This window comes from Plectropomus leopardus, chromosome 15 (genome assembly GCF_008729295.1).
Source record: "Plectropomus leopardus isolate mb chromosome 15, YSFRI_Pleo_2.0, whole genome shotgun sequence".
Lineage (NCBI taxonomy): Eukaryota > Metazoa > Chordata > Actinopteri > Perciformes > Serranidae > Plectropomus > Plectropomus leopardus.
Genome location: NC_056477.1, coordinates 29,907,670 through 30,051,848, shown reverse-complemented (window position 1 = coordinate 30,051,848; position 144,179 = coordinate 29,907,670). Strand labels below are relative to the sequence as shown.

The following is a 144,179-nucleotide window of genomic DNA, read 5'->3' as shown; positions in this document are numbered from 1 at the left end:
TGATTGTTTTTTCCCCAACATTTCAATCACTGTACGTGCCTTGTTTCAACAGAGAAATAAATGGTTTTTTTCTGATTTTTTTTTTTCATGTAAAAAAGATGCTGCAGATGAATAGAGTGGGGAGATATTAGCTGGAAAATACAATGGGGCCATAACTAGCCAGCCTGTGCTCATCTTGTAGTTGTCAAATTCTCCTGATTTTTCAGAACTTTCAGTGTAAGACCCTGATGCCAAAAGCCACTTTTGGCATCCAAATGATACACCGCTGTATGGTGTCAGCTGAGAACTCGGGTGGACAGAACCGTATGTGTTATTATTAAACGCTGGCAGATAGCCAGCCAGCACCTTTCATGTGTGCATGATATGCAGCAGCACGGTGTCAGATTGAAACACTGCTGGTAGAAAAGTAATATAAGGAGGTGGGCAGGAGGGACAAATCGGACTTTCATGCAGGAGTCCAGTGTGTTCTTCCACTTCCCATCTGAACCATCATTCCCATCTGGGGTGGCTGTGGCTCTTGTCATCCTCTTATTGAAAGGTCAGCATGTCCAGTCAACATGTCGAATATCCTTACGAATATCATTCCGTAAAAAAACCTTTGTATTTCTTAGTGTTGAAACAAGGCATGTACAGTGATTCTGACTGTTGGGGAAAAAACAATCAGCGTCACCTTTCAAAGGAGACCAAGCATGTCAAAATGGAACAAGAGCAAATTTCAGTTTACTTTGGGTAGCAGCATTCAAGAACGTCAACAGCAGGAGAAGGATACCTCAGGTGTAATATGCAGACACGGGATGAGACGACACACATAGTCCAAAGTCCAAATTCAACCCTTAGAAAAACAATTTGTGGAATTATTTTTCTGGACTTCCAGTGGCGCCATGTGGCGGGAGTCATTGTAAAAATTTGCTCTTGCATTAACCAACTTAAACAATATGGCGAACAAAGAAAGTTACGAGTCCTCGACAGATATACAACCAGAAATGATGCCTGTTAGTGGCGAGCTGGACGTGGCGATACTAGAGGAGATCTGCAACCTGGGACAAGAACATGCAGAAGCGGCAAATAACAACAAAGAGGCTCTGGCGAGACTAGAGACTAACATGAAAGAACTCATGGTAAGAACAGCTTCATTGGAGCAACAAATGGTCGATATGGAAGAAATGCTGAGAGACAAGGAAGACAGGACCACGTGCCTGGAGAGGTCGTTGTCCTTCTTACTTCACTGTGAGGCCAAGTTAACTACTAAATGTGAAGACTTGGAGTCAAGGTCAAGGCATATCAATATACGGATACACAGTATTCCAGAGGGATCCAAAAATAAGGACATGGTGAGCTTTATGACTGATTTCATCCATTCATCACTGAAACTTTGGGGATATGGGGATACACATCGAGGAACAGGGGACTGAGAGATGTCAGAGGGAGATGGTGGAGGGCAGTTGGACCACAGTGACAGGAAGTGATACAGGAAGAAGAAGGGACAACTTATCAAAAACCTTTGTTAGTTGCAGATGCACTTAGTGTTTGAACCCCAGGGAGATCTCTTTGGATATGGGGACTTTGGGAGTCATTTTTTCTTGTTATTGTACTTGTCCTTTTCACCCTGTATCTTTTGGCAAAGTTGTTTTGATTTATATGAGGTATAGAGCTAAGAGATTCCAACTTAAATGAACAGGTTAAATGTGGTGTCTTATAGAGTGGTGAAGTCCCGGTTCCCTTGTCCAAAAGTCTATGGGTTTTTTGAATGGGTTTTCAGTAAAATGCACTAAATAATGTCTGTGGTTAATACAGGCTAAAGATATTTAGACATTTTGTTCTGCAACATAAAATATGTCAGCTTAAACCCGATTTTTGAACTTTTAAGGTTTTACTCATCTTAAAAAAGGTGGATGCTAACAAGGGATAAATGGGACTACAGTGTTTGTCATTAAACCTACTTGTCCGCCGTTACAGCTTTACAGACTCGCATTCGAACTTGTACATTTATCTGTTTATAATATGTTTTGATCATGTTTTAACGTGTTTTTACAGTGTTTGCAGTTGTGGCGTTTAATACGTGTGACCGTGATATAGTTTGTGTATAGTCTAACAGTAGCTTTTTGCTTCTAGCGATATAATTTACGCTTCAAAACACACAAAAGTGGTGTTCATCTGTGAAGATTATCACACTGAACAAAACTTGTAAGTCTAATAAACTTGAACATGTTCATCATAGAGTTTATTTTTGGCAATAACCGATTTTCTGGTACCGACCGGTGCAAAACTTACTTCCTGGTTGACCTGCAAAAATACATCATCCCTTCGCCACTCTATAATATCCTTGGTTTAAATCATCCTATTAAGAGGAAGAAGATACTGAGCCAACTGAAAAAACTCCAGTGTTCAAATGCTTCAATACAAGAGACACACTTAGCTGAGGGTGAGTGCAAAAAAACACTCAGGCAGACCAGTGCATGGATCTATTATAAATCTGGATACAGCCTTGGGGGCGGGGCCGCAATAATTCCTATGAGAGCTGCTCAGTGGCACATTAAGCAGAGAAAACTCTTTTTCCGGGTTTAGAAAAGTGTAAAATACCCAGATCTACTGGCCCATAGAGCATGTGTGGAAGTGATTAACGACAGCCGAGTGTACCCGAGCACTGACTCCGACTCACTGGCTCACTCACACAAGTTACCCAAATCAAGTGCTTGAAGCAAACAGCGCTCGTTCATGAGCATTCCTTTCGTAGTAGCTTAGCTTATTAGCAACATTAGCTAATCAGCAATATAACGACAATGGTGCTGTTGGTTTTAATATTTACATGATAATCAGATAATGGTATATTTATCTCTCTCTCTCTCTCTACACACACACACACACAAATATACATAAAACTTATCAGGGAATCGTATCGTAATCATGACCGGAGTGTTGTGCCCAGAAAATATAATAAAAGGTGCCTTGTAATATTGTCCCGTGTATTAATACACAGCTCAACTTTAAGTAAATACTACATTCAGTACCTTTTAGTAATTGTCACTAGAGCTCCGCACTGCTCACTGGTAACCAGTTGTTTGAATACAGACCGTAGACCGTATATACGGTCTCTGATACAGACATGGTAAGACGTCCATATTACAGGCTTTACAGCCAACAGTGTGTGGATGTGTTGTAAAATGGTAGACATGATGAATTATTATTCAAAAATATCCATTACTACAGCCGGCACAAAGCCTGTGCTGTGTCAGGGACTCCAAGAGTTACAGTCCCGCGGGTACTATGCGCTTTCATTTTTATGTCTGGAGAAATACCGAATTGCATATCTTGATTCGGAAAATGGTACATTTTACGTCTTTAGGACTTAATGTTTTTAATAATGGCTATTAAAAAATGCGTTTTGAAAAGTCAACATGTCTCAAAAAAAATTATCCAGTGATTTAAGGAGATCTCTTTCCCAATGTTAAGCAAATGGGGAAAAGTCTTTCTGGGCCAGTGTGCATCACGTGACGCTGTAGTTCCACTTTCGGCCACTATGTAAATTTTGCTTCAGAGGGTGGCACTTCCTGGGGACCTGGACCTGTGGGGAAGGGAGGGGGAGGAGCACTTGTGCAGAGGGAGGAGAGGAGGAGGGGAGGAGAGGGAGCGGCCTGAGCATGGAGCAATGTGCCCATGTTAGAGACATCCTTCTCAGTATGACGAGAGACTGAGTTGTGTTTAGAAAAAGCGGAACAAAAGGCTCGCGTTCACAGGCATCCAAAACTGCCCACAGGGATTTCTCCCACATATGCTTATCATAGTATCTGAAACTTTGGCATTCTTTAACATGACCATCCAACACTGTAACAGGATTAATAGGTTGAAAAAGCAGGAAAAGCATAATATGTCTTCTTTAAGCTAGCCAACACACAGAAAGCCTGGTTCTGTTTAATTTGCTTGTCACTCTGTGTCCAGACTGTAAATGGTGCAGTCTTTTCCCTTAGATTCATGTATATTGAGTTCCAGTGGGTGACCCTCTGTTGGCCTGTTCAACTGTGGTTGCTGCTCATAACAACGACCCAGGTCTTGTTTTGGTTCACCCCAGACCAGACTTTTAAGGCGCATCACCAGCTTTTCACCATGACAGACCGGACACCAAGAGACACAAACAGTTAATGATAAAGCATTTGTAAATTGTATGCAGTGAGAATGGGTGTTTTAGAGCGTATTGCTTGCTCTGTTAAGGATTGTTTCACACTTTGAAGGCCAGGAAATCAACTGCAAAGGCCTCAACAGCATCTACTCCCAAAGCATCTCAAAGTGTTTGAGACAAAACAAGGAGGATTCAGCTCCTCACATTTCTCACTGATGTGACACATAAGAAAGGTGGCGTGTAATGGCCTGCAGCAGACAACCAAAACAGCCTGTTTCCCTGACAACCTGTACTCTTGCGTATATAGGTCCACAACGTGACCATTTGTGTGTGAATGTGTGTGTGTGTGTGTGTGTGTGTGTGTGTGTGTGTGTGTGTGTGTGTGTTTCCTCCTGGAGTCCACACAGAGCAGGTTCCCCTTCGATGCCATTTTCCTGTGTTCCTAAACAAACAGGATGATCAGTCACTTATCTCTGTGTCTCAGCACCTCAAACTGTTATTTCAGACCTGACACACACATTCTTTATTAACTTGTGTCAGTCTCAACCGGACTTTGAGCTCCAGGTTCCCTCTCTGTTCTGCGGGGATCCAACACCCTGGAAAGGTACACATCAGCCAGGATCACACTGCGTTTATGAAGATGGGACAAACCAGCTCTCATACAGTTGACTTCAGCTTTACAAACTCATGGGAAAAAAATGATCTGATAATAATGATTACACCTGTCCATTTTAGCAATATGAACACATTTTAAAGTCAATTTACAAATAACAGGTACAGATCTCCATGATAACCCTCACAACATCTACTTATACTAAGACTTGCTTACTGTTACAGTCTGCACACAATTGACAGAAAAAAATACTAAAAGGCACAAAAGCAACAAGTGTTAATGTTGTTAAAATATGTTAGTGTTCATGCAACAAGTAGCTGCTTCACAAAAAACAGAAACTTCACTAGCCTTTTATCTAATTATGCTTCCCTTACTCACTCCTAGTCTTCCAGCCCTGTGAGTGCACCTCTAGAGTGGGTTGTTGGCAAAGTGGATGGGTCTCGCAAACAACTGACCTTCATGCAGGAGTCTGGAGTTTGCATTCCATTTGGATGTGAGTGTTTTTTCTACACCTTATCATGTGCCTCTTTTACCTAAACCTAACCATCCTTGACTTTGCTGCCTAATTCTAACCATCGTGATTCTAACCTTCGCATCGGGTCTCATGTGCCACTGTGTAAGAATAAGGACAGCGCTGCGTCATCTCACCATGACGTCATCCCACCATGTGTTGACATCACTGTAACAGCTTTACATTGAAAGCACTGACAGAGTGTCGCTATTTGATGAGTTCAGAGTGATAACATGCTGATACATCAATACATCAACATATTTTTGATAAAGTTTCACACATACATACTGTGGAACTCACAGTATTTAAAAACTATTTGAGCCACAAATTATTAAAATATCCTTCATTAAAGCCTTTTGCACAATTTCACATTTTGTTTTTATTTCTCACAGTCTGGACCTTATTTTCATTCTTTTATCTCTCACTCCATTCAGTTACCATAACAGTTAATGCATTAACTTCAGCACTGAGATCTGCTGACATCACATGCACAAATACAATTACCTAAATCAAGTGATGCTGCACTGACCAAAAGCCTTCCTCAATTGTAGCTGTGTGTTTAAGACTGCTGGACAGTAACAGTAGGCCATCATTAGAAATCTTTACACTTAAGAACCTAGCTGTAGTAGGCAGTCGTGATTCAAACATTTATTTGTGTTGTGGTTACATTACACCTCCACCAAGTCCCCAGACCCTAATTTGGCCAGAGGTTAGAGAGCGCTCATCTTGCATCCAGAGGAAAAGCTAATGGAGCCGGCGCCAGAGAGGTCGAGGTCAAGGGTCAAGGACTCAGGTAGACAACACACTGCCCCACCCACACAAACACACATGCATGCACTCACACACACAGTCTCATTCCTTCAAAAAAAGAGGGGGAAACAAAGACGAAGCAGGAGCTTCAGGCTGCAAGTCCACAGAGAGAGAGTACACAATTCATACAAATATGCACGTCACCATTCAGTGGTTTAACCCTTAGGGACTGTTTGGTGCATTTTACGCACTTTTCATTCTTTATTTTTGATCATTTTGACTCTGTTCCTGCATATGGTATACATTTTTTGGCATGTATTTTTATTTAATCTGTGAATTTCCAGCTCAGCTCCTACAATAAGTCTAAAATACACTGGAAACTAAATTGTTACATTCATACTGTTAAGTGCAAAAAATGTGCCATGGGAAATTTTGTGACTTTAAGGTGATTTTGTCTTTTTTGATCATTTTGTGTTTCGTTGTAGTTTTTTGTTACTTTTTGTTTATTTTGCCCCTTTTTTCTTTAGTCGTTTTGTGACTTTTGTGGTCTGTTTGTGTCTCTCCAAGTTAATTTCTACTGGGGATGGGTGGGAAATTTTGTGAATTTTTAGGTGATTTTGTGTCTTAGGGTCATTTTGTGTCTCTTTTTGGTTGTTTTGTCCCTTTTGTAGTTATTTTGTGTCATTTTGTTTCTCTTTAAGGGGGGGGGGGGGGGGGTTGTGTCTGTTTTGGTTGTTTTGTGTCACTTTGTAGTTATTTAGTGTCTCTTCGTAGTCATTTTGTGTTTCTTATTGGGGAGGTTCACCTTTTTGTAGTTATTTTGTGTTTCTTTGAGGTCATTTTGTATCTTTTAGGAGCGTTTACCGTGTCTTTGTAGTAGTGTTGTGTCTGTGTGTGTGTGTGTGTTTTGCCCCATCTGTAGTTTAGTGTGTCTCTTTGCATTTTCTTCCTCTCAGTTGTCTTCTTTGTCTCTCCTGGTTGCTAGTGTTTATTTGATTGACACTTTGCAGGTGAAGGCTAGGGGGCCTCTGACACTTGGGCCCCTGGGTCTGTGTCCAGTAGGCCTGTTCAGTAAAGGCAGATAACATTGATAGTCATTATGTAAGGCAGTGACATCCTTGGTCTTTTATTTTGGAGGAGTCACCCACCACCTCTCCTTAATGGGTGCAAGACAAATAAACTTTGTTGGGGTTTTGCATCTCTATGTAGTCTTTATGCATCTTTTTGTCATTTTGTGTGTCTTTGTAGTGAGGTTTGTGGTTGTTTTTTTTTTTGGTAGTCCTTTGGGCCTCTTTTTTGGGTCTCATTTAGTTAATGTAACTGTAATTACTTTGTAAAATGTTGAAACTGTGATGTTTACTCAGACATGAAACTGATGTGTGTTGAACTGCCATCAGATTAATAAATATAATAATAAGTACAGGACTCCAGAGTTTAGTCTGAGTCTGTGACTGTGCAGCTGGCAGCCTCAGCCTATGGGATCCTCCAGCCTGAGGAGTGTTTGCTGCTGCCTGAAGGGGCCACAGATCAATACATGTCTCCTTCTGAAGTGAGGAGAGGTTTTTTTCTTCCTGCAAACCCCACAAGGACATTTGAGCCACTGAGATGAAAATGGTCGCTCGATAATTGAGTTTGAAAAGATGCCACAGCCACAGTTACTGTCAGGCATATTAGGCCTGTCACAGTCGGGGACTGGGGACTGGACACTCAGCTGGTTCTGCATGGGCCACTCTGCAAAATGACAGAGGCCCGGGGGCCAGTCACAGCAGCCCCATATGTTTGTAGGATTTGAGGATGTTTATGAGATTTTAGGACATGTCTTGGGGCGTTTCTAGATTTTAGCACATTTCTAGGCTTTTAAGACCTTTCCATGATTTTGGGACAATTCTAGGTTTGAAGGGCGCTTCTAGGATTTGAGGAAGGAATTTTAGCACATTTCTAGAATTTTAGGACATTTCTAGGATTTAGGACCTGTCTAAGATTGTAGGACCTTTTCTGGGACTTTTGGGACATTTCCAGGATTTTGTACATAGGATTTTAGGACCTTTCTAGGATTTTAAGACTTTTTTAGGTTTTTAGGACATTTCAGGAATTTTAGTACATTTCTAGATTTTTGGGACTTTTCGTATCTTTTAGGATACTTCCAGGACTTTAGGACATTAGGGGCTTTGCTAGGACGTCTGTTGGGAGGGGGGGGAGTATCCTCCATTGGCCTTTTTTTGATGTACAAGCACTATTTCGTTGCTGTTTTATGTTCTCTGGCACTTCATGTATACTAAAAGTGCAAAACCTATTCCCAGTTTTATTGTGAATTAGAAAATGGTTGGGGGGCCACCCAGCATCATAGAGGGGGCTAGATTTGGCCCGCGGGCAGTGTTGAGTATCACTGGCCTATATCCAAAAACAGTCTCCTGTCGCGCAAACCTTCATGTGGAAGTCTAAATACACGCACTGCTAAAAATAAATGTTAATTCTAACTTATAATTTAGAAATAAAAATTGTAATTTTGGTACTAAAGTTAGTTATATGTCTTTTGTTTCAGTGGAGCCTATTTAATCAGGACTTTTGAATTTCACACTCCACTAATAAAGTCTGTTTTGTTTTTTTTTTAAATTTGTTTCGGAAGAACTTTTTCTGAATTTCTAAACCGGCATGTGTTCCATATAACATTTGAATAAACAGTAACTGCCTGTCTGTACGCGCTGCTCTTTGCGCTGCATTAGTCCACTATTACATTACATCTCAGTAATTTCCAGTCCGTATGTTCATTATTGGCCCACACTTAAACGAATACTTGCTTCTCAATGCGCGGATAGGCTACCGCGCGCATTAAAATTTGATGTCGGTCAAATGGCCAATGAGAGCAGCTCCAACCATATCAAATATTAATACCTTAATGCCCTGTGTTAAGTAATTAAGTCCCAGTGGCTTTTAGAAGGAGAGGAAATCGATGAGCCACATGGTTACATTTTTCATTTAATTGTTGTGGAGTCGGTGTGTTTGTACGCAGCAGCACCGACAGAGTCCCGTTAATAGGAAAATGCGCTGCTCGTTATTTATGATCTACGATTAAACAAATTTGCATCCATTTATTATAGCGCAATGAATATCCCTCTAATTTAAACCCACTGCACAGTCACTGATCATTTCGGATTCATTAATATTTTTAATGAATGGAGTCTTATGCCAAATAATGACCTATCATTTCTTTGTGTTATTAAAATTTCACTTTGGGCTGCTTTTAGTGCTGCAGAGATGGCATGATAAAAAAGACTGCAGCAGCACGTGCAGCTCCGCTCCATTCCCACAGAAACAAATGAAAAAAACGCATCCGTGTTTGCAGCTCTGTCATCACTCTGAGCATGAATTAATAATGGCGCCAGATCCATAACAATAAATGAGTGGCCCATATATACATCAATCATATTTCAGTGATTTATACTGTGTATTTTGAACCCATTAGATCTCTTTATAGAGGGTCCCAAAATTCTTCAGAATGGATCAAAACAAAGAAATTGGTGTAAATTTCCCTTTTTGAATCGTAAAGGATAATCTGTGGAAATGTTATGAAATAATGTCAGTAATGCGATCTCTGCGTGACGTGAGAAGCTTCTCGATGAGCTAAATTCATGTCTGACTCTGTTGCCATAAATCCAAAACTTACTGCCTAATCCGAGCAACATAACAATACAATGTATAATATAACACAGCTACAATAACAGTGCAAAACATTACATTAAACACATCGAAACATGGAGGAAATGACTAACAAAAATAACAAAATAAATGTTCATCGCTGACAACTATAATTTATTTAAAATGAACTAGAGAAACAATTGCCTTAAAAATGTAAGCAAATGTGACTAGTCCTGGTTTACTTTACATTTTGTGATATTTACACGGCGGGATTAGATAAATAAAAATTTCTATGTTTTTGCAACTTCAGTAAACCAAGTCTATTGTGCTATATATCTGTATTCTGCTAGTTGCAAATTAGCCAATCATATCTGTATCTTCTTAAACATGTTATTAAAACAAAACTGGCAGATCTCCTGACTTCACCATTGCGAAAATCCTCTTTGTGATGATCAAGTTCAACCAGACTAATTTAAAGAAAGAACAAGATAATTTCAGCTTCACAAAATTAAGTTAATAAGACTAAGTTGTATAAATAAAGTTAACAATTAGATGTAAAGTCAACATATCAAATAAAGATTAATGTATTTCCTTTTTCAAGGCAATCAGTTTCCAAGATTATTTTAAGTAAGATCAACTTTCCAGATTTTACAGTGTTCAATAATGGACACAGATTGGTTGCACACAGATCATTTGCTTTAGCAGCAACCTACAGAACTGTGTTAAATTAACACAAAATATTCGTGTTTAATTAACAGAAATACTGTGTGTTGACACAAAGTTATTAAAATTTGATTTAATAGAGTAAATACAATACAAATACAATTTGGTCTCTTCGATCCAACTTAGTTAATTGCCCTTTTTTTCCAGCTTTATTTGATCACTTGACGCTAACAATATATAGTATTTTAATATTCCCATATCATTATATAAACCTCTGACTGAGCCCCATGACTTCGATTGCATCCGTAATCCGTTAGCCTGATATAAATACTCGCAATAGAATAGATAAACTCATATCATTTTATTTGTCCCTAGCAAAAATGAAGACCTGCATTGAGGGGGGAAAGGAGAGTTAAAAAATAATTCGCAAAATAAAAAGTACAATATATAGGCCTATTTTAAATGCACGGGGCAACCAGCACTGTCAGGGAGAGTAAAACCCAATCAAAAAAATAAAGCGTTAACGGAAAGGACGGAAACGCTCAGTTCTGTGGACATTAGCGCGCGCGCAGGTGTGTGCACAGATAAATGTTGTATAGTTGTGTTATTGATTTTGTCCAGCTGTTAATCAGTGTGTTATGAAGTGTGCCATAAAGTCTCCGCAGAGCTCACACACTCTTTAGCCAATCCAGCTCCCTGGCCCAAAATTGGGTCTTAATCTCGCGCTGTCTATTTGGCAGTTTGATTGATGTCCTTGCGCGGCAGAGAGGGGTAGGCGGGGGGGACAAACAGTCTACCCTCGCGCTCTTGCATGCGCACACAAAGACAGACGCACTAGATAACGGCTGGAGCTTAAGCGCAAGAAGCCCAGACGCAAAGAGTCCAGGGAGCGGCGCGTGGAGCAAACTCTGTTCCTCGCGCCGGAGCTGGGGCCCGCGCGGAGGCCATGGATCACATAGGAATACTGGGCGCGCATCTGCAGCAGCACACGCATGTGGAGCCCATCAGCTTCGGTATCGACCAGATCCTTAGTAACGTGGAGCAGAGCTGCATGCTGGGCGCGAGGATGCACGAACCGGACTACGGGCACGGGGCCTACAACGGTGGCGCGAGCGGCGGCATGAACGGCGGGGGTTATACGTACGGTAATAGCGGATATAATGGCACCGGCGGCTCGTGCGGGATGGCCTCACTCGGCGGGGCTTATCACATGAACATGGGCGTGAACGCGAACGGGACTAACGTGAGCTCCGCCGGGGTCATCCGTGTCCCCGCGCACCGGCCGCTGAGCTGCGGGAACTCCTCTGTGCCGCCGGGGAGCGGGAACATTAACAACCTGACCGCGCTCACCTTCCCCTGGATGGAGAGCAACCGGCGCTACACCAAAGACAGGTTCACAGGTAAGCCCTGTTTATGAAATAATATAATCTAATATTGACCTAATATCAAAGAAAGGTTCACAGGTAAGCCCTGTTTATGAAATAATATAATCTAATATTGACCTAATATCAAAGAAAGGTTCACAGGTAAGCCCTGTTTATGAAATAATATATTGACCTAATATCAAAGACAGGTTCACAAGGTAATTATATTATATTATATTATATTATATATTATATTATATTATATTAATGAGATATACCATATCATATAACATAAAATTATAGAATACAATATAGTCTCTAACAGAAATGATTTGTTTTGCATTGAATAATATGCTACAACATAACATAACATATAACATGCCTATAGAAAAGAGTTTCACTAGTGTATTGTTAAAAGACAGAAAAAGTATTTAGAAAATACAATTGAGGCTGCATATCATTTCACCTATAGACAAAATAAAAATACTACTAACAATAATGATAATAATAGATAAATTGTATAAATATATACATTTTTAAAAGCTCTCCGTATATATCCTCGTTATTGGCATACTGATACCAGCTTCATATCACAAGTTAATTGGCGATTAATGACTAAAGATATGGCTATTTTTCAGTCACTAATTATTAGTGGCCAAGAAAGACGCCTCATCATTAAAAGTTTGCGTTTTTTAATGAAAACCCAAAGCTTTACACGTTGAAGAAATAAAGAAGGCTATTGCCCAGGCTTATTATTGCTTACAATTCGATAGATAATCGATAACAAAAAATCGGCCTTTTACAGTAAGACATTCAACAGGAAATGAATTGCTAGCCTATGTCTACAGTCACAAAATTGATAGATAATAATGGAAGATCAATATGATTAAATGAGAAGCAATCACTGAATATAATCTGTCTATTTATCTATCGATCTGAGTAGGACAACTTCAGTGCACAGTACACTCTCTTATTATTACCACCAATATTTTAATAAGATATTCTTTGCATACTTGCATTGTCTTTCAATAAGTGCTGGAGCTGTGTATTCTATCTATCTCTGCTGCAGTCTTTCTTTCTTTACTCTGCTTCTTTTGAAAGTCATTCAAATTAAACTTGTAACTTTACTGATACAACGAAACCTGTTTTTTACAACTAAAGACCTGACTGACTTATTTAATCAGAACACCCCCCTGCACAAAACAGCTTCTCCAAAGGGCTTTGAATATGCAGTGGCTTAAGTGTAAAAACAAATGTTCTACAAATCTTTTTGGTTATGGTTTAAACCTGTGATTCCTGACAAAATTCTTGTCAGGGAAAAGATTTCTTCACAAAAGACAAGACAAGAACCTTAACAAGATGTGACCGAAAAAATGGAAAGAAATTACTAAAAGTTAAGAATTTTTTTTTATTATTTGAAAATAAGCAGAATAAACGGAAGTAAAACAAAAACAAACATAAAAATAAAATGACCTCAAGAAAGAGCCAGAAATTTCTATCTTTTTCCCTTTAACAGTTCGCGGGACATTACTTGCCAAGATGCTCATCATGTTTTTGTCCATGTTTTTGAACGAAATCAAACCAATTGTCTCCGGTTTCAAAGGTTGACATGCTGGTAAAAGGTGCCTGAATGCAGCACAAAAAACTGATGTCGATCCAGGTGTTTAAAAAAATGTTATGAACATAATTACACAATTGCATGAAATGAAAAATCGTGTTCTTCAAAAGGTCTCCCCAAAGGGTATTTGGTTATATGGTATAAGAAAAAAATGGACAAATAAATAGAAAACACACACAGACACAGGGTTCTTATGGTATAAAAATGAATAATAGAATAAGCTACATGACTAGAAAACAGTGGATGTAGTGTGACTTTTGCATTTCAGAAATTACAGGACTATAGGAGTAGAGACACTCTGCTGTCTAACTCTGTATGTTTAACCCTTTCACGTCAAACACAGACTCTTCTATTTTTAAGCTACTGTTTCTGTCCTGTCCTAATCTGCACTGCCGTGTCCTGTACGCTCCTGTCTTCCTGTCTTCCTGTTCTGACTGTCCTTTCCATTCTTGTGCTGTCCTCCTGTCCTGATATCTATTGTCCTTTCCTGTGCTGTCCTCCTGTCCTGTCCAGTGTCCCTCTCACCCCTCACTGTGACACGTCGTGTAGGTCACCCCTACCAGAAGGACGCCTCCCAAGAAGAAGAAGCCCCGGACGTCCTTCACCCGGCTGCAGATCTGTGAGCTGGAGAAGCGTTTCCACGGCAGCAGAAGTACCTGGCGTCTGCAGAGCGTGCCGCGCTCGCCAAAGCCCTCAAGATGACTGACGCTCAGGTCAAAACCTGGTTCCAAAACAGACGCACCAAATGTGGAGGTGAAATCATCTTTCATTTGCCAGCAGCTTTTACCAATGCAATGTCAGAGCAGATAGTGATTTAACTGAATATTTTTGGAGCCATTACCCCCCATCTCTACAGGTCCAGAGGCCCGTTTGGCTCCTAAGGGCCACCAGAGTCCTCCAGGGGTTATTAAAGAGCTCCAGGAGGTCCCTTTGGTCCCTCTTATGTCATTATACAAAGATTCCATACTTAACCCTTTGCAAAGACAAACTTGACAAAAAATGTCCATTTTATACAAATCAACATTTTATAAAAATCAGGAAAAGATGGCAAAAAAATAACCTTAAAACATGTTTACAAAGGGGGGAAATTAATTACAATATTGAAATAGGCGTAATAACAACAATAATAATAACAAAAAAATAAAATAACATACAATAATAATAATAATAATAATAATAATAATAATAATAATAATAGAATATAATATAATCATTATATATATTTGGCTCATTTTATTTTTGGCTAATTTTCTTGTAGCCACTCATTGCCTTCTTCCCATGTTTTTGAAAGAAATCAAAGCAGTTTGTTCAGGTTTCAAAAGGTTAAATGTGTGGAAGCCTCACTCCCACCACTGTGCTCAAGTCATAATCAAAAATAAACTAACATATACTCAGTTTATGCCAGTTTATGTACAGCTTAAATGAATACAGTCTATTACAGCAGTCTTGCATTAATCCCCCTTCATGGATTGTTGTGTGAATGTTAAGTGTGTGTTCAAACTGCTCTGAGCTGTTGATTCAACTTTCTGCTCACTTTTATGGCTGCAGTTTGTGGTGTCATGGGTTACTGTGAGGTGTCTCAGTGATTTAGCATATTCTAATTTATTTAAATGGGATGGATAAAATAATAATACCTGGCATGAAGGTAGGATTTATTTCAGAAGTTCTGAATTAGACTGCATTAGTTTGAGGTGACACTGACAGTATACAGTCCTTAAAATGTTGTTATAGATTCTATGTGAACACATTATTGATTGTTGATATGAAGAGACTCCTGCCTCCCATGGGTCATACAATGTCAGTCAGTTGGTGTAATTTAGCCTCAATAAGAGAAGCAGAAATGCTTAAGTGGACAAAAAAAAAACTAAAGCAGATCAAAACAGTCTGAAATATTACATATTATCTCCGAATTAGATACGAATAATCATCATTTACATAACAGAAAAAGCGACAGAAAAATGTTTTAAACAAACAGAGAATTATAATATTATAATAAAGAATAAGAATAATTACAATAATATATTAATAATAATAATAATAATTTTTATAATTACAATTATTTCTCCAATTCTTCTTGGGGTGATAGGCCTGTCCAGTTAGGCTGGAATAATGGAATTATTATAATTCTACAATTTTCACGATGATTTTAAAATTCTGGTTGTTTTATGATGCTTCAATTTTTTTCTTGTATTTCTTTAGTAATTGGATCTTGTAGGTTTATAATCCGCATATTTCAAAAACCTGGTGGGCCCAAACAGGTGGAAATTTCAAATCAACTGTTGCGATAAATACAATTTTACAATTACACAGAGGTAACATTGAAATTAATATCCTATATATCGGGATATAACATTGGGATTATCATACAGCGTGTAATGTGACTGACACACTGCGGCTTCGTGCTTTTTGGTTGGATGTGAGAATCACTCCGCGGGGTCTCTTTGTTGCTGCAGGCGGCAGACGGCGGAGGAGCGCGAGGCGGAGCGCCAGCAGGCCAACCGGATCCTGATGCAGCTTCAGCAGGAGGCCTTCCAGAAGACCATCAACCAGCCTGTGACCCCGGACCCGCTCTGCCTGCAGAACAGCTCTCTGTTCGCGCTGCAGAACCTGCAGCCGTGGACCGAGAACACCGCTAAGATCAGCAGCGTGTCGGCCTGCGAGTAGAGCCAACACACGGCCTCCAGCCGGGGACCTGCGCCGCTGATCCGCCGGTACCGACTGACTGGACGGTAAAGACACGGACTGCAGCCTGCTGAGGAGCTCCGAGTAGAGGAGGCCCGAGGTCACTTCTCTGCTCCTCTTATCACCTCCTGTCAGATAGACCGCTGCAGCTCTGCTCCCATCTGATGGGGGTCCACAGTCTGGTCTGGATCCGTGAGGTCTGGACTGACTCCTGCTTCAGCCCTGCACAGGCCTGAAAAATATTTTGGAAATATTCCCGAGTCATCGTGATGAACATTTTGCTTTTAAAAAGAGCAAGATGTCCACGAGGACAGACTGTCAGTGAGTTGTACCTGTGAGGGACTTGATGTTTCATAAACAGCATATTTTCATATTTGTGTCCATCTCTGCCATCAGTGTCTGTTTATCTGACATGTTAAAGGACTTTTTACTCAAATGCTAAATAACACAGCACTTGATTTTGCACCTTTGTATGAATTCAAATTTGACAAGTTGATTTTATTTATAAAAAAAAGAAACCGATTATTTTTTTAAAATGTCAGTATATGTAAATCTTAATTTATGTATGCATTTATGTCTACATTGCAAAAATTGACACGTTGATTTTACATTAATTCAGATCACCCTGAAAAAGTTGAGTAATTATAGCTATTAGTTGTAAATTATGTGAACTTTCTAACTGTTAAGTTACCTTAGAATTTAGTTGCATTTACCTAACTTTGTGAAGTTTTTACAGCTTAAAGAAGACAAGTTTACTGTGTCTTATATCTTTATTCTACTGTTTCCAAACTAGTAGCCAAGCCATATTTATATATTTTTGAATATATTTACAAAACATAACTTGCAGGTATCCTAACTTCATCACTGGCAAAATCCTCATTCAGTCAGACTAACTTAGTTCGCTCAAGTTGCAAACACTAAGAAAGCACAAAGAAATTTTACTTGTCATTTTTAAGTTGCAACAACTTAACAAAATTAAGTAAAGAAAATACATGTTAACAAAATTTAACAATTAGGTTTGAACTAAACATAACGTAAGATTCATAGTTTTATTTACTTACCTTTTTTCAAGGCAGTCAGTTTCAAAGATATTTTAAAGTAAGACTAATTTGTCAGATTTTATGGTGTTTTTGAGCTTACTTAAAATTTTGTCAGATTTTCTTAATATTGTTAAGTTGTTGCAACTTAAATGCAACACATTTAATTTAATCATTCTCATCAACTTTTAGTAACTTAAGTAAACCACGTTTACTGAGCTATATATCTGTATTCTGCTGATTGCAAACTAGTCAATCTAATTTATATTTGCTTAAACATGTTAACAAAGCAGAACTCACAGATCTCCCAAAGTTAAGTCAGACTAACTCGGTTTACTGAAGTTGCTAACACTTTGACAGAACAAGGTCATTTCACTTGTCATTTTTAAGTTGGAACAACTTCACAAAATTAAGTAAATATAGCTCAGTTATAAGTAAACTTAACAAGTAGATATAAGTAACCATAAATTAAGATTAGTAGCTATATTTACTTTACCTTATCAAAACAATTGGTTTCTAAGATTATTTTACGTAAGGTCAACTTGTCAGATTTTACAGTATGACAGGGTGAAAAGGATCCATGTGGTAACTTTGGAAACATGTTACCATTTTATAATTCAGGAGGAGTTGGGCCTGAAGATCAGAAAGCTTCAGATTAAAAAAAAAAAAAGTCATATTTAATGATAGATTTAACAAAGATCACACTTTGACCACATTTCACATTTTCTTGAACTCTTATTTTTGTATAAATGCTTTACTGTATTTTCTTATTTCTCTCTCATCACTGTGCTGTGAGAAGAGTGGAAGCAGGTCTCAGACCAGTTGTGTGTGTGTGTGTGTGTGTGTGTGTGTGTGTGTGTGTGTGTGTGAGGGTAAAAGCTCTAAAACAGCCTAAATATTTTATTCATGCTGATGACTATAATATATTTTGGACACTGAAATTCATTTTTCTTTTTGCAGAGATGATAAATTGATATGGTAAAATTTAAAGCTATTCAATATGAAAATCTTCTGTCACTTTTACTTTGTTCAGTGGAAATACATTCTGAACTCATGTTCATTCTCATGTCACATATATGGCCGATACAGATTTTGTCACTTTGAGTAAATTTAAAGGCAAAAACTAGTTTCTTGTTCACGCCATTATTTTGGATTCAATGATGCTGTGCAATGTTTCCATCAGTCATAGGTCATCATCTGGTACGGTACATAACTATAATTATACTAACTATTTTATATTCTAACTATGAGACAATATACATATCTTAAAATAATGACAATAAGCAACATGTGTCCAATCTGGAACACCCTCAGTTACAGCACATGGCAGCTATGCATTCATATTCACATAACACCAGAGCACCAATATTCCCATATTTAACAGCTTTATGTGTAATATGGGAATGTGTAGCATAAAAGGGGCAGTATGTAAGATTTATGGGGCTTTAGTGGTATCTAGTGGTGAAGATTTCAGTTTGCAGCCAGCTGAAACTTCTCCTGGTTAGAATTCCTTCAGGGTGATTTGTTTAGGAGCCAAATTATCTGCAGAGGTCTCTTCCTCTCCAAAACAACAGAGTAGGTGATTGAAACACTAAATAAATAAAGATTTCCATTATTCCATCAGTGTTTCTCCAATGCTATTTGGCATGTTGCAGAAAGGCCGGTAGCTTAGCTGCTAATCTGTGCTCACATTTTTTCAATGTTAATTTAAGATCCTGATATTCAGGGCGTTTTTATAGGGAGCTGAATTATCCGTGGAGGTCTCTTCCTCTTCAAAACAACACAGCATGTGATTTAAGCAGGTAAAAATGCTGAATGAAGCAGTTTCATGTTACAAATCAGTGTTTCTCCAATGCTACTTGGCTTGTCTGATACAGGCTGCTAGCCTAGCCCCTGCTAATCTGTGCTCGCCTTCTTATGCCTGTGTATCGCCAATACTGAGGCTGCAGAAATTAAGTTTTACTGTTATTCGTGTTTCTGTGCCCTTCTTTTGGACGCGATATCTCAAGAATGCTTAAAGGTTTTGGATTTTTTTTTTTCATATTTTGCACAAATGTTCAAATTGATAAGAAGTTTGGTAGTTTAAGGTCAAAGGTAAAGGTCGCTGTGACCTCACAGAGCCTGTCTTTGTCCATTGCTCAAAACTCATGCTAATTATAACAAAATTTTACACAAATGTCAGAGGGGGAGGCATTTGGTTAGATACTTAATGAATGAGAAAAAATTGGGTTTTTTTCCAGTGCTGCTTGTTGCAGAGAGGCTGCTAACTATGGTTGCTGATGCCAAAATATGAATGACCCTATGTGGAGCGAATGTGAAGTGGTTTGTCTGGGTTACTGTAGAAACATAGCAGGGCAACACTGTGATCTCCTTGGAAGAGGCCTTGCTCCCTATGTAGATCTAAATGTCTCACACTAAGGCAAATAAAACACAAGGATTCTTATTTTCAGGTGATAATGCACTAAAGAAAACATACGTATTAATATATGTTTATTATAATATAATATTAATGTATTAATTTTTTAAAAATATTTATGCTAATAGATTGCCCTTGATTGAAGGTTATACACTGACCTTTCAAGCATAATATTGACTGAGGCCTGCAATAATTTTTTGTTTCCACTTGGGGGCAGCAGGAACAAGAAGTGAACTCAGAATTGACATATTATCACTATTTAAAGGGATATGATTTTAGCTGATTTTGTGAATACCTATAGTTCTTATTGATGACCAAGCAGCTACACTGGAGCTAGGTAATACGGGGTTAAACATCCAGTGCATAGAATTTAGGGGCATATAATGGAAAATATGGAATACAATACAATAAGTTTTCTTTAGTGTATATTCAATTGAAAATGAGAATTGTGTTCTCCTTACCATTACTGCCATTTGCGTTTTTACATTTTCACATTTAGAAGTAAGAAGCCCAACTCCAATGAGCAGCACTGGAGTTGCACTGTTTATAATGTGAAAGCTCTTTAGTCAGTGTTTCTAGTTGTTTAAATCACCAGATTCATTTGTTTTGGAGAGGAAGTGATCTTTGTGGACAGTTTGGCTTCTGGTGAAAACCCTCTGAACATCTGGATCTTAAGTTGTCAGAGATAAAAGGTGACTTCAAATACGCTTGTGTTGGTCTAGCCACCTGCAGCGACATGCAAGTGTATCAGAAATACATGGATTTTTTTTAGCTAAAACTGCTTTATTCAGTTTTTGATCAGTTTGAATCGGCGGGTCTGTTTGCTCTTGAGAGGAAGAAACCTCTATGGATAATTCAGCTAATGGTGCAAACTTTCTGAACATCTGGATCAGAAAAAGGTGAGCACAAATTAACTTATAAAAGAAAAAGTGGTGAGCATGTTGTGGGCGAGCAGCCCATCCCTGAGATGCCAAACTGCATTAGAGATTCACTGATTTTAAGGTAAAACTGCTTTATTCAGTGTTTATAGCTGATTTAATCACCTGGTTTGTTTGATTTTGGAGAGGAAGAGACCTGTGGATAATTCGGCTCTTTGATCCCAGGTCACACTCACACCTACAGGCAATTTGGAGTCACCAGTGAACCTAATTACCCGAACCTGCATATCACAACATGCTGTACTGAATTTTTAATATTTGGTCATGTCAAAGTAAATAAACTGACACTGGAGTTTTGGGCTCATTAGTACAAATACTGCTCCTTCTCTCCCCATCACAGACTGCACATTCAACTGATCATCCCATTCCATTTATCATACACTTCTGCAGAGTGCAGATAGCTAAAACAGTGGCATTTTGAAGTGGGAAAAAAACATTAAGGGAGTGATGACACAAAGCAGGTCATTGTGCAGGAGAGTCAGCTCTCACATATAGTACCAGTAATAAAGAGGAGGTTTGTGCACAAAGTGTGGGTGCTCCAGGAAAATCTTCTAAATATCTTTTCAGTTCAGAATGTGACCAAGTTTTGTTTTCTCATTCTTATTCATTTTCAGGATGAAGAATACTGTAAACATCATTCTGTCATGTTTTCTTTGTTTCTTTTTTACACATCTCACTTCACAAAAATGTGTATATTTTGATGCATATCTATAAACACTCTCTAATGATAAATATGCATGAATGTCATTTTTGTCAAAGAAGTTTGGGGTATTATTTTGGAGTCCACAGTGCATGCTGATTCAGCTGTTCGGCAGTGTGCGTGGGTGCGTAAATGGGTGCGTAAGTGGGTGCATGGGTGTGCGGGTGCACGTGTGTGTGTGTGTGTGTGTGTGTGTGTGTGTGCAGTGTGTGATGTGACATTCTCCAGAACGGCTTTCTAAAAGGTTGAAGAGGAATGTAAAGGAGAATTTCATCATCCACTCAGAAATATCTGCACTGGCCTGCTGGAGCTGAGCTCCACTCAAACCTGCTGGCATTCCTCACACACACACGCAGACACACAAACGCACACACGACTTTGCCCTTGGGAGGAAAGAGCTGATAAAGATGAAGGAAGCAGAGAAAATGTTACCGCTCTGCACAGCACATTGTATTTGTCATGTCATTTTCTTATTGTTTTTTAAATATTCCTCTTTTCTTTTAGGCCCTTCAATTTCTATAACGAGAAATCTTAACACTCCAGCGCACAGTGATATTGTACACTTACAATCGATTCCATTAAAATATTCCAATAATAGTCACTTGTATGTGTAAAAAAGAATGTTCTTGATGCAAATCCAGGGAGTGAATGTTCAAACAATGATGTATCTTTGTGTGACGTTCCCATTTATTGTAAAATTAAGATTACAGACAGGGGCGTATTCTGGGCCCTGTGCATAAGCAGTCTCTGTAGGCCCCCCCCCCTTCTATCTTGATCCATGCCACGCATGTTTATTTATTTATTTATTTATTAATTTAATTTTTTTTTTTTTTTTACAAAGTCAGTTTGCTTTCTTTCTGTCTTCTTTCAGGTTTTCCATTCTGGGGGAAAGAAATCACACTTGATGCCACTTGATGTCACTCACGGCTACGTTTATAGACTTATCTCAGAGCAGGGGCAGACTGAGGCCTTGGAAGTCCACCATTGTTGTTGTTATTGTTGTCCTACTCGTGCATGGCTTTTTGTCTGAAACTTAATGCGCAATGTGCATCTGTGACGTCAGTGGTCTCACATGATTCTTGCATTGACAGTTTACACAGCAACAGGAGTGACATTTTCAAAAACGTACACTCTGAAACCCGATTTCAAAAGTTTGTGTTTTCAGGCCCCGAAATGCCGTTGTCGTGTGAACGAAAAGCCAAAATACAACGAAAGTTTAACATGTCACACAACAACCCTTGCTGTGTAAATGGTCCCTAAATCATATTACACCATGAAGGGAGGAGAGGAGCCTCAGAGAGCTTCCAACAGTAAATCCAATTAAGAAGGTCAGTCTTTATAGCAATTTATTTGATCAATTTGACTAGTTACTTAGAAATAAAACACAAAACCAAACTTTTTCTTCCAGGCATTTTGAGTGAATTAATGAATTAATTACTTACTACAACATGAGAACAGATTATTTTACACTTTTTTTTCAATCAATAACCAAAAAAGGAGTAAGCTGAAGCTCAAGCCTACAAAAAATAGAGCTTAAAATAGAGCTCAAGCTCTATTTTTGCCTCCTTAAATCAACCTGAATATAACCCACAGTAACCGGAACACCAAAGAAACAAAAAAAAAAAATTTAAATTATAAAAATAAAACATTGCACTCTAAACCATCATCCTCTGTTATTTCACACTATAATAGATCATGAAATATTTTGCACTATAATCATTTACATTTTGCTTTTTAAAGACAAAATTTTTTAACTCAGCACTTAGTCCATTCCATGACTAGACTCCCAAAACTTAAATACATGTACATTTTCTGTTCGTTCACTTCACATGTTGTAAAAATGAACAACCCTCTTAAATGATCATTTTCCTCTCTCATATGAAATAAATAATTCCATTGTGTTTACCGGTTTACAATTCCTTTTATCGCGTGTTCCCTCCACCTATGCCCTTCAAAGCTTGACTATCATCACCTGACAAGTGTCACCTGGTACAGACTACCATCTTGTGGTCAAAATGTTGTAGTTTATAAATACACACACACCACTATTTACATTGGCCTTAATAGCAGAATGAGCCGTATTAAGATATTACTTTAAAATAATATTTCCAAGCTTTGACTGCATATCACATTTCACGACGTACAGTGTGTACTGTGTTATGGAAAAGCTAAAGTCAGCTGCAGCTCATGTAAACTCGTTGTGCTTGTCTCATTTCTTATTAATTTCATATAAGCAAAACAAACCACATAAGAAAACTGCTCAGTCTCTAATTTTCAATAAATCAGCATGACTCGCATGCTCCATAAAATAATTCCCTTTTAATTTAGAATTGCAGAGCTAATTTGATTTGCTCCCTGAGGCTCCAGGCAGACACTTTGCAGGAGCAGCATGAACTAAAGGATACATTTGCTGCCAAATTGTTACATCTGAAAAATCACAGATGCTCTTTTTACAGAATCATATACATTCAGCAAAAAAATCACGACTTCAGCCTCCTCAGCCACTGATCTACAGCTTTATCAACCTGTTAGCTTTGAATTCAGGTGGGATTCATCTGAACAGTATGTCAGGATAACGACATTTTTATTTATCTGTTCTGTGTGCAGAATAATTAAAAAGACGACATGTTTATCAGAGCTTCAGAGCTGTTGGTAGGCCTGGGTGTGATGCTAAATGTTTGACAGAGCCAAGCTAGCTGTTTCCACCTGTTTCCAGTATTTATGCTAAGCTAGGCTAACCATATCCCGACTCAGCTCTCTATTTACACAAATATTAGTTTCATATCCATCTGAACAAAGAATCATATCCCCCAAATGCTTTCATTCTTTCAAAAAAGACACATTTCCAGTTATGCAGTCCTTAACTTAAGTAAAAGTACCCATACCACACTGTGAAAATACTTTGTTACAAGTAAAAGTTCTGCATTGAAAATGGTACTTTAGTAAAATAAGTATAATCACAAAGGTGTACTTAAAGTATTAAAGGTAAAGATACCCAATGGAAAATAATAATAATAATAACAACGATAATAACAACGATAATAATAATAATAATAATAATAATAATAATAATAATAATAATAATGATAATAATAATAATAATAATAATAATAATAATAATAATAATAATAATAATAATAATAAAATAGATAAATAAATACACCCCAAACACCCCAAAACTTAAAATTCTAAAAATAAAAGCAAGAAAGCGAGACATCCTGGGGGGGGATACATATATAAATGGGATCAGGACCTTACTGTTTACTGTTTAAGAAAATAATAGGCCCAGTGAAATGAATAACTCACTGGTCATTTTTTATCACTAAAAACGAGTTTCTGTTTGTGAAGTTATATTTAATGAAGTGATGATGGTCAACGTGAAACTTTAGACACATTATTGCGCAGAACTCTGTCTCCCCCTGCTGGTGCTGAATAAACACTACATTGTCTTAGAGCCATTCTCCGTCGCTCCATGATGACGAAAATTGCGTAAATGAAGCGCGACAGACGAATGACAACAACAGAATTGTGTAAGTGTCCGAGCAGCAGTCTGTGTGGGTCTGTCTTCTGACGAGCTGAGGACATGTCTCTGTGTCTGCGGTTAACTTTCTGTCCTTCAGCGAGAAGACTGCTGCAGTCCCACAGTTTAACTACAGGTCAGTGTGTGTGTGTGTGTGTTAGCTGTTAGCTGTTAGCTAACGTAGCCTCTGTAATTCTACTCATGGTTTTCATGGAGAGATTAATTGGCAAAAAAAAAGTGTTTTATTATTTTATTTGTGAATATGCAAAAATTGGACATTTCATTGCTTTTTTTGACATGTAGACCATATTGGACTAGGTCCAGTTCCATAACGACTACACTTGTAGTACAGCAGAATTTAATTAAATTATTTTTTCTAAACTATATTTAGAAAGAAATGACTAATAAATCTACCTTGTACCTTGTACATAGACTTGCCAAATCTGGACAAGATAGCAGTGCAAATTATGTTTCCCTTAACTCTTGGAAGCTGCAAATGGGTGTCTGCATCTGAATCCCTCCAGATTTTATTCAAAAATCCTTATCTCTGTGGTTTCTGTTTGTCTCTTTCAGGATGTTCCCGGGCAGCCAGCGGGGCGGTGAAAGACAAGGAGCCGTTAAAGAAAGCTAAAACCCCTCAGGGTCGGTTTGACAGCCCCGAGGAGAAGAGCAAAGATGTTCTGCAAAGTGAGAATTCAGCAGCAGACTGTCTGTCATCAGCTCACACTGCACTCTCAAACTGAACTGAACAAACTCAGGGGAGCAACATTACCTGTGTAGTCTGCTGCTCATTTACAACCATCTACTAAACCTCTGCTGAATTATGACATTAAGTGCAATCAAACATGCAACAGAAGAGACACAGTCTCTGGCTTTTGTTTGAGATTTAGTGTCTGCAACCTGTCGTTGGTGCAGTTAGCGTTTATAACTATATTAAATGAATGCCGCTGTCACACTGAACGTCCCACTGAGCCTTGTCAAGACGTCCTCATCCCAATTCGTCACACAATGCCGCTCTGTCAGAGACCCTCCACAGCTACTCAGGACGTTTCAGGTCTTCTGCGTCAGCTGTTTACGCTTCAAGATGCATTACTGTAATGTCAACAAATGCACACGGTGGGATGACTCAGCATGTCCTTGTGTTTACACAACAGTGTGATGGTTAGATTTAGGAAAAAGAGGCACAGACTCCAGACTTCCGCACAAAAGTCAGTTGTTTGTAGAAAAAAGTCAGTTGTTTATGGCACCCATCCATCCACCATAGAAGCGTACTCACACTCCTTATGTTACGTTGTTACTGGCAGCATTATTACCTGACGCTGTCCCTCAGCGTTTCATGAGACACAACCGGTTCCATTCAGCCGCGTTCTCAAGTGACGGCGCCCATATGCATTACATGCAGACGCATGGCGGACAGACGCATGCAGCATATACAACCAATGCCACCGTTTCTCATCTTACAGTCTCCTTCTGGTTGGACATGGAAGGTGGCTTTTGGCGTTGCGCTCGTACACCAAAAGCTCTGACAGAGCGGCACACTGAGTTTGGACTGGCCTTGTTCAAACTTTAAAACTTCACATTTAAAAAAGTTAATTATTAAAAGTTCGTATTGAAGTGGCAAATCTGATTCAACTGGCCTAATTCTAAATCGGGTATGTTCCCTCCTAAAGTGGACCATGAGTTAAGAAATCTCTCTCAAAGCTCCAACAAAAGGTGAACAGAAGAGGGGAAGCTGATTGTGTTAGTTGGACTTAACAAATTGGACACTGTGGACACTGTATGTTTTAAAGTGCAGCAGTTGTGTGAGGAAATCATCACACCTAGAGCAGTGTCTTTCTAACTGAACCCTTCCCTTGTTGTCCTCCAGGGTTCCCCGATGATGTGAACCCTGTCACCAAGGAGAAGGGGGGTCCTCGGGGTCCAGAGCCCACCCGCTACGGAGACTGGGAGAGAAAGGGCCGCTGTGTCGACTTCTAGTCCAGCAGTCATGAATGTGATATATCACACCTGTATATAACCAGTGGCACTATATAAACCAGTGATACACATACAAAGACACAAAGTGTGACTCTGACTGTGACTCTATTTATACTGACAGGGAACAAAGAGATCTGTCAGCATATATTATGGACAACATTTGAAACCTGAGCATAGTGGTTTGATTTATTTCAAAAAAGGAACGAGACGGCAATGAGAAACTTAATAAGACAAGTTACAAAAATATTACCTAAAAAATCATACAGTATAGAAAAAGACAAAAAAAGTCCTATAAATTGCTGACAATTAAAATATATGTGTGTGTTTATATTTTGTTCTGTACATAATTTTAAATATAAAATAATTCTAATCATACATATAGTTTTCTGGATATTTCCCCCTTTTTTGGATGTTTTTTAAATATTTAACCCCCCCCCCCTTTTTTTGTTGTAATTTTTAGGTACGTTTGTTGTCACATTTTACTAATTTTCTTCAATTTGTAGGACATTTCTTGCCAGGTTGGTTATTGCCTTTTTCCCTCCTGTTTTTGAAATAAATCAAACCAGTTTTTTCAGGTTTTAACGGGTCAAATAGCTTGTAGAAGGCATCTGAACACAGCACGGGAAAACTTGTCGATTTAGGTTTCAACGTGTTAATATTGTGCATTTTGTTAAAGGGGGAATGCTATAAAGTCATGAAAAATGACTAAATGTTTGAAGCTGCACTGTTTTGCACAGTGCAGGTGTTTGTTGCAGGTGAGGCTGGTCCTGTAACTCTTCTGTCCACAAGTCTGAATGTAGACATCAATTAAAGAGACTCTATGTACAACTTCCTGTTTGTCTCACAGTTTGTTTTGAGTGTGCATTAAATCTATCTTTAACTTTACATGAACAAATGGGACCATGTACAGGGGTCCCACAGTCATGGAAAACCTGGAAAAGTCAGGGAATAAACTCATTTTCATGGAATTAGTAAAATGCTTGAAAGTTTGGGAAAATTCATGAAATTATGATGCATGCAATGAAATAGTAAATAATTTTCTGAGGATAATTTTCCATGTAAAGTATCATAACTGCAATTTTATTTTCTGTAGCTGTGATGTATGCGATGTGATGACTAATATTTGCATATGTATGACAGCGTTTTGTTTACCATCACATTTGTTTGTTTGTTTTCCCCATGCTTTGTCTCTCCCTCCATGTCTGAAAAATCAAACTTTTAAAAATATACACTAATATTATTTTATACTGTCACTGAGTTAATTATTTTAACAAACATCAGTCCTATTCATAAATGTCAAATAATCATGAATTTTCAGTATTTTAACACCTTTAATGCCAGGTTTTTGTCATGATGACCCAATACTACTTTGAATTTGTGCTACAATTTGAGATGGAGCAATGTAATGCATGGTGACTGTTCATGGAATTTTTTATAATGGTTCATTTAAAAATTCATGGAAAAGTTTTTGAAATTTTGTCCATAAAATGTGTGGGGGAAATATATAGGGTGTAAAATATATAAGGATAATTAAATAAACATAGAAATTCAAAAAAATAAGAATTGTTTCCACAATAATCTAAATCTGTTTTCCAACTAATAATTTCATTTAACTTTTATCGTCATATGTACAAGACAATGTTATTTCTTTTTATTTGAATTATAAAACAAAACAAATATTTATATAATTTAAAAAAACGGGTGTGGTTTTAAAGGTCTGTAAGTCTACATTTGTGGATTTGGAGAGCATTGTAATGTTAATAGCTGTGGCAATATTTGTAGTTCTGACTATGAGATTATGATGTCTGCACCTGTTATTGTGCCCGCTAGAGGGCAGCATGAGCCACATCTGCACGCTTTTCCTGCTCAGAGTTTAACCATACTATGTTACCTTCAGGTGCCGTGAAAAATAATGTAATTATGAAGGTTCCATCCGACTAAGCGATAAAAGTAAAAGTAAAAATAATTATAAAGCGTTTATCTGAACTATTAATTTGCCGTCTTCAGAATTTATATCGAATAGACGCTACATACAAGCCGTGTAAAGCCTAATTGAGCCTTATAAGGAAGGAGACTGTTGATTAGAAACGAGCGGAAAGTAACAGTCTGAGCAGCGCGTGAAGGCGGCACGCAGGAGCAGGAAGGAGGCGGCGGTAACAAAGCGCCAACAACTGGACGCTCCCTGCCGAACAACGGGCCGATTCTCGGTAAGAATCATCTGTCGTTTGTCTTGTTCTGACGCTGAGACAGGACTGTAGCTGCTGCAGGGACACCTATACAAAATATTTGTTAAATGTCTGTTGGTCTGACTTCCGCCGGATGGAAAAAACGTCAAATACTTAAAATTGGAGATTTTATCAAAAGGAAGCAGCAGCAGCTTGGTGGTTAAAATGCTGAACTGTGAAAAAGCCGAAGTTAACAGTTATGTGTTCATGAGCAGAAATACACCTACGTGTTGTACTTTTCACCTTATTGGAGTCTCATAGAAAACGGTATTGCTGCAGCTTTAATGCTGTACTTCTTGTAGCTTTCTGTGGCTTCTGTTTTGACTCGGTGACTTCAGTGCTGCCATCGTATGGAGTTCTTCCTTGTCAGGAGCTGATTAGAAGCAGCTGATCTTTTGGCGACCTTACATGGTCAGCTCTGTGGACATTACACTGGCTCCCCTCTGTGGGTAGATCATTTGTGTTTGGTGTCACTGCTTGTTGCCATGGTTTCATCTACTGTCCCCCGTGTTGTACATAGTGTAGGGCGAAGTCAGGTTAAGTGGGACAAATAAAATTTTACAAGTTGGGCTCTTTAACCCTTTGAAACCTGAGTAAATTGGTTTTAATTTCTTTCAAAAACAAGGGAAGAAGGTGACAAAAAACATATTAAACTATAATAATTAAAAAAGAAAAAAAAACAAGAATATGAACATGGAAAAAGTGAGGGGGATGGTTTCATCCACTGTCCCCTGTGTTGGACATAGTGTAGGGGAAAGTCAGTTAATGTGGGAGATTACATAAATGGGACAAAAAAGGATTTACATCTGAAGCTCTTTAACCCTTTGACACCTGAGTAAATTTGCTTAATTTCTTTCATATACATGGAAATAAAGTGACAAGCGACTTAACATGAAATGGTCCAAATATTAGCAAGAAATTGGTAAAAAAGTTGTCAGAAAATGATCTTCTAAAAAAAAAGAAAGAGAATGGAAAAAAGGAAATGGTTTCATCCACTACCCCGTGTTGGACATGTAGGATGAAGTAAGGTAAAGTAGGATGTCCGGTAAAATAGGACAAATAAGGTGTTACGACATGGGCTCTAACTCTTTGAAACCTTCTTCTGCTGTCAGCTGCTTTTTAAATCTCTCACAGTGGAACACACACATAACACTTCATCAAAACGTCACTCCCATGCTGCATGATCCTGTCCTGCAGGCTGTCCTGTTTATACCATTTTTCTACTGTACCTTCCTAGCAGTTTTAAACGTGAGACAACTCTATCCTCCTATTCCATGATTATGCCTATAACAGAATGGCAAGGCAGCATAAAAGCATGATATTCCCACACTGAACAGGCAGTGTAAAAGGGGCTAAAAGTAATGATGCTAGTTTCAGAACAATTGTCTTAGAGTCTGTCAACAAATCTAGAGTTAAAATAATCAGCTAATTGATCAATGGATTTGCAGAAAACACAACAATTTTGGCAACTGATAAATCATTCAAGTTATTAAAAAAGCAGAAACACCTACCATCCTCTAGTTCCAGTTTTTCATGTGTGAGAAATGTACTGTTTTTCTTTGTTTTGTGTCACAGTAAACGGAATACCTTAGGGTTTAAGATTATTGCTTTGTGTGGTGCAAAGTATGTGTTACAGCCTCCCACTGCCTCCCTGATCTCTCCAACAGCTCTGTGTCTTTTCTGCATTTCCGCTGCATGGTGTGGCTCAACTCAACAAAACTCAGGATTTGACATTAACCATGGCCCGTGGCCACAAAAAGCTTCTTTGTGGTCACTAGGCTTGGGCAATATCAAAGTATTACAGTATACCAGTAATACAATACAATACTAGTACCAAGTATTGTCTTTCAATACTGTCATAAATACAGGCACTCCTCTTGCTGTTAAATTCACTGTATAGTGCACAGCATGCACCACCAGAGCTCTGTCTCCGGTGGTGGAACACGCAGCTGAGCTAAAAGACACCGTGGCACCTAGTGGTGGAGGGAGAAGTTACAAGACAATAAACAGCTGGTGGCCAGCAGGCAGAGAGAGAGTTTTTGACAGCTAACTTAGTGAACTAAATATTTATTTTAACAAAACCGGAGCTTGTGATTGTTGAAACAGTAGACTTACTAACTAGATTACTAGCAAGAGTAGCCAAGACGAGCAAGAGTAGTTTGGGTGAGTTTTATTTTGCTTCTGTCGAACTTGAATAAAGTATGTTTTATGATGCGTTAACAAGGCAATTAAGCCTCATCAGTCCTCAGTGACTGAGAGAAAGTTGAATTCAAAAGGTGTACAGTTGTATTTCTCTTTTTAGTAGGGAAAAAAGGTATGAGAATATGACTTTTCATAGCATGTGTGGGCTTCTATTGTGTATCTATCAGTCTGAAAAGCTTGCCAACAGCGGGCGGATTTAAACCTTCATATACACTATACCCTAGTGACATTTCAGGGAGGTATGAAGGTATGAAATATTACATACTTCCCAAGCCTTGTGGCCACCAAATATAGGTGGCTGTCTGTGTTTGATCAGGTCTGACATTGAGACTTTATGTCTGCATAAGATTACCTGTCCAAGTAAAGGTTATATTGACATGTGCCACCCACCCAAACGCCATTACAGACCATAAGTGGCCCCACCAGCAGGATAATATGCCATGCCACCAGGACATTGGCAACAGAGACTTTGAGTCCTGTGGATCACAAGGTGGCAAACTGGCAACATAAATAGTGAACTCATCATGTCTAAGTTCTTGTCATGATGTGTCCACGGCTCCAGCTACACTGCTACTGTGGACACACAGTTCTCTCCCTGGTTGGTCCGGTGAGCACAGGCAGGCCTGAGCATGCAGTCTTAATGAGATCAGTCAGGTGAGAAGCGAGCGTATCGTTACACGGCCTGGACCCAAATGGAAGCTTGTGAGGTCTGCTCTTCAGTGATGCTACGACAACAGGTAGAGGCCTCCCACTCACTAAGCAACTGGAAGTGTGTGTGCACCACTCACATATGTGGAACTAATGTCTACAAGGATGGTGTTATTGATTTAATGCTGTAATCTCCTCTCATCCTGGGTGTCTCTAGAGTTCCAATAGTATTTAAGCTTATTGTTTGTTTAAAGCTTCATATTATTTGTGTTTCAAAGAGAACTCTGCGGTTCTTCTGGGTTTTTACAGTCATGAAAAACATGGAAAAGTCATGGAATTTGTTGCAAATAGCAATGTCTAAAGTTTCAGAAAGCTAAATATACCCTAAACATATTGGAAAAGTTATGGAAATCTGTTTCACAAACCTGAATAAAGTTTCTGACTGTGATAAATGGTGTTATTTTGTTGATATTTCAAGAAAAGGAAGGTGTGTTTTCTTCATAAATCACCAAAAGAAATTAAAGAAAAAAAGTTTTCATTAAAAATTGCAAAATAATAGTAATAATAATAAATAAATACAAATAAATAAACATCAAAACCTCAAAAAAAGAAAAAAAATACCAAAAGTTTTTCTTTAAAAATCACCAAAACATTTTTTTTTAAAAATGGCCAGATTTTTTTAAAGAAAACATGCTTCCAGCTTTGTAAGGAAAAATATAGATATTTAAGGTTGTATGCCCATCCCTTAAGCCAAATTAAAAAAAAAAAAAAACTAAAGCCCTTCCCCAGTGCTTAAAAAATATTTGACATGCCTCTCCCTTTTTGCACCACCCCCTCCCCTGGCATACATAACTCACAGTCCCTTAGTGATATTAGAATAGTCAGTTCTTATTCTGTTCTGAAGTTTTGAACATATATTCTGAACAAACATATAACAATGAAAAAGAAGTGATAAGGAGTATCAGTGGTTGTTTCAGAGAATGTATGGTTTTGAAAATTTGCCTCAAAGTCGTGGAAATGTCTTGATAAAAATGTATGAACCCTGGTTCTGCTAGAGCTTTACTTGAGTTCTGCTTAGGGTGATAATATATCAGATTTTATGTTTTCTGCCCCCAAGTGGCCATAAATGAATGAACAGGTGAATCTGTTGTCTTCATGTGTTGTACTTTTGTGTCATTGCAGTGCTCCTGTGTGCTACGACTCAGCAACATGTTTGTTGAGAAGACACTGGACAAAAACCTCTGCCTCAAGCTTGCACTTCCTTCAAGGTGCATGAGTGAAACAAAATAATCAAATACATTTTTTCCTCAATTACTAAATTGTTGTCTTCCTTTAGTTGACAGGAACTTCATACATCCCCTTTGTCCAATGGAAGCCAGGGGCTACAGCCAGAGGTGGAAGATGCATTTCCCAGAGTTTAAACACAGCAGGAGATCCCTGAGCCCGACTACAAGAGACAGCGAACGAGGCAAAACAGAGAGAGACACAGACAGAGGAGGGACACACAAAAGCGTTTCCATGGCCCCTACCTCCAGGTACCTGACAGACAGACAGTATGTGAGCAGAAAGCCTCTGTTCTCTGGAGAACAATACACATCCATCTTAAAGAAGACACATCCGCAGGTTCACACAGAGAAGGTGAGGACCACTGACAGGAAAGAGTATTTATTTATTGCTGCTTATTCTGTTCATCTCAAACTACAGACGTGTTTTTATGTAAAGAGATGCTGTCTCCTGTGTGAATCCTAGTGTCAGAGTAACTTTACTTTAAAGGTCAGATCTAATTATCATTCATTGCAGTGATAATCAGCTTAAGGCCTGCAGACCAAATCTGGCCCACAATAGGGTGCTGGATAGTGATACCTGACTTTCTAACTTCAAAACAACACCTTGAAAAATATCCATTCAGTAACATTCTTAATACGATTGGAAATGTTGACATTGAGGGCATAAAATATATATTGTTTAAATCAGAAGATGTAAATAAAAAGGCTATAACTTTTTTTGACTTGATGCAGAAAAGAACAGAATGGTTGTAATAAACATAAACAGTAAGACAACTCAGCTGTTACTGGTGTATTGATACTGTAAAAAATGAGTATGGAAACCGTTTCAATTATTCAACATCAGTATGTATTTATAGATTGATATTTTTGACAACATGACCCACTGATGAGTTTCTAAATTACAGTTAAAATAATTCATTCATTCTTGGTAATTGTTTTGTACATTTAATATAAATAAGGTGCAATTTTCATAAAAAAGTTACTGTATTACCTTACCGCAGCACAATAAAAATCAGGGAATTCCTGCATTGTATACTGATAAAATATTGTTGTTTATTAAGTAAGAAAAAATAAGTTATACAATCAGTCTTAATCATAAGTATCAAATAATTTTCAGAATTTTAACCCTTACATGTTTTTGTCATTATGCCACTATGTTTTTAGATTTAAAAATATATATATTTTCAATATGCTATATGCAAAGTAGCAGATGTTCTTATGCTTTGATGACCATGGCATGAATGGGTTTCAGTGGTACATTTTTTTGTACTTAACAGTATGAATGTAACAATTTAGTTTCCACTGTGTATTTTAGACTTATTGTAGGAGCTGAGCTGGAAATTACAAGATTAAACAAAAATACACAAGCTTGCCAAAATGTATGCTATATGCATGAACGCAGACAAAATGATCACAAAATGAAGAACGAAAAATGCGTAAAATGCTCCAGACGGTCCCTAAGGGTTAATTGAAGGTACTGGTTCGCTAACCTCAGTTTACTGTCCTGCAGGAGAAAAATGTTAGTGTCAGCAGAAGAGAAGAAAATCAGCAACACACTGACATGAATTTCTTGACAAGACCAAGAGAGGAGCTGACCCCAGAGAGCTTCAGCCTCTCTCACAGTGACCTCTCACCTTCATCATCCTCGAGAAAAGACCTCGACTCACCCATGGGTGTCTCCGAGCTCAGGTCTAGGCTGAACCATGAAGAACCCACGTTTGGATCACCTCCTCCTGGCAGCAGACCAGCTCGGCGGAACCTCTTGAGCTCCATCCTGGAGGTACAGAGACCAAACCCTCCTCTGAGGCCGCAGCTGACTTCCACCGTCCTCCATCCCACCTACAGCCCTCGCTCAGAGCACTCCAGGCTCAGACTCGGGGGGAGGGACAGGGTAGGTGGGCCAGAGACCAAAATATACTCTTCTGGAGGACACTCAAAAGGACATCCAATGTCTCCCTGTCAGGCAAACTACTGGGCCTGTGCCATCCCTAAAGCTCTGCCTCCATCTCCAGACAGGCACTCCGCAGACTGGGACCCAAACAAGGAGTACCAGGACCTGCTGGACTATACCTACCCCCTGAGACCAGGACAGACGGTCTGTGAGGGGGACAGCTCCAGGTTCCGGGGAGAGTCTCTCCTCCAAATAGACCCCACCCTGCAGGACTCAGGGATTGAGTTGGACCACCTTTGTAGCTCCACAAGCCTATCAGGGTTTGATTTGTCTTTCAGTGTGGGTCAGAGGTCAACTGACCTGCAGGGGGTCACCAGGTCCTCAGACGGCAAGCCCTCTGGTACCCTGCTCTCCCAGACAGACCCTGTAGGTTCGTCCTCGGACAGCTTGGACTGCAGTAACAACAGAGACGGAATGAGTCGTTACATGTTTGACGGTTGCTATCAGCAGCAGAATACACCGTCCTCCTCCACCTTCACCGCTTTTACCCGCTCTACCAGTGTCCTCCCACGGTCCAGGTGTGTAGGAGGGGACGTGGACGAGGAGTTCTGGCCTCTTCCAGAGCAGCTGGTGGAGCTGCAGCTGCTCTCCAGACAGGTCTATACCATGGACTCTCTTTACACTGCACGTTGTAACTACGTAATTCACTCCAAATCACTCACACTTTGTATTAGTGCTAATTATTTTCCAAGTAGGGCTGGCTTTGAAATAGTATTGCAATATTTTAAGGCCATATCATGATACAAAATATATATATCAATATATTGAAATGTCCTGTAAACTAATGTTAACGTCTAAAATGCAAAATTATTGGATGAACTGCAATTACAATAAAGCTAAATAACATATGTAAATAAATAACACTTCAGTGAGGCTTGTGGAGCTCAGGGTTAGGGTTAGGGTTCCTCAAGCTCCTCAGTTCCAACTGCATCACTGTCTTGCTCAAATAACGTTAAAGCACATCCTCTCAAGTGATATTCCTTAATTCATATACTGCTCAGAATATAGGAACATGGATGGCTACAAACATGCGTCTTTGATTCTAATGACTATACAGATGATTACAACTCTAAAACAAATCTGCAGTTGAAATGGCTGCAAATCTGGATCATGTAGACACATTTATTTATTTATTTATTCAGCACAGTAAAAACAAAACAGCAGAATAGAAAAAGATTCTGCAGTACAGGTGAGATACAGAAATCCCCTATAGGTTTGTATGACAATGTCACCTTAAAATGGGTAACAAAAACAAATACAGAGTCCTACAATACTAACAAATAAGCACTAAGCAGTACACATAATAGGCAATTGGCAGAGTCCAGTACGGAATACTGGAAGGTGTAAACATTTAGAATGTCTAGTATTGTAATTGTGTACATTTGCGTTCAAATGGAATAAAAATGCTCTACAAGGTGAGGGAAGAGAAGCTGGCTGGTGCAAAATTTTTAAAATAAAAACACGTCTGATATTTATTTTAAAGATTGACAGGGTCTTGAGCTGCTTAATAAGAGAGGCTGAATGATCAGTAATTCATGCTGCTAAATGTGGCAACTCTGCAAAACATTTTTTTAAAAGTATAAAGCTTATGAAGGTGGGTAGGATAGCTCTTTAAACAAAAATACACATAAATTGCACATCGTGGGAAGTAAAACCCTACAGTGAGGGAACAGCCAGACTCAGTGGGTCAGTGGTGCTCAGTAATGTTTGCGTTTCCACAGCTAAAGACAAAGTTTTGCTCTCTGTGTGCAGGTGAGAGAGGTGACGGCCAAGCTGAGCCGGCCTGTCACAGCCAGCTGGGAGTCTCTGGAGCTGGGCACCACCTCCATCCTCTCCTCCGTGACCCTGCCTGAAAAACAGGAGGCTGAATACGAGGAGGACGAGGCGAAGGACAGAGAGCTGGAGGGTCATCAAGACTCAGATGAAGGCAAAGATGAGCAGGACAGAGAGGAGAGGAGTGCTGCTCAGACTGGTATGTTAGAGAGCTTTTCTGGTTTTACTGACCACTCAAAACCTTTAAGAACCATTCATACACACATTAACACACTGCTGGCAGGAACTACCATGCTGGGTGCCACCTGCTCATCAGGAACATTAAACATTCACACAGATATGGGGTTCAGTATCTTTCTCAGTGACACTTGACATGCAGACTGCATGAGCCGGGGATCGACCTTATTATTGGTGGATAGCAGAAATGAGTGTGTCAGCACTGTGTTGTCTGATCCCTTAATTTTCTTCTTGAAGCTGTGCTGATTGTGTAGAACATCTGTCCATCAGGTTGAAGATGTGTGAGGAGCATCCACGTTTTAGAATGTATTGCTCCTTTTTAACCACATCCAATGTGGTTGAGTATTGTCCACTGTTATGACTACATATGAGTCTGACAGACATGGTTGTAAACTGTAACTTGGCTGGTTGGTGGAGACTCACAACATCGAGGCGGTAATTGTGGTTTGTCCAAGTTTGGAGAAATTTGTCTCTGTGATTTCTGCCTCCTCCCCAACACAGTGGAAGTGAATGAAACTGAGTTTGCGATGGCTTTGTCACTGAAAAATGTCCATCTCCTGTCCATCAGCATCAGATCACAGAGCCTGTGAGGCTGCAAGGCAGAGCTCTGGAGCCTGGGAGGAGTCTGTGATAGTGGGACTAAATCCATCTGGTCTCAGGGAGGTGGAGGTTTTGGTGGAGCAGCTGTGTGACATCACCCTGCCCAGCAGCCAGAGGAGCAGCCAGGAGGAGCAGGAGCAAAGTGACTCCCTGATGAGACACATCCAGGTAGAGACACCATCTCACCTTCTGCACAGGATGGCAGTATTCCTAAAAATGACAGTATGAAACAACACTGCCTGATCTGGCATGTAAATCCTGCAGGGTATTAGTGTGACGTGAGCATCATGTAGTGACAGCAGCTGTGACTGGTGTGTGTGTTTGTGTTTCAGGTGTTCTGTTCCCACCTGCAGCAGCTCATCCAGCAGCTGTACACAGTGTCAGAGAAGATGGAGCTGCTGGCTACGCCCATTGTGGACATGGACAGCGTGAGGTCGTCTCTGGCTGAGTTTCAGGTGAGGACTGAGCTGTTTCTACCACACATGGTGTCTGCAGAGGTGGACACACGTTAGTGAACATGACTCTGGCTCTGCTAAAAGCAACCTTGGTCGCTCACCTGTTGATAACAGAGGCTGCAGGCTGACTGTCGTCTGAGCTGAAGCTGACACTGACATATCGGTCAATTTTACTCGTTCTCTGTGGGTCTGTGTGCTTCCACATAGATCATGCTCTTTGCAGCCAGGCGAACTGACGCTAAAGTAACAGCGGTGGTTTATTAGATAGGGGGGGGGGGGATAAGAAAACATGCAGATATTTTCCGTTTGGATGTCTACAAAAAACTAAATATTGATTTTATTTATTTTTTGATTGTTTGTGTTTGTGACAGTTGGCTAATCACAACCGACCCCGAAACAAAATGAAGTGCAGTTTTTAAATTCAAATAAAATTAAATTACTTTGAGTGACACATGTATAAATGCATGCTAAGATGTCCAACATTGATGTCACTGGTTCCCAGTCTTTTCCCTTAAGGGGCATCTTTTCTGACTACCCTTGACAAAAGAACATGAACAAAAGTGAACGCAGTAACTACAAGAAGTTTGTGTAAAACCAGATTTGGATGAATTTTGAGCACATTATTTCCTGCGAATATTCAGTATGATGATTTTTTTTTTTTTTTTTTCAATTTACTTTGAACAAGCATCTTAATTACCTTTCATACAAGAAATAAAGCCCGACGTGCTTTACAAGAAAAAAATATTACATGCACCAAGTGCTTCACATTGAAAGACATAGAAGATATAAAGACATAATAAAACCTGTGTGTGAAAACAAAATAAGATCAGAATAGAATACACAAAATTCATCTTCACATGGGTAAAATCCGCTTGAAAATAGTAGTAACAGTAAGATAAAATCAGGATTAAAATTGAATGCAGAGTTCATAACGTAAGATTGAAAATAAAATAAAACCCACTGACACTGTTAATAAAAGTAAGGCCAAAATAGAGTGTATAAAATGAAGGAAAATACAACATTTTGTTCTCAGTGGTGCGGTGGTTAACACTGTCGCCTCACAGCAAGAGGGTCCTCGGTTCGTCCAGGTTCGGGCAAGGTTCGGACCTTAAGCAGGGGGGCCCTTCTGTGCCAAGTTTGCATGTTCCTACTTAGCCTGCATGGGTTCTCTCTGGGCTCTCTGGCTTCCTCACACATTTCAGAAGACATGCAGGTCAGGTTAATTGGTGACTCTAAATCACCTGTAGATGTGACTGTTAGTGTGAAAGGTTGTGTGTCGATATATGTCAGCCCTGCAATAGTCTGGTGACCTGTCCAGGGTGTACCCCGCCTCTCGCCCAATGACAGCGGGGATTGGCTCCAGCCCCCCCGCGACCCTTACAAGGACAAGTGGTTATGGACAATGAATGAATGAACAACATTTGTTATACTTTTACTATACTTTTCTAATACGCCTTTAAATGAAGAAGGCCTTACTGGGAACCAGTGTGATAAAGCACTAACAAGGATATAGGAAGCAGGGAAGCCTCGAGAGGCTTAATGATTCATTGTTGATCTGCACAAGACTGTACAGCTTTTTATATTCTGAAACAGCTATATTGTACATATTTTTATGCTACAGTACTTCTTTAACCCTTTGTGCCTGAGCAAATCAGCCTGAAAAACATCGGAAGAAGCACCACAGAAAGAACTGACCCAAAAATTTGCATTAAATTAGTGAAAAGCACAGGAAAATTTCCTGAAATTTTGTAAATAAATAAATAATACAATTAAGATAAGTGAAAAAATAAAATAAAGAAAATGAACTGGAAAAAGTCCTTAAAAAACGATAACAATTCTGTAACATGATTTTAAATATGTAGTTATGATAATTAGCTATAAATATAAATACAATAAAATAATTCTCTTAATCTACTTGTAATTTGTGGAACACTTCTTACCAAATTGCTTATTGCACCCAAAGGGTTAAACTATCTTTGGCATGTTTTCATTGTAACTTTCTAGTACTTTGCTTTTTTCTGTAGTATTTTTGGCTTTTTTTTAATTATTATTAATTGCAGTTTTTTCCTTTATTCCAATTCCTTGTACATGTAAACCTACTTGGCAATACATCTGACAGTGATTCTGAGGTTGGCCTTAGACTGAGCTGAGCAGAAAAAACTATGCACTGCGTCCGTCTCTTACTGGGTGTAAGGTCAAGTGTCATGTTCATCGCAGTGGAAAAGTGATTCCTCAGCAAACTCAAGTCCACTCAATAAGTTGAAAACTCAGTTGTGACTCACTTCCCGTCCGTGGTCTTCTGCTGACACTGTAATGTGACGTTCTCATTGTCAGAGTTTTCAGAGAGAAGTGAGCATCCATCAGCCCCTGACCTCCAGTGTTCTGCACACCGGACGGCTCCTCCTCAGCTGCATCAGGACCATGTCTCCACGTCAGTCTCTAACATGCAACATCATGCAACACAAACCTCTTCTCATCATTTCCTCACTCAGTCTTTTTTTATTCTCTCTCTGCGTCTGCAGTCTTAAGAGACACCCTGCTGCTGATCGAGAGGCAGTCTGGAGCTCTGGAAAGCCACACTGAACACTTTTTCTCCTCCATCCTGTCAGCTAAGGACAGCTTCACCCAGCCCGGCCCAGTCCAGCAGGGCAGAGAGGAGTAGCTGTGCCCTGTGGGGGTCCAGGGGACAACCTGAGCAGGCTGCAGGACACATCTGTGATATGTATTACTAATGTGCTTTCTCCCAACATTCAATGATTCCAGGCTGTCAGTTATGTTTCTTTGTTAAAGGGCGGCTCCATCTGTGTTCTTTTTTCATGTTTTGATGTGGGGACACTAAAGCCCTCACACACACTGTTTGCTGACAGTGTTGGAGAGTGAGCAAAGTGTTAGCTTGGAAGGGTTTAGCTTTGAGGTGGAAGATTGAGCTATTTTACAATTACTATTATTGTTGAACCATTATTTAACCAGGTGACGACACATTGAGATTCAATATAAAACTACATTTGTATCATAAAAACCAGGGCACAGAGGCAAAGCAATAGATATTAGTAGTGTAGATACCTCACTGGCTGTTACTCTAAACTCGCCGCGATGCGTCTGCACAGGAAACATATTGGAGAGGTCAAGATCCACTAGAAAAAAACAACAAACAACGTGTATAGAGAGATGCAGATTCATGAAATTTGTTTTGTTCTAAACATCAGAAAGTGAAAATGATAGTGGTTACTTACTTGAATTAATTTCACTTACTGAAGGCGATTTAATCATCTCTATGACAAATCAGTCATCCTCTGAATAGCCACAACACTGAGACATGCAGACTCAGACTTATGAATAAGCAACATCCAGTGATGGAGTGGAACAAAGTACATTTATTCAAGTACTGTACTTATCTACAGTTTTGAGGCACTGGTCCTTTACCTGAAAATTTGAATTTTCTAATGGTGTCAGTTCCATGCAACTTCATTTAATTTAACCTCATACACACATTTTTTTAGACAGGCTTTGGAAAATAGCGTTTAGACCAAGCAGAAACCTCAGTGGCTGAAAAATGAAGCCAATACGCGAGTGCCAAAAAACTGCAGTTCTTTGAATGGCCTTTTGAGGGGTGGCTCCAAAAAAACAGAGTCAATCCCCATAGACTCCGATTTTAGAATGCTCAACTTTACAGCAGAAATAAACATGTTTACAACCTGGTACAAAAACAGTTTCAGTCTCTATAGCTGATTTCAGCATCAGGACAACTGCACAGGGGTGAATGTTTATGTAACTCACGCATTATAAAGCAAGGGAAGCATAAAGTAACATTCTCACTGACGATGGCGTTGGCGATGCACAAACCAGTGGTTGACGTCATTGTAGCTACATCCATTACTTCTACAGTCTGTGGCTTTTATGATAAAACATGCATACTCCAACCTTTTAGCGTAAAGATTTGAATACATAGGGAACACAACAGGAACACTACAGACTGATACAAACATGTCAAAAATAATGGAGCCGCCCTTTAAAGATGCTGGCATCTTGTGTGTCAGTTGGATGTGTATGGCACAGCGATAAATCGTGAAGGAAACAATTTATTGTCTAAACTGAACTGATCAAATTGAATATTAAGTCCTCAAAGTTCCTTAAACTCTTGTTTGTATGAAGGATTACATGAATGTTCTAACATACCTTTTTCTACTTACTGTCGCTACTCTGTTACTTGTAATGACTGTCCTTAAATGATGAGTTATATTTTCAAATGGAATCACAAACTGACAGGCCTTTAAACAGACCTGACTGATATTCACTTCACAGTGCATCTCCTGCGTTTACAGTCACACTTCCTTCCTTTCCAGATGTGTAAGCAGAAATGAGGATAGAGTCCACGCAGCAGCAGCTGGGATGTGTTAGCTGGCGCTGTGTGGAGGCATGAGGTACCATTTAGAGGCATTTCACATTCAGTTTGTGACTGAATCCAACTATTTAAAGACCAAATAAGAACAGAGTTCATTGTTATCTAATTGTGTTGTACTTCAAGTTTATTAAAGGTTCAGTGTGTAAGATTTCGGGGGATTTAGTGGCATATAGTGGTGATGATTGCAGATTGCAACCAGCTGAAACTTTTCCTGGTTACAACTCCTTAAGTGTTCATTGTTCAGAAGTTGTTTTTTTTTTTGTTGTTGTTGTTTTTTTGATGAGGAAGGTTTCCACAGAAATCTTTAATTGGACTCAGTGGACAAAATGGCCCTGTGATTTACAACAGTAAAAACACTGGAAAACAGTTTCACGTTACAAATCAGTGTCTCTCCGATGCTGTTCAGCGTGTCGGAGATTAGCCCAGCACCTCACGTGTGCTCAGCTTTTCTTTCTGATAACTAAAGACCCAGATGTTCAGGAGGTTTGCACCGTTAGCCAAATTATCCACAGAGGTCTGCTCCTCTCCAAAAAAACCAAACCCAGTGTTTTTAACTGGTAAAAACGCAGAATAAGCAAGGGAAGAAGGCAAGGAGCAACGTAAGAAGATAAGTGTGAAATTTAGCAAGAAATTAGTAAAAAGTACAAGAAATTAACCTGAAAGTTAGGAAAAGAAAAGGAAAAAACAAATAAGGAAATAACCTTCAAAAACTGCTTTAAAATTTTAATAATTCTGTAACATAATTTTGAATATGTAATTATGATTATTATGTAGTTTGTATAACAGTTTCTTTATCCCAAGACATTTTTATATTGCCCTTTTTTATCATTTTTTGAAATCTACACATTTTTGGGAATTTGTGGAACATTTTTTAACAAGTTGATCATTACCCTTTTCCCAATGTTTATGAAAGAAGAACTTTTTTGTTCTGGTTTAAATACTTAGAATTATGTTTTTCAGATGCTACTTGCCACAGAGGGACGTCTGGCTCTGGTGGCCCATGAGAAAACTGGAATTTCCCTATTTAGAGCCTGTGTTTGGCTTGTTCATTCTGAGCTACTATAGAAACATGGCAGCGCAACATGGTTTCTGTAGACAAGAACCCGATCCCTGTGTGGATATAAACTGCTTATTCTAGAGCAACAAAAACACGACTCTCATTTTCAGGTGTTTATGCATTTAAGAAAACAATTGTATTATAATAAATTCCATTTCTGCCAATATATCCCCCTAAATCCTACACACCTTTAAAGCTCCACTCATATTAAATTAAACTCTAATAGCTAATATTATAATAGCTTTTTCAGAAATGTAGAATTCTTGTGGAGGCTCTCTCCTGTGACATCAGAGTATACTCAGTGTTTGAGGACACAGCGCTCTGTCAGTCTGACCTCTGATCAGTTGGCAGCTTACACTCATGTACTGTACTGTAGGATATGACTACATGCACTATGATCTGAATGAGGAGAACCTGATTTCCTCACAGGGATCAATGACTTTTAATGTCTCCTTATCAGCCGCTTTAACAGGACAGGTTGTGTCTGTCCACATGTTCAACTCAACACACACAGCTGTTGGATCTGATTTCACTAATATCAGTGTTGTGTGTTCTTGTGTTAAACAGATGAGGTGTATTATGCTCTATTTCTTATGGTTCTTATTTCGGTCAGGCGAGGATACCTCCAGGTCAAGTGAGGTTCAATTCACCCAAATTCTCTCCTCTCACCAGTTAGAGACAAAATTGGACAAATAGAGCATGGACATGGCCTTACATTTTTAAAAAGCCTTTACAACCAAAAAAGCTGAAAGCTTTCACTCTACTGAATTTCAGCAGTCACTGAATAAAGCAGATTGTTTGAAGTGGTAGTGTGTGTGTGTGTGTGTGTGTGTGTGTGTGTGTGTGTACGTGTACGTGTGCGCTGCATTACTTTCTGTGTTCTGTGTCTGGTTTGGGCATTTAGAGGAAACTGGAAAGGCTGCTGCACCAACAGGTCAGTCAGGTCTGAGTAGTTCATGATTTCAAACACTTTGGCATTGACTCCATTGTGCTTTAACCCTTTAAAACCTGAATCCAAATCACTTTTCTTGTACTACGTTCAGATGACTTTTACAAGCTATTTCAACCTTTTAATCTGAACAAAGTGGTTTTATTTCTTTCAAAAGCATGAGGAAAAAAGGTAACCAACTTGGCAAGAAAGGTCCCACAAATTGCTAGAAAGTAGTAAAAGGCGACAAGAATATGACCTGAAAATTAGTTTTGAAAAAGGGGGAGAATTATTCGAAAATTATATTTTTAAAAAAGTAAAAATGTCAAGAACACTTTATTTATTTTATATCGCTGTAATTACGTTTCTAAAACTATGTCACAGAATAAAAAATGTACGTTTTTATAATTTTCTGTACTTTTTGGGGCTAATTTTCTTGTCTATTTATTTATTGAACTTTTCTTTTTTTGCTTCTTTTCTGGTAGATTCCTTGTAACTTTTTAATAATTTAGTGCTAATTTTGAGGCCATGTGTTTTTAAGTTGCCCATTGCCTTCTCACCATTTTTGGAAAAAAAGATCAAACCAGTTAGCTCAGGTTTAAAAGGGTTATGGGGAGACAGTGCAGGTGAAAATATTTTTTTTATGTTCATTTTTGAGATTTTAACATGACTTTACATGACTAGTGGAAAGAAAACATCCAAAATACAACTTTAAGTTTTATTTTATTTCAGATTTCTGTTCTGGTACTTAAAAAATGGAGTTTTTGTGGTGATAGTTGAAATATTACGCTGTTAGCCTATAGTGCTGTTTTGAGGCCCTGTGCTGGTAATAGCTAATAACTAGTAATTTGGCACAAATGTCCATTTGGACTTCAGAATTAACTAATTAAAATTTAGTGGTTGGAAGTCAGGGTCACTGTGACCTCACAAAAAATGATTTTGGCCATAACTCAAGAATTCATAAGCCAGGGGGATTTACAGATATGGAAGTAAACAGCAACCTGACTTGTGCGCTGAGGCAAACAACCATGTGGCGGTAGTTCTAGTTTTTCATCTAAAAATGTCAGTGGACTTGCATATGTATATCTCATTTTTTAAGTCTTCTGACTGCTCAAAGTGTTTTTACACTATGTGTCACAATAGCACTACCATACAAGGTGCCACCTGCTACTTAAATCATTCACACATGCTCACATTTGTGGTTCAGTATCTTGCCCAAAGACATTGTGACATGTGGACTGGAGAAGCCAGAGGCTGAACTTGTATGACCTGCATTACTTGCACTACCTCCAAAAAAACAGCTGCCCCTAGTATGTATGCAATGTGTGGAATTTTCAAATACATGACTTTTCTCTCATGCTCTAAACAAGAAATCTTACACACAGTAAACTTAACATTTTCATTCCTGTATAGATTCTGAAGGCTTTTACTGAGGGATTTGTTTATATATTATTCAAAGCTTAATTTTCAGAAGATTTTATTCCTATAAATTTGGTGGAAAATGAATTTTTGTATTGCTGTTGACAGTATTCTGATTTGTTGAGTGGTGAAAATAGCCAAATTTCCCACTGTAAAAACACTGAATCTTAATATGTCATCAAAACGAAACAAGAATTTGAAGCTGGCTTATTTAACTTTCGATTTCTGTTCTTGAAATTCATGCAAATTAGTACATATATACTTAGATGATGCCTCATTTGCATATTTAAACATAACAATTCAGACAACCTAATTAAAAAAACATATATATATATATATATATATATATATATATATAATCCAAACATTAACTGGGGAAGTTCCATGGTGATATCTAGTAGTCTTTTTTGACCCTTTCCCCTGCATTATCTCCCCTTAATGCCAACTATAAGGAAAACAGCTGCCCATGTTTCCAGATGAGTCTTGATGCTGGTGGTGTTGGGGATGCACACCCTCGACAGATGTCCTAGCTAACACCCTAATGTCCTAAAATCCTAGAAATGTCCTAAAATCCTAGAAATGTTGGAAAATCCTAGAAAGGTACCAAAATCCTCAACCTCCTAAAATCCTAGAAATGTCTGAAAATCCTTGAAACGTCCCAAACTTAAAATGTCCTGAAATCCCAGAAACGTCTTAAAATCACAGAAATGTCCTCAAATCCTTGAAACACCCTAAAGTCCTAGAAGCATGAATTTACTGGCAGCCGCTTGGCCAGTAAAGTAGTTTTTTTACAGTTTCCTTACTGTATCTTTAAAAGTATATTATAGGCCTACTGTACATATTTTACAGTTAATTGCTGTAAATTCACAGTAATTTATTGTCAGCAGCTTTGCCACTAAAGTACAATATGTAAGATTCTACAGTATAAATGTCCTAAAATCATAGAAATGTTCTAAAATCACAGAAACATCCTAAAATTCTAGGATTGTCATTAAATCCTCGAAATGTTCCCCTAGAAAAGTCCTTAAATCCTATGAATGTCCTAAAATCCTAAAAGCATACTAAAATCCTAAAAAATGTCCTACAACCATAAAAGCATGATAAAATCCTTTAAAAATATGTCCTAAAATCCTTGAAATGTCCTAAAGTTCAAGAAGTGTCTTAAAATCCTAGAAACATCCTAAAATCCTAGAAATTTCCCCAAATCCTAGAAACATGCTGCAACTGGCCCCTGGCTTCCTGTCACTTTGCAAAAGTGGCCCTCAAGCAAAGCAAGTTGAGTATTCCTGATTTCTCCTCCTTGTTAATTGCTACTATGTCCTCTGAACATGAGCATCTCACTGATTCCTCACATGTGACGTGTACAGGTCATGGATGTGTTACAGCTACAGTACAGGTACTGACAAGACTACCAGCCTTTTATTCACACCCATGGCCTCACCGGTGATGACACAACCATGACTCATGGCACACAGGAATTTAGGACACAGGTTTCTGGATTAATGGGAGCTCATTTGTGATAGTATCAGATTATATTGGTGACTTTTAATGTGGTATATTATTTTCATAAATATATAGTGTTGAGGACTAAGGGTCAATAAAATGTCAGTGTTGGATGGAGACTCGTGAATAGTGGAGCTGAATGATGAATTAACCCGCTGAGGGCTGCTCTTTGTCAAGCTGAGGATGTGACCGGAAATAATACTTGTCTGTTGAGCAGAAACATATTGTAGTCCTATAAAATCCATGTCGTTGAGGTTTATGTTGAAGTATTTGTCCGGAAGTCGTGTGTAATGTGTAGTTTGACACGGGGCACGAGCTGACTCCTTTTTGCCACGTTTCACTTAATGACGTAATCCCTCTCCGGGCTTGACAGGTCGCTGTTGCGGTACCGACGCTCACTCAGTGACAGGGTTATCCACGCATCCACACACATCCCCGTTTATCCGCTTTACGTGTCTCTACAGTCTCATTTCAAAGACAGGGAACCCGTCAAACCAAGTCGTGTATTTAGTGTTGTTCCTGCCTCTGCTAACCAGCTGGCTAATGTTAGCTGTTTCCTGGTTGGAGTTGCAGCCATTTTGGATTTTTACAGAGAAACGGCTAGCCGGTCGGGGTTGTGGGAGTAGTGTAAGCTAGCCATTGCTCCCGTTTTCACCACTAAACACTGCTGTGTATCTACAAACGAGGCACGGGAGACTTTTCACGAGGGGGACACACTATAGAACGAGCCAACAATGAATCCCGAATAGTAAGTATCACTCTGAAGAACGCTGTTACATTTTTTTGCTAGCTAGCTAGCTTTGTGCTAACAAGTAAGTTGGCGTTTGCAAATAACTTAAAATCAAGTAAGTTAGCGGCTAACATCAGCTGATACTAGCCTTAATATCCACCTGTGTCTGCCTGGCATACAGTGAACCTTTTACAGGGTTGAATGTTGGTATTAAACATTCACCATAACATCAGTAAAATTGACATTTTTAACACACAACAAAGTGTTCCTTGTGTGGTTGTTAACATGATTTAGCCAGCTGTTGGGCCAGCGGCTGAAGCTTTAGGTTTCGGTTCGCTGCTTTTCACGCTGAGCTGTAACGTTTAAACAGGACAAAGGCTCATTAATTTCGCTAACTGTAACGTTAACCATTCTGTCTGTTTGCGTAACTGTTATTTTCATTTTCATATTTGAACGTTACCGTAATGTCGGTGACATCAGATAGCTACAATTAGCTAATTTGAGTCAGACATTTTCCATCTAAATGAGTCGACAACAAGGGTTCCATTAATTCTTTTTCTTTTTTTGTAAAAAACGACATAAGTTTTTGAGGGTTATACATGTGTCATTGGAATAGCCTACTCATCCCCCTGCTTCTGCAAACAAACAAATACCATGGCAGCAGTGATCTGTTGTTTACGTGTAGCTAATTGAGTTTCCGTTGTACCTGTCTGGTGTTGGCCATGACTCAGTTGTCAGTCATATGTTCTAGCAGTGCTGAACCAAGCTCTCAGTCATGTGTAGGTCACATGCTATAGGACAAGCCCTCTATTTCACCACAGCAGTGTTGGGCAATCACTCACTACTAGCTGTCTTTGCATTCATAAATGTCGCCATGGGTGCCCAGCTAGCAGAAACCGTTCCTACAACATTGGCTAACCTTACCTACAATTCACAATAATGTTTTTTTTTTTTTAAAACCCTTTTAATCTAATGCATAAGGGACGTTTTGGGAACGTTTATCGTTTCAAATAATGTTCCCCAAAGGTTAAATGCTGACTAAGACGTTGCGTTTTAACTGCAACATTCTGAGGATGTTTTGGTGACGTTAAGAGGTGACAGATCATAGCGTTCTTTTATAAAACATTCCCACAAGAACACGAGAACAAGGGAAGAACATTTTAAGAGCAACATTCTTTTTTTTTTATCTGTTTTTATTTATTTATTCACTTGTTTTCTTTCATGTTGGGAAGTGAGGGTGGGATGGGGGTATTTGATCTGTTGTTTAGTAAGTTTAAATGGCACATTCACTGTTGCATCAGTTGTGCTTATTGGACTACTGTATGCCTTTTTTTGTCTTAAAAAAACCTTCAGAAATAGATAGATAGAAATAAAGTTTCAAAAAAATAACATTCAAAACATGTTATTGGGGACTGAGATTACAGACCAGTTTTAATGAAACTTAAATGTAATGTGATATGTTAACAATAAAAAAAAAAAAAAAAATTAATTAAAATTAAAATTAACATTTTTTTATCTTTACAGAGAATGTTACCCTAACTTTAAGAAGAACATTCTGGGAACTAAAAGAAAACTCGACACTGAAAACATTACTAAAATATTACATTAGTTGTAACATTCTGAAAATGTTTTTAGCACCAAAAATTGCTAGCTGAGCGGACTGTTGAATCTTTAGAGTGCAGTTTTCCTGGTTTGGCAACCAGTTACACATAACTATTCTTAAATCTAAAAACGGCATAGTCCTGTGTTAGCGATATTCAATCCCCATTCCCCTATGCAGACTGCTTAACCTTGTATAAATGATTCACCTTCTTAGGTATTGTCTAAGGAGAGTCACCAAACATGTTTACATGAACATGAATAACCTGTTTATGTTCGGGTTTTTGGAGGATTCCATTTATGTTTTTGATATTCTTTTCCACATTCTGTTAATAAGAAACCAGAATTTGCTTATTGGAGTACTCTTAAAGAAATTGGTAACAACCCAATTCCTCTGTGCTTATAAACAGCATATCCGAAATCATTAAACCTTCATTTAGACTCAATTTAGGGAGAACCTCATTTTCAATTATCCAGAGTATGACAAAAGACATTTAAAAACAATTAGAAAAGCAATCAAATAACTGTGAAAAGGGAAGTAAACTCATACAAAACAACAAACAATGATAGCTATGTAAATAGCTAAAACAATACAGGATAATAAACCGTGGTGTAGAAGTCTAATTTAAAATGTAACAAATTAAGATTATAACTAAGGTTGTTTATGTACATTTAATTGCACTTATTTTCAAAAATTAAGCCCACATTTGAGTTTAGAGTGAAATTCATAATGTTGAATACAAAACCTCTAGTTTAAATGACAATTAGTTGCCTGCAGAAATATCTCATCAAAGGCATATTTTGGATTTTTTCTCTTGAAGTGGATGGTGAATAGACCAGAGTTAGGAGAGTGATAGCAATGAGTTCAGAGAAACATGTTGTGTTGAGCAAGGTAGCAAAGTTGACTCTTGGCCTAGTTTGGAGGCCAGGTTTTTTTAACCTCTTGTTTTGGTGTCCTGGTGATGAATCTGCTGAGTAGTGAGAGGTCAGCCTTTCATTGTCCACAGACATAGTCTTAATGAGGAGGGATTGACTGGACTTTATAACAGTGAGATGGAGGAGCAGAGACACTCCTGGGAGGCTGGATAATTCTAATATGCTCAGCTAATGTGTGAGAAAGAAGTTGTATAGTACTGCTTTTCCTCTCTTGATGCTGTTGGTGTAATATCAGTAAGTTTACTGCTAAGATGATACTGTCATGACAATACTTAGACTCTTACTTAGACTGAAAGTTTTGGGTTGTTAGCATAGAGTGCCCGATATTTTTCTGTAGGCTGATGCAGAAGTTAGCGTCGCCCTGGTTCCGTTGTCAAAAAGCCTATAGGATTTTTCCATTGGATTACATAAAAAATAAAGTTCTGTGGCAAACAAATGTTTATGATACTTTCATTTTTTGCTCAGCAGGATACTTATAACAAATGAACATTTTCAGGATTTTTGAAGCCTAAATGCAGTTGCCAGGAGTAAAAAGCTTATGTTAGGGTATAAACAAACTTCACCACAGTCTCATGACGTACATGATGGTGTTCCGTAGTCTAGCTTAGCCATTATTCAGCAACCGCCTTCTTGAAGACACATGAAGGCTACAGAGTTCACAGTGGGGTATTTATGGACATATTGTATGTCCTAGAAAATGTGAATGTCTCTTCAGTATGTATTAACCACAGACCTTATTTCAGGATTCTAAACGAAAGCCCATTCCAAACAAAAAAAACAAAAAAAATTTGACTTTGAGACGAGGGAACCGGGAGTGCTGAAATGCCAACTAATTTTCGAGTTTAGGGACTCCGTTTGACTGGATGAGACATGCTATCAAGGTTCCTTGCTGGGATTTATTTGTAACCAGGACACCAGCATCCTACTTAACCTAGGAGGTCCCTGAAATCAAAAGGAAAGATTTATAGTTATTTTTTTTTTACCAGAGCCCTGGATCTCTGTTCAGGCATTTTAGGAGGACAAGAAAAGGCAGAACACTAGCTGGTCATTAACAAACCAAATATTAGACAGGCTAAGCAGTCTGTACTTGGATAGTGCTTTGTGTGTTTTGGGGGAAGCGAAGGATTATCATTATATTGCCTAATTTAATATGGGTGTGTAATTTTAAGTGATGCAGGAAGGCGTTTGGATTTGTGCGTTGGCTGCAGGCTGTTTAGACCTGCCATGTTGCATGACAGTGTTTAGGTGGTCATTGGTCTGGATAATCTTAATATAAGTAGAGTTCCCTACCCTTAGTGCGTGAACTGTCCACAACAATGCTCTGAAGAGTGAAACCTGAGCATCTGTCACATTGGTCGCATGCCACAGGAGACTACACTGCAAATACTTTCAATCTAAGTCTTAGAATTAACTTAAATGTCCAAGGCCGAGTCCACACTTACACGGGTAATTATGAAAGCAGGGTTTTCCCTCCTTCATTCCCAAAAAAAGACAATTCAAGCACTGTTTTAAAAAAATGAAAATGCAAAAACACATTTGAAGTTCTGCCAGAAGCCAAACCAACAGGTGGTGATATAATTAGGGCTTGGTATTGTTTGTAACATATCAATTCCAATTCTGCTAATCATTTCTGGTTTTTAAAGATTCTTGATTGCAATTCTTTGAGGGGTGGAGTCAAAACAGGTCACCTGTTTATTTCACACAAAAAAACTTTTACACGATTCATATTTACACAACTTATCCTTCAACTCCAAAGATATAGCAGGATAAAGGACAAATTGTAATTTGTTTTTTTAATCTTTCTTTCAAAAATGACCAGTAAATCTACCTTGAACCTTGTATATTCAATCACAGGGCTGAGCAAGATAAACATGTATGTCATATCTAGAAATGTTACTGGATATTATAATATTGTTATATGGAATAAATTGTCTTTTTTTTCTCCTGATTTTAAAGGTTGCATTACAGTAGAGTGATGTACTTACCTTACTTATCTGACATTTCTATTTGTTTTAATACTGGCCTTTACAGGCCAAAATAAAATATTAAAATATATAAAATATTAAAATATTAAATTAAAAAATAAAATATTTTCATGTTATAACAGGATATTTTCACATTATATACTGCACACAAACATATAACATTAGAACAAGAAATGTATATAGTTATAACAAAATACTAATTATCTCATTTTAGTGAAGCATCTCAGACTGGTAACCCATAAAAAGCAGCAGATTGGTTGAGTCATTTCAGCACAAAATTTCATGCCACACCTTTGTGCACCTAATCTTCAAATTCATCATCAAGCTAAGTTTTAGAAGGTTTTTTTCTGGTTTTGGGAGGCATGAGGTCTCGCTCAGGAAGCCAGAACTGGAGTAATCCAGATATGTTTCTTCAATAGTATAATAAGCTGTTACATAGTCCCAATAAATATAAATCAGACCAGGGAGAAGAGATGCAACATGTGCTTGTTTTCCCGGATCCTTTCAGCCGGCTCCATATGTCCAGTCACATGATCAGGCAGCTTCCTGCACTACCTTCAGAAATGTGCCTGAGCTCAGCAGGGTTCATTGTCCTCAGTGTTTCATTTCCTTGTAAAATGCTGACCTTTCAGCCACGCTGCCAAGTGATGTAATGACACTTAATGCTGATAGACATATTTTAATGTAACTGAACATCAGTGATTGTCCTCCTGCATCATCTAACTGAAACTGACATTAAATCAAAAAGCTGCAGGGTTTTTAAAACATGTCCCATCACCGCTATGAATGAGCAGTGTGACATCTTGAATCAGACATGTGTTCCCAGGCGTTTACCACGGCACCCAATTATGAAGTGAAATGGATAATCTTTAACCCAGCTCACTTGGTTAACAATTTCAGAATATCCTCTAACTAAAGTTTGTCTTACTTTTCCCTCACAGTGACTATTTATTCAAGCTGCTCCTGATCGGTGACTCTGGTGTTGGAAAGTCTTGCCTTCTTCTCCGGTTTGCAGTAAGTTTCACCTAAGGGTAGAACATACAGAAAATGTGTATTAGCTCCATCTCCCCTTAAACACTTCAGTATTCAGTCGTAGAGTATTTTAGGGGGAACTATGCAGTTAAACATCAGTATCACTGCTGTCTTCACTTGGTTTCTCATTAACTCATGGAGAAACCGTTGGACCTGGATATGATGCTCTACATGTGCAGACTGAAGCAGTTCACTTGTAACTCATTCATTCACTGTGTAACATGCCCCAATTTGTATACCATTGAAACCTTCACTGTACCAACACCTTCAGGCTGTACTGAATGATTTATCAATATTAAATCAATATCATGATATGAGGCTAGATGTCATCTTAGGTTTTGGATCTTGGTATGTCGTAAGTGTTGTGTTTTTCTGGTTTTAAAGGCTGCTTTACAGTAAAGTGGTGTCATTTTTTAAACTTACCAGATTGTGCTACCAGTTGTTTAATAAGATCAGAATGGCAGACTTTGATAATAAAAATGGATGTGTTGTCTCCAACTTAAGCACTGACAAGTTTATCACGGAGATGCGAGTGAGGGGTAACCTAACCACAGTCCTTTTCTCATACCCCTTTCCCACCAAAAAAATCGAGCATGCATGTGGGTTTTTCAGACATGGGTAAATGTTTTACTAGTTTTACAGTATATATTGTTCTTTGCTGCTTATCCTGTTCACTTCTGACAACTGTAATGATTCAAATTACCCCTCTGTGAGACTAATAAAGGATTATCTTATTTTATCCTGGTTACCTCTCTTCCTATATCTCTTATTCAGTCTGTCTTTGAAACTCAGTGCAGACTAACTTGTTGTAGTACTGCTTAGGAGAAGACGGGGTAATTACTGACAGCAAGTCATTGTATCTCGCCAGTTGAGCTGAAATTAGCATATCCACCCGCTTGCTGTGTTCCCATTGGAGCTGGAGACGGTAAAAATCTGCGTACTGCAGAGTCATTTGACTTAGGTGTGAATGTACGCATTCTCATTGCATTAAAAAAAATAGAAATTAAAAAATCAGCAAACTTTCTTTTGCTGCCGTCACATAGGTTAGTAATGAAGGATGGTCTCCAGAGCCACTCTCCTCCCTCTCATTTCCACTCCTGTCTGGTCAGCAGATGTTGTATCAATCATATTCTAAAATTATATGTTATTGTTGGGCCCTGCAGTCATTCAGAAAAGGCTCTTTGAGACTCTAAGTCCTTCAAAAAATGAGGAAACACCTACATTTGGAGCAAAACAATATGAAGCCAAGATGTGAAGCAATTTTTAGAAATTTGAGAAATCAAAACAGAAAACAGGGAATGTGAGAAGTAAGTAAAACAGAATCTGGAAAAAATTAAACAGTATTATGGGGCCCTAAGCTTTGTCAGTACTTAAGGCCCACACCTTCTGTCTAATGGGCTCTTCCTCTTCTGTAGTCCTCCACTGGTTTTCACATCATAATTGCACACAAGGAGAAGAAGCACACACACAAACACACGTGTATAAATATGTATGTAACACATTGTTTGTTAATAAACTGTGTTAATTTAACTCTTTTGACTCTGCTCCCAAATGTCTTTGTGTACTCCTGAGGGAAAAAGTTAGCATCGAGTCCAGACCGCAGCTACCTCCCACTAGTGCTAGTAGTGACCAGTGCAGTGTGTGTGTGTGTGTGTGTGTGTGTGTGTGTGTGTGTGTGTGTGTGTGTGTGTGTCTGTCTGTGTGTCTGTGTCTGTCTGTCTGTCTGTCTGTCTGTCTGTCGAGGAGAGGGAAGTGAGCAGGATGTGTGAGCCCTCTAACTGTGACTGTTTCTCTCTGCAGGATGACACATACACAGAAAGTTACATTAGCACTATTGGTGTGGACTTCAAAATACGAACCATAGAGCTTGATGGAAAGACCATTAAACTTCAGATTGTAAGTATCCTATTGCTTCACTTTCACTTTCACCAACCATGGCTCACTCAGTCAAGTTTTCTTTTTTTTTTTCGTCTTTGGACATTTGTCTGCCCATTATTCTGGTTTTTCCTCTTGTCAACAAAGCCCATTGAAAACCTCTGTTCTTTGTTTTGTTTTGGGTTTTTTTGAAAACTTTATTTTCTTATTTTCAAGTTATTGAACAGATGTACAGAATACATAAACAACCATAGCGCAGGACAGAAGTAATAATACTAGCCCCCCCTTCAAGGCTCAGGAAGAAAAAGAAACAAAAAGTAAAAAACACACACAAAAAGAGGCACAAAACTAGACTAGTGGTAATATGTTAAAGATGGCCGTGTGCAAATCAGGTGTTTTAGTCCATTTTCAAATATGAGAGAATACTTCAAATGACGACCGCAGTAAATGTTGAGGGAGTTGAGGCAGTGTCTCTTAATACTTTCTAACTTCTTTACCCTGTCTGTGGCTCTCAATCCAAGCCCACTGGTTCCCACTCAGGATGCAGAAGTTATTCAAACAGGATGACATGCATTTGTTAGGCTCTATTTTCAACTGCGGATAATCTCATTAATATGTATTAAACTAATTAATACCCATTTGTTTCTGTATTGAGTATTCAGGGAGCAGGATGGTGTATGTGGGATTGAGTCTAAATATGTGTGTTCATGGTAATGAAGGAGACCAGTGTCAGCCAGGAAAACAGTGTAGCCCTCTGATGTGTTTTTAATGGTTTTTAACAACAATAGAGCTCTATAGAGATCAGACTGCCACATACTGGTACTCATCAAGATGTCAAGGCCGCACCTCTTGTTGGAGGACAGAAAACGTAAATCCTGTGGATGACAATGCAGTGTGACATGTGTTGGGATTATTAATAATAATTTGACACATTTTCTATGATTATTTCTGTTAAAATAAGCATTTTTATAGAAATGTTTAATAATCCAGGATGCAAACTTGTCACCTCTGGGCAAAAATAACTGTTTTGAGTCTCTGAGGACAGAGTCACGCAAATATAACAGTGTCAGTTTTTGGCTACACTCATGCCTGAATGTTAGAATCTCCCACAGTAGCATTATGATAGCCTTAGGGTATGTCATGCTTGGGGCTGTGAATTTAGTAATCGTAGCAATCACAATTTAGATCTAACGTTAAGTCTAACGTGAAGTGTCATTACCACTAAATCTAACATTATTGTACTTGTTATTCCAATTCCACTCCATTACTAACTTAAGCATTCAGGGACTTGTTGACAATAAAACATAAAACTACAACAAAAAGCACATCACTTACTAAACACAGAATAAAATACTGCACAAAGTGCATCACAAGTCAAGATGATGCTGGTCTTGAGACTGGTCAGTGGCACAGAAGAAGAAGATATGTCACACTTTGATACACACATAGTCCTTGGTAGTAAATGCATTAACTGTTGGTCTGTCTCAGAACATGACATTTGTTGACAAGAAGAAAAAATACAGGATAGTAACAGCGTTTTTTTTTGTTTGCTTGTTTTTAAACAAATAGGAATAAGCAACTATTGTATTGCCATTCTACAATGCAAATTTGCACAGTGAAATAAGAATTGATGAGCTATGAATGCTACTTGTGGTTATCATGGCTTTCAGTGGATGATTTTTAATGTCCCAGGAGACTTTTAGACTCTTTCAAGAATAAATGACAGTGAATAAATAATGATGACATCAATAATAAAATGAATAAATTCAGTGATTTCTATCACCAGCAGCTCAGCTTTTACATTTGTCTTTCTACACAACTAATGTGATACCATTATATCCCCATGAAAGATGCTTTTGCTGTGCATTACCTCTGACTCTGTGCACCTGTAGCTGGAGGCTCTCTGCTCTAAGACAGAGCCGTTATCGGCTTCTTTTAGAAAGCAACAATTAAGCTCTCAGTTGAGCCCAATGGCAGTAAGATCTAGACAGCCATGTTCTCTTTTTCATGTTTATTTTCCTGATATTGGCACCTTGTGCTCAGCTAAACATTTTAATTACCTTAAACCAGCCGATGGAAACAATAGATTTTCTACTTGTTGCCACATTTGTAACGCCGGCTCTTACTTCCTTTGATTGTGGAATGTAATGATTATGTGTAATGATCACAGTCAGCGCAAGTAATCACAGTTAGGCCTGTGGCAGTTATGTCGTAATTGCCACAGTTATAATGTTTGTGTTGACCTTTAAAAGCTGTAAATGTGCTGTTGCTTTTGTCTTTGTTAAAATAAACTGTCAAACCCAGTCATCAACTGTATTCATGTGTCTCCTGTGACAGTGGGATACGGCGGGGCAGGAGAGGTTTCGTACAATCACATCCAGCTACTACAGAGGAGCTCATGGTATCATTGTAGTGTACGATGTCACAGACCAGGTCAGTATAACGGCACTCCATTTCATACCTTTTACAACAATCATTTGATACACTAGGAGATTAGATTTTGCCTCAAGAGGACATGTTATTTTGTTCATTGATAGCTTAACTTTCTACCATAATGGTGAGACAGAATCGTACTGACGAGTCATTGCTCTTCTCTGATGAGGGGAAAGAAGTCTGTCTTCCTCAGTGGATTTTCACTGTGCGAAGTTTGAAGAGATGTTTACTGTTGATGCTTTTGTCTGCTAACACGTTGTTTGCTATATAAAGGTCTGTTTTTGCTCCACACGAAATATTGTGACATGACGTCAGGTCTATATAGAGAACCCCTTTAATGAGTCCTAAAACCTAGAAATGCATTAACATTTTAGCACCTCTGGTTACTTTGTCTTAAAGTCAATGGATTTTTTGAATGGGTCTGCAATGATTCAAAATCCTATGGAAAAATCCCATAGACTTTTTGACAAGGGACCCAGGGCAACTTTAGCTTCCCTTTAGTTATCCCTGGTGCACTCTATTAGGCCAGGGATAGACAACATCTGTTTTTAAGGTTGGGTTCCAGGAAGACTGAATTCAGCAACTGGATATTGCTTGATAACACATGATGTATCTTGAAATTATTCTTCAAGACCTGTAAAGCCTGATGTAATATGATAGTGTTCAGTTGTAATTGAGTGAAGTGTTCATACTAACTTTGCTTTGTGGTGTCTCGATTGTTTGATAAAAGTGGTCCACACATGAAGCCTTATGGTAGCTCAGAAAGCTCATTGTGTCCACTGGGTCCTTGTATTAAAATTTAACTGATGCTCTATCACATGAAGTCCTAACACAGTAGAGAGAACTTCTAATTTTTATTTTACAATCAAGAGATGGTTTAACAAGAGATGGTGGAACTAGACGTAGTTCCCCCGAAAACCTTGTGATGGAGGTGGTTCAATTTAAACAAAGTTCCATACAGTTACAATTATCCAGAGCTAAGAAAAAGTGAAAAAGAACGTGTCAACACCTGCTTCGGACTCCACGTAACTCCACCATATCTTGACTTTAGATACATACATGTAATATAATAAAGCTTTCAGGTTAAGATTTTTTAATGTTTTTTTCATAAATCTGTGCTATTTGCCACCATTTACTTCAGGCTTTGCCCAACTCAGAATTATGCCAGTTAAATCAGATTCAGCAGTTCAGTACAAACATTAGACTTTGTTTTGTGTTTTTTTGATTTTAAGTTTAAAAGCGTGAACGAGGCTCAGTGGGACATTCAGTGTGACAGAGGTATTTTTGTAATGTAGAAAACATGGTAACTGCACTAATAACAGGTTGGAAATGTGCAACAACATTTTTGCCAAATTTAGATATCAAATAAAAGCCAGAAACTGTGTGGTACTAAAATCACCACTTCAAAGCAGAGGTCAGAAGGTAACGTTTTTGAGTGCAAAGTCACTCTTCCTCCATAAAGCTGCCTGCATGTCTGCAGCTGTTTGTAACTAAAAGTAGTATCAAAGTCAAGAGCACTCACTCAGCAGCAGAAATTTGGGGATCTAATGTACACTGCACAGCACAGTGAATAGCAAACAAAAATAAAACAGCTGTTTTAACTTGAAGTAGTCTCAGTCAACTGAGGGGTCTCCAACTGATGATTCAAATTTCTAGATTTCAAGAGGCAGCCCTGTACGTCTGTATGTGGGTTACACAAATATTCATCAAATATAGCTAAATCCTGTCCCACTGTGGTCTGATACACACAGAGAGAGAGAGATTCTGGCCAGATATCTTAAACTACAGGAAAACTGAGCACTCACATAGCAACAAAAAAAATCATAATAACCTTTACCAGTAAATTGTTGATGGAGTAGTGCAGTGCTCGCACTGCCTCATATGTGGCTGTTCTAATCAATGACGAACAGGTTTCTTTCTTGGTCGAAAATCTCCAAAACACCACATAAGCTTGATTTTGGTCAAATCTTACTAATATTAATGGCACAAGCAAGTACCATATATAAAGACACAATACCAACTGTGACGGCAAAAAAAGGTTATTAAAAAAAATAGCGGTTTTGGACATTCAAGGAAGAAAGAAAGTTTGAAGCCCCAACTGTAGAAGTGAAAGCATTTCACCTCTGAATGGATCCAGAGCTTGTGTGCAGAGCTCGGAGTTCGTAATATCTCAGATCGTGTTCTGTCCTTGAAATGTTTCAGACTGATTACTTGACAAAAAAAAATGCCGTAAACCAGGGAGCACTGCTCTTAAAACGCAACCATATTGTATCAAAAGTGTGAAAGCTGCTGATGTCCCACAGCAGATTGAGCTCAGTGCTAATGTGGAACTGTTTACGGTTTTAGGAGTCCTTCAACAATGTCAAACAGTGGCTACAGGAGATCGATCGCTACGCCAGTGAAAATGTCAACAAGCTATTGGTTGGGAACAAGTGTGACCTGACGACGAAGAAGGTGGTGGATTACACAACAGCAAAGGTAAGGTGCCTGGTTTTTTTATTTATAAGTGCTTGGGCCAAATCGGGTATTCAGCAATGCACATTTCATTCATTTTTTTTTAATACTTACATTTTTGTTGAAAAAACAACATTTACATAGAGACATAAACATTAAACATATAATTTCACCCACAATAACAATAACAACAACATTACCTAAAAAGGAAATCTACCTAGTAACATGGGGGTGTCCTCTCTTACAAATTTGTGATGCGTCGCCCTGATCTGAAACTAGATCTCCTAATCTGTGGCGTCATTTACTTTTCTTTTATACTCAACCCGTTTTTCCCACTTTGATTAAAATTTCCCTCCTGGACCCCCAATGTGTGTGTGTGAATCTTTCCATCTCATATCTTTCCTCTACTACACCCAGCCATTGCTCCTTTTAGGTGGGTCAGCTCTGCACCATGCCCTCGTTATGGGTTTCTTGCTGGCTGCCAAGAGTACCTTTATCAAGTGTCTGTCCCGGCCCTGAGTGTTTTCCTGTGTCAAATTCCCCAGGTATAACACCAGGCCAGTCTGAGGCACCTCATAGCCTAATACCCCCTTTAATACTCCCCATACTCCTTCCCAGTACTCCCTTAACTTTTGGCATTTCCAAAATATGTGTGTGTGCACCACCCCCTCCTGTCCACATAGCCACCAGGACACACTCTGTTCTGGGGCGTACCTCCCTTTTGTCTTTGGGGTTATGAAGAATCGTACAACATTCTTCCAACTGAACTCCCTCCATACTCTTGACCCGGTGGTTGAACCAGTCTTCCTCAGTTATCTCAGTTCCATGTTCTCTTTCCCACTTTTCTGTTATATACAGGGTTGAGTTTCCCATACTCTTCAACAGAGCCTGGTACAGAGCTGAGGTCACCCCTCCCATTTTCCCTTTATATGCATCAATAATTACTTTAATTACCCCAATCTGCTCAGTGTTCTTATCTATTCTTATTTCCCTTCTATAATAATCCCTTGCCTGTAGATACCTAAAATAGTCGGTTCTGTCCAATTCAAATCTATCTTTTTAGGTTCTGAAAACTTTGCATTTCATCTTTTTCTATCTTTATACATATTGCTGTGATGCCTTCTCTGGCCCATCTCTTAAATCCCTGATCTTCTTTTCCCAGCTGAAATTTATTATCATACATCAACCACCTTAAAGTCTTTGTCTAGTTTGTATCTCCTTATTATTGTATTCCAAATATTTAGGGTGAATTTGGTAATTGGGTCCAGTAGGCTTTCCTCTGTCCTATATAATTCTGTCCCTGGTGGTGCTTGGATCTGATAGCTTTCTACCTTAGTTTCAATGTCTTTCCATTTGACTACATAATCCTCATTACACCAGCATGCTACGGCCCTGATCCGGGCTGTATAGTAATAGTCGTTGAGATTTGGCTCCGCCATTCCTCCTCTCTCTTTGGGTAGTTGCAGAGTCTCAAGTCTAATTCTGCCCCCCCCCACAAATAAATCTTGAGATCCCTTTGTCCCACTCCATAGATAGTTTTGTGGTACAGATATGGGATGAGCAAAGAATGATAAAGGTACAACAACCTTGTGTCCCTCTTGATGTTGTGTTGGTCTGTGTGTAATTTGCATTATATAATTTGTCTACCCCTTTTGTGATGCTCACCCTTAAGTATTTAATCTTGTCCATGTCCCACCTAAATTTGTATTTATCTTTGATCACTATTGTTGGTGTGTAATTCAGAGCCAATCACTGTGTCTTTGTCACATTAGGTTTGTACCCTGAGTATTGTCCATGTTCCTCCAGTAAATCCATAAGTCTTGGGAAAACTCACATCTGGCTGTCCTATATATGATATCACGTTGTCCGCAAATAGGCCCACTTTGTGTTCTGTACCTCTTACCTCTATTCCCTTAATATTGTGGTTCTGCCTATTTGCTTGGGCAAGTGTTTCTATAAACATATCAAAAAGTGTCGGGGATAGACAGCAGCCCTGCCTCGTCGACCTCTCTAACTTTATCCGACCAGTCAGACTACTGTTCATCTTCACTCGTTATACAATGATGTGATACATTTAACAGACTTCTCATTAAAGCCAAACTTTCTTAAGACATTACACAGATATGTCCATCCCACACTATCAAATGCCTTCTCTGCGTCCATGCTAACTGCACTGCACTTTCTCCCCTCTTTTGGGCCTCCTCCACTATATGAATTGTTTTCCTTATATTATCCTGTGCCTGTCTCCCTCTGGTAACACCAGTCTGGTCCTCCTCTATAATGTCAGGCATAAATGTCTCAAATCTTTTGGAAAATATTGAGGTATATATTTTATAATCTACATTAAGTATGGATATTGGTTGAAAGCTACTACACAGTTCTCTATCCTTGCCTTCTTTAGGAATTATGGAAATTATGGCTTCTTTCCAGGATGGGGGAATTTTGCACTCTTTCATAGTATATCTAATTATCTATCTAAATTTAGTATATCTAAATGATGCTAACATTATGGGGCTTAATTCCTGTCTAAATATCTTATAGAATTCAGATGAGAACCCATCTCTTTCTCCGTAATATCAGAGTTCAAAATTCTGTTCTGTTCTTCCCCTATTGATGGCAGATCCAGCCCCTCTAAAAATGTTTTTATACTCCCTTCATCTGCTGCACCTGGCTGTGTGTATAATTCCTTATAGTACTCCTCAAATACCCTCTATATTTCCTCAGGTTCTCTCAATAGTTCCTTGGTTTTGGGTTTCTAATCTAATCTTATGTTTAGTGTTTAATGTTTGTTGTGTCCTTATCCTTCTGGCCAGTAATCTACTTGCTTTGGATCTCCCTTCATAGTATGCCTGCTTCACAAGCCTAGCTTTCTTTTCTACCTCTGTTAATAATACCTTATCACTCACTCTAGTTTCCTTAACCTTCCCTAGTGATGTTAATGTTGTCTCTCTAATTCCTTTAATTGCCCATTTAAGTTTTGATATAGTTCCAGTCTGTTTTTTTGAGGAGTGCTGTTTGCGCTGTTAATTTCCCTTTTACCACTGCCTTCAGTGCATCCCACAGAATGGTCGGGTCCACTTCCCCGTTGTCATTTTCCTCCCTATATCTGATTATATCTTTCTTTATTTCTTCCACTAATCATTTATTATTCAATAGGCCCACATTTAACTCCCAGACTGTGTTCCTCTTTCTACCGATAAGGTTTACTGTTAGGTACACCGCACTATGACCAGACAAGTCTGTTACACCTACCCCACAGTCTTCCACCTTGTGTTTGTCTCCCGTTGTGATAAAAAAGTAGTCTATCCTAAAGTAAGTTGAGTGTGGATGTGAATAATGTGTGTAGTCTCTATCTAGTGTATGCATATCCCTCCATATATCTGTGAGTCCCAGTTCTTTCAGTTGTAAATTCATATATCCAGTGATATGTGTCCTAGTCTTCTTTGTGCTCGTTGTATACAAATCATAATTTAATACCATATTGAAATCCCCCCCATGGATCAAAATTCCCTCCATTTCTGCCGCTATATTAAACAGAGCTTTGAAAAATTTCTTTTCACTGTCCGGCGGTGCATATACATTTATTAGGGTAACCATTTGTCCTTCCATCTTCCCCTTAACCAGCACATATCTCCCCTCTCTGTCATTTATTTCTTTGTTTATTTCAAATTTTACTGAATTTCTAATTAGTATGGCCACCCCTCTTCTATGACTTTGCTGAAATGAACTATAAAATGTATTGCTGTAACCATATCTTTTCAGTTTTTCATGTTCTTGTGATGATAGGTGAGTTTCTTACATAAAAATGACCTGCACCTCCTCCTTTCTAAATTTTGTTAGTACTTTCCCTCTTTTTATCAGATTGTTCATACCATTGACATTTAACGACACCATTTTGATACCCCTACATTGCATCACATTTTCCTTTAGTGCGTCTTTCTGTTCCCCACGTCACAAAACAAAAACAATGAAACAACAGCAACTGCAACCGTTTAAAGCTGCCTATACTTCATACCGGAAGTCTCAATTCATTCATCTTTATTGAATTTTGAATACAAATACTGCACACCTTTAGTATTCAGTGTTTCCTATAGAATTAGGGTGAATGTGTAGCGGTACCTTCTCTGTCCCCTCTCTAAATTCATTTTTTTGCAGGTCCACAAGTGCAGTGCAGGTGTAGCTCTCCATGAGGTTTTTTTTTTCCTCAGCAGTAGTTTGTGACATGCGAGGCGAATAATTGATCTGTTCAGAGCTGATCAGATGGATGAGAGTAGCAGCTGCTGTGCGTGAAAGCAAACTTTTAGTCACAACACAATGAATAGTCAAGTTTCACTTCACTTTTCACCACACCTAATGTTCCGCTGCTTCATCTGTGCCCAGAGTATACTCTGTGCTCAGAGAGTGTGGAGCGATGAGTATCCAGATGGTATATATATATTTCATAGGTGCTTATAATTAGGGGTCGACAGATTACAGGCCTGTATGATATTTGTCATTTTACTGGTTGTCTGTATCGGTGTTTTATTTTAATTATTTCCAATTCAGTTGATCCATTAAAAACTGCAAAGAAAGTGTCAGCATGGAAACTTTGACTTTGTAAAACTTCAGGGAGCTATTTTTATCTATTAATTTTTATTTAAATTTTAACTTTATAAAAAGAAAGTTGCAGTGAACTTGCTGTCTTTGATGTTGAAAGTTTGTTAAATTCCAAATTCTAAATACTGACAAAGATTTTTTTTTTTTATTGTAAATGCATATCTGTTCCAAATATCTGTAATCGGTCTCGTTAACTACTAATAATTGGTATCGGCCCTGAAAACAAATATCCGTCGACCCCTTCTCCTGATGATCTGTCCAGCTTCAAAAATAGAAAATGTACCAAAATGGTCTTTGCATCAGCATGACATGTATATTGAAAGATGAACTCTTTAAGTTAGCCTAAAATGGCTAACTTAAATTTTTTTGCTGAAAATGAGAAAGACCGCTATGTCAGGGAGGGCTACGTACAACCCAGAGTCACAAGCACCTCTTATCAGTATTAGAGCTATTCCAAGGTATTATGGAGTGCTTCAAGCAGCACTAAAAACATCACCGTTATCTGACAGGGTTATCAAAGAGTTATACTTTGTCCTACATTGTGTTGACTGAAGCGGCCCATACAACTGACAGGATATCTTTTCTGTGTAACGTTGGTTTCTCATCCCTGTTATGTCACGTGATGTTTATTATGTTATCATTTTTTCCCCACCATTTCATATTTTGCTTTGCACATATACAATAAGAGCCTCACAACTGCAAAAAATATGCCTAAACTTATGTTTTCCTCCATGTGTGCAGGAGTTTGCAGACTCTCTGGGCATTCCCTTTTTGGAAACTAGCGCCAAGAACGCCACCAATGTGGAGCAGGCCTTCATGACCATGGCTGCTGAAATCAAGAAGAGGATGGGCCCTGGGGCCACGGCTGGCGGAGGGGAGAAGCCCAACGTGAAGCTGACCCCCGGCACTACTGTCAAGCCTTCATCAGGAGGATGCTGCTGAAAGAGAAACCACTTCCACTTTGCCCTCCTCTCGTCCCAACTCCTGCCCCTCTTTACTTCAGGCCTGTCAGCCTGGCCGCCATCCCCTCTCAAAGTCCACTGTGTCCCAGCAACGCCCCACCAAGAGTAGACAGGACAGGGAAGACATGCTCCTCATGTCTGTGTGAGAACAAGATAAAGTTGCCTGTATTTGTACTGTACATAGTATAGCCGCACTACCAAAAACAAATAAAGCATCCTTCTTGTCATACTGTCCTGTTATTGATGACTAATTCTACAGATAGGTGATGATTCGGCCCGGCCCCGACCCCCCAACATCAGCCCCCATCTCAGACCTCTCAGAGACTACTCTTTTATTTGGCCCTCTGAATGCAGGCTCATGAGAACTGTGTGTCTGTGTGTGTGTGTCTGTGTGTGTCTGTGTGTGTGTGTGTGTATGTGACTGTTTCTCTGCATTCCTTCAGCGGGGTTGGTAAATGAATCTGTTTCATTAAGGTTTCTGTTTGTTTGGACCTTTTTCTGTCATTTCTCGTTTTCCTTCAATGATTATTTTTGCTGTTTCTGTCAGCATGTGTCCGTCAGTCTGTCTCCATTTGAAGGTGTTTTTTATTTTTCTCACCAACCTCTGCACCGCAGTGTCTCACTTTGCACCATCTTAAAGTCTAGTGCAACAATGTATGTATATGTACATAAAGATTATGTACGTCTATACATATATTTAAAATCTGATTGCCAGTTCTGTAGTGTTCAGTTACTTTACTGTAAACTCATAAGTTGATCTTACTTTAAAAAATCAAGGAAACAGATTTCCTTGATAAAAGTAGATAAATATAACTATTAGTTTTATGTTTATTTCATTTCTAATTGTTAAGTCTGCTTAAAGTGTAGTTATATTTACTTAATTTTGTGAAGTTGTTTCAACTTAAAAATGATGAGTGAAATAAACTTGTTCTTTACAAGTGATAGCAACTTTAGTTTTAAAGTAAACAAGGTTAGTCAGACTTAACTGAACAGTTTAATGCTTTTTGTGTCATGAACAAAAGGATTTTGCATGTGGAGGAGTTAAAACGTGTGCATTAATACACAAGTTTAATGGAATGTTTTATTTATTTTGCACGTTGAAGCTTAATTGAGTATTGATATTTGTGATAAAATATCAGATTCAGAAATCTAAGAGAAAGATTTCATATTTCTTTTTTTAGAAGGCTTAAAAGTTGATTTGTTTTGATTGTATAATTTTGTTTGTTTCCACAAATACTGCTCTTGTCTTAAGATGTTCAGAATTGCATTTTGTAAAATAATCCTGTGAACTAATCATTCTTTGTTGTCCTCACTTCAGTTAATAACTTTGTTGGATTAAGCTGCTATCACTTGGAAAGAACAAGTTAATTTCACTTGTTATGTTTAAGTTGACTTAACCAAATGAGGTAAATACAACAAAAAATTAAGTAAATCTAATAAATAAATATAAAGTAAATGTGAAGTAAAATAGTTATGTTTAGTTACCTTTGTCAAGATAATTGGCTTCCCAGACTTTTTAAAATAACATCAACTTGTCCGATTTGACAGCGTTCTTGAGATCGTCTTGACTCTTTTCTCTGCATAAAATTTGTGGCTGAAGACAACTTGTAAGTTTGTTGCTCAACATGTAACACTTCAACTGAAAATAAATATTGTACTACCAGACTGTATGAAACGGGACGACCTGTCTGCGATTCTTGGTGAGATGTGTAGAAAACCTGTTTGAATTATTTATTCTGCATTCATTTGGCAAGTCGACTGCCAGTTACGTAGGGTCTGTTTGCAAATTGCTGTGTAATCTCAGTACAGAATTGCATATATAAAAAAACAATGTTCTCTTGTTTTCATAATAAAGGCAACTGAATTCAGTTTGAAAGGAACTCTGGGACGAGTGTTTGCTGTATGAATGTTAGAACAGAGCTCTATTGTGCAGCTGTATATGAAGGTCAGGTCACAACACAATGGCCATAAATGTGTGTATGTGAACACACTCATTAGCTAGTTAGCATCGGTCACAAACTGCAGCAGTGTGGCCCAGTTTCAGCTAAATCCAAGTCAGCAGATTTCACAGGAAATTCCTCAAAGTTCCAGTTTACATAACTGACTGAGGGAACAGGCTGAGCGTCCGTTAGCGTCAGGAGAGAGGAAGCATCTGAGGGGCACTTCTCGAAAACATGTGGAACATGCCACTATAGAGAAACACAGTGATGCCCATGTGATCAGACTTCTCTCAAACCTTTGAAACAAGTATGATTCACCCAGCGTTTAACCGTCCACTGAGAAAAAGCTGTTGGAAGTGAAACCTGTGATAATTACAGCAATTATTCCTACATTTGGAAGATCCATATCAGGGCTGTCAGTGGTTCATTTTTTAAATTGCAATCAATTGTAGAATTTTAGTAGTTAATCAAGATTAATCGCATTTTTATCACGTTTTCAATTCCATTATTTTGCACAGTGTTAAACTCTTAGTTTAAAGCTTAAATTTGGAGCATTATCTCACCCCCTTCATGAAAAGCGTGACATGGTTGCAACCCCTGGATGTCTTAGATCTTCTAGTTTTATATGATGCCTGTATCATCACTCTGGCTTTGAAACTCAGCCTCAGGTACAGCCTCTTAAAGACAAAAATGTTTGTGTGTAATGTTGTAATACACACTACATAGTGAATAGTGAGTGAGTGAGTCAGGGGACGGTTTGAACACAGCTTAAAACTGTAATGGTCTACACTTACATCATAACATTATAGAACTATGACATTCCAGACCTGTAACATGCTGGAACCAACAAAATTCTACAATTACACCATAATATTCTAGAACTATAGCATTCTACAACTAAATCATAGCATTCTAGAAATATAATTGCATCATCCACCAATTACATCATAACACATATTCAGTTTTATTTCACAAATTGTAGACAACACATTGGCTTAAAACACAAAGAAATAAAAATGTACTGTAAGAATAAACAAAAAGGGCTATTCAAAATAAAGTCCTGTGCTGGAAATTTGCTGTATTTAAAAAAAACCCAACAACAACAAAAAAACAAAAACTGACTTGTTCACAAGTCACTTCAGAATGTCCATTCAGAATGAACACACTTGACTGCAACCCACCAGCTGGGAACTAGTAAGTTGTAGGACTAGTGTACAAGTACTTTAAAAAAGATGAGACAGAGAGACAATATAATTTATTAATCCCAAAAGAAACAACTTATGGCAGCTATGTTGCATAAATCACAAAAAGGAAAAAAGATGGTAGGAAGAGATAAAAGAAAAGAGAAAAGCAAGAGGGAAAGGAAATATGAACAGAGGACAAGCATAAGAATGGAGGACAAACAATGGGAAAAAAAAGAAGAAAACGCATGAAAAAATGGAGCGGATAAAAGAAGAGAAGTTGGGGTCTTGAGGAATAAAGAGGGGAATAAGAACTGATAGAAAAGATGTACATGAGGAACAAAGGGAAGAAAGAAATGAGGGGACAAAGAAAGAAGAGTGTGTGATTCACTGAGAGCTGACGTTGTAGAGGGAGAAATGATCCTTTGATACAGAAAAGTCAATCCTCTTTATGTTGGAGTGACCTTTAGTGACCTCTGCTGGCACCAAGCAGAAACTACAACAGCAGCAACTCCAGCTGTAATCACTTTTTGGCAGATTGTTTCAACCGGTAAAAAGGACAGGGTGAGTTGTAATCTGTCACATAAAATCGTCATGACTGAAATCAAGTTAATTTGAAGAAAATACAACCTTTCAGTGACAAAAGAGGGGGTGAAATCACTTTTTGACAGGTATAAACCTGTATTTTATGGGTTGGATTGTCCTTTAAAAGGTATTTCATCAACTAGGTGAGCTATAATCTGTCACATTAAACCCTATTGAAAGAAGAAATTAACCTTTCAGTTACAAGACAAGAGATGAAATCCCTTTTATCAGTTGAATTGTCCCTTTACAGGTATTTCAACTGGTAAAAAGGATGCGGTGAGCTATAATCTGTCACATTAAAGCATCATGACTGAAATTAAGTCATTTTAGGCATATATAACCTCTCAGTCACAAGATAGGAGGTGAAATCATTTTTTGGCAGGTGTAAAACAGCATTTTATTGGTTTAATTGTTTTTTCTAGAGGTATTTAAATTGATAAAAATGACTTTTTGAGCTACAATTTGTCATATACTGTAATTCCCTACTGAAAGAAGTCAAGTCATTTAATTTGTCAGTCACAAGAGAGGAGCTGTAATCACTTTTTGGCAGATGTAAAACTGCATTGTATGTGTTGCTTTTTCCCTTTAGAAGTATTTAAACTGGTAGAAAATGACTGGGTGAGCTATAATCTGTCACATAACTGTCATGAATGAAGTCAGGTCACTTTGAAGCAAACATTTATTTAACATATATATATTTACATATTTTCAGCCACAAAATAGGAGCTGAAATCACTTTTTGGCAGGTGTGAAACTGCATTTTTTGGATTTAATTATTCTTTTAAAAGTATTTCAGCAACTGGGTAAACTATAATCTGTCTCATTAAACCACCAAGACTGAAATCAAATCAATTTGAGGCAAATATAAGCTTTCAGTCACAAGATAGGAGCTGAAATTAGTTTTTGGCAGGTGTAAAACTTCATGTCATTGGTTGCTTTGCCCCTTTAAAGGTATTTTAACTTACATGGACTGAGTGAACTCTAATCTGTCACATAAAACCATCATGAATGAAATTAAGTCTTTTTGAGGCAAATGTCACCTGACAGTCACATCAATTTTTGACACTTGTGAAACTGCATTTTATGGGTTGTAGGCCTTTTTGGTGCTTAAAATGGATTTTAACAGGTTAAAAAAAGAAAGAATAAAGAAACAATAGGCTATATTTAAAGGCACAATGCAGGTATATAATGCAGAGTCATACCGATAATTAAAATAGTTTATTTCTTCTTTTTTTAACCCATCCACAAATAATTTTAATACAGACTTGTTCCCAAATATAAACGAGGATATATAGCAACCACGAAGCAAATAAGCGTCGTTAACAACACTAGTTTTGTCTATAAAACGGTAAATGTAGCTGATGGCAGTTTCACCAGCCGGAATCCAGCAAATTTATCTGGCCTTATTCCACGACACCTGCACCAGCATTCGCGGGAAATATCACATTAGCTGGCGCATATTTCCAATCAGAGGGGTGGCTGTGGTGTGACATAGTTTGCTCCGAACATTAAATCCTCTGCAGGCTGTGAATATTGTTTTGTCGACTCATCTTTAAATGTTCTCTACCAGTTTTTTTTTTTAATTTGGTGGTCGTTTTCACTTTCTAAAATATTACTATATCTACACTCTAATCAAGCACGCCCCTATCTCACAAGCAATAGTTTCGTCCAAACTGGCGCGAAATTGAATAGCCCCGCCCATATTAAATCGTCTGACTGCATCAGTTGAGCCGCATTCACGTAGAAAATAGCGGAAATAAGGGAGATTCTGCCTTGAAAATAAAAGATAATCAAGACCTTTTTTTTTAGCTTCATTGTAATAGGTCAAGTCATACATTTATTTTACACAAATATTGTTAACAATTAAACAAAACAAGAAAGACAAAACCAGAAAACGATTAAACAGGGAAGCAAACAAAAATCAAACTAACAAAAAACATATATAGCCTAAACAAAGGGATAGCATGCAAACAAAACATTTAAGGCTTTACAGTTTTCTATTTTTGTCATTGCTTTACTATTCTTCAGTCATGTAATGTTTCTATATATATTGTCTGATTTCTATTTTTAATGGTTGTATGCATCGTTTTAGTCCATTTTCATTGGTGACTGTAGTATTATACTTACAAAAACGCTTTTGTTTTGTTTTTTTACAATCAATGTTATTCTTATCTTAAAGAAATATAATGGGTTTTTTGTTTTGGGGTCGACGTTTATAGCAATATTCAAAATATCAGTATCAAATATCAAAAATTATTTTATACACAGGCATTCATGAAATAAATGAATGATTAAAGTTTCAATGTCATAATTACAAAATACATTTTTTTTCATCAATATTATTTTAGAATGTTGCGAGCACCTGGTTCACAAATTAAATCAAATGCATGATTTAAACGAGACTTGATTCTGTGGTTGTTTTTTTTTTCTTTTTTAATTAAAATTCCTGACAGACCGGCTCTCGAGCGTAACGTTCGAGCGCCGACGTTTTATTTTGAAAGGCGCTGGCCGGACATGTAGTTGTTGTTTTTAGCTGCTTACCGAGCCTTAGGAGCTTCAAGAATCACGCTGTGCTTTTTGCAGAGCTGCAGGGTGGCAGTAAAGGTAGTTTTTCAGTTGCATAGAATTAGATAAGGTAATATTTTGGGATTTATTGCAATATATGCGGCCCTGCACACTCAGAAAAAAACCCATTAATAACCACTAGCAAGCTAACGTTAGCTCGCGACTTGTACGGCGACTTCAGATAGTTTTACAGGACTGCTCGAGGAAGCTGCTTGTGTAACTCTTACCAAGTTCTTTTGTAACTATCAGTAAACTTTACTTGAAAAGGTTGAATTAGTCTCATAGCTCCGTCCTCTGTCGCCATTGGCAACAATGAGCTGGTAAGTTGAATAATTTTTTTGCTTCAAAAATCACAACGTGTCTTTAATGTGTTGTAGCTCGAGGCAATAGTGCTCGAGCATTATTTAACTGTTTTTAAACAACGAAGCGTACATTTACATGATGTAAAGCACTTATATAGATGTAACCTGTTAACCTCTTAATGACTTTAAAGCCTTCTCTATATCGCTACAATTCAAACGTGTATCAAGGAAACACTGAATAATTTCTTTGTACTTAGTTAGTGCTTGAAGTTGTCATATTTGAATATATTTTGCGTGTAGATATTAAATAGCCACCATGTGCTGTGGAATGTTAACTTCCTGTGGTTACTTATGGTTTAAGGTCTCAGTCATGGTATGCAATGTGATTTTCCAACATATGAATTGAGTCATTCCCGCCTCCTTTAACCATTTGAAACGTGGGCAAGTTGATTTGACTCCTTAAAAAAAGAAGAAGAATTGACCCAGAAATAAGCAAGAAGTTAGTAGAAAGTACAACACAATTACCTGAAAATGAGCAAAAAACAAACAGGGAAATGAAAAAAAAAAAACAACAAAGAAATGCCCTGGACAAAAAAAGATCTGTAAAATAATTTAAATATATAATAATGATACCTCTATGATAGTTCTCAGGATTAAAAAAAATAATTCTCTACTAACTTCGTACGTTTTGTGAAACATTTCTTATCAAGCTGCTCATTAGAAAAGGTTTAACCCTTTCAAACCTGAATCGAAATCACTTCTCTTGTGCTGTGTTCAGACACCCGTCAAAAGTATTTAAACCTTTCAGCCCTGAACAAGGCTTTGTAAAGCTATGGAAAGAAGTCCAGAAAACTATATTCCAATTTTCCGAATTATGTATTTAAAATGTTGTTACATAAAGATTTCTATTTTAAGCACTTTTCCAAGTCATTGCCTTGTTTTTATTTTCTTTCTTTGATGCCCTCTTCCCATATTTTTGAAAGAAATCTAGCCAATTTTCCAGGGGGTAAAGGGTTAATTGCTTGTTGAAGGCATCTGAAAGCAGCATAAGTAAAGCGATGTCGCTCCAGGATTCAAAGGGTCAAACCAGCCAGGCCAATTCTAATATATTTTCTATATGATTGTTTATGATGATATTGATAATTCATGATGAAATTGCTGAGCTTAAAGATATACCAGAAGTTTATTGATGTCATAATTGACCTTATTATGTACACACCCTCTCCATTGAGTGCAGTGGGTGCCTGGCTGCAGCTGACAGCAGCCGGGGCACATCTGTGAGCTGTAACTTGTTTTTACACGGGCGGATGAAGACTGTGTGGAGAAAAAAAGAAGGGGGAAAAAAAGCCCCTTCTGGTTTTGATTTGTGTTCTTCCTCATTCTGACAGCGTGAAGGAAGAAACTCGCAGTGGGTCCCCTCACTGCCCCAAACCGGATGAATCTGAGGAGCCGCTGGGCACAACCATGGAGACCGGAGCTCCAAATGGTCAGTCACCCAAATCTGTGACACCCAGGGGCCCCAAAGGGATTTAGTAGATTGTTTTTCTTGAGCTAATCCAACTTAGATTAATGACAGAAGGTTGAGATAATAAGGAAAGTATGTATTTATTGATTATATTATTAACAGATGTAAAGAAAGAACTAATGACAGTGGATCAACCTGAAAAAGGGATGCACAATAATATCTGCACATCATCTGTATCTGCAGATATTGGCTACAAAATGAAATACTGGAATTGGCCAATATGTTGAGATTTATGTGTATGTATATATATACATATATATATATGTTGCTGATATAATGTTGCTACCATACGGTGCTGGTTGCTACCAGGAAGTTCTCTTTTGAACTTTATTGTCCAGCAGCAGCCAGAAAATCAACAAACAATGTTATTTGATCAAAATTGATTCTGTGCTGTCACTGCATCGATGCAGAATTGTCCATGTCCGCATCGTGATGCATCTTAGGAATGGTTTATTTCAACCCTTAGTGAACATACAAAACAGCAGCCCTATTCTGCACAATGAATTCATATTGCATACATTGAAAAGCACTGTGTTATATGTTTCTATCTGCTGATGGGTCATCACAATAAGAGTGTGCATAATACGATGGAAATTCCACTACAGAAGAGACTTGATGATAACTGAAATTAGGTGGAGAAAAGTGGATATATTGATACTGGTTATGGGTCAGATACCTTGTGTAAAATAATGAGGACATTTGGGGGAACATGTGGGGGTGTGGACAGAGCCATCAGACTGACTATCACTGTTGCTGCTTTGAAGATGTCAGAGTGAAATCTGAGACTATGGCATCTGAAGTGGTCATCACAAAGGAAATGGAGGAGGAAGAGAAGCAGCTGATGGAGGAAGGAGAGAGGAAAGAAAAGGAGATGATGGAAAAGGTATGTTTTTATTTATTTCCTGATTAATGTGGATGTGTGATCTCCCTTTTTGTAACCGTGTCATTTCTGTGGCTGGGTCGTCCATAGCACTAAATATCAGAAACAGTCTCATTTCAGGCTGTGGGCCATTTAGACAGAGTTCTTGTGTGACTGCATGTGTTTACAAAAGACGTAACATTTGACAACTTCGCTTTGTTGATCACAACCCCAATTCACAACACCCCAATAAGTTGGGAAGCTGTGTAAAATGTGAATAGAAATGGAATCAGGCCCAGAGAGGTCACGGAATTGAATGGTTTTAGCACTGGTATCAAAAATGTCATTAATGTCTGATTATTTTTGCTATGCTCACCTGAAGGCCCGAGAGTCTCGGGAGAGGGATTCTCATGACATGCGGTTCAAAAGGCTGCAGCATTTACTTCAGAAAAGCAACATCTACTCTAAATTCCTGCTGACTAAAATGGAGCAACAACAGAATGAGGTACTGTGTGTGTCTGTGTGGGTGTGTGGGTGTGTGTCTGCACCTGCTGAATCACTACAACACCTCACTGTTTTCTGTCAATGATTGCAGGAGAAACTCAAGAAGGAAAGATTAGAGAAGAAGACCAAGAAGGTGAGACACTTCACTATAAATGACATTTCAACTTCAAGTAGTCTTCTAACTTTGTTAACAGAAGTATGTTTGTCTTTGAAATGCAGAACACAAAGACTGCAGAGCCTGAGAAAGGTGAGTATCTCTTATCCAGCATGAATAAACACTGAAATAAAGCAACCCTTTTAGTGTTGCATTTAATCTTGGTTATATAAACTTTAAATTCAAACATGTAATAAAATGTGTGACTCTGCTCCCTGTTCAACTAGATAAAAAGAAGAGGAAGAGGGATGAAGACTACAAAATAGCAGACGTCATGTCAAAGGAGGTATGTTCTCATTCAGCTTTGTGTCTGTTTTGCAGATTTGTCTTCGACTTATCTGCTCATATTGGTTCTGCTTGATTTTGTCTTCTAGGAAATCATGTCACAGGCCAAGAAAGTTAAAGCGGAGGAAGCGGTAATATTCTATTTTATTCTGACCTGATCCTTGTGCTTAGCCAAGAGATTTTAATAAATCATAGGGGGGGGCGGTGGAGTTGTAAATTGGGTATAGGAAAGAGGTCATCAAACAAATCCATGTAAACATGTTGGTCAAACATTTGCCATCAGGATGAGGCTCCGGCCCAGAAGAAACTGGAAGCCGAGGATATAGAGAAGATGAGCGATTCCAACCAAGACATCAAGAACCGTCTGTCGGAGACGGTGCGAGACAACGCCAAGCATCTCCTGCATCCTCACAGGAAAGTGAACGGCCAGCCGGTGCCCTGCCAGCAGCCACAGTTCTTCACCGGAGGGGTCATGAGGTGGTACCAGATCGAAGGCATCGAGTGGCTCAGGGTGAGGAGCTGACCAACATGAGATTTTGGAAAGTTATTATTCATGTGTGATTGTGTGAATAGGCAGACGGACAGCGTTTTTAGTTTTAACTACAGAATAAAAAATAATTTTGTTTAGTATTAGTATTATTTAGTATTAGTCTTAGTCCTAGTCCTAGCCTATGTATTGATCCCGAAATCTTGGAACCCATGTTTGATGACACTGATGATGACTCTGGGGGCAAGGGCCAATATTTGGGCTAATCGGGTGTAGCCAGAGGATATCTGGGCCAAGACTTCCTCTTCTGTGCGATGGTCATATTGGTTAATATGGTTAAAAATAAATATGGTTTAAAAAAACAAATGAAAAAAAGACATCATGAGATAGAAATTAGTAAAAATGACAAATTCCAAGTCAAAAAAAAAAATACAATGCATGTTTTTATATTTTGATGGCTGTGAGATCAAAAATGTCAGTTTGAATGGGTTTCATGGAGCATTTTTTCCACTAACAGTCTGTAACAATTTAGTTTCCACTGTGCACAAAAATACACAACTTTGCAAAAATGTATACCGTACGCATGATTCAGCCGAAATGATCAAAATATGAAGAATGAAAAGCCTGTAAAATGCACCCAATAGTTCCTTCATGGATAAGGGTTGAGTTTCAAAGTTCAAAGATTGGTAGAAAATGAGGCCATAAATATCCCATGATGCCTTTAAAATTTTAGTTGCATTTGCTGTGTGAAATGGCAAACTTAACTTATTTTCATTACATTCATAGTTTAAGTTTGTAGAAAAAGTGATATTGATCAAATCAGTAGAAACAAGAAGAGAATGTAGACATAAGGATATAAAGTAGTCTAAGTTCAAATGTTTAAAAAAAAATCAGAATATGATTTGTTGATCCACGTTGAAGTATCTTTGGAGTGTAACCAGTGTCCTGTGCTGTCCCTGTGTGTTAGATGCTGTGGGAGAACGGCATCAATGGGATCCTGGCTGATGAGATGGGACTGGGAAAGACCATCCAGTGCATCGCTCACATTGCCATGATGATAGAGAAGAAAGTGATGGGGCCTTTCCTGGTGGTGGCCCCTCTCTCCACTCTGCCCAACTGGATCAATGAGTTCAAGCGCTTTACACCAGAGGTAGGTGTTGTATAGATACTTCTTTGGACAAATGAAACACACGTAACTCAACACAGTCATGAAGTTTGTAGCTAACTGTAGATTTGACAGTCTCTGCTGTGGTGCAGCAGTGTGAACAGTATCATGTGTTTCTCCCAGGTGTCTGTGCTGCTTTACCACGGTCCGCAGCAGGAGAGGGCCAAACTGCTGAAGCAGATCCGCAGGCCTCAGGGGCCCCTCAACATGTGTCCTGTGGTCATCACCTCCTTTGAGATCTCCATGATCGACAGAAAATTTCTGCAGGTAGGAACCCTGCAGCCTGACAACACCACACCCAATCACAGACCAAGCTGCTCAGTTCATTTCCCCTTTCAAAATGGGAGTATTAAACGGTTATCAACATGTGACATAGAGCTGAACGGGAATACTGTGTGCTGGAACATCAAGCTTTAGCCAAATCCTGTTGAAAGTACAACAAACATCTTTCTTGTCAAGGTAAGGTTTTAAGTGTAGATTTTTTTTTTTTTACTTTTAGGGAAAATTGTGCGGTCAGTTTGTTGAAAACTAACATTTTTCAATTCCGATATCTTGATTTCAGTGCCAATACCACAACCATACTCTTAGCATAATGAGCAGAGCAACTGTTTTTCTACGACTTACTATCTCTCATTTCTCTGTTATAATGTCATATGTGAAAGGCATCTGATGAATGAGAGAATCTCTGAGCTGCAGCCACATTCCAATAAATAGGTCAACATTTGACTGTGGCGCTGCAACCATTGTTTGATTAGTTGATCAACAGGAAGTAAAGCACCTATTTTTATGAGTCATTAGTCATTTTAGTCATTTTTCAAGCAGACCCTCCAAAACCTCTTAAATGTGATGACCTAACTGCTTCATTGTTTCCTATCTGAATGTTTGTGTTTTGGACTTTTGCTCAAATAAAACAAAGCTATCTGAATACAACATCTTGGGCTGTTGGAAATTATAACGGCCTTCACTATTTTCTGACATTTTAAAGACAAGACAATTTATTGAAAAAAATAAGTCGCATACATTGATGTTAAATAATGTAGTTGCAGCTTTAATTTAACTGTTGTGTGTGTTGTGTTTTAGCGCTTCCAGTGGAAGTACCTGATTGTGGACGAAGGCCACAGGATCAAAAACCTCAACTGTCGGCTGGTGCAGGAGCTGAAGATGCTGCCCACTGACAACAAGCTGCTGCTGACCGGCACGCCGCTGCAGAACAACCTGGCCGAGCTCTGGTCTCTGCTCAACTTCCTGCTGCCAGAGGTGTTCGATGACCTCAAGAGGTACAGAGCCATGATGATAACTGAGTGCTGATCACACTGATGCTGCTGCACACACTGCAGTGCGTTCATGTGAAGATCTCCATCACAGTGTTTAAGGTTTTTATTTGTTGGTGGATCAAATGATGCACTGAATTCACAGCAAAACTAGAAAATATAAATGATGTTGAAAATTACTTAGAAACCTAAAATCCGCCTGCATCAAAATACAGACAGTGTCAGAAATTTATGATACAGGTTGTGCCTATAATTAGGACCCACCTCACAAACCAACCAATCGGAATACAGAAGACACTTGGCTGATGCCGTAGGTGCCTCTGAATAAATATGTAGACATCATATCAGAATGTATGTAACAATACTAAGTGCTATCATTTAAGTTAAGAAAAAAAAAGCATTTCTCTATTTACATCATAGTGCTGCGCTTCACCTGAAATAAATTTCACACACTCTGACCTGGCTTAAAAGTGACACTAACTGCATTTACATGAACACTTTGTCTCAATCTTATTGAAATCAGTCTGATTGTCTCAACTGTTTACATGGGATGTCGTCTAACACGATCTGGTGTTTACATGTGCTGACACATGTTAATGGAGCAGCTGTGTGACGTGTCAAAAATGATGAAGATTGTAACATGACAGGGCTGCCAACTCTCGCTTTGACCATGAGACACAGACCACTGACACTTTTCACAAACTCTTATGAAAATAAATAACCGATAACTTCTGACAGCAGCACAGTGCTCTGTCTCATCATGCATCTGGGCAGGAGTGGGTAACTATGGTTACAGAGCCATCAAGCATCTAGTCTGCCCCCCTTGGAAGCTGAAGTCAAACTAATGGCTAAAACAGATATTTATTGCCTCTTCAAAGCAGTATTTGCTGTTGTTTTGATGCTTTTAATCAAGCAACCGATAAAAAACTCTCGGCTGTAGTCCACATCCGCTTGGAAGGGGAGGCATGTCCCCTTAAGTGAAGATGGAGCATGCACAGAAAGAGCGCAGCTGTCGATAAATCAGATTCATTGTCGATGAATCAGCCTCATGGTTTACATGATACAGATTTTCTTTTGATCACTTTAAGAAAAGGTTTAAACTCCTCCTCTGAAACTGATTGAAATTTGAATGGGTTTGGGCCTGTTGAAGCTGACTGAGTTGTTTTATATGAATCATGTTTAATCTGTTTGGGCTTTTAAACCTATTTTAATTAGATTAGTAGGCCCTATGTAAACATGCCTATTGTCCAGTCTGACACAGAGTTGGGCAAATATTTCAGTTGACTTGTCTTTCACAGACTGACACCATTAACTTGAAAGATGGCTCATATCTTTGTGTCATCAGGTCAAATCTTTCTTCCTCAGTAACACCACACCTGTTTATACTTGCTCTATCTGTATGCAGTGAGATTTGACATTTCTGATTCATTTCTGTTTCTACTTGTTGAGCTGTGAGTCATTGCTCAAGTTTAACCTCTTGTTGACGTCTTTACTGTGCAGCTTTGAGTCGTGGTTTGACATCGACTCCATCACTGAAGCAGAGAGTGTGGTGGCTACTGAGCGCGAGCAGAACATCCTCAGCATGTTGCACCAGGTCAGTCCTCCAAAGACATTATGGGTCAAATACACTGAACAAAATATAAACCCAAAACTTTGTTTTTACTCATATTCCTCATGAGTTGAAATAAAAGATCTAAGACTTTTTCCAAGCACACAAAGTACTTGGTTTTCTTAAATTTTGGTCACAAATTTATTTAAATTGTTTCAGAGAGCACTTTGCCAACACGTGTGACATATCAAGATACTGATTAAACAGCATCATTGCTACACAGGTAAGCCTTGGGATGGCTTATCACACAACATGATGCCACAGATTTGGCTGCTGATTGCAGGAATGTCCACTAGAGATGTAGCCTGAGAACTGAATGTTCATTTCATTACCATCGGTCATGTCCAGTAATATTTCTGAGAACTAGCAATACATCCATCCACACAAGTGAGCCAGACAAGCCACCTGCAAGATTGTTGTTGTGAGGACGGTTGGCTGTACTGCCAAATTCAAAAACATCATTGGATTTATTTGTTTAATGTAAAATTTCGAAGGAATTGACAGGATTTAATTTCACTGAAACTGTGTTGTATGTAATTTCATGTGACAAATAAGTTGATGGATATATGATATGCTATGATTTGCCAGGCCTGTCAGGTGGGTGCACTATTTTTGCAATGAAGTCCACTCTTTTAACACATTTGTTACCAAAATTTTGGAGAAACAAGTTATTTGTGTTTATAGAAAAAGTCTGGGAGCAAAAACAGAAGTGTTGCTATTATATTTATATTTTTATTCAGTGTAAGTGTGTTTAATGTGATAGCGCAGTTGTCAAACTGGTATTTATGTGCTGTATGTATGTCCACAGCCAAGCACAGGCATGATGGTTGACCACAAAGTTGTTTTCCTCAATACACGAGCATGATTTATTCTGTACTATAAGAAACATAAGTGGTATGGCATCATGATTTCAGTTTTTACATGCAGAGACTTTTTTTTCAAATGGGGTTCTAACACACTTGGATTGGCCTCCTCTGGGTGTCTATGGATACAAAATACAAATTTGCATTTTCTCTCATTTCAGATTCTGACTCCGTTCCTGCTCAGGAGGCTGAAGTCAGACGTGACGCTGGAGGTTCCTCCTAAGAAGGAGATCATTGTTTACGCTCCTCTGACGGGCAAACAGGAGGCCTTTTACACCGCTGTGGTCAACAAATCTATTGCCAAGATGCTGGGCCAGGAAAAGGTCTGTACGGACTAGGAAACGTGTCTCTGTGGGCTTATTTTCTATCAGTCATGCAGTGGAGTCTCCACAGCTGCAGTGACAGGGCAAAAAAAAGCCATTATTCTTGTTTTTATTTACATGTGTTTTATCTGTGTCTTGTAATTTGTGAATCGTGTTGTATTTAAAAGTCTCTGTCAGTGTCACTAGGGGGACATGAAGGATTAATAGAATAAGTGAAGGTTTATTTTCTACATGTTGAGTTTTTAATTTAGTAAATGGTCAGTCTAATCAGCATAAAAAGAGCCAGTAGAAGCTGAGTTTCTGCCCTCTTGGTGTGTTCAGAATGAGACTCCTGTAGTGCTGACGTCGAGTGGCAGGCCGAAGCGCCACAGTCGGAAGGTGGTGGACTATGCAGAAACTGATAGAGACACACCGCGTGAGCTGGAGAAATACCTGGAAAAGGTTGGCAAGGAGCAGCTGGAGTTCAGGTCAGCACTGTCTACGCTCAAAGAAAAGAATGAAACTGTGATGCTTTCCTTGCCTTTGCTCAAATTGAGTTTTATCCCTTTAGCTTTATTAACATCACCTGTTTGTTTATCTCCATCTCCTCCAGCTCGGCTCCAGTGCTAGATGTGCAGAGTCCATTGGACGCTCAGATCAACCTGAAGCTGCAGAACATTCTCATGCTGCTGAAGAGATGCTGTAACCACCCCTACCTGGTGGAGTACCCCCTGGACCCTGCCACACAGGAATTCAAGGTAACTCACTGTTACTTGTACTCAAGGCTTCCTGAATTTAAAACAGGCTTGTCCACAGTAGTTTATTTGTGGCAACCCACCATGATTAAAACATCTGCCGCCACATATTGATTTTCTATTTTTGGAGCTGGATTGTTTATTAAGAGCCCCGTTGGAATATATACTCTGTTCACTCAATCATTGCCCCACACTCTTGGAAAGCAGAGAGTATTCTGGACACAGATGGAGCAGCAGAACAACAGGTGCATCTAAAAGTTTGCTTTCACTCACCTCTCTGCAGCTGCTCCTCTTGTCCATTGTTCTGACCATAATGATAGATTATTAAAAACTTCCTCAAACTGTTGCTTCGGAAAAAAAAACTCATTAGCAGTTCTACCTGTGCTGTGCTCACAGACCCACAAGAATGTCAGAATTTAGACATTAAGAAAAACAGGGACACACAAATAGACATAGATTCTAATTCTGTGGGGAAACACTGCAGGGGAAAAGAAGGGAAAAAAATGAGGCCATGAATGTTTTTGAAAAGAGACATGAATAGACATGTCTTTGGCATTGTGTTTTTTTTAAGTATCATTAATCGTGTTTCTTTGTTCTCCTGCTGCCATCCCCTACAGATTGATGAGCAGCTGGTAAAGAGCTCCGGGAAGTTTCTCATACTGGACACACTGCTGCCTGCACTCAAGAAAAGGGGACATAAGGTAAGAGAGGACACCAGTGGACAGTGTTAGCAGAGGATTAACAGTCTTTCAAACTAAGTGATGAGTGGTAGCAGAGAGGCTCATGACTTTGAGAGATGTAATTATTTATAGCATCCTTCTCAGCTGAGGTGTAATGTTACCCAGCTCCAGCGAATAGTTTGATCATTAATTGATTGAAAAATTATTGACTGATTGATACTGGAGAAAAGAATCCCTACGGATGATATCTCCAACACTGGGCAACCCAAACTGAACCAACCTATACTGACAAATAAAACTACAGGTAAGAAAGAACTGATCCTTTAACATAAAAAGGACTGGAACTAAGCAGCAGCAGGTATGTTATGCAATCAAACCAGACGAGATATTTATAGATCATTATTGTAAATCTGAGCATATCAAAGACTTGTTTTTGTTGCTGAGTGAATGATGCACTGAGTGGATGTATTGAATATTAGCACAGTAATGTCAGCTACATCTGCTGTTTGGTTGTTGTGATCCAGGTTCTGATCTTCAGTCAGATGACGTCCATCTTGGATCTTCTGATGGATTACTGCTATCTGCGGGGCTTCCAGTACAGCCGGCTGGACGGTAGCATGTCCTACTCCGACAGAGATGAAAATGTGAGTTTGAACAAGTTGTTTAATCAGAAATGTTTTTATATATTATGGAGCATTGTAAGCAGGTTCCTGTTGATGACTCTGTGAGTTTATTCAGAGGCTTTTGTGAGGATCAACAATTGGCTAAGTTGCTGCAGTGGATTTCAAAGTGTATCTGTAATTATTAATCATGAGCCTCTTCTTCTTCTTTCTTTAGATGACCAAGTTTTCCAAAGATCCTGAAGTGTTCCTGTTTCTGCTGAGCACCAGAGCAGGAGGACTGGGGATCAACCTGACAGCTGCTGATACTGTCATCATCTTCGACAGTGACTGGGTGAGTGCACATCAAAAATTAAATGTAGTAAACCTGTTTTTCACATTCTAGAGCAGGAGAAGGCACAAGTAGCAAATAATCACAAGTAGCGTGCTGCAGAGTTGCTACCTGGTGGTAAATCTTATCAGTGAATGCTCATTTAGACCTGTTGGTAATCATGAGCTAATGATGGGAATATGCTTCCTTCATTATAAGGCGCAAACATATTTTGTGGCTTCAGACAGATTTTTTGGTAGTTTTTGTCAGAAAATGGCTCTCTTGATAGCAAAGCTTTGCGACCCATTCCAAGAGCTCATTTAGTAAAACATCAACTTCGTAAACATAACTGTCCTCATGCTTACATGTGTCATTTATGATGTCATAGACATAGCCAATAGATGACACTAGAGAGCTGAGTCAAAAGTTTCAGACAACAATGAATGAGGTGACAGCGGAGGTCATGGTAATGAGCAGCGTTGTCGACGGTGGAGGTCTCTGAGGTCATTAAATACATTGCAGCATATGGACGGAGAATTCTTTGCACTATATTTAAATGGATTTATTTCATTTCACAATTTTTTAAATGTCTTCTTCGTCTCCTACAGTCGTGTCTTGCTTTAAATACCCTACACTACCCTACGATCTCTGGTACTACTGCATTTCATCCGTATCTGCAAGCTTTCAGAAAACATGCACAAATACAGACAAATGCAAAACAAGGACAGAAGTCTCCATCCATGTCCATTTCTAATGTTGAGCATAAATGAGCCCCAAGTGTTCCCTGTACATGAATTGTGTCAGTTGGTGTTTGCTGACGCTTCTCTTTCCTCTCAGAACCCCCAGGCAGACCTGCAGGCTCAGGACCGTTGCCACAGAATTGGGCAGACCAGACCTGTGGTGGTGTACCGCCTGGTCACCGCCAACACCATCGACCAGAAGATCCTGGAGAGAGCCTCAGCTAAGAGGAAGCTGGAGCAAATGGTCATCCACAAGAGTGAGTGGTTTTACTTTCATTGCACAAGCCCCCAACTCCTTAACATGCACTGCAGCAGGACGTCAGCTTTATTTTTTAAAAAAACAAGCCAGTTTGATCTTCGTTTGCACCACATTTTGAACTGCAAGCATTGGACCAATAATAGTCTGAAATATTTTCTAAATGTGGACTTGATTGATTCTTCTCGGTTGTTGCTCTTTTTCACAGATAAGTTCAAAGGAGGGAAAGCTGAGCTGAACCAAAGTAAAAGCTGCATTGATCTGGATGAGCTGATGGAGCTGCTCAAAGCTAGAGGAACTGAGAAGTAAGATATCTTCCTCTGCCTCAAATACTCTGAAGGTTAAGAGAATGTAAAGGAAAAACTAAAACTGGATCTGCACTGTGACCAAACTAGTGACACTTTGCTGTAACTTTGTCCCTCCTCAGGGAAGTGAAAGCATCAAGAGGGAAGGTGATCAGCGACAAGGACCTGGAGCTGCTGCTGGATCGCAGCGACTTGCTGGGTGAGGAGACACAACACTCAACAGTTTTCAGGGGAACTTAAGTCTCATTCCCACTGCACAAAAAATCGACTAATACCTGCTGACATCTGGGTATTTAATGCAATGAGAATGAGTGCTATCAACTTTCACACCTGGGTCAAATGACACTGCAGTAGACATGGGTTTTTATCGCCTCCAGCGCTGATAGCCATTGATTGGAACGCAACACGCTGGTAAACGCGAGAATTTCAGCTCCTTAACTAGCGGGATACAGTGATGCGCTGTCACAAATTACCATCTGTCTCCACCTGAACAGCACTCAAACATTTTTCCAGAGAGATATATAAAGAGAAGAAACCACTGAAATGTTTTTACAGATCTCTGTTCCTACTGCTGTCTGCCGTTTACTCGTCTCCTGCCTGACAGTGACATCGCACAGACACACCAACAAAACACACACACACACACACACACACACACACACACACACGAGAGGCAGACTTGTGTGCTCCAGCAGTGTGTTCACAGGCAGTGGAAATGCAGTCTATCACCTATATTTAGCAGGTTCAGCCATGTTTGAAAAACTAGCGTGCACTTGCTAATTTTGGTGGGAAAAGGGTGTTACAGAATTTATTGTGGCACTGGTCTGACTGTCTTCATCATTATTTAGTTTGTTTCCCAGCAGTCAACAACACTATGTACTCATAAAAATATGGTCTTTAAATAAAACTAGGATGTCTCTGCAGAAGAAAGATGCAAATACTCTTGAAATCGGTGCTGTATGACCAGACAAAAAGGACAATGGTAGTCACTTTTGCTTAAGAAGTAGAAAACTTACTTGGTGGTGGCATGGATGGCAAGCAATACGAAAATGTGGTAGTTTGAGCAACAGCCAGCGAAACTGAATGACACCTTTTGCATCCACTGGAGGGAAGTTTAGCTCATCTACACATACTACCCACATTATTACAATTCAAAGCTGGTTGAAAATCGGAGAAGTATCCCTGTAATTAGTGAACTGAAGTCAAGTTTACTTTGTGTTTCAGACAAAGAAAAGGGCAGCACCAAGAGAGAGAAGGTGGGAGTGTTCAGAGTGATCGATGCCAAAGATTCGTCAGAGATCACGTTGACCTGAAAACTCGTCTTTGTTAAGACATGAACTTCTGAGAGAAACTTATAGCTGCACCTGGACAGTTCCCAGCTGCCGTCACTAGAAAAAACATTCTGAAACTGCTGTTTGTAGACTGACTCGTGTATATTTTGTTTTTTTTACTGAGTAAACTGACATGATGATATCTGAGTTGATTTTTTTTGTTTAACCACTGTTCTCTTTTTAAGATCATTTAAGTTTTTGATGTCCAATAGTGATGTTTTATTTTCATGCTTAAAGATGGAAAAAAAGATTTGGTTTGGCCGCATGTTTTAGCTTCTGTTCTCCCTGACAGCGGCTTTAAGACGATCAGAGAAACTGTCAGTGAATCCATAACAGAACATTTCATTCATCAGGCGTTTAGACGTTAGACATCAGAGCAGCAGACTGACTGGATGCTCTGCTCACTCTCAGGACGCTCTGTCTCCTGCCTCTGACTGCTAACATGCTCACAAAGCTGTAGTGACATGGTGCAGTCAGGTTACACCATTCCAAACACGAGATCTTTAGTGTCTTTAACATTGTTATAATCAAAGCACTTTCCTGCAGGTTGACTTTACTTGTTCTTTTATGTCTTTTTATATAAATAAACTATAATTTCATAACTTTGTTTTATTTGTTTTCCACATTGTAGACTGGTTAAGACCTCAGCTTCAGGCTTTATTAACCCTTGTCTTTGTCCTGTTTGGTTTTCCTCTTTTAATATTGTTTTTCCCAGCTTTGTTCTATGAATTTATACTGTTGGACTTCAAACCTTGCATGGCGACTATATGCATACCCAGAACACCAAGCACACATCAGGTCTGATTGCGGCGTATACATGAAAGCATAAATCGACCCCCAACCGCATTATCTAGGTGTGTTAGTCCGACTTCGAGAAATTAGACTGAGTATGATTTCAGTCGAACTAACATGTTTACAGGTATTTTAAAAATCCAGTTTTAGTCGCACCTGCACAATAATTTGACTTTTTCCAACATCATGTAAACATACTGAGTGTCATGACAAATGATTTTAACCCTCAGGGACTGTTTGTCCCATTTCACACGCTTTTTATTCTTCAGTTTTTGATCACTTTGGCTGTGATCATACATATGACATACATTTTGGCAAGATTGTGTAATTTTGTTTGATCTTGGAATTTCCAGCTCAGCTCCTACAATAAGTCTAAAACACACTGTTGAAAATAGATTGTTACATAGACTGTGAAGGTAAAAAAAATGCGCCATTGAAACCCATTCAAATGGACATTTTTGATCCCACGGCCATCTCAGCATAAAAACATGCATTGTATTATTTCTGGGTGTCATTCTGGACTTTTGCCTTGGAATTTGTCATTTTTACTGTTTTCTGACTGATTAAGTCATTTTACCACATTTGGCAAATGGAGAAAAGGTGTAATATTTCCAATCTGTGCACTGTCACAATCAATGTTGTTGCCAATCATTGACATACCCCAAGCTATGATCATTAAAAAAATCTACTTTGCATGTAGTACTATTGAAAACAATTCATTTTTTTGTGCGTTTCATTTTAGAATATAGTGATATCGTGACAAAAACTGGGCATATTAAAGGGTCAAAATTCTTAAATTTTAGGAATTTGATGAGACTGATGGTTAAAAAAAGAAAGTAGAAAATAATATATAGTAGAATTATTCTGAAAGGTGCATTTTGTGCTCAGAGCGATATGAGTGCGTGTTATATTAAAGCAGTCCCTAAGAATGAATGCTGGAAGAGGGCAGCCTTACAATAACAGGAAGCCAAATCAGCAGAAGTCTGTTGTGCAAAGTTGTGCAGGTGTGAAAATCTTCACTATTTATCTTAATGTCACTCGTCATGTGTGTTAGTGCTTTGCTCTAGTCATTTGGATACTGACAGTATGTTATCCTTTAACATGCTTGATCTATTGTACAGTCATATGTGCTTTGAAGTCCTGACTACAATACAGCTCAGCCAGGAGTTGCTGCTCCCTGCGGTTTCTTTTCTCAGTGAGTGTGTGATGTGAGGCAGGGTGTGGCCTCTCGGCTCTGTCACCTGCTCAGGTGTGTTTATGCATTCTCATTCACTCTGGATCTCTGCAGAACTCGCTCCATGACTGACATCTTCCCACAGAAGTTTAGGTTGTTTATTGTTAATGCTAAATTGTGGATTTAAGATGTTTTCTCCCCCTCAAAGGATTGGTTTATAGGTAAGGTAAGGTGAATTCATGTGCAGATTTTTCTATGAAAAGTGTATTTTCAGTGTCTAAAACATTTTTGTGACACTGTACATTACTAATGGAACTATTTCTGTTTTCATCACTAGTTATTTTTTTAAAAAACAGCAGCAGTTAGATGCCCTTGCCATTTGTCCTTCCACCCTGAACTTCACCTACAGTCTTTCTGAGCTATGGAGCGTCTCAAGTTAGTCTTGCAGTACTTTCAGTCCAACTCTGAGTCCATCTCCAATGGGATCTGCATCATCCTGGCCCTGGTCAGCGTCAAGCTCTACACCAGCTTCGACTTTAACTGCCCGTGCCTTCCTCAGTACAACAAAATGTACTCTCTGGGAGTGATGATCGTCCCACCCATCATATTGTTCTTCCTAGGGGTCTTGGTCAACCGGCACACAGGCGTCATGATGGACGAGTACATGAGACCCATTGGGAACAGATCCAAAAATCCTGCTGTGGTGAAGTGAGTCAGATTTCTTTAATTTAACTGAAACAGTGTCACAGAAACATGGGCATATTTTATCTCTATATTTTAGCTTCTGCACTGTTTTGGATTCACTTCTTTGTTTACTTACGGGATTTTCTCCATATGAATATTAAATGAGCATTATTGAAGGGAGACAGATCTAAGATTGTCATTACCAACTGTTTCTCTGTAATTGCACAAATGAGGATAAAAAAAATTAAACTTGAACTTCAAACTTGAAACAATTGGTGGGTTTCCATTAATCCTCAGATTGCAAAAAAATGCACAAACTGAAATTGAGAATATAAAATACACCTAATGAAGACATCCATTTTAAAGAAGCTCATTTCTCACAAAGTTTTTACACTCCTCTGAGGTGGTATTTCAGGCATTTGAAAAAAAACATATTTCGCAAAACTGCAATGGAAACATGTTTTGACAACATGACATTCTAAAAAAACAAGACTCAGTATGTGGAAGGAGGAAGAGACGGAGATCTTAAGTCATAAAAGAGACAAGGCAATTATGACGATATTAGATTCAAAGAAGCAACGAAATGCCAGTATTTATCAAGAGCTCCAAGCAGACATGAGAGAGAGCGGCGTCCAGAAGCCGAGGCAAATATACCAAGGTGAAGATAGTTTAATAGCCTACTTGATATTCGCCGATTTTTACGGCTGTTATATTCAATTCCTCCGTATCAAAGCCTTGATTTCTCTCACCTTTGGAATATGTTGGAGAGGTCATTCAGGCAGACATTTCACAGTTTTAATGAAGCAAAAATCACCACAGATGACGATGCAGTGAGTGCCCAAAGAACCTGAATGTCTGTCCAGTGTGCTGGTTCCGCAAGCATTGTTGGGGACAATCCCAAAAGTGCCATACGACCCATTTTGGTCCTCAATAACTTTTTTGTTTATCAACTTAAAAATCTCAAAACACTGCCATTACACAGAATGAAAGCCCTTATACATTTCACACCCATAAGCTTTCAAAAAATAAGTAAATAAATAAATAAAAATAACCCCCCCAGTAAATCATGGTTATCAATTACCTGTTCCCTTGTTTATGCTCATTTTCAATGTTGTATGTTCGATAGCTTTTTTCTTGTCTATAAGTATACTAACATCAAACCACCTGTATTGTGTCTTGGACATCCTCTCACAACTTTCACACCTGTTGGTTTCTTGGATAGCCCACAGGAAATGCACGTTTAAGGGTGACTGCTCATTGACCATGATGCTAAGGGATTTCCTGAGGGCATATACGGCACTAACAGCTGTGAAAGTTGTGAGAGGATGTCCAAGAGACAATACAGGTGGTTTGATGTCAATATACATATAGATACAAAAGCTATTGAACTTACAACCTTCAAATGTCCATATTAAGGGTGACTGCTCATCGACAATGATGCTAAGAGATTTCCTGAGTGCTATCCAAGGAACCACCAGCTGTGAAAGTTATGAGAGGATGTCCAAGAGACAATACAGGTGGACTGATGTCAGTATACTTATACTTACACCTCGCTGGCAAATATTGCTATCCTGAAATCCCTCATATGTTGAGTTTTGCACAAATCTTTTATGGAAACTTGCCAAGAGAGGTAATTCTTCAAATACATTACTCACTGTGCACTACTGATGGCCCAGTATCTAATTTTTCAAATTGACTGTACTTAACCTACATATGGTGCTACACAAGAAGAAAGTGGTTCCCTCATACTTTAGCCGTGGACTGTGACAGACTAAAAGTGGGGTTTAAGGGCCAACTTGTAGAAAACTTTAAAGATTAAAACTGTTCCTTTGTCCTCCTGCAGGTACCTGTTCTCAGCCATGATCCAGAGGGCCCTGCTGGCCCCAATGGTGTGGATCCTGGTCACTCTGCTGGATGGAAAGATCTTCATCTGTGCCTTCAGTGTTAGTGTAGATCCTGCACTTTTCTCAGGTATCAGCACTCACAGTATTTTACAGAGAGAAATACACATTCAAAGAGTAATCTTACTACAATCTACACTGTTAGTGTTTTTGGTCTGTATGATGCATCATGTGTTACGTTTCCTCAGGTTTACCCAACAACACAGGTCTGGATGTGATCAAAATTATGGCCAAAGTGCCATGCAAGGAGGACGTTATCTTCAAGAACAGCTCTTTCCGCAAAGCAGTCTCACGTTACGTTCGCTGCTACTCACAAGTAAGCTTTTATAACCTACACATGCATACACACAAACACACTCACTTGTTCTTCTGTGTTTCTGAGGACCATCACTGATGCATTGCATTCCCTAAGACCATACCCAAAACTTAAACTTCACAACTAAAAGCTAACCCCAACCCTTATGCTAACCTTAACCTAAAATGAATTCCGACTTATATCTTAAAACCATGTCTTGAACCTCAAACAGGCCTTTGAAGAAGTGAGGACCAGCCAAAATGTCCTCACTTTTCAAAAATGTCCTCATTCTAAAAGTTAAAAATGTGTTATGGTCCTCAATATGTAGCAAGTACAAGAACACACACACACCTTCTGAGGCTGTGGCTCAGGAGATAGATCGGGTTCCATTCCCCGGGTCCTCCAGTCTACATGTCAAAGTATCCTTCGGCAAGATACTGAACCCCAAATTGCTCCATGTGTTGTGTATGAACAGTCAAAAACAGAGTAGCAGGTGGCACCTGCTATTGAGTATACAGAGGCTGTGACGTCATACATCAGCTTTTGCTATGACTTGTGTGTAACATCACGCACTACGGTGAGTTAAAACAATGACAAGCCCTGGTTTCACAGCCAAACTCAGACAGCTAAGGCAGACTAAGGAGGAGGCATTCAAGAGTGGGGCAACAAAGGAGGGCTACAAAAAAGCTAAATACACCTTCAGCAGGGCGGTGAGTGAAGCCAAGCATCGCTACTCTGAGAAACTGCAAAAACAGTTCACAGACAGAGACGCTAGCTCAGTCTGGAAGGGCCTCAGACAGCCCACCAGCGATAAGCCCAAAACTCCCCACTCTGTGGATGATATATGCCTTGCCAACGACCTTATCGAGTTTTACTGTCTCTTTGAAAGACATTGGGACAGTCCTGGAGCCATCCCCCATGATGACTCCACTCCACAAGTCACCACCCCCACCGCCCCAATCACAGCTGGGGCCCAGGACTCAGCACAACCATCCACCTCAGCTACCCCCTCCCCTCTCACCTCAGCAACACTCCTGTCCATCCTGGAGAGAGATTTTAATATGATTTTTAGAAGACAGAACCCCCACAAAGCAGCTGGACCGGACTCTGCTGTCTCCCCCCCACCCTGAAGCACTGCGTCGATCAGCTGTCTCCATTGTTTACAGACATTTCTAACACCTTAGTGGAGACATGTCACATGCCATCCTGCTTCAAGGCCTCCAACATTATCCCTGTCCCTAAAAAAACAAGGACCACAGGACCCAATGACTACAGCCCCGTCGCCTTGACCTCTGTGGTGATGAAGTCCTTTGAGCGCCTGGTACTGTCACACCTGAAACACATCAGGGACCCTCTCGTGGACCCCCTACAGTTCGCCTACAGAGCCAACAGGTCTGTTGACGACGCTGTCAGCCTGGCCCTCCACTTCATCCTCAAGCTTCTGGACTCAGCAGGAACCCACTCCAGGGTCCTGTTAATGGATTTCAGCTCTACTTTTAATACAATAATTCCGACTCTGCTAAAGGACAAGCTCTCCAAGCTGAGGATGCCTGACTCCACCTGCAGGTGGATCACAGACTTCCTGTCTGACAGGAAGCAGCAGGTGAGGCTGGGGAAGCATGTTTCTGACAGCAGAACCATCAGCACCGGCTCCCCTCAAGGCTGTGTTATTTCTCCTCTCCTCTTCTCCCTGTACACAAACAGCTGCACCTCAAGTCATCAGTCCGTCAAGCTCCTCAAGTTCTCATTGGACTTATCTCTGGTGGGGATGACTCCGCCTACAGGTGGGAGGTTCACCATCTTGTTACCTGGTGCGGCAAGAACAACTTAGAGTTCAATGCTCTGAAGACAGTGGAGATGGTTGTGGATTTCAGAATGATTGCTGCAACCCCCGCCCCCATCACCCTCTGTGACTCCCCAGTTTCAACTGTGGAGTTTTTCCGCCTCCTGGGGACCATCATCACCCAGGACCTCAAGTGGAAGCTGAACATCAGCTCCCTCATCAAGAAAGCCCAGCATAGGATGTACTTCCTGCGGCAGCTGGAGAAATTCTACCTTCCAAAGACAATGGTGGTGCACTTCTACACCGCCATCACTGAGTCCATCCCCACCTCCTCCATTACAGTGTGGTACACTGCAGCCACGGCGAAGGACAAGAACAGGCCGCAGCATATCATCTGCGCTGCAGAGAGGGTGATTGGCTGCCACCTGCCATCTCTCCATGACCTGTACACCTCCAGGGCCCTGAGGGCGTGCAGTCCATCAGGACCAAAACCTCCAGACTCAAGAACAGTTTCTTCCCCTCTGCTGTCACCATCATGAACAATACTCCGGCCCTCCCCCACCGCCCATATGACACAGGCTCTAATCGAGCCCCAGAGTCTGAAAACATTACGTTAATGTTATGCTAAATCAGTTTTTATGCGTAACATTAACTCACACTGGATTAGATTTCTTTACATGCACACTGTAGGTCAACTTAATTATTTAAACTTAAGGTATTTGCATTGTAACTATACTCTGAAAAAGTGTACAATCCCTCCATTGCACCTTTTGTACATACTTTTTTGTGTCCTTTATATTCAATTTTGTCATTTCATATATTTGAATTGCTTCTATATTTTTTTATCTTATGTTCTATTCTATTTAAATTCACTGTTTTATTCTTCCTTTATGTTACTTGTTTAGCACCAAAACACCAAGTCACATTCCTTTCATATGTAAATATACTTGGCAATAAAACTAGATTCTGATTCTGACCTTGTACGGTAGCCCTGGCCACTAGTGTGTGAATGTGTGTGTGAATGGGTGAACATAACTTATAGTGTGAAAGTGCTTTGAGTGGTCAAAATGACTAGAAAAGTAAATAAAAAAATACAAGTGAAGGTCCAAGCTAATTTTGTAAAACTTATTTCAGTATTTTGAAAGAGAACAAAAGCTTGAAACAGTTTGAAACTTGACATCTAATAAAACAGGTTTTGCAGGAGTGAAACTAAGTTTTGAAGGCTTTCATAATTTTTTGATAGACTGAAAAAATATAAAAATCTCAAACAAAAATTATTCTGTATTTGGGTTTTCCTTCAGCTGCAGAATTTTTTTCACGTTTCTTCCACCAAATATTACAGTTAAGACAGTGATATAAAGAATTATGGCACCTTTAAACCCCTTAAAAACAATCATAGAAAGGATACACTACAACAACAGTCAAACATTTATCTAATTTTAAATACCATTATATCACATGCATCATCCTATATATCAGTCTACATCACCCGCTCTTTGTGGGCTCATTACACTCCATTAACCCTTAGATTGCGCAAACTGAAGTTACAAATATAAAATACGCCCAATGGAAACATGAGGGGGTATTTCAGGCGATTTGAAAAGGCCATGTTTTACAAAACTGCAATGGAAGCACTTTTTTGGCTTTTTTAGGTCACATACTGCTATGGCTATTTCTTGTCAGTAGGAACTGGCTCCCTCATGATGCAGCAGGAGCTAAAAGAGCTATTATGCATCACATAACTCTTCTAAAGTTGAGCAGATTATCTGGAAGTTTTGAATCCACAGTTCTTCTGTGAAATCGTGGATAATCACCTCACAGAAATCCCTCATACGTGGCCGCTCCCATATATAAGGGGCTTGCCTTTACATTATGTCTCTATAACACGCCTACGTGGCCTTGCAGTGGCTGCAATAGAAATAAAGCTGCTAATGTTTTGAACATCCATCACCGTGCTTCTTGGAATGTTATCACCAGAGGAGAAGTCATAGAACATCACTCAGTGGAAACACAGTCATTGTGTTTCCACTGAGTGTTTTATTGTGTTTTATCGACATTTCAGAAATATCGCTAAAGTGTTATACAAATCTGTAATGGAAATCCGCCTAGTGATTGTTTTTGTTCTCTTTGTGTCCCTACTTCTCATCACCTTGTCCAGGCAGTCGGCTGGTCCATCCTTCTCTTCCTGATTGTACTGGGAGCAATGGGACGCCTCATCAAGCCCTGTTTCGACGACCACGCCACCTTCCTGCAGACGCGCTACTGGAGCAACTACCTTGACGTGGAGCAGAAGCTCTTTGACGAAACCTGCGTCCTGCATGCACGCGACTTCGCCCGGAAATGCGTGGTGCAGTTCTTTGAGGACATGAGGGAGGACGCCATACTCCGTCTTCCCCACCCGCTTGTCATCACCAACTACAGAGAGGAGTGGGAGGATGAAGAAGAGGAGAGACTTCATGGGGTGTCAAATCAGGATCAGGTGGACCAGCTGCTCAACAAGTGGTACTACAATAAACCTGAACTGGACGTCACCAGGATAGCCTACAGACCCAGGACGTGTGTCACCTGGGAGGACAGAGACGGGAAGACTTTATACTCTGATGTCTAGGACAGCTGGACTGGCTCCATCACAGGATACAGTCAACTCAGGTGCTTGTATTTGAGTGGACATGGACACTCCTGTCTCTGTTCAGAGATGTGGATGATCTTGCCTTGATTTAATCTAAAAGACAATTCGGTTTGTTTATATAGCGATTGAGGTCTTCAACTTGATGCTTTTGTGTTGTGGACAGCTTGCTCTTAGATTCAAACCGTGCTGCGAGGGTCATTTGACTGTGTGAGGGTTTGGTCTGGCTGCTTTTTGCATACAGGTTGTTGGCATGGAGCTCACCCACACAGATTGATGGAAACATGCAAATGGACACTTGGAACCAAATAACTTCACAGATTCATACAAAGATACATTTTCAGCTGTAGACCTTTAGCAAGATGTTTTGAAACCTGTAAAATGATCAAATTCACATAGCAACAGCAGCAGGACACCACAAAGACAACAACAGCTCCAACAAACAGAAACTCTAAAGACAGAACACAAGCCATGCAGAGCAACAAGAAAGAGCAGAGCAACAGCACAAAACAACAGCACTGCAATGACATATAGCTTTTTAGCACAAAACAGCCATGCATGCAACATGGAGCAACAATATGTAGCTTTTTAGCACAAATGTTGTCTACATTATTTTATGTAGTGTGCTTTACTCTTTGAAACCTGGATTGACATCACTTTTATTGTGCTGCATTCAGATGCCTCTCACAAGTATTTAAAACTTTTGTAGCTACACCGGTCCAAAGAATTAATGGCCACGCTTCCTACAGATGTTTTCTGAAGATTTGTTTTCTCTCCTCTTTGTTTCCTCAGATCTTTCAAACCCCGTCAAACATAGTGAAAACTATAACAACAAATAAAAGACATACAATTTTGAAAAACATACATTTTCAACGAAATCTCAATCTAGTGTACATTGTTAATTAGTCCAAATAGCACAACAGAAATGTGCTAAAAAAATGCACCACCAGTGTCCATGTAATGCACTTAAACACAAAACAAAACAAAGAACAATTACCATGTAACCCTCTAGGATCACGTGTAAAATATTGTTACTCCGGAGTTGTGCGTTTCTCTTCTGCAGACATGGTGCTCTTACCCACAATGCTACTTACCTATGACCTCACCACACAACATCACATTTCCCACAATGCCGTTAACTACATTAGGGTGGTGTGACTCTGCATTAAGTTAAGACATTAAAGGCTATACTCTTTTTTTACTTTTAAACATCTTTTAGATACATTTTTATCAAACTTTTTTAACACCTTATATATTACCCTTTTAATGATCTTTTAACAATTTTTTGAACTGAAATCATTATGAATTTGTAACGGAAACATATCAAATAAACACGTCGATAAAACTGTCTCTGAGACAGTTACATCACAGACCATCACATCACATACATCGTGGTCCCTCAAGCATCTCCCCGTTTCTTTTTTGTAGTTGTTTTTTCCTTTGTTCATTTTATACATCTCTTTATATCTGCAGCTGTTGTAATTTCCAAGACTTTGTTTGAAATCCTGAATGTAACCTGATCTGGATCAGTCACTGTCTCAACTCAGGTCAGCTTTGTGGCCATCATGTGTCTGCAGCTGTGATTTATGTTCCTCTTGTGGGATCATATTCACTTCCTGATTTGTCCCGTTTTTACTTCCATATTGCTCTGAGATCAGCAACACATGTTTTCACTTACAGACCACCTTTTTTTCCACTGGGGAGGAACTTGGAGGGCAGTTCCTGACTGTGAGTCATCACGGTGCCCACACTGCTCACACAGACTCAAAGTTGCACGCAAAAAGAGCGACTTCAGAAACCTTTCAGTCTTACGTGTATAAAGTTAATTTTACGTTCTGGATTTTTCACAGTTTTTTTCTGAGAAGTCTTTACACTGGATGTTGAAAATGGATTCCAAAGGCTGAGTCACATGTGCAGCCTCAGGACGCTGCCACAGCGTAAGTTTGCATGACTGCTTTCCATTGTGGCTCTGTTTTTGATCAGAGGCACAGTTTATTTTTAAAAGACATCAGCCTGAGTATGTTTGAACTGTTTCCTTTTTATATAGATGTTATAAGTATTGCTAAAGTGTAACTATTATTTTCTGCAACTAAACTGAATGAATTCATAACAAAACAGCCATTCACACTTCGGACTACAGTAATAATTAAAGCATCATGCTTGTTTGAAACAGAACATGCTTTTAACCATTTGAAACCCGAGCAAAGTGGTTTGTTTCAAAAACATGGGGAAAAGGCAATGAGAAACTTTATAAGACATGGACCAAAAATTAACAAGAAATTAGTAAAAAGTTACAAAAAAATTACCTAAAAACGAAAGAAAGAAAAGTAAAGTAAAACAAACAAAATGACCTTTAAAAGGTGGTGAAAATTTAAACAATACTTATGTAACAAAATTTTAAATATAGAAATATAAGAATTAAAAATACATACTTTCTGGACATTTAAAAAAAAAAAATTATAGCTTTCTAATAATCCTCTCCCTTTTACAAAAAGTACATTTTCAGCACAATTTGTCAGGTTGCCTTTTTAACCTTTTTTTTTTTCACCCAAAGAAACCAAACCAATTTGCTCAAGTTTTAAAGTGTTTAATAGTTTGCAAAAGCACAAGAAAAGTGATGATGATCCAGGTGTTAAATGTTTCTAGTTCTACTTCTAGTTTCTCATTTATTTCCTTTCTCTCGCTCTCTCTTTCTGCAGCTTGACATTTGTTCAAACCAAACACAGCTCTTCAGTGTTATTCTCAGTAACGACCAGACACCCCAACATGGCTGCTTACGCACTCGTCACAGAGAACTTTAAGTTCATGTCCCTCTTCTTCAAGAGCAAAGATGTGATGATCTTCAACGGTCTGATCGCTCTGGGCACTGTGGCCGGGCAGACTGCATACAGCGTTTTTGCCTTTGAATGTCCGTGCTCCTCTGGGAGGAACTACCGCTACGGTCTGGCTGCCATTGGTGCTCCAGCGCTGGCATTTTTCCTCATAGGAATAATGATGAACAAGAGCACCTGGGACCTGGTGTCTGAGTGTCGGCTCAGAAACTGCAGGAAGCTGTCTGGAGCCGCAGCCTTCGCGCTGCTGGGAACCATCATTGGTCGAGCCGTGGTGGCTCCGCTAACGTGGGCAGTCATCTCTTTGCTGCAGGGCAAAGCATACACATGTGCCCTCAGTGAATTTCTTGACCCCGAAACTCTGGAGGGCTTCCCCTCTGATCAGGGGTCAGCAATGGCCAAATTCCCATGTCCAGAAAGTGTTTCGACAGAGCTGAAAGGCTTCTGGCCCGAAATTGAGCGACGCCTTAAATATGAGTCTCAGGTAGTGGAGTACTTTGTGTTTGGTTTTAGCAGGGCTGTAGTTATATCCCTTGTGTGTTGGATAGAAATTGGTTTAGTGAATTATTATAGCTCTGTGCAAGCAAGAAATGTAAAATATCAATCAAATATTAAGAGCAGCCATTGCATTCATTCATATTTGTCATCAGAACCCTTAACAGAATAGTTAATGGTACCATTCCTGTACCTCTGTAAGAATGGAGCTAGATTTAGGGCGTAGTTAGCCTAGCTTAGCATAAAGACTGAGGCAGGTGGAAACCGAGCCTACCTCTGTGCAAAATTTCCAAAATACACCAACCATGCTTCTAAAACTCACTGATTAACCTATATGTGAACACAAATGTTAATGTCAAACCAACAAATTGTGATTGGAGCAGGCACTACTCAACTAGCAGGGAACATTCCCACAATAATGACTAGCGTTACTTACATGTTGCAATAATGTTTTAAAGGAAAGTTTTAATCTAATGTTAGAAGAACCTTTTTGGGATGTTCATCATTCCAAATAATGTCCCTGAAAGCTTAAATGCTGAATAAGATGTAATGTTATAACTGCAATATTCTGAGGATGTTGTGGTGATGTTAAGAGGTCACAGATCATAGAATGTTCTTTTATAAAGCATTCCCACTATGTTAAATAAGAACAAAGAAAGAACAACATTCAGAATATTTTTTTGAGGCCTGAGATTACAGACCTTTTTTCCATGAAAATGTAATGCAATGTGATATGTTAACACATTTTTTGATGTTTATAGAGAATGTTACCCTAACTTTAAGAAGAACGTTCTGGGAACTAAAAGAAGACTTGCGGCTGAAAACATTACTGAAACATTATAGTGTACCATTCTTTATTATAGTGTACCACCATGTTTAAAAAATTGCTAGCTGGGTATGTGCTGAAACTATTTTTTGAAAAGCAACAACAGCCTGTTCTCTGGCGTAAGATACTGACACCAAAAGCCACCTTTCACATTGGAATGATATTGGATGGATAAATGGGAACAGTTTTTGATCAGTTTTTAACACCAATCCAGTATTGACTGAGAGCAACAACTAGGCTCCAATTTAAACACTCTGGGCCCATCCAGGTGTTAAATTAATGTGATGAATCAATACATCATGATCCAGTGCCCCAGAACCCCTACAAGATGTTGACTTCACAGTTGTTGTTCCTTTCAGCTGATAGGCTGGCTACTGGTGGCAGGGATGGCTGTGACGGTGTTCCTGATGCTGTGTGTGAAGCGCTGCTCCTCTCCACTCGGTTACCGGCAGGAGGACTACTGGTCCGAGTACCGCTCCAATGAAAAGACCCTCTTCCAACGCACGGCATCTGTCCATTCCCGCCTCCTGGCTGCAGAGAATGTCAAGAACTTCTTTGGCTTTGTGGCTCTGGAGAAGGAGGAGAAGGAGCAGCTGACAGAGCACCAGAGTGCCAGTCCAATCTGCAGCACCAACTGGAACAGAGTGACCGGAGTCTACCTCTACAGGGAGAAGAACGGGCTGCCGCTGTACAGCAGGCTCCACAAGTGGGCCACGTACAGCCTGGAGAATAACGTGGAGGCCATGGAGAAGGAGATGGACACGTTCAGCTGACAATGTTCTTCTGGAAGGTGGTCCAATGACTGACTGCTCTTTCACAACTTCCTTTGACAATTTCAGAAACTTTTTGAAACAGACAATCTGACAATCACGCACACTAGTTCTGTCACTTTGCCTATAGACATGTTTGGACTCCATTTCAATCCCTCAAGTCCCAAAATAATGATCTACAATTCCTTTTAATTGCAGAGGGATCAGTTCTCTGAGTTTTGTGTAATGAATCTATTCAAGTAATCCTAATGAACGATTGTATTGCTATTTGGAAACAAATTGGCTTTTGGAAGCACAAAACTTTACATAGAAGAATAGAACTTGTATTGACTGTATATAGGCCATATTCTTTATCTATAATAGCCACCAATAAGGGAGGCCACTTTAACCCTTTGAAACCTGGGATAAGTGGTTTGATTCCTTTCAAAAACATAGCAAAAAAAAAAAAAAAAAACACAATCAGGTGAGTAACACCTCAAAAAATCCCAACATCAGTTTGAGTGTATGTTATATTTAGAATATTTTAACCACTTTATACTGAAAAAAAGAGGACTGTTAACCAACTTAAAATAATTACTTAAATCGGTAGCACATAAATTAATTAATTTTCTCAAATCAAGTTATCAAGTTCGATTAACACAACTGCTTGGAAATTGAGTTGAGAAAATGTAATTCATTCATGTGTTCGAGATTAAAGCAATAACTTTAAGTTGATTAACAATTCTCTTTTTTCATTGTACCTTATCATCAGGCAGCCGTTTCCGATGGGGAACTAAGGCCGTTATCTCAAAGCCACCTCAGCCGCCTAACCACACAACTATTAGCATCAGATTAAGTTACTTTACGACTGGAACTTTTCTATACGCAGATGATACTGTCCTTACAGGGACTGAACATGATCTTCAGAGTTTATTGAATATTTTGTACATGGAGATTTAAGATAGACAAAGATGGGTTATGCATTTTAGGAAGAAGGGAGAGTCAAAGACAAAGTTTATTTCATTTTGTCTTTGTCTTCTTCCTCATTTTGTTATAAATACTTAGGACTTATTTTAAATGTATGTCCTTTGAAGAGGGAATAAAAGTCCTATCAAACTCTGCAGGTCGATCACTGGAAACTTCTCTTAATAAGGTTAAGTTACGTACTGTAAGGATATGGTGATAATACCTATAGATGTGTATAATTTTTATGTCTACAAATCTTTTGACCTGTTCTCTGGGTGTGCATAAAAGGCCTCAAAGCTTGCGGTATGTGGTGACATGGGATGGGAGCCATGTGAAGTGCAGCATAAGGATAACATGTTATGACTTTCTTATATCTATCTATCTATCTATCTATCCTTCCTGATTTCCCTTTGCTGAGTTAGCCTAAATCACATCTTATCCACTCCACTCTCCTATGACTGGACATTAGCCAGATAAAGGCTTAGTAGAGGAACAGCTCTCGGTCCAGGTCGGGTCAGCCTTGCCCTGATGCTGGGTCACCTCCCTCTCTTTGTCTGACGCTTTCTGTTTTGTTTCTCCCCTCTGGTCTGACTGGGTGCTCTGTGTACGCTGTTGGTGGGGATCCTCTCGCAGTCCAAACCCCACACAACTTTTTTCCGATGCTGATAAGTTCTTATCTATCATAGTAAAGTCGTGCTGAAGGGGCCATGGAGTCAAAAAATAGAAAAATAAAAAAAGTTAAAAAGTAGCAAGGATTTGAGGAGCTACTGGCTGCTGCATCTACATGCACTGCTGTTGTCATATATATGTGATGAATATGTGTCCGAGACCACCTCGGCCATTAGATCACAGTGTGTCTTAGGGCTCGTGTACACCTGTATTTAGCGCTGTACACTTGTGATCTAATCACCCAAAACGCATGTCAATACCAGGTGTAAACAGGCTCATTGTCGCCTTCATCTCAAATTCAGTCGGTGATTTGCTTTTGCATTCAGTAATACACTCAGACATATAATGTGACACTATGTATAATGAGATATATTTTAACTTCAGTGATGTGGAGTTCATGTGAAGCTTTGAAAATAGTGTATCAGTTACAGGTGTCATAAAATGTGTTTCTGGCTAAAATGCTGCTTAAAACAGTTTTGTCAATGGGAGTCTCTTCAAAGGAGCAGCAACACTGAGTCATCTGGATTATTGTGTCATTTGAAAGCACTGCAACATATCCATGCAACAAGTCCTGAGAAATCATCAGAGGTAAGGAAAGTATGGAGGTGAATACTTTGGACATATTGTAAACACGTCAGACATGGGAGAAGCAGCGTACTGAGGCCTTCTACCACTGCAAAAAAAATCACACACATGCAGGCACACCTTCTTTAGATCAACACAAATCTATGAAGGGTATTTAGACATTGAATTTACATATCCCTATATAAAGGCTAATTCCGCTACTATGATGGTAATACAAATCATGAGCGACGCTTTTGTGTCATATAAGTATTTCATGAAGTAATTAGGCATTAATTTGGATATGTGAGACAAACATTATTGACGCTTCTTCCACAATGACACCGCAAGTCTATAGCCATACTTTGATGCTTCGACAATCATAATACAAAAAATACTGGAAGGATGAAAAATGGATTAAGAACATGGCTTTGTTTGACATGAGGGTGGTGTCAGAGGTACGTCCACCTTCACGGTTTGCCCTCTGTAAGAGTTAATTTACCTCATGCATTATCTAATCTCAGTTTCCAGTGTCCGACCTTTTAAAATATTATATTTAATATTTGTGCAACCTGCTCAGTGCTTCCTCCTGCAGTACTGAGTGTGTTTTCTTAGTAACCCTTTAAAACCTGAGCAAATTGGCTTGGTTTCATTTGAAAACATGGGAAGAAGGCAATGAGCAATAACATCCTAAAAATAGTAAAAGAAAATGACCTGAAAATTAGAAAAAAGCAAAAAAAAAAAAAGGCATGTTAGAAAAAATATAATAGAAAACCCCCCAAACAAAAAATGGATTAAGAACATAAGGAATTGCTAATAGTTATTATTTATTATTATTATTATTATTATTATTATTATTATTATTATTATTATTATTATTATTATTATTATTATTATTATTGTTGTTTTATTATTATTATTATTATATGTTTTCGAAAACAAACAAACAAACAAAAACGATTTGTCCAGGGTTCAGAGTTTAAATAACTTGTGAAAGACATGACATGCATGACACAGGAACCAAAAAGAGGGAGGGTAATCGTGGATGCACCGCGTTGTTGACGTAACCTACTTGCGCATGCGTAAAAGCATCAAAACACCGATTGAACTTTCGGGCGGGATGATTCAAAACAAGATGGACTTAATATCTGCGCTGCAGTTTATGAGATTAAATGAAATTCCACAAGGTAAACTTTTCTAAAAGACTTTTTGTACTGAATGTGTTGACGGGGATTAAATAAATTCAGATAAATATCCGACGCCCAGGCTGTCTGTAGTAGCTGGCTGTTAGCGGTAGCTGTTTCCCGGGTTATGTGTCTTGTCCTGCAAACATGGAGAACGACGCTGCGGGTCCCATTTACAAATCTTACAAATTAGCCTGTGCCGGTTGCTTTGGAGGCAAAACGACTGTAAAACGAAACTTCTGGTCTTGTACTCGAGTCGTTCTGAGCCAGCGGTAATTTCGGCAAAGAAGTGTCCAACGTAGACTCACTGTATTTCGGACACTCATTGCGGGTTTGCCTGTAAGCCCGTCTTCAGTGACTGAGCTATGCGATAGTTTGGCACTAACTATTTTGTAGAGTTGAAGAGTGGAGGCTCGTTGTTACGCCTGTTTTAAAGTTACCAGACTTTTACACGAGAGAACGTCAAATTGACAAATATATAAGAAAAAAATGAGCATGGCGACTCTCCACATAACGTTACATGTCAGTGTGGTTAGTAACAGGATCAGCTGCACGGATATGAACGATAAGCACTCAGTATTTTACACAGCAGCAATTCATCCTATGAAAACTAAGCAAATAGCTTTGATTTCTTTCAAAGGCATGAGAGGAAGAGGGCAATGAGCGACTTGACAAAGAAGCGCCACAAAATTAGCAAGAAATGTACAAAAAGTTAAAAATTACTTGAAAATAAGCTACAAAAAGAAATGTAAAAAACAAACATAAAGAAGAAATAAATATATAATAAAAATGTTTTATTTTGTAGAAAAACTAATATATGATGATAAGATTTATAAATAAAAATGATTTTTCCCCAGTTTTTTGATCATATATATAATCTTCCCTAGCTAACCGTCAGACAATTTTATTATTAACTTATACCATTTTTTTTCAATTTGCGGGATATTTCTTTCCAAGTTGCCAAATGCGTGCTTGTGAAAGCACACTTAGTAAAAGAAAGTTGATGATAATCCAGGTGTTAAAGGGTTAACCCTTTGAAACCTAGGGCGACATCACTTTTCTTGTGGGGCTTTTAGACGCCTTTCACAAGTATTTAAACCTCTGAAATAACTGTCCAAAAAGGCAGTGAGCAACTTGTCAAGAACTTTTCCACAAATTGCAAGAAATTAGTAGACCAGAATCATTTTTTATAAAAGAAAGTTAAACGTTTGAAGGTAAACATCTCGAGGGAATAAGACAAAAGCAAGAGAAAACAATTAATTGATAACAATAGATAACAATTAATTAATTAATTATACTGATCATAACTGATGTGTTCAGAATTATATTTTTTAAAGCACTTTTTCCAGGTCTTGATTTTTTTTTTTTAAACTTTTATGTTCCTTTCCCCCCTGCTTTTTCTTAGAATTTTAAGTTAATTTTCTTGTTCATTTCTTTTGTTGCTTATTGTCTTCTTCCTATGTTTTTGAAAAACAAATCAAGCGAATTTGCTCAGGTTACGAAGGGTTAAATATGCAGATTGGTTAAATAAACCCAAAATATCAAAAAAAGTAAGTGTTATAAGCCTATATTTTTCCTTAGGGACTGTTTTTTTACTTATCTGCGGAGAAGGGTGGCAGGGGTGTGTCCATGACCCTCCTTCCACCATAAATTAGTGTTAGATTTAAAACATGAACGCTGTGGTGTTTGAAAGTGAAAAGTTGAAGATAAAATCCTGCAAACAAAACTTTGTTTTTCTCTCAAGGGGAGATGTGGTTATGTTTTGTCTTTTTTGAGGGAAGCGTTCGACTGACATTATGTGTTGAAGAGCAGTCAGAAATTCGAAAATTGATGAATCATTGTTTCAGTTTCTGTTTGTGATAGATGGTGTAATTTGAGCGATTCTTGAAGAAAATTTGTTTTATTTAAAAATTGTCAGTAAAACAAATGCAAGATACAAGCATTTAAAGTTGTATGTTTCTCCCCTAAGCTGAAACATAAGTCTCCCCAGTGCTTGAAAAGTTATTTGACATGCCTCCCTGTTTTTGCATCACCCCTCCTCTCTCATATATAACAAACAATTATTACCTGTATTATTATTATTATTACCTTACCTGTATAAAACTGATTGCAATCCACAGTCCATATCCTCCTGGAAGGGGCCATTTTAAATAATGTCAGTTGAGGGTCAGAGGATTTATGGATTTCTTTATGTCAAGCTGAAACAACCAGTTGTTTAATAACTTAGCCAGTCTTCACAAAATTAATTGGCAACTACTGACAATTGATTCCTTGTTTCAGTTTCAGTAAATTTTCAAAGTAAAATGTCAAAATGTAGCTGTTTTTTTAGCTACACAGATGAAAGGAGTTGACGGTTTTCATTGTCATGTATGGTAGAAAATCAAATTAAATATCGTTATGGTTTTTGGTTGTTGAATGAACAAAAGCTATATACAGTATATGGCAGTATGACAGATGTCATCAACAGACTGCTGAGAGCAGCTCCGGTACAAACGCCATTGCACAATTGAAAAAAAGTCATAATTTTAGTAAGTGATTAAAAAAACATTACATTTAGTTGTTGCTCTATCCTATTAACCATATTGTAATGTCCCACTGAAACCAGGTCCCCAAGTTCCAGGATACAGTCTGTTGCAGTAGTGTATCACTTTATGTAGTTTGATAACTGTTGTGATTTCCAGCCTGGGTGGACGCTGTGTGGGACTTAGAGTTCACAGAGGGGAAACCACTGGATGACACCATAGAAGAAGAACTCACAGTCAGTGGTGACAAGGCCTTCAAAAGCCTGTACCAGTGTTTACTGGCCCATGCTGCTGACCAGCAGGAGTCTGCAGGCAGAGATGGAGTTTCACAGGTAAGACTGACACAGCACAGACGCTCTGCAGGGAACACTGATAGAAGGATTATTAAGAAGGACATACGGGCAGTTTTCACTCAGTTCATTGACACCATTTATGTTTTATGTTGCACACTTTCATTTGATTTCCTCCTTTACACCCTGTCCTTTGTTTCATTATATATATGTATACATAATTTTTCAACCAAAACTTCCTCCATGTCTTTGAATTTGTAGTGGTGTGTTGTTATTTTCACATATTAAGCCATTTTTCTGTTGTAATTTCAATGTTCAGTTCCCTCTTCCATTTTTTCTTGATGTCCATAGCAGAGGATGCATCACAGTTTCTTAGATTCTGATAAAGAACTAAAATCATCTGGAATCTCGTCCCACTGTAGCATCCAGTGATTCTTTATTTTATATATTTGTCATTTAGCCGATCACCTGCATTGGTGTTTTATTTAAATGATTACAGATAAAATGAATTAATTAAGAAGTGCAAAGAAAGTGTAAGCATCAGAGGAACTTCTACTTTGTGAAACCTCAGGGTGCTTTTTTTATTTATTTTTTTCACTTGACTTTACAAAAAAAGTTGGGGGAACTTGCTATAAATGGTGTTGAAAGTTTCCGTTTTGATTAAATATTTGCTAAAGGCATTTAAACAAAGTTTGTTATATTCCAAATTCTAACTATTGACAAAGATTTTCATTTTTATTTTAAATGCGAATGATTTGCAAATATTGGATATCCATTATCGGTTTCGTTAAGTACTAATAACCAGTGTTTGTATCAGCTCTTTAAAAAAAATATTGTCTGACCCTTCATTTTTGCAGCATTTAGCTTCTTACTTATCCTGCACTGGCTTTTGCAGTCTAAAAACTTGCTCTGTGCTTTGATGTTGATGCAAACCATCAGTCTGCTGGCTCTTTTATTCTCTGTGTGGTAGCAGCACTAAACATCATCTGTCTCCCATGTTGCACTGCAGAGTATCTGGGCAGTTCTGGGAGAGAATGAGGTGTCGATCAAGTCTCTGGTGGCCGTGCTGTCCTTCTTTGTCCTGACTGCAAAAGGCAAATCAGCCAACGTCCAGCAGAGGGTGAGCGGCCTGCACGCCGCCTCAGTCTACCTGCTGCTGCTGGGAATCCCAGGTGAGAAAATCTGAAAAATGTACTATTAGAAAAAAGTGAAAAAGCAGTCCTTCAACACAGCGAGTCTAAGAATCATTTACCTGTCGTTTCATCTTCTGCATTCTTCAGTGTTTCAACACATTGAGCCTCATTCAAGAACAAAAAAAATACATTTTATATTTGAATGTTTAAAAAATGCATGAATATCATCAAATTAGATGATGTTTTTGAGGAATAATAATAAACTTCAGGGCTAAAGGAATGATACTATACTTGGTAAACTGATCCCAGTTACTATAATCTCAGTTACTGTGCATCCCTCTGCTGACCAAGGATATTTACTCAAGTACTGTATGAAAGTACAAATCTGAGGAACTTTTACTTTACTTGAGTGTTTTAATCTCATGCTACTTTCCCTCTTCCACTCCACTACACATCAGAGGGAAATATTGTACTTCTTACTCCACTACTGTTATTAGGTAACTACTTTACATATTACGTATTTTCCACATGAACCAAAAATAGAAAAGACAAGTGCAGCTGAAACAATTAGTTGATTTATTAGAAAATTAATTGGTCACTATTTCTTCTGTTAGTCAGTTTTCATGCAAAAAAGCCAAAAAAACATTTTATAGCTCCAGATCTCGTGCATACTGTATGTATGGGGCATTGCTGTTTTTCTTTGAACTATTTTAATCATTTTTTAAAAAGTGAAATTTATTTAAAACCTTTTTGCATGTGCACTTTTATGCATCTTCCTGAAATCACATTTACCTTCTTTACGTTTAACAGTATGTCCGTTTCACTGCAGCAGAAGTTCTTCCTCATCTTACAGCCTTTTTTGGTGTCATGTCTCCAGTCTTTTTCATGTGCCAGAGTCTCTGCACGCAGCTCAAAACCTGCCCTGTATCATGTTTAGCGGGCGTTACCTGTGCTAACAGGTGACTTATGATCAGTGGGACTGCTCATTGAGCACAGCTGGTCAGAGCAGATTTGAGTGGTTGAGAGCGTTTGGTGCATCTGGAGCTGACTTCTATTATTAGAAATTTAGAGAATGGTGCTGCATGGGGCTTGTTGTCTGTCATGTGTTTTTTGTGTGTCTCTTTGCTTGTGTTTCATATCATAAGATGAGATCAGACTTTTTTAATGATGATGCGTAACATTTTTTTTATTTCTTGTAGGGAGCATTGCCAACAAGGTTTTCCATGAGGTTCTGATGGACACCTGTTCAGACTTGACCTCTCACTGCTGGCCTCAGGACTCCGGGAAGAAGCGCAAGAAAGATGGCATAAAGAGTTCTCAGGCAGAGGGCAAACGCTCCAAACCGCAGCGGAAAGACACTGCAGAGGTAAAGCCCTCTTTCAAAAATCACTCACAGGTCCAATATTAAAAACAGACGCTGATACGCTGACTCCACCTGTGGAGCCACCTCGCAGGTTGAATTTTGTGAGTTCAGATTGACTGCCATGATGTGAGACTTACTGTGATTGTCTACCAAAGGTCAATTTCCAAAATATCTCTTCTTGGAACTTTTTGATTGTTCAGTGATGATGTGTCACTGTGATGGATCAGCTTTAAACAGCAGGTTTCTAAGGGGTGTAAAGATTAGTGCGTTAATGAGGTCTGCTGAGTCTAAGTCCAGCGTTTCCTGTACTATGATGGTGGCTCTCTTTTAACCTGGCTAGAGCACCATGGCAAATTTAACCTGGTCAGAAGCAGGCTGTGTTCTGAGTTTCAGCTTGAAATCAACTGAAAAGCGTCTTCCACAGCTTCTTTGAGGAGCGTCACTCGATAATCAGTGTCAGCACATGAGCCATACATACTGGCAGCCGAGAGAAAACATCATAAATACACTTTATACAACTTGTTGAGCCATTATGTGTCATAAATGCCACCTAATGAAGCAGCAAATTTACAGTATTGCTATGCATTGCAAAGTGTTTTTTTGTTTTTTACACAGGAGCCTACAGTTTATCAGTGATGCAGGCAATCTGAGCAAGAATATTGTTTGTTATATTCACACAGTTGTGGCTCTTACTGAACAACTGACTGTGTCTGTGGTGTTTTTCTGGTTAGTTTGTCCACAGTGACTCTAAACGAAGCTTCTTTAAAACCAAAGATCGCATTATATATTTACAAGTCACTATATACTATTAATCAGGATGATGCTGATTTCACATTAAATGCAATATAATTCTTTCAGGTCATACAGTACCGTTACCATTTATTATGTTTACATGCTTAGCTGATTGGCTGATGTCCGTTTTTAATCAGATGTTATATTAAGATGATAGATTAGTCTGTTGGAATTTATCAAAGGTATTATTAATTCTGTGAAATTCATTTTACTTTGATTTGTCCAAAAACTTAAGTTGTTTGTAGTCTCCTTCATTATGGGACAGTGTCAAACCTAAATATAGTTCTTTCATTAGTTATAATGTTTACATCTGCTGCATCAAATTTAAAGTTTAAGAGCTGCCCTTGTCACAGTAGAAATAACAGAGTGATATAACAGCTTAAATAGATCGCCTATATTAACGTGTGTACTCACTATACGTCATTTCCTGTCAGCTCTTGCCTTAATTGAAGCAACAGTGTTGCTTTTTGCTGTAATACATTTTAATATTCTTCAAAAGTAGGTGACGCGCGATCCATCATTTATAAGTATCAAATGATGTGTTCAGCACGATTTAATCTGTCCAAGATGTCCAAGTGCTAAACTGTTAAAGACAACTTGTTTTCATTTAAAAAGGAATTGATACAAAAGGACTTTTCAAGAAATGTTTGTTCAATAAAAGGTTTCCCAATATCTTCATGTAAAATATAATCTCTCTAATATATATAATTTCTCCCAATGTGCTAATTGACCCTTTTTTTGTTATTGCATTTTCTCTCTATTTTCTCATCATAAATTAAAATATGTCTTAAAATACACAAATCCAAAATATTTTGCCTTTTCCAAAAACTAAGGTTGCAGTGATTTACCCATTTCAAGGTATAACTTTGTATGAAAATTGACAGTAATCGTATCATGTACATGTACTTGTCTAGGGTTTTGTTGTACAAAAAAAAAGGAAAAAAAGGCAGCTGGATTGAAAATGTAAACTGTATGTGTGCCTTTATTGGCTGTCAGACTTAACACATGCTTCCATTAACGAATGGTTTTAAGTTTCATAAAGTGTTTGCTCAGCCAGAAAACCCAACTATTTTTGTTCATTCATAATGATAATAGTAATTGTGTAATAATGTGTATCATGATACTGTGAAAGCACAATGTTTTCTGACACAGTTATCGTACTGTAAAAATCTTGTTGTGTTGCAATACTAGCAACAACGTATCTCTGTCAAATTGGATTTTACTCCCTTACCTACCTGAAAAGCAAATACAGTGCAATGCAGTATATGTGCAGTCGGGGGTCCCTGCTCTATCTCTCTTTCAGCAAAGATTGTCTTGACCTAAAAAAATGTATTTGTCCCTGGTGCAAGGCAATGACACCATCCTTGATCAATTAACCTCCCACTGCTTTACCCCACCTGAACCTGTTCGTTCTGCTTCTGTTGCTGAGGTGAAACCATCCTGCAGCAACAGCGATACATTCAGTATCTGGTCTTTTTTCTTTGCAAGGAATTTTGGCAAGAAAACATAATGATAATAATCTATTTTAGACAAGATAAAGGACACATTATATATAATATGAATAACTGATTCTGATTAATGATAAAATAAGCATCCCATGTATGTCAGCCTTTTTGCCTGCCTGTCCCTCTCCCTGCTGTTCTCCATGAGTTTCAGTTCCCACAATTTTATCCCCTAATGAGGAAATGACAAAATCTGACCATCCAGAACATTAATTAGAGATAGTCTACTGTCCCTGTGTCTTTGTGATTGTGTTTTTTAAATTATAGCATACTTAGTCCACATATTTGTCGTTGTGTCTTAACAGATCAGGAGGTGAGGAGACACTGTATCTAACACAGATGGAGATGTACATAATGGTGTATTACTAAATTGGCTTATAAATCGAGTGTACAGGGTGTCTGAAAATCATAGACTATTGCTGTTATCCTCAGATGGAGGTGGACGAAGCACAGGAAGAGGAGGAGGAAGAGGAGCTCCATTTCTCAGGCTCAGACTTGATGAAGATCAGAGACGCCGTGGTTCTCCTGGTTCAAAGCCTCCTCAGACTGCTGCAGACATTTCCACTCAAAGACAGACTGCAGAGCGCCGGCAACTGCACCAAGGTAACTCATGATGACATCACCCTGTCCTCTCCGTACCACGCTGCAGAGCGCTCATGTGTGCAACCTGTTTCTCTTTTCTCTGCAGATCTTCAGCAAGTTGCTTTACTTGGAGCCGGTCATTGGAGAGATGACTTTTGCTGCTCCACAGTGAGTTTTCTCACTATCTCTCTCTGTTGAAGAATGTATCCAAGGCTTTAACCCTTAGGGACTGTTTGGTGCATTTATCAAGCTTTTCATTCTTCATTTTTTGATAAATCTGGCTGTGTTCATGTATATGGCATAAATTTTGGCTAGATTGTGTATTTTTGTTTAATCTTGGAATTTCCAGCTCAGCTCCTACAATAAGTCGAAAACACACTGTGGAAACTAAATTGTTACATTCAGCCTGTAAAATGCTCCAATGAAACTCATTCAAACTTACATTTTTGATCCCACAGCCATCAAAACTTCTGGGTGTCTTTCTGGGCTTTGACGTGATGGCGTCATTTTTACCACTAGGTGTCATAATCAAAGTTGCTGCTAACCACTGACATATCTCAGACTGTCATCAAAAAATCTACTTGAGATGTAGTATATTGATAGTATAGTATAATTCTTTTTGTTTGTTTTTTTTCATTATGATAAAAACTTTGCATTTAAAGAGTTAACCCTTTAAATGCCAGGGTTTTGTCATGATGCCACTATGTTTTTACCTGAAAATTATTATCACGGCCTGGAATATGTTAATGATTAGCAAAAACATTGATTTTTATACATTATAATTTTTTGTGCAGTATCAAATACTCACACTCATATTGCTCTGCACACAAGGTGTGCTTTTCAAAATCAGGCTATAAAATATTATACATAGATATATATGATTTTCTACTTTCATTAAGTTTATTTTTTAAACATATCAATCAACATATCAACAATATCATTAGTAATGACAAATATCAAATAATCATTATTTTCAGAATTTTAAAATTCTGAAAAATAATGAACATTTGATATTTATGATTTAGGACTGAATTTTGTTTAAAAAAATAACTCAATGAAAGTATAAAAAAATAATAATATTCTGGTTAATATTTTTTAAAGCTTGATTTTTAACAGCGCATTTTGTGCACAGAGTGTCACAAGTGTGTGTCATATTTAAGTGGGCCTTAATGGTTAAAGAGCTGACAGTGGTGTTATATCTGCACAGAGATGTCACAAAGCTGAGAAGCATCCCTGAGATGGCTTTCTGCGGCCTGAAGCTGCTGTGCTCGCCGAAACACGGAGACCAGAAAGAGGTAAGATCCAGCTGCCATGCTCTATGGTCAATAGAATCTACTCCTGTTCGTTTACTGGGTAATCTTATCTCACTAAAAGGTGACAGAGATTCTCAACATTTGCTCTGGTTGTACCAGTGTTACTGAAATCTGTCTCTCTCTTCATGTTTTGCCTATATTTTCAATTTATTACCTGTCTTTTAGAAACATGGAAAAATGGAATGAGCAACTTAGCAAGAAATGTCCTGCAAATTGCAAGAAATTAGTAGATAAAGAAAATATTCCTTCTTTTATATTTACATATTATATTATATATATTTATATATATATATATATAATATATATATATATATATATATATTAAATAAAAGAAGAAGTACTATAATTTTTTAAAAAATGTTTCTTGGGTTGTGCGTTTTTAATTTTTAATTTCTGGGTCATTCCTTCTTCAGTTGCTTATTGCCTTCTTCTCATGTTTTTGAAAGAAATCAAGCCAATTTGCCCAGGTTTCAAAGGGTTAAACTAAATATTTCCCCCAAGAAAAACAGCATCTATTTTTTATCTATAAAATAAAGTTTTAAAGATTAAGTTTCTCACATAAATCATTTTCATTGCATCTTATGTAGTGAAAAAATTTTTTTTTTTTTATTTGGTAGGCTACCAAAGGTTTAATTTCTAATTGCGATATTAATAATATAATGAAAAATCTAAACTTATAAATAATATCGCCACACCAACAAACAAAGGGGGAAAAAAAAGGAAAATTAAACAACGTGAACATCAGCCTCAACTAATGTCTACAATTATTCATCCTAACCGCCATGACAGAGAGATTTTAGTAAGTTTTCCCCTGATGTGTTTTGTTGTTCAGTCCCTGCGGAGGGTTTTCCACCAGCTTCTCTACGTGATCCTGATGATGAATAAAGGCAGCAGAGGGAAGCCCTCGCTCCTCGTCCTCAGCCAGAGCATCCTCTCCACCCGCGACCAGGCCATCCACTTTGTTTGGTAAACAGCTACACAATTGCTTATCTAAAATCTTAACATGGAGCACAGCAGTTTGTTCAGATTTGAACCAAAAAAAGAAGTAAAACTTTTATATTAATTCCACTGTTTTTTCAATAATGGACTTGATCTCCAGCAGACTGAATGAATGAGTCTCCTTGTTTGGGCCGATGCTTGATGCATTATATTCACCTTTTTCACAAGTTGGATCAATATCAGTAGATCTATAGTTAAAGAGATTTCACCTGGTTCTTGCTCTGATCCTGATCTGAGTCTTTCTACATTTGGTATCAGCTGATATCCAGTCTGAGCCAGTGCTTAGATTTGCTTAAATGTTGAAGTATATTTATTGCCCGCTGACATCGCTGATTAGCCTCATCTGCGTGCTCAGCTTTTAGTTGGCAGCGATTACAAGATTGTCTCGAGACCCCAATGTGTGGAAATATTCAAATCGGTGGAAATAACAGATTTATACTGCATTAAAAAATGCATAGGAATTGCTCAAACTGCATGGGACTAGCACAGAGTGGACATGTCTTTAAATGGGAGACTCGTGTGTACCAATAGAATCTATTTTCATTCTTAATGTCAGAGGTCAAAGTAGTTTTTCTATCGCCAAAATTTATGTCATGCCACTGGATTCCTCAGGCCTCATAGTTCCACATGATACCAATATTATCATTTTAGCTTTAAAACTAGCCTCATGTACAACCTCTTAAAGACGGGAATATCAGCCAGGATTGTCCGCAATCATTAAAAAAAATGAACATGTTATGTACAAACTTTAATCACATTGTCGTTAATGCGTTAACGCTGACAGCCCTTATAGAAATTTATCATTGTTTCTATTAGAAAACCCGCCAACTGATTAAATTCTCACTTGGAAGGTGTGAGGACAAATTCCACTGGACCTGACAACCTTTTATAGACCATTTTAAGAATAAAATGGTCTACAGCAACAAGCCTTTAAAAAATAGAATCCACAAAGCATGGCTGTCCCCCCATCCCCCCAATGTAATAGTGTTGCTTTTTTTCTTCCCTCTTCTCCCTGTGTTTATAATTTTTTTTTCTCTATTTTCTTAATAATATATGTTTATCTGTGAAAAATATATGTTGTAGACTTGTTTGCTGTGCTAAACATGTATGACAACTTACCCTTTAGGATATTTTTATTTTGTCAAACAATGTTTTCTGTACATTGGTATCAGAAATTCTATTTTCACCCCAATGTTTTTTCAGTTGTACGTTAACTTTGACAACCTCATAAAAAGAGTTGGGAAAAAATGTACACATGACGGCAATAAATAAATAAATAGGTAAATAAACATTTTTTAAAAAATACACCACATTTCAAAATTTCTGTTTTGTATCTTCATCTGTCTTAATTAAATGGGACAATTACATCATACATTGCAACTCTTACATGCTCAATGTAAAAATTGTGTCATCAAGCGTCTGTTAATCATTGCTTTGGTGGCAGAGAGGCTTCACATCAGGATTATGTGAGGATATTTCTCTTCATTTAACTGTACACATATTGCCAACCCTGTATGACTGTTCCTGATCTGTGTGTTTGTGATTACAGTCATCTTGTGGACGAGCTCAAAGAGCTGGCTCTGCCGTTCCTGCAGATCCTCCTGCAGCATATCTGCTTCCAGGTCAGTCTCCAGCCAACAACCAGCAGTGTGAAATGTTGACTGTTGACGTCCTCAAGTTATGACAGCAGTCACATCCAAGGCTATTTACAGATGATTCTAGCGCTACAGTAGTTTGCTGTTGCATTGTTATTAGCTACAGTTATGAGCATTGTTACTGATGCCTTAGTATAGCTGTGACATGATGTTTGTGCTGTGGATGTTTAGATGGTGGAGAAGAGTGAGTTTCGTAGCCAGGGCGCGCAGGCTGTGGGTATGCTGACGTCTCAGATGGAGAGTCAAGACTACGCCCGCTTCATCAAGTGGCTGTTTAACTTCTCCAGACACTCAAAGGTAACACATCCTGACACTCACCTCAAACACTACATTCTTAATTTGTAACTCATTTATTCATTTATTTAAGATGGGACAATGTACATGAATCCACATTTAAACAAATGTAAAGTCTATAAAACTGGGTTTATGAAGTGATTTAAAATAAGTCACTGATTCTGCAGCCTTAGCTCCCCTGGCAGGTTGATCCAAAGCCGAGGGGCCCTGATGGCAAAAACAAGGACACCTGTAGATTTAAGCCTTGACTGGAACAGCCAGAAGGGTCCCACCTGAGGATCTAAGGCTGCGAGTTGGATAATAAGGGGTCAACATTTCTGTTATGTAGCTTGGGGCCAAGCCAAGACGAGCTTTAAAAACAATCAGTAAAATCTTAAAATCAGTTCTAAAACAAACAGGGAGCCAGTGGAGGGAAGCCAGGACTGGAGTAATGTGAAGTTTTCTGTTAAAACCAGTAAGAAGCTGAGCTGCTGCGTCATTTGGAGGCAGGAAAGTGATTTTTGATTAATACCAGAGAGGAGGGAGTTGCAGTAATCTAGTCTGGAGAAGATGAATATGTGAATGATTTTTCCCAGGTCAGAGTGTGAGATCATTGATTTAACTCTGAAGATTGATCTTAATTTGACTGTTTAGCGCCTGTAGAAGGCAGCAAATATCCCCCATTGATTGTTGGCTATTACTAGCTGTATTATAAATATTAAATGTCAGGCTTCACTACATCCCATCAGTGGAATCTGTGTGTGTACAGTGTGTTGTGCTGGCTCTTGTAGATGGTGTGTCGGCTGTTTTCCGTGGATGTGGTGATGGTTTTGCTGGAGCAGCTGGAGAGGAAACCAGAGGAGTGTGAGGACCCAGAGCTCTGCTCCTTCCTGCCACACAAGTTCCTGATCCAGAGCCTCCTGTTCGCTAGGCGGATGGACGACTCGCCCACTGTCCAGAGCCACGCCCTCGCCTGCCTGGCTCAGTGTCTGGAGCTGCCTTCACTCAATGTCACCCGGGCCGTCCACAACCTCTTCTCTGCCAGTGAGAGCGCACACACACAAACACACAAACACACACACATGCACACAGAATTTTAAAATAGGCATTTTTTTCCTGTAAAGTTATGTAGATGTGACAAAGCTTATTTTGGAGCAGACAGTGCACTTTGTTGAAGTAAAATATGAAAACACACAACTCTTTGAATTATTTAAGAATTTAAAGGGAATAGTATATATTATAGGAACTGCTGTTTGTGTCATAAACTGTTTTGTGGACGCATTTCCACTGTCTTCTCTCTGTGTTTAGCTGGAACCCACACTGTGTTGGAAGGAGAAAAATAACAGAGGTAAACTGTTTCAGTATTACATTGTGTTTTGGTCGACTGACCACATTATAATTCTTATCATTATCATTATCATTATCATTATAATTATTATTATTATTAATTTTGCTGCATCGCATTTTCATCGCTGCTTGCAGCTTTATTTAAATGTGTTTGTGTCATACGTAAACAAGTTAATTAAGCCTGTTGCATCTTTGTATAACCAAGTCTTTAAAATAATGGATAAAAAAACACCTTCACATACTGAAGTAGTACAATTTGCTCAGTTTTAATATTTTTCTAAAATGCTCATCTCTCAAACTGGTTTTTAAATGCCTTCAAAATCTCCAGATTACCTCAACAAATTAACAGCTAGAATGCCAAAGGTCTGCAATGCTGTAATTGCTGCAAATGGAGGATTCTTTGACGAAAGCAAAGTTTAAAGGAAAAAATTATTATTTCAAATACAAATCATTATTTCTAACCTTGTCAATGTCTTGACTATATTTTCTATTCATTTTACAACTCATGGTGGTAAATAAAAGTGACTTTTCATGGAAAACACAAAATTGTCCGGGTGACCCCAAACTTTTGAACGGTAGTGTATGTAACCTTAACATTAACAGATTATCAGCCTGGCTGATTATTGGGGCCGATATTTGGCATTTTAATGATTATCTGTATCTGCATTTTATTTTGATTAAAATTAATTGATTAAAAGAAAAAGAGTTTTTAATTTGTAAAACCTCAGGGAGCTATATATATATATATATGAGACAGAGATTTAAATTTTTATTGTAAATGCATATCGGGTATTGTTCTCATTAACTACTAATAATTGGTATCTGTATCAGTCCTGGAAAAACAATATTGGTTGACCCCTACTTGATATCTCTCTTTTTTTTTCTTTTTTTACTGCAACTTTATGTTGTAATTCTATGTAATCTTGATATAAATATTTATCTTTTTTCATTCATTTTACCATAACTGTTATGCACACTGTTGTATGTAACCTTGATATCTTGATTTTTTTCTTTTTCTTTACTAAAAGTCTAACTAGGGACAGGAGTACCTTTCAAATGTTATATTTAATAAGTTAAATACCTAAGGCTAGTTCACTGTCGTGTGTGTTATTTGAAGTATTGCTGTTTTTATAGATGTGACTGTGTTTTTCAGGAAGCCTGAGTTCCCAGCAGACTCAGAAAACCTACCGCACTCTGCCGTTCAGAACTGTGGAGATCAGCAGCACCGAGGGCTCCGACTGTGACGGTGAGACAAACTAACCTCAGCATGTCATTCTAAGGATTTTTATTTTGTGTATTTAGTATTGGGCAGCATAGATGTGCAAGAGGTTAGCACTGTTGCTGCACAATTACAATTGAATTCCAGAGCATGGCCTATCTGTGTGGAGTTTACATGTTCTCCCTGTGTTCACGTGGGTTTTCTCCAGGTGCTCCAGTTTTCTCCCACCACCAAAATATGCGTGTTAGATTAATTCTCTCCCAGGCTCTTTACTATGAGCCCACTGCTCCTGCTTAGTATGGGCTTCATCCAGAAATTGGATTTCACTGTGTTATGCTCGGGCTTGGCAATATGGCATAATATATGACCTTTATATATATTTTTTACCATAATAACATTGATATTCATCACGTGATAACACTGACAGATTCAAGGGTGTCCTGATAGTGACCGAAGTCTAAAGAAACCTGAAGGCTCATTACTTAAACTTAAAAGATGTTTATTTAACCCTTCGAAATCTGGATCGACAACAGCTTTCTTGTGATGTGCTCAGATGCCTTTCACAAGCATGTAAATCTTTTGTGAGCAAATTGTTTTTTTTCTTTCAAACACATATGAATAAAGGCAATAATCAGCTTTGAATGAAATGTCTTGCAAACTGCAAAAAATAAGTAAAAGGTAACAAGAAAATGACCTCGAGCTTAGGGAACAAAAATGAAAGAGGGGAAGAAACATTAGAAAATTATCAAATTACGAGGATAAATATCCAGAAAACTATATTTATATTTGTTAAAATTCTAATTATATATTTAAAATAAGGTTACAGAAAAAAGATTAATTTTTATGTTTTTTTTTACTTTCCTGTTTTTTTTTATCTGGTAATTTTCTTGTGACTTTTTCCAGTTTCAGGGTCATTTCTTGTTAAGTTTCTCCTTACCTTCTTTCAATTTTTTCCTGAAAGAAATCAATCCAGTATGCTGAGGGTTAACATAAAATAGAATAACATAAACATTAAACTGTGCAAACATGGTTTGGTTTAGAATATATTTTGTTAGAATATACTGAATAACATCTAAATATAAACTAACTTTGCTAACATTCTTTATCTGCCTTAACAAAACAATACAAGAGAACTTGCTTGTAATCTGTTCAAATAATGCTATGGTCGCTGGGGTGGAACCTTTTCAGGTGATGGAAAAGATTTGCTGTGTTTCCTGTCTTAGTTGACAATGACCCACGGCAAATTTTGCAGACGATCTTTATCTGCATTTCATCACTTTTGAGATATCTAAACAATTTCTACATAATTGACATTGTGCAACTTTTTTTTGTCGAAATTTTCCTCATCTTTGCAGAAAAAAATCAAGTATATTAGCATAACACGTGTGAACAAAGCAGGTGAGAATTAAGAGGAGGTCACAAGTTAAGCAGATAAAATGGGTGAAGATGTCACATTTCTGCAAGTTTGTCTCCGTTTGGTTTTCTGCTTGTTCAGCAGGTTTTTGATAAAGTGATCATACTGCCTTCTTTTTGTTGCACTTCCGGATAATGAGCATTGCTATTGTTGACTCCAGTAAAGTATATCCTAAAGTCTGTTTCATTCCTTCCACTGTGGGCTCTGCTCTGAAGTTACGCTGCTGTGAGAATGAATAAAAATGTCTAAAGCTTATCAACATAAACTTTATTATGATCTCTTAAGATTGTTTTGTCACCTAACTCTATATTGTGCTGTGTACGATTGTATCTGACAATAAATCTGATTTGATTTCATTTTACATTTAAAGTCTGACATTCACTGAAAGAAATGCGTTATGCTTTTTCAATTCAGCAAAAGCGAACCTGGCTCTTCTCCTGCGGCGTGTAAAAGACTCCAAGACTAGCGTGAGAAAGTCAGCACTGCAGGTAACAAAAACTGAGTTTCACCAAATAACTTCATGTTTCAAATTCAAATATTGATGAGTACAATAACTGATCAGTCACTAGTGGATGTGTTTCACCCTGGCTTTCGGTACAGTATGCTTTTGTTGAACAAAGAGATGCACAGATGATCTTCAACCCCTGTGCTCTGCCTTCCCTCCACAGGCCCTGGTGGGTCTCCTGAAACACAACGTGATCCCCATGAGCTGGGAGAACCTGGTGACGCTGTCAGAGCGCTGCAGAGACCCGGCTGTATCTGTGAAGAAGAAGGCCCTGCAGTGTGTAGGAGAGCTGCTCAGTGTGAGTAAACAGCTGTAAGGAAAGACACTAAAACCTTTTGCATGCTCATCACTTGTTCCGACAATCTAATGACGAGAAAAGAAAAGATGAATATTTGTTCATCCCATTCTTGAGAAAGTGATATCTCAAGAACACCTTGATTTCCTCAAATTTACCTGTAACATCCACTTGGACTCAAATATGAACTGATCAAAGTTTGGTGTTAAACGGTCAAGATCACTGTGACCTTGTCAGTCCCATTCTTGTGAAAACAGGGTATCTTTAGAACATCTCAAGGGAATTTCTTCAAATTTGGCACAAACATTCACTCAGACTCAGCAATGAACTGATTAGATTTTGTTGGGAAAGTGTCAAGGTCGCTGTTACCTTGCATTGGTGTCATTTTCAAGAACATGATCTGAGGAGCACATTGGGGGAATTTCTCTAAATTTCAAAAAATCGATTTCAAAAACATTTAAAAGAAATTTCTTCAAATTTGGCACAAATGTTGACTTGGGCTAAATGATGAACTGGTTAAAATTTAGTGCTCAAATTTTATGGTCACTGTGACCTTTTGTCTTTCTCATTGTAAATGCAAGGCCCTGAGGGATTTGACTAAAATTCGGCACAGACCTCCACTTGGACTCAATGATGAACTGATAAGATTTTGATGGTCAAAGGTCAATGTCACTGTGAACGCACCTGTCGACTGCTCGTTAACGCAATGTCTAAATAACTTGGCACAAATGTCAACTCGGACTCAACAATAACCCAATTCAAAATTTGATTGTAAAGCTTATGTTCCCTGTGGTCTTGCATCTGTCTCATTCTCGACAATATCTCAAGAAGGCTTTTAGGGAGTGTCCTCAACAAGTGTCCATCTGGAGTTTGGTGGTCAATGGTCAAGGTCACTGTAACTTAAAAAAACATGTTCTTGGCCGTAACTCAGTTATTCACACACTAGTTATGACAAAGTTTCACACAAATGTTCGATGAAATACAATGATAAAGTAATAGCATTTTGTATTGAAAAGGTCAAAGGTCAACTTCACTGTGACATCATGATGTTCTGCAAAAAAAAAATATATATTTTGACCATAATTGATACAGGACGGGAGACATTTGGTCAGATACTGAATCGGTGACAGTAATCTTAAACCATGCTGATTGTAGAGATCTTCTGTGCTGCCGGGAGGAGGTTTTGTGTGAAGCATCCATATTTTCACAGACATGGATGTACACTTTAAGTGCAACTTCAGTGGTTTGCGGAGGCATTGGACTGCGAGGTGATAATGCTAGTTTCCTCTGACCCGCAGGCTAAACCAGAGAGCAGTGTGGTGCAGAAGGCGTGGCTGCAGGGTGTGGTGCCAGCTGTGGTGGACTCTGAGAACTCAGTGCAGGACAAGGCCCTGGAGGCTCTGGAACAGGTGCTGCTCAGCCAGGTGAAACCGTACTCTGCCAGCCGCCACCTGGATGCCAGTCAGAGGCTGACCTGGGACCTGCTGGGCCTGCTTTGCCACGAGTGCCGGAACCTCAGGTTGGACCAACTTCTTCCACTCCAGTTTGTGTCTCATACAAAATAAAAGCATGTAATACAGCAGAAATTGTTGTTCTCAATATTTTTATTTTTGTATTTAGATTTAAAATTGTCAAAACGCAATAAATACCACATATTAATACAAAATATTAGGTTTTAGCAGTTGTTTCAAAGCTGACCTTCAAATAGTTTAACCCTTTGAAACCTGTATTGACATCACTTTTCTTGTGCTGCTTCCTGACACCTTTCCCAAGTATTTAACCCTTTGAACTCTGAGCCAATTGTTGCAATTTCTTTCAAAAACATGCAGCAGAAGGCAATGAGCAACTTGGTAAGAAATGTTAAGCAAACTGCAAGGCCTTTTTTTAGATTTAAACAATTATTTATTATTTAAAAAGCTAATGAAAAATGTCTAGGGGACAAAAGGAAAAAAGCTAATGAAAAACTATATATATGATTATCATAATAATATATTTGAAATTATGTCACAGAATTATTATTTTTAAGCACCTTTTCCACATCATTTAACTTTTTTTTTATAGTAAAATTCTTGTACGTTTGAATAATTTCTTGATAATTTTGTGGCATTGCTTCTGTTGTTGCTCATTGCCTTCTTCCAATGTTTTTGAAAGAAATCAGGCCAGTTTGGTCAGGTTTCAATGGGTTAATTGCTTGGAGAGCACTCACATCACCACAACTGTTGCTGATGTTGATTTTTTTTTTTTTTTTTTTTTCTCATCCTCCAGCCGATATTTCAGCAGGGCCTTTGCCATCTGGTCCAAACAGAACAAGTTCACCCAGATGTTTATCACCAACCTGATCTCACACACTGAGGCTGATCATGCCGCCGGGGCCTGGCTGCTGCTCTCCAAGGTTGTTGCTTCATCCCCCAGACTGCCCTGTGGCAAGATCCTGGACGCCTGGGACAGCATGATCAAGTGAGAGAGATGCATGATATTTACTGACATTTACTTTGAGTTCCTGTCTTATTGTCAACTGAGAATCCAGTGTTAACTGGATTACTTTTATTTTTACTCTTAGTTCAAAGGATGTATCTGTGACAACCTGCTGTCACATCCTGGGTGTGATGGGAGACATCGCCGCACACTTGAATGAAGATACCAAGGACAGGATAGTTGGTACGTGAATGTGTGTGGAATGATGGATTATGGATGCATTCCGAATTGCATACTTTTTATTGTTAATTTTACTTGGCACTGCTTGTGCCCTTACAAAGTCTGTACTGTTGCATGCAGTCTGCACACAGACACACTACTTCTTTTTAACACTGTTCCCTAAACTCTGACCCTCTTCCTCATGTATCTGTTAACATGGAGATACAACAACTTGCCGTGCGCCGAGCTCGCCGGAGATAGAGATCAACCTGAAGAGCTTTGCTGTTGTTACTTTGCAATGTTTAACTTTTAGTTATAACTGAATGCGTTGTTGATTCTAACATTTTGTATCCATTAAATTAAATGTGTAATTTGTTTATATTTTTATTTATTTATTTATTTATTTTTAATTGTAAAATCCTTAGCATTTTTTTGTTGGTAATTTACGATGTTTTGTTCACAAACAATTAATATTCCTGTTATTACCATTCCGCTGGTCATCAGTTACTTGAATGCGTCATCTATTATTGTGACTTCAGTGGATTTTCAATCAGCCGTTAAACCAGCTGTTGATCAGCTGTCAAGATGTGATGTATCTTACACTGCGCAGAGGGTTGTGGGTCAGAATCTTACACTGTATATAAAGATGTACGACGCGTCCTCACTTGCCCCCTTAAGTGAAACTAACATAGCTGGGATATGACATCTGCCACCTTGCGCTGGTGATGTCATTCGGCGCTGGAGTCTGCGCAGTAGTGATACCCACGGTTAAGGAGTTCCCGCCAAAATACTCATCCGACCAATTGCGAGCAGCTCGATTGAATTCAAATGCATGGATAGGCTGTCACAGCTGTCAATCATCCACTTTTTGTAGAACTGAATAACTAATTTAAACCAAACTTATCATTAAAACGATCACTTGAACAAACATCAGGGTAAAGAGAGCTACCTTTAGTGACAGAAACCATCTTTGGGAAAAATGTGTTTGGTGTGTACTTTGAGGTTTTAGTTTGGCCTATGGCCATTCACTAACATGGAGGGGCAGGCTTTATGACCTATACTGCAGACAGACACTAGGGGGCGATCCAGATTGAAATGTCAGATTGAAATCTTTTTCTGGCATATTATATAGTATGGATATTGAAATGCAAAGTATATCTCTGTCTCTTTATGTCTTGCTTAGGTGATCTGATGTCTTGGTTGAAGACTTTTACACTGTCTCCGGAGGTGATCTGTGCTGCTGTGGAGACTCTTTACCAACTTGGCCGCAGTGAAGATGTCAAACAGACTCAGGTGGGAGATCTTCTCTTTTCACTTTACAGATGCTGGTATACAGTACGGCATCACTGTATCCAAGCTTTTTTTTTGCACAGCCTCTGCTCTGTTAGCTCAGGTTGTAACGGTCTAAAGGCCCAGACACACTAAACCAGCATCAATTAGCGTTGGCTTATATCGCCTGTGTTTCTGCCAAAAAACTTGCACTTCAATACAATGCAAAGACTACAGCCAACGGCCAACCAGCACATACGTTCTGCACCTGTGTAAGAGGAAATAACTCTTCTTATCAGCAGGCAGCGATGGTCTCTATTCATTAATCTTCCAAAAACGGAAACTAGAAGCCTGAGGACTGCAGATATGCAAACAATGTGAGACAAAGCAGCATTTGTCGACCATTTCACTTTACTCTCACCTACCACATGGTCTTCAGTTGAGTCATTCTGAATGGTCATGTCGTGGAAATAGTAGTTTATTGAAAAAATCAGATAACATAAAAATCAAAAATGAGAAAAGCACTCTATTTGTGCCTACTTTACTTTAATCATTTCATTTGCTTGCTTTCCTTACTTCTGTTTCTTTTCTAATTTGCTGAACAGCCAATTAGAAGGATTTCTCTCACCTGTGGTTTCTGCCGCTGATTCCGCTTGTTTAGTCAACTGAAAAGCCGCCAACAAGAGCCAAATAGTACAAACAGAGCGGGACACACCGCCATAGATGCTTATTAGAAATGATTGCACCATTACACACAATGAAAAACAAATTAGCTGCATTACAATACAGACACACCCATGTACGAATGAATGAACAAACAATGAGAGAAAAAAGAGTTTGGATTTTGCAGCACAGGGCGACACATTTCTCAGGTGTCTCTTGTTTATTGTGTGCAGGGAGAGATGCAGCTTTGCCTCTGAAAGACAGCTTACTCTTTTCTTCTCAACTTCACTTGTGTCTCCTTCCTGCTTATAATCCGGGGTCCTGCTGTTTATTCTTTGTCCACCCACAGCAACTTTAACACCGCCTACTCCCACAACATTTGGGTTGGGTCCCATGGGATCTCAATCCCAATGCAGGGCTCTAATGCAGGGGGTTGAAACTCCACTGTATGCCTTTTAGCAGCAAAACTCTCTGAATCCTGTTCTGCTTTAGTTTAGAGAGGGCTTCTCTCAACTCTCTTGGAGTCTCAACAGGATTTGTTCCATTTTCCAACTTGATATACTTCACTATCCTCTTCTACAAATGAACCTTCTCAAGGCGCATTGAGACATGAATCTGTGTCGAAGCAGTTGGCAACTTCAATATGCACAGCTCTACTACTCATGCAAGTAAATGACACTCCATACCTCTTCAGTGTGGTGAGTCCTCTTTTAATTTCAGTAGGGCCAAAATAGACAACACTAACATTTCTAAATGGGGGCAAGTCTGGCTCCAGCCTTTCCAGTAACAAATTGGCCATCTTTTACTTCCCAGCTTTCACTCTGTGCCATCTGCACACAATTCATTTTCCTATTATTCCTCCTGCTGCAGAGTTGGCTTTGATTATCTAGTATCTTCTTCAAAGCTCAGAGAGAATGTGATTTCTTCTTCCATGCCCAGTCTTTTCATGCATGTACCATAGAATGAGTGTGGTGACATGAGCAGTTTTGGTATGACAGGGAACTCGGTCAGCTGCCCTCCTCAAGCATCCTCTCACTCCAGGCGACTTGTCTTTTTGACACATGTTGCCATGTGTAATGTAGCAATTTCCTTTGGAAAGTGCTTCTTTTGTGTTTGGCAGATGATCAAGTTCTCTGCCTTCCCTAGATCCTCCGAGAGTAATGGTCTGTCCACCCAATGTGGCTTTTACACTCGTCATTTTCTAGTCCACAAGATTGCTAGTGCCTCGAGTAAGGCATTTACTGTGGAATGAACTCTCTTCTTCTGCAAGCCAGCAGTTTTAAATTTTCTTTGAGATTCAGAACCCACACTACTGCAACTTTAAGCTTTCTCCAGCTGGAAAAGTACTTGAGAAGCTTGTTGGTAGGGTTCACGTTGCCTCTGACAGTAACTGTGCTGACAGTAGGATTTCTTTTGACTTCTGGATCATCATTGAGACAGATTTGGCCAGTCATTTTCTGATCTCTAAAGAAAGTCTGGACCATGGCTCCATCTCAGATTCTTCATAAACTTGTCAGCTATCTGCCCCCTAGAGGCAAGGTCAGCAGGATTGATTTTTGTGTTCAAATATCTCCATTGTGCAGTATCCGTGGCTTCCTTAATGATGGAGAAAATTACACCCGTCATTCTGGGGATTGTAATTTTCCACAGAGACATCACTCTCGCCTTCTCCATCATGAATGAAACGCGAACAGAGACCTTGTCATTCACCGTAACATACCCTTGTTTACTTCCGTCTGAGAAATGATGCAGGTGTGTGTGTGTGTGTGTGTGTGTGTGTGTGTGTGTGTGTGTGTGTGTGTGTGTGTGTGTGTGCCAAAGTCATTGGGTTTGAGGCATTTCCTAATGTTTAACTAAGTGATCTTCTGGAGATCCGACCTCTCATTTCACCCACTGCTTAGAGATCATTTTTGGGTATTTCCTCAGCCCAGCCACAGTTTCTCCTGCTTCATTCCAACAATAGCAGTTTGGCGGGCAGAGTGAAGGGTGCGAGAAATCCTTAAGGGTCATAGGTGGAGCTAACCGTAGACAATAAACCCTCTCTTCGTGTGGCTGTGACACAATGGTGACATTGAATGTGAAAGTTATCCTCTTCTGCGAACTACTGCATACCAAGGGAAGTTATGGATTTTCTACAGATGGTAAACTTTCCAGCATAGGACCATCACAGCTCATCAGCCAGCATTAAACATTTCCTCCTAATATGTCACATCAGCGTCTGTCCTGATTTAGTAAGAACATGACTCATCCTCAGTTCTCACGTGTATTGTCTGTCTTGTTAAAAGTGATGTATTTTGTTTTCTTTAGGCTTTTCTTAACCAGCACTGTGGTGAGCTGGTGTCGGTCTGCGAGGCTTATTTAGCCGGCATCATCCTGAGTGAAAAGGGAACCCAGAACCTCAATGAGGACTTGATGGTGAGATTTAACCCTTCACTTGCTTTTCCTTCTTACCTTCTTGACCATGAAGGTTTACCCTTTGAAACATGGAATACATTACTTTTCTTGCTTCTGCTGCTTTCAGATGCCTTTCACATGTATTTAATCCATGGAACCTTGAGCAAATTGGTGCAATTTCTGTAGAAAAATGGAGGGAAAAAGGCAATGAGCAACTTGGTAATAAATGTTTCACAAATTGCAAGAAACTAGTATATTTATTCAATTATTCTGACAAAGCAAGGGAAACTGTCAAGGGAGCTACGACAAAAAGCCATGGAAAAACTGTATTTATAATGATCATGTTTGTATATTTAAAATTATGTTACACCCCCTTTGTAATTATTCTTCTTTCTGGTCATTTCTGTATTATTTTTTTTCTTTCTGGTCATTTCTTTCTTTCTTTATTTTTTTCTGTCTGGTCATTTCTTTCTTACCTAATTTTTTTCTTTCTGGTCATTTCTATATTTATTTTTTATTTCTTGTCATTTCTTTACTTTTTTTTTCTTTCTGGTCATTTCTTTATTTTTTTTCTTTCTGGTCATTTCTCTATTTACTTTTTTCTTTCTGGTTATTTCTTTCTTTCTGGTCATTTCTTTCTGGTCCTTTCCTGTTGCTCACTGCCTTCTTCCCATGTTTTTGAAAGAAATGAAGCCAAGCTTGCTCAGGTTTCAAAGGTTAAAAATTCAGCTCTCTGTTCAAACCTGTTGTTAGTTAAAAAAAGTACCTTTTTTCTTGGTAGAGGAACACATACTGTGTCCAGTGGGTGAAACACACCTAATTCTCAAAACCATCTGCAGCTCATCCTTGCCATCCACTAATAAAACATTTCTTAAAAGAGAAAATTTCCTTGTGTAAACTCCCAAAGCCCGTGGTGACGTCTTGAGATGGATCTTCTGACCACCAGTCCAAAAATCCAGAGCAATTCAGTTCATTTTTATGTATGACAAGGAAAAACATCGAATTCTTACATAAAATTGTACTAACAATCATTCAGTTATCAAAATAGATGGTGATTTATTTTCTGTTGATAAGCTTCGCTGTTTGTGTTCGTTATCTAACTAAGAAGTGCTTACTCTTCCAGGTGAAACACCTCCACACTCTGGGTGTGGCGTCACTCCACTGTCCTGCCAAGGTTGGCAAGAGGACGGTGCTGCTGGTGGAGTCTGTACTTTCAACACATTCTGACAAACTGGCAGGTAGGGATGAAGGACAACGAAGGCTGGATTTCCACTACGTGGTTCAAGTCACCCAAATCAGATTTTTTCCTCTTATAATATGGCACAGATCGGCATTCATATGTGGAAATACATAAGATATGATGGGATATCTGCAAATGAGTCGATAGTCTAAGCAGACAGGTTGGATATCCCTGGCATTGCGAGTCATATGTTATTAACGATGGCGCATTTTAATGTCATAATTATGTTAATGTGCTCGGAAAGCAGAAAATACAATAATGGAGGATGAGGGCTAAAGCCAGTGGTCAGATGCAGAAGTTACCTGTCTTCTAAAGAGGCCCAATTAAAAATTACATATAAAACCGCCACATGTGTGGAGGGTAACCTAATAAATGTTCAGCATTATTTAGTTTGTGGGCTTTATTTGTATTTTAACATAAAAACACCTGTGCTATAGTTCATGTTTCACCTGTGTGTAAGTTCCATTTGTGATTATTATACCTACTTGTTTGTTTGTTAGGTTGTCATGTTACAGAGAGAATTACTGTCAGTATTTGAATAGATTGTAAATTCTAGAGGGGAGGTTTTTACTACAAGGTACAAGATAGATTTATTGTCATTTTTCTATGGGTATCTTAACCTCTCCTGCACTGTTTTATGCTATATTTATTAACAAGTATTTGTTTATCACATCTTTTGTGCTAATAACTTTAAATTAAAAATTCAAATGTAAGCGGGCAAATAAAAAGAAATCAGGTAAAGGCAACAAATAAGAATCAAGACTTGTAGTGTAAATCCTGTCTTAAAGACGGAGATACTGTGTTTTCCAAATCTTATAGGATCTCAGATAATAGTTTCCCAGTGGTGTTATCAGGTGTACTCCTGCCACTACTGGCAGGCAATGGTAGTAAAATTGTGCTTGTAGTTACTCGATCAACATTAAACTTGATTTATTCCCTTTTGAGCAGCCTTAGTTCTTGAATTTCTTTAAATTTCCTATGTAAACACTGCATAAGAACCTCATCTTGAAAAATGCATTGCTCAGGGCGAGTCGATTTCTCAGTGCCACAATGAATTTTTGATACTTCTTTTAGGAGTAGCCACAGTAAATAATGCAACTCTATGGAGAAGTGAACATGTCTGACATGTCTGACTTGTTGCTCATGTTGGTCCTTGACAGAGTGCGGGGAGGAGCTGCCTGCGTCGCTTCCTCTGTCCCAGTTCAGAGCAAACTCTCTGCCAACCAGAGTCAGAGCCCACGGAGTTATCGCTTTGGGTAAACTGTCCCTCTCTCTATTTATATCTTCCTCCTTTATGTTTCTTTCACACAGAAAAAGATTAGAGCCGCATGTAGGGCTGTGACATTAACCCCATTACCGCATTACTGCATTACTGCAATATTATGGTTATGTGATACCAACTGATTAAGCTCATTACCATAACTTTTTTTTTTTTTTTGCTTTGCTAGGAGTGCATATGGTGTGATATGAATAACAAACATAGCAATCATTGTGTAGTTATCATTATTAACTTTCTTCCATATGTTCAGTGGCATCTGAAGAAACAAAACTTCCACTGTTTTCCCCTTCAGCACCCGCGCAGCGACAGTCCATCAGGCTGATGGGGGATTTCTTTTATGTGTGTCTTTTTATTTCTCTTATGTGGTGTCTATAAACAAAGAGAAAAACTCCAACACACTGTCCTGCTTACTGCTGACATATTTGCTGAATGAATAAAATGTTTCAGTCTAACAGATCTCGATCAGGTACATCTGAGCGCAAAAGGGTGGTAATTCATTGCTTTTTTACCACATTGATTAAAAAAAATCCATACTGTCACAGCCGTAGCCTCGTTAAAATTTTACTAAATGTTAGTCTTTTTGTAAATACGCTTAATGCCTTTAGCTTTGTTTATTTGGGTCTTGCGCGTTGATTTTTTGTCTACATAACATGCATATGTAGGTGTATGTGTGATCTCATATGTGAAGCACTTTGTAACTGTGTGTTTTTAAAGGTGTATAAAACTGAGAGACATTGGGCCTTATTTAAAAAATGATATACAAACAAATTATCTTATTTTTGCTCATTTGTGCTCGTATTATTTTGTTAGTACCCACTGGTTTTTGGGATTCATCGTTTTCTTATTTTTGCTCTTCTCTTAAGTAAGAGAAAAGTTTACGAGTGGCTGAGAGCACTCTGAGCAAGATAAGAGCAAAACATCTCGATTTCACAGTCCACAAATTGTTGTCCAAGACAAGGAAAAATACGTTTTTATAATGTTTTAAAAAAATGCATGAATATCATTCCATCAATTTTAGATGATGTTTTGGAGTAATTGGAATGACTGCATTATGATCTCAGGGCTAAAGGAATGGAATATAACTAAGTACATTTACTCGAGTACTGGACTTAAGTATAAATCTGAGGAACTTTTACATTACTTGAGTATTTTAATCTCACGCCACTTTTCCACTTCTACTCCTCTACACTTAAGAGGTAAATATTATACATCCTACTCCACTACTATTAAGATTATAACTACAATTAAGATTTTTTCACACAAACCAAAACTATGAAAATGTACAAATGCAGCTGAAAAAAGTTGATAAATTAAAAATTAACTGGCCTCTGTTTTAATCATCATGTAAGTAATTTTTCATACAAAAAACGTTTCATGCTTCCAGTTTCTAAAAGATGCTGTATATGTTAGGAATTGCTGCTTTTTTTAAAGTTATTTTGATTTATTAAATTTATTTAAACCTTTGTGCATGCATACTTTTACTTTTAATACTTTAATACATTTCTCAGAAATCACATGTATTTTATTTAAGTTTATTTTCTGGTAGGCCTTTGTCAGTTTCACTCCTGTTGAAGTTCTTTTTATTCTTCCAACCTGCTTTGGTGTCATGTCTCCAGCCTCATTCATGTGCCAGAGTCTTTGCACGCAGCACAAATCCTGCCCTTATATCATGTTTAGGGGGCATTATTGTGCCAACAGGTGACTTATGATCAAGTGGGATTCATCATTGAGCACAGCTGGTCAGAGCAGATTTGGGTGGTTCACAGTGTTTGGTGCATCTGGAGCTGACCACAGTCTTACCAGAAAGTCAAGAGAAAATAGAGACATTTCAGAGAATGTTGTTGCATGAGGCCCAATGTTCATAGCTTTAACCTTTGTACATTTCTGCTATATAATCATTCATGTAACAATTCCTTTTTCACTGATCAGGTAAACTGTGTCTGCAGCATGAAGAACTCGTCCAGAAGTACCTGCCAGTGTTTGCCAGGGAGCTGGAGGTTGGCAAGGAGGTTGCCGTGCGCAACAATGTGGTTGTGATCATGTGTGATCTGTGTGTTCGATACACCAACATCGTGGATCACTACATCCCCAACATCTCAGCTTGTCTGCGAGACGACGAGGCTGTCATCAGGGAGCAGACTCTCATCATGTTGACCAACCTGCTACAGGTGGGAACTCTTCCACACATTCTACTCTGGGCTACTGTCTGAAACATGGATTTCATTACTCATTTGATGAAAAGGAAATGGGGTGAGATCAATATCTGAAATTTTTAAGTTCAAAGTAATTTTTGCACCCTCAGATTTTCTTCAGTTTTTATAAAAGCAACAAAAGCTGTTTGAAAATCATATAATTGTAAATTAAAGAGTTATGTTCAACAGCAAGGGTTTTTGAAACTAAATATAGTTTAAAAGAGATTTATTATGCTTTTCTAATTTCCTATCATATCTATCTATCTATCTATCTATACAGATGCATTTCAACAAATTAGAATATCATGAAAAAGTTCAATGTTTTCCATCAGTTACTCAAGAATGTGGAAATTTAATATACCCTAGACTAATGTTTCAAGATTTTTTCTATTTTAATTTTGATGATTATGGCCTTCAGCTAGAAAAAAAGCATGTTTAAAATATTAGAATATTTTCTTGGATCATTCAAAAAATGATATAATGAAATGAAATGTCCAACTTCTGAAAGGTATGCTCATTCATATATTCAATACTTGGTCAGGGCTCCTTTGCTACGAATGCACGACACCAGCCTCAGTCCACTCCTTGTGATGCTCTCCCAAGTTCTTGAATCAACTTTTCTTGACAATCACCTCAAGCCTGCGGTCATCTCTGTTGCTTGTACCTTCTCCTACCACACTTTTCCCTTTTCCCCCTCCAGTCATCTTTCCATTAATATGCTCCCATACAGCACTCTGTGAACAGCCATCCTTTTCAGCAGTGACCCTCTGGGGCTTACCCCTTTTTGTGAACGGTGTCCATGATCGTCCTCTCGACAAGTGTCAAGTCAGCAGTCTTTCCCACGACTTTGTGATTGCGTATACTGAACTAGACTTAGAGATACACAGTATTTATATTGTTTCAAAAGTAATTTACTCAAACTTGAAATGAAATAGTAACTAATATTTTGAAACATGCTTTGTCACACTTTTCTAGCTGTAGGCCATAATCATCAAAATTAAAACAGAAAAATGCTTTAAACATTTAAGTTTACATGTAATGAGTCTTCACTTTCTTGAATAACTGATGGAAAGCATTGAATGTTTTCACAATATTCTAATTTGTTGAGATGCACCTGTGTGTGTGTGTGTGTGTGTGTGTGTGTGTATTTATTTATATAAAAGGAATGATGTCAGATGTTCATATTAACCCTTTGAGACCTGAGCAAATTGGTTTGATTTCTTTCAAAAACATGGGGAGAAGGTAATAAACAGCAAAAGCAGAAAGTACCCAAAAATAAGTAGAAATTAGGGGAAAGAAACAGTACCTGAAAATTCCCTGAAAATTAGTAAAAAAAAAACCAAAAAAAAAACCCCATAAATATTATTTCTAAAAACAGAAATCACCTACAATTATAACAATATTAGGTGTTGTTATAATGATACTGCACCATACATTTAAGTATGTATTATGATAATTGGCTATAAATATAGTTTTCTCTATTTTTTCTGTTTAGATATTTTCTCCTAGCTTTTTGTTTTTAAACTTTATTTATTGTCTTTTTTAACAAATAAAATCAAATGATACATTACAATCAACTCCAACAAATATCTCGACCCATATATGCACGCATATGTGCAGTATGTAAAACAGTGCAAAATAAGAGAAGATAGTGAGAAAAAGAGAACACATTCCAGTACAGAAAAAAATCAAATAACAAAAAAAACCCCAAAACAAACAGGGATAAAATAAAATAATATTTTCTGCTAGCTTTTTTTTTATATGTGAAAAAAAAATCTAAAACAAATATTATTTTCTTGCAATTTGTGGAACATTTCTTACCAAGTTGCTCATTGCCTTTTTTTATGTTATTGAAAGAAATTGAGAAGTCAAAGGTTCAAAGGTTTTAATACTGATGAAAGGCATCAAGAAGAGTGATGTATCAAAGGGTTAAATGTGACCAAAGTTTCAAATAATGACATAAACACAATTTTTATGGTTGTCCAAATTGACAGACTGGAAAGCACAAAGGTTGCCACATTTTAATTTTTGTTCAACTGGAATATTCTGCACCAATTGACTGGGATCCCCCTTCATGCAATCATGCTGCTCTCTGGGAATCTCTGAGCAGGGTGTGATTTTAATGTCATTCTCTAATTATCTTTCTTCTTTTTTCTAGGAGGAATTTGTAAAATGGAAGGGCTCTCTCTTCTTCCGCTTCATGGTGGCGCTGGTCGACCAGGTCCCCGCCATTGCCAGGTAAATCACAATGTGCATAGGTGGAAAGATGATGACTCATACGCCTTTTCCAAACACATAGCTGGCTTATCTCGACTCACTTTGGCTCGGCTGACAGCCCAGCGCAGCAGGGATTCAGAGTGTCTTTATCTGATGACATAATAATATTGATAATGATAATATCTTGCTAAAATGTTTGCCCTATGCATGCCATTGCATGCATAGGGCAAACATGCACAGCCAAAATGATCAAAAAATGAAGAATGAAAAGTGCGTAAAAAATGCACCACACAGTTACTAAAAGTTAATACGATGCTCTTTGGATGTAAAGCGTCAGTGCTGAAAATGTTTTCCATATAAAATGGCAGTGTAATTGGTAACACTGGTGTCACAAATTTATGAACTTGCAGGAAAATTTCCTCACAGTGCCTTCCTTCTATCCATGACATGATGATCAAAGTCAATGCATACGTGTATGTTTTTTTGAGTCTAGCACCTACATCAAGCACACAGTGAAATTATGTCCCTAAATCTGTGTTTGTAATATCCAGGACAAAGATCATATTGCGCACGTATTTTCTCCAAATCAGCTCTACTGTATTACCTGCTATATGTGTGCATACTGTGATCTCCCCCCGCACTGAACATACAGATAATCAAACACACAGAGAGCTCAGATCTAAATACCTCTGAACACCCAAAAGAATCCACCACAGTATCAAACCTAAACACCTCCTGTTTCCTGTCCCAGTCTGTGTGAGTACTGCCTGCTCCACCTGCTGCTGAAGAAGAACCCCGAAATGTTCAGCCAGCACTTCATTGAGTGCATCTTCCACTTCAACTCTTACAGCAAACACAAGTCCTACAACAAGTTCCCTCAGAGTGAGAGGTAGGAAGCACTTCTATCATCCACGTCACATTTGGCTTTATTATGTGTGACACTTTAAACACAATGTTTCCAGCTAGATAAATAAACTGAAACAGTACAGTGTGAATCTTTTTCTAAAATATGAAAGGAATATTTGTAAACGTATATTTTTTGTCATTTTTTTGATTGATGCAGAGAAAAGGTCCGGTTTTCCCTGAAAGGAGCTCAGCACCGTGAGAAGCGTTTTCGGATCTACCGCTTCCTGTTGGAGCACTTCACAGATGCCCAGCGCTTCAACATCACCATGAAGATAAACCAGACTGTCTTAGGTGAAGACATTGTTTTCAAATATTAAAAAAACAAGGCTAGAAAGTTCTTGTGCATAGAACGACAAAATTCTTTCCACCTCTGAGTGCTTTTATGAGTAGCTTACATCTTGGGGTTATCATAGCACATTTCTTCTTGAACTCTTAACTGTAAGCGAGCGCCACCTGTTTGAGAACAGTATCAACCTGAGAAAAAAAAGTAACTTATCTTTTCTTTCCTATTTCAGCATGCTTTGCAGATGAGGAGCTGCCTCTGGATGCAGATGGCGCGGAAATTTTGTCAGAGACCTTCAACATTCTGAGTCTGAAGGAGATGAAGCTGCAGGCCATATCTGCTCCAGCAGGAGGCGCTGCAGGGGAGGAGCAAGAGGAGGAGAACATGGCTACCATGGCAAAGGCCGTCCTGCAGGCTGCACAGAAGAAAGTGGTGTCACAAGTGAGCCTTGTAGACGAATACGGCGACCAATTTGTGTGTTCCGCCATCTAGCAGCGCTGCTTTTACTGCGGTGGTAACTGACAGCTGCCTGCTGACAGTGACAGCTGTAGATACAGTATTCAACAGTAACAGCATAACATTGTGATCACAGCAGCATGGGGAGTTAGATTGACGATGTTAGGCGGTGGCCCCCAGTTACCATAGAAGGGACTTGGATGTTAACATTATTCAGATTTACGTATTACATATAATCAAGTGATGAAGTGTGGTAATGAAACGTAACGACCCAGCGCAGTAACACACGTGGTGCAATGATGGACTTGTGCAATAACTGTCATGTTCCATGACCCCTATTTTTGAGTTTGATAGTACAAGTTTCTTTCTAAAAAGTACCAGCTGCTAATCACTGTAAGAACTTTCAGGAACTTTTCCTGCTTTGATCCACAGGTCCAGAAGAAGGCCTTCATAGAGAACTCGGTCCCTCTTATCATCAGCCTGAAGAGCCTGCTGGAGCAGAAACGCTCCCCTGTCCTCAGAGACCTCATGGCTTATCTTCAGGTGAAAACATACACACATGCACATTCATGCTCTGTGCAGTTGGTGTGCAGAATGAAGACATACATCAGGAGACAAAAAGCTACGACATCTAAAGTTTTACACAAGCAGTCATTTTTGCAGGATTACTGTATTGAATTGCATTAGAAGTGAGGCAGAGGAGATGGTGGAGGTCTCCTCTGGACTTAAAGGCATGTCTCTGAACTTGGAGCCTGACAATGTTGGTGTTGTGGTGTTTGGTAACAACTTCTGTAAGTGTAGTATGCAGTTTAGAAACAAGACAGGTCTGACCCTGCTGTGGTTGGAGTGGAGTTACTAAATAAAAAAAGGAAAAAGAATAAAGCTGTGGAAAAGCTATGCATGCTCTTGAAATAAGAAGCCCTTTGGAGGCTGCATCCTCCTGTGTGACACTAGTGATGCCGCTGTTCTCCTCAGGTGACGATGCAGGACTACCGCAATGAGGTGAAGGAGTTTTTCTCCGGAGACGAGCAGCTGGCAGCAGAGGTGGACTTTGCTCTGAAGATGGCTGAGAAGGAGAGAGAGATGGAGCAACAGATGGACAACTGCAACCTGACAGGAGACGCCAGGGCTCCCACAGCACAGGTCAGAACTCGCCACAGGGAATTAAAGGAATAGTTCTTATTGTCTTTGAAGTGGGGATGTATGAGATACAATTTATTTTCCTCTCATCTTGATATAAACTATAAAATGATGTCTAGGGACTTTTCTAGCTGTAGGAGTGGAAATGAGGCCCTCGCAAATGTCCAGTTCCACAATGATTAAAATTTATCAAACGGAAACCACTTTGAGAATGGGCAAGCATTTTTCATTTCTGCAAACGACCAATACAAAAACATCTTGGTTATGGTTATAAAGATTATTTTTTGCCTTAAAATACCCAGTTTTAGGCACAAAATCCCTGCAAAATAGCAATGTCTCTGTAAAAAGCATCCACTTTTATTGGCACTATCTCTGCTGGAGAAAAAACAGCAACAGGTCACTACAAAACAGCGAAGTTTGGAACCTAAAAAGCTGCTGGAAACAGCAATGACTTGTTAAATCACAACTTTTTTTCAACTCTTGCCTGTGTTGCCTCTGTTTCTCTGTTCGAAATGATGGAAAAAAAGACTGATTGGGTCTTTAGAAGCAAGTTTCTCACTTTGGTTTTACTTTAAACTTAGAGCAAATTGGTGCAATTTCATTAAAAAATGACAATGAGCAACTTGGTGAGAAGTGTTCCGTGAGTTGTATGGTATCAGTAGATTTAGAAAATGATTTTTAAAAAGCAAAAAAAGAAATTCAAAAAAAGTAAAAAGCTCAGGAAAACTGCATATATAATTATCATGATTCCTCGTGTAAAATAACAAAATGAGTTAAATAGTAAATTAGTTACAAAATTATTATACATTTTAAGCAATTTTTTCTTCTCTTTTTATTTATTTATTTATTTTTTTTAATTTTTTTTTTTTTTTACTATTTTTCAGGTAATTTTCTTGTACTTTTTACTAATTTCTTGCACATTTCTGGATCATTTCTTCTGTCATTGCTCCTTGACTTCTTCCCATGTTTTTGAAAGAAATCAAGACAATTTCAATTTCAAAGGGGTAATTTTTTTTTTTTAATCTGTGTATTTTGCAGTGTTCCTCCTCTTACAGTGTGCACATTAGAATTTAAGCTGCTTGTGATTACAGTGAGAGGAAAGTGTTGTGTGTGTGTGTGTGTGTGTGTGTGTTTGTGTGTGTGAAGGAATCATATAGCCAGCATTTAATAACATTACAGAATAAATTGGATAGCTCATATACAAAAATATTAAGTTTTAAGTAAGTAAGTAAGCAATATTTAATATTGTCTGATGTCAAAAATTACCAAGGTAAAAGCATTTTTTTATGTTTAAGAATGATTGATTATTTAAAGTGACTGCAATGAAAGATTTCAAGGTAATTCTCTCTCCTCAGCATTCAGTCCAGGGCTCTCCCGTCAGGTCCAGGCCCCTCCTTCCGTTTATCTTTACCACACCGCAGCCGCCACGGCCCACCCAGCTGTCAGCCAGACTGGCATACACTGACAGGTAAGTTTCCATCACATCAGCTGAGTAACACCGAGGACTCTCTGTGGCCTGCTGTTTTCCTTTAATAGATGACTGTTGATTATCCCTTTTGCTCACTGAGTTAGGTGATCTATTTTGTTTAATAATCAGTACATTTTGCAGACTGAAGCATTAAATTTTAGCATTAAGCATTTAATTTATGTTTCCCTTTTAGATTTTGTTTTTGCATTTAGTGGATAACTCACAGTGCAGACACAGGTAGAATACACAGGTAAAGAGAGAGGTGGTGTGACAATTAGTGCCGGTATTGGAAATACAGTTCTCTCAGGAACATGGCAGTTGTATGGAAGGCATCTCCACAAGGTCATCAGGTTACTCAGTGCTTTACTTTTTTTCGCACTGGATATAATGTCCTTTGTTTCTCTTTATTTCAATACTGTATGCATGCACATGACATCAGTGAGACAAAAGACAATGTCTGTGTGTGTTTTATCAGGCGTGTGAACAGATCCAGGCAGGACGAACATGTCAAGTCTAAATCGATCGCGCTGGAAGGAACAGGTACAACATGAATACATGTTTACGGAATCTCAGCTGAACTTCCACAGAGTGCAGCAGTCGGGGAAATGTCACTGATGTTATGTTCACAGTACAACAGCGTGACGATCTACATTATCACCACACCACTTCGTATACATGACTTCTTCATATAAAATCCATTTGAACACAGCAGCCAACATCTCTCCAACATCGGTATATTTGACAGCATCCTTGTATTTGACTATTTGTTGTCTTTCACTTTCCAGTGATACCTAAAGGAGCTGTGAATGACAGAGCCATCAGCACACCTAAAGGTAGGAGCACACAATGCCAACTGAACCTCTACAACACATCACACACACCTGATATTTGGTGCAAGCTGTCATCCACGTCCAGCAGAAGCTATTTCTTCAATAGTTACTAAAAGGAAGAACTTTAATTTGACCTCTACACTCTAAATCCTAACTGTCCACCTGTCCTCCTCCCTGTAATCCAGGTGACAACATCAATTTCACTTTCGATGAAGGACTCAGCGCAATCTTCAGTGACCGAGGAACAAGTGAGTTACTCCGATTCTCTTAATTTCACTAGTTAGGATTTCAGGCAGCAGTCAATGAGTGAGAAGCTCCTTTCTTGTTAGGTCAACCTTTTTTTTACTTTTAAAAACCTAGTGAAGAGTGGTGTTAGTACAAGTTATTTAAAAGCACTAATTATTTTCATGCTGCATTTGTATATTTATAAATCTCTATGTGTATAGTTGCAAACAGTTTGTGCAAATTTAATCAATTCAATAAAAGTCTTTCAAAGAAAGAAATCCTCACATCCTCCAAAAAATAAATCCATTACACTGATGTACATAGGTTTAAGTCTGCATTTGCTTTTAGATGGTTTAGGTTAGATGAATGTGTCTTCTGTGTTCTCACAGGTCTTGGCGGGGAGGGCAGTGTTCTTCATGTGCGGTCAAATGAGCAGCAGTAAGTTCTGTCCCTGCGTCTGTTTGTAGTCACAGTTGTAGTTCTGCTGGCACTTTCTCATGGAGTTGGAAGGATTTAACAGCAATAATAATATTATTTAATTAAATGGTAAAAGATACCTTTTTTATTCATCTAAACCAGTATCTGTGAATGAAAAATTAAACCAAGTGAGTGGTCGACTGCCTACATATTGCCTTGCAGTCCTGACACTGATCCAACAGCCATCTGTTTGCACTGCTTTGCATCGGTCCTCCACTGATGGTTTCAGGGTTTCCCGTACATTGATTTATTTGTTGCAGGCTGCCACAATTAAAACTTATTCAGTTACAAATAGATTTTATAGCACTTTTGAAATATATAAAATAAACTATATAAAATCATTGCACCACACTCACGGAGTGCTGAGCGAACTGTTCTCACGGACGGAGTAGCAAAACAGCAGGTGCAATGACAAGGAAACCGTTCATTGTGCTGGGTCTAAAAGTTTGCTTTCATTCACTCTGCGCTCCGCTTCTCCTCCACATGTTTCGATGTGATCAGTTTGACTGGATCAACTGATCAATCATGCACGCCGCCACTCAAACTTCCAATGGTCAAAGATAACCCATGATGAGTTTTGCCTGCACTGCAGTCACAGACCTGCAGAAATGTTCCAATGGGTGCACAGACTGATTAAAAAAAGTGACACATTCACGCAAGATTTAAAAAAAAAAACACAACAAAACACACACAAAAAAAGGAAATTTGCGATGGCTGTCCCTTTAAAGTCAGAAGCTCGAATAATTAGTCGCTGAGATCCTCGGTTAACTGAGACTGCTTCAAGTCAAGCAGTTATTTTTTTTCCTATGTAGTGTACTTCTGGGGACTTTATGGTCCCCAGATTTTGCTGTGGAGTGAGCGCCTTTGACTTTCATGCTACTCTTCAGCTGCAGGCATGCAGGCTGCAGCACAGAGGTAGAGAGAGACCACACCGTAAGGTGAAGAAGTGGTGAATTTACAGCTCACAGAAAGTTAATATGATACACTCTCTGACCTTTGTTGATATCGTGTCAGCAAAAAAATGTTGTTACAATACATTAGCCTGTTTTTTATATTACATGAATGCTGCAATATTACTGAATGTCCTGCTGAGCCCAATTCAAACTTTAAAACTTTGTATGGAAAATAAAATTAATTGAGTATTTGTATTGAAGAGGTAAATCTGATTTTACTTGCTTAATTATGATACAGGTACCACCCTAAAGTTTGCTGATTGTATTTCATTTCATACCTCCTTTTTCTACTTCATTCAGTATGCATAATGTGAATGGCAGTATGCATAATGTGAATGGCAGCATTCAATTTTGAGACATGCCATCAGACACCACAGTTGCGTTCTATAGCCATACAGCCATACACTACAACCATACACTGCAGTCATCTCCTATTTATTGGGAATGTGCCGACTAAGCCGTTGTTGGTTGTCATCTGGCCTGTTTCCAGGTGTCACTGGTTAACCTAGTATTCAGCTTGTACCACAGCCTGTTTAAATGAAAAGACGTATTATTAAACATTTGGTATTTTCCCTCTGCTGCAACTCACACCAAACTGACTCCTAAACCAGGAATGAACCAAACCGTGAGTTCTGTAGTTTATCTGGCTCAATCCAACATACACCGTCCTGCTACCCCAAATACTCGCTAGAACACCAAATGTGTTGGTGACTGATGTTGGTTGAAAAAATAAACTCTAAATAAGCTCTACTTTCACTAAAAGTGAAAGTAGAGCATCATATTAATGTACACTTTCTATATAGCCTGATTTTGAAAGGCACATTTTGTGTGCAGAGCGGTATGAGTGTGAGTATTTGCACAAGATAATAATGTATAAAAATCAAGGTTACTGCTAACCACTGACATATCCTAGGCTGTGATAATAAAAAAGATCTACTTTTTCAATCTATAATCAAAGTGGCACCATGACAAAAACCTGTCATTTAAAGGGTTAAAATTCTGAAAATTAAAATATTTTTTATATTTATTAAAATATTTGATATTTACGGCTTAGGATTAGGACTGATGTTGGCTAAAAACTGAATGAAAAGTGACACGAATCATATTAAAATGGGCCCTAAGGGTTAAAAAAAGGTCTCCAACAAATTTACTGTTTCCTCCTGTTTTAATTAAGTTAGTTAACTACAGTGACCAGCTGTTTAAAGAAATTACAGTCTTTTCGAAAATGAAACTGTATTTCTGAAGTTTTTTTTTTTTTTTTTAAATATAAAAATTTTTACATCTTAAGTAGAAACCTACTTTGGAGCCGAGCGTTGCAGATGGTGGGGATTGTATCTGGAGATAAACACATTATAGGTTTTCATGGGGTTTGTTGACAATTAAAAAAATGTTTTAAATACACCCAGATTTAGTTGTTAAAGGGCTAGTTCAACGACAAATATCTATTTTCCTCTTCTGCCCCGTGGTGTCTCTACATGCAGACAGTTTGGGCTGTATTTGTCCAGGATTTCTGCCTCCACCAATGGAAGCTTGTCCAATATCACATTACATTAATATTTTGTGATTATATATTCCATGTGTTTAGAAGATGTCGTGGTTTGATGCTCAATTCTGTTGTACGTTTCAGAACTCCTGGACTGAGGCAGTGGAACGTGCAGTCTCCTCTCCGCCAGAAGAAAAAATCATCCAAAGTTTAGTTGTCACACAATGTCATGTCTCTTTTTTCTGGTTTTGTCTTCACTTTAACTGTACTCTTATTACTTCTTCCATCTTCATTTCTCTCAATTTTATTGTTGATATGTTGTATCACTGTTTGTCTTTATTTCTTTCTTTTTTTTTTTTGGTAATAAAGGTAACCATAACTTCAATATTTCTTCAGAAAATGGGTGACCATATACTATGGTGTCAAAACATGACTTATACGGGGTGCCAAGTAACTCACTTGGTAGAGTGGGCGCCCCATGTACCGAGGCTGTTTGCTTTGCTGCATGTCTTCTCTCTCTCCCCCTTTCACGCTTGCTGTCCTATATAAATAAAGGCAAAAGCCAAAAAAATTATTTTTAGAAAAACATGACTTTTACTGCTTAACTGTAAAATGAGAAAGTGTGCAACCTGGCAAGCACCGGCTAGAGCAACGTTCTCACTTTAAAGCTTTAGAACAGTAATTAAATTATTATTATTACTATTATTTACAATATAAATTAAAGCCTATGAATGTCCTCAGAAAATAATAAAATCCAGGCAGAGAACACAGTCTGTGTAGATAAATCACCACCACACACTGAGAGGGGTTCATGGTGGTGACAGAGGGATTACTACTGGATCAGTCTAAACACTAGTCTTTAGGAAAATCCTGCATAGTAGCTACTGTGTTTCTTTACTGTGACAGCAA

The 144,179-nt window shown here is 38.6% G+C and overlaps 8 protein-coding genes across 9 annotated transcripts; all 8 read left to right on the top strand.

The window, feature by feature from the left end:
* The first annotated feature begins 11,201 nt into the window (after window positions 1-11,201).
* Window positions 11,202-17,022, top strand: tlx1 (T cell leukemia homeobox 1). The gene is given in 7 exon segments (XM_042502142.1): window positions 11,202-11,687; window positions 13,783-13,831; window positions 13,833-13,911; window positions 13,914-14,016; window positions 14,171-14,172; window positions 15,580-15,581; window positions 15,723-17,022. Coding segments are annotated over 7 exon segments (900 nt in total). The 5' UTR covers window positions 11,202-11,233; the 3' UTR covers window positions 15,934-17,022.
* A 7,514-nt stretch (window positions 17,023-24,536) lies between these two features.
* Window positions 24,537-26,771, top strand: sdhaf4 (succinate dehydrogenase complex assembly factor 4). Its single transcript, XM_042502141.1, has 3 exons — window positions 24,537-24,698; window positions 25,136-25,249; window positions 26,430-26,771. Exons 1-3 carry the CDS (start codon window positions 24,626-24,628, stop codon window positions 26,537-26,539), a joined length of 297 nt encoding a protein of 98 aa, XP_042358075.1. The 5' UTR covers window positions 24,537-24,625; the 3' UTR covers window positions 26,540-26,771.
* A 1,913-nt stretch (window positions 26,772-28,684) lies between these two features.
* On the top strand, window positions 28,685-41,527 carry cep68 (centrosomal protein 68). Of its 2 annotated transcripts, XM_042502770.1 has the most exons (9): window positions 28,686-28,746; window positions 32,797-32,882; window positions 32,951-33,252; window positions 34,411-35,448; window positions 36,604-36,823; window positions 37,430-37,629; window positions 37,794-37,916; window positions 40,251-40,347; window positions 40,439-41,527. In XM_042502770.1, the coding sequence occupies exons 3-9, from the start codon at window positions 32,983-32,985 to the stop codon at window positions 40,576-40,578; spliced, it is 2,088 nt and encodes a 695-aa protein (XP_042358704.1). In that variant the 5' UTR covers window positions 28,686-28,746; window positions 32,797-32,882; window positions 32,951-32,982; the 3' UTR covers window positions 40,579-41,527. The 2 variants fall into 2 exon arrangements, with proteins under 2 accessions (XP_042358706.1, XP_042358704.1); XM_042502772.1 differs by lacking the exon at window positions 32,797-32,882 and having other exon boundaries at window positions 28,685-28,746.
* Window positions 41,528-47,477: 5,950 nt separating this feature from the next.
* Window positions 47,478-66,054, top strand: LOC121954202 (ras-related protein ORAB-1-like). Its single transcript, XM_042501540.1, has 6 exons — window positions 47,478-47,973; window positions 53,417-53,489; window positions 55,308-55,403; window positions 57,720-57,815; window positions 60,162-60,293; window positions 65,607-66,054. The coding sequence occupies exons 1-6, from the start codon at window positions 47,960-47,962 to the stop codon at window positions 65,805-65,807; spliced, it is 612 nt and encodes a 203-aa protein (XP_042357474.1). The 5' UTR covers window positions 47,478-47,959; the 3' UTR covers window positions 65,808-66,054.
* Window positions 66,055-72,084: 6,030 nt separating this feature from the next.
* On the top strand, window positions 72,085-87,023 carry hells (helicase, lymphoid specific). The gene is made up of 23 exons (XM_042502749.1): window positions 72,085-72,418; window positions 73,789-73,886; window positions 74,690-74,808; window positions 75,167-75,289; window positions 75,380-75,421; window positions 75,508-75,535; window positions 75,670-75,728; window positions 75,817-75,858; window positions 76,011-76,238; window positions 77,182-77,364; window positions 77,503-77,646; window positions 78,460-78,656; window positions 80,151-80,244; window positions 81,284-81,445; window positions 81,767-81,912; window positions 82,038-82,182; window positions 82,797-82,880; window positions 83,384-83,503; window positions 83,697-83,813; window positions 84,627-84,786; window positions 84,994-85,090; window positions 85,213-85,289; window positions 86,315-87,023. The coding sequence occupies exons 1-23, from the start codon at window positions 72,411-72,413 to the stop codon at window positions 86,401-86,403; spliced, it is 2,562 nt and encodes an 853-aa protein (XP_042358683.1). The 5' UTR covers window positions 72,085-72,410; the 3' UTR covers window positions 86,404-87,023.
* A 1,785-nt stretch (window positions 87,024-88,808) lies between these two features.
* calhm3 (calcium homeostasis modulator 3) lies at window positions 88,809-95,658 on the top strand. The gene is made up of 4 exons (XM_042501661.1): window positions 88,809-89,095; window positions 90,915-91,042; window positions 91,161-91,288; window positions 95,209-95,658. Exons 1-4 carry the CDS (start codon window positions 88,809-88,811, stop codon window positions 95,656-95,658), a joined length of 993 nt encoding a protein of 330 aa, XP_042357595.1.
* Window positions 95,659-97,453: 1,795 nt separating this feature from the next.
* On the top strand, window positions 97,454-101,756 carry LOC121954848 (calcium homeostasis modulator protein 2-like). Its single transcript, XM_042502570.1, has 3 exons — window positions 97,454-97,613; window positions 98,376-98,991; window positions 100,188-101,756. Exons 2-3 carry the CDS (start codon window positions 98,443-98,445, stop codon window positions 100,599-100,601), a joined length of 963 nt encoding a protein of 320 aa, XP_042358504.1. The 5' UTR covers window positions 97,454-97,613; window positions 98,376-98,442; the 3' UTR covers window positions 100,602-101,756.
* Window positions 101,757-103,884: 2,128 nt separating this feature from the next.
* ncapd3 (non-SMC condensin II complex, subunit D3) lies at window positions 103,885-143,789 on the top strand. The gene is given in 35 exon segments (XM_042502068.1): window positions 103,885-103,960; window positions 106,639-106,811; window positions 107,779-107,941; window positions 109,102-109,268; window positions 111,992-112,162; window positions 112,248-112,309; window positions 113,349-113,436; window positions 114,287-114,420; window positions 116,003-116,075; window positions 116,280-116,405; window positions 117,173-117,425; window positions 117,690-117,729; window positions 118,886-118,974; window positions 120,776-120,849; window positions 121,030-121,164; window positions 122,460-122,680; window positions 123,427-123,618; window positions 123,722-123,819; window positions 124,979-125,088; window positions 128,035-128,142; window positions 129,245-129,359; window positions 130,522-130,617; window positions 132,570-132,808; window positions 134,991-135,070; window positions 135,801-135,938; window positions 136,113-136,246; window positions 136,471-136,679; window positions 137,127-137,237; window positions 137,670-137,837; window positions 139,190-139,302; window positions 139,778-139,842; window positions 140,088-140,135; window positions 140,318-140,380; window positions 140,747-140,795; window positions 143,415-143,789. Coding segments are annotated over 35 exon segments (4,242 nt in total). The 5' UTR covers window positions 103,885-103,893; the 3' UTR covers window positions 143,485-143,789.
* Window positions 143,790-144,179: the final 390 nt, after the last annotated feature.

Bases quoted from the DNA above. Each gene is read 5' to 3' on its own strand.
- LOC121954202 (XM_042501540.1), top strand. The intron at 53,490-55,307 runs GTAAGTTTCACC...TTCTCTCTGCAG, and splicing joins GCCTTCTTCTCCGGTTTGCA to GATGACACATACACAGAAAG. The intron at 57,816-60,161 runs GTCAGTATAACG...TTACGGTTTTAG, and splicing joins TGTACGATGTCACAGACCAG to GAGTCCTTCAACAATGTCAA.
- sdhaf4 (XM_042502141.1), top strand. From the start codon at position 24,626: ATGTCTCTGTGTCTGCGGTTAACTTTCTGTCCTTCAGCGAGAAGACTG. The intron at 24,699-25,135 runs GTCAGTGTGTGT...TGTCTCTTTCAG, and splicing joins GTCCCACAGTTTAACTACAG to GATGTTCCCGGGCAGCCAGC. The intron at 25,250-26,429 runs GTGAGAATTCAG...GTTGTCCTCCAG, and splicing joins GAGCAAAGATGTTCTGCAAA to GGTTCCCCGATGATGTGAAC.
- LOC121954848 (XM_042502570.1), top strand. From the start codon at position 98,443: ATGGCTGCTTACGCACTCGTCACAGAGAACTTTAAGTTCATGTCCCTC. The intron at 98,992-100,187 runs GTAGTGGAGTAC...TGTTCCTTTCAG, and splicing joins GCCTTAAATATGAGTCTCAG to CTGATAGGCTGGCTACTGGT.
- cep68 (XM_042502772.1), top strand. From the start codon at position 32,983: ATGGAAGCCAGGGGCTACAGCCAGAGGTGGAAGATGCATTTCCCAGAG. The intron at 36,824-37,429 runs GTATGTTAGAGA...CCTGTCCATCAG, and splicing joins GAGGAGTGCTGCTCAGACTG to CATCAGATCACAGAGCCTGT. The intron at 40,348-40,438 runs GTCAGTCTCTAA...CTGCGTCTGCAG, and splicing joins CATCAGGACCATGTCTCCAC to TCTTAAGAGACACCCTGCTG.
- calhm3 (XM_042501661.1), top strand. From the start codon at position 88,809: ATGGAGCGTCTCAAGTTAGTCTTGCAGTACTTTCAGTCCAACTCTGAG. The intron at 89,096-90,914 runs GTGAGTCAGATT...GTCCTCCTGCAG, and splicing joins AAAAATCCTGCTGTGGTGAA to GTACCTGTTCTCAGCCATGA. The intron at 91,043-91,160 runs GTATCAGCACTC...ACGTTTCCTCAG, and splicing joins AGATCCTGCACTTTTCTCAG to GTTTACCCAACAACACAGGT.
- hells (XM_042502749.1), top strand. The intron at 78,657-80,150 runs GTACAGAGCCAT...TTTACTGTGCAG, and splicing joins GTGTTCGATGACCTCAAGAG to CTTTGAGTCGTGGTTTGACA. The intron at 83,814-84,626 runs GTGAGTGCACAT...CTTTCCTCTCAG, and splicing joins TCATCTTCGACAGTGACTGG to AACCCCCAGGCAGACCTGCA.